The 125967-nt window shown below is 39.7% G+C and overlaps 5 protein-coding genes across 18 annotated transcripts; 2 read left to right on the top strand and 3 right to left on the bottom strand.

Moving 5' to 3' along the window:
- Positions 1–771: 771 nt before the first annotated feature.
- LOC113531045 (uncharacterized) lies at positions 772–2705 on the bottom strand. 6 transcript variants are annotated; one of them, XR_003403214.3, is made up of 6 exons: positions 2511–2704; positions 2032–2394; positions 1537–1618; positions 1355–1387; positions 1103–1165; positions 772–975 (listed from the first exon to the last, which is right to left on the bottom strand). XR_003403214.3 is itself a non-coding variant. In XM_026921509.3 (6 exons), exons 1-6 carry the CDS (start codon positions 2617–2619, stop codon positions 914–916), a joined length of 735 nt encoding a protein of 244 aa, XP_026777310.3. In that variant the 5' UTR covers positions 2620–2705; the 3' UTR covers positions 772–913. The 6 variants fall into 6 exon arrangements, 4 of the variants coding, with proteins under 4 accessions (XP_026777310.3, XP_026777309.3, XP_034156330.2 ...); XR_003403213.3 differs by having other exon boundaries at positions 772–978; positions 2511–2703; XM_026921509.3 differs by having other exon boundaries at positions 1537–1641; positions 2511–2705.
- Positions 2706–6953: 4248 nt separating this feature from the next.
- Positions 6954–83264, bottom strand: ncor1 (nuclear receptor corepressor 1). Of its 8 annotated transcripts, none has more exons than XM_053230460.1 (48): positions 82962–83264; positions 71719–71946; positions 67321–67418; positions 66970–67171; positions 65667–65849; positions 64459–64572; positions 60526–60582; positions 60330–60382; positions 58499–58565; positions 57039–57211; positions 55643–55733; positions 54464–54642; positions 53463–53517; positions 52287–52388; positions 41757–41884; positions 40374–40582; positions 39888–39992; positions 36724–36786; positions 32875–33011; positions 32346–32442; positions 30820–31228; positions 30284–30518; positions 29603–29792; positions 27704–27865; positions 25028–25191; positions 24646–24766; positions 24104–24199; positions 23514–23605; positions 23159–23318; positions 22681–22800; positions 22495–22578; positions 22096–22319; positions 21481–21766; positions 20717–20911; positions 19594–19794; positions 18750–18899; positions 15678–15878; positions 15379–15514; positions 14748–15166; positions 14154–14285; positions 13707–13825; positions 13373–13605; positions 12077–12223; positions 11504–11622; positions 10849–10902; positions 10266–10469; positions 9350–9520; positions 6954–9245 (listed from the first exon to the last, which is right to left on the bottom strand). In XM_053230460.1, exons 2-48 carry the CDS (start codon positions 71824–71826, stop codon positions 9046–9048), a joined length of 7245 nt encoding a protein of 2414 aa, XP_053086435.1. In that variant the 5' UTR covers positions 71827–71946; positions 82962–83264; the 3' UTR covers positions 6954–9045. The 8 variants fall into 8 exon arrangements, with proteins under 8 accessions (XP_053086435.1, XP_053086436.1, XP_053086434.1 ...); XM_053230461.1 differs by having other exon boundaries at positions 10275–10469; positions 41757–41887; XM_053230459.1 differs by having other exon boundaries at positions 41757–41887.
- Positions 83265–83299: 35 nt separating this feature from the next.
- pigl (phosphatidylinositol glycan anchor biosynthesis, class L) lies at positions 83300–110471 on the top strand. Of its 2 annotated transcripts, XM_026922401.3 has the most exons (8): positions 83300–83364; positions 83627–84027; positions 85594–85693; positions 100670–100760; positions 103865–103932; positions 107549–107580; positions 108173–108306; positions 109884–110471. In XM_026922401.3, exons 2-8 carry the CDS (start codon positions 83700–83702, stop codon positions 110010–110012), a joined length of 882 nt encoding a protein of 293 aa, XP_026778202.3. In that variant the 5' UTR covers positions 83300–83364; positions 83627–83699; the 3' UTR covers positions 110013–110471. The 2 variants fall into 2 exon arrangements, with proteins under 2 accessions (XP_026778202.3, XP_053086441.1); XM_053230466.1 differs by lacking the exon at positions 83300–83364 and having other exon boundaries at positions 83491–84027.
- On the bottom strand, positions 110124–117843 carry cenpv (centromere protein V). Its single transcript, XM_026922403.3, has 5 exons — positions 117692–117843; positions 115722–115817; positions 115482–115551; positions 111924–112038; positions 110124–111095 (listed from the first exon to the last, which is right to left on the bottom strand). The coding sequence occupies exons 1-5, from the start codon at positions 117703–117705 to the stop codon at positions 110956–110958; spliced, it is 435 nt and encodes a 144-aa protein (XP_026778204.2). The 5' UTR covers positions 117706–117843; the 3' UTR covers positions 110124–110955.
- A 4366-nt stretch (positions 117844–122209) lies between these two features.
- Positions 122210–125241, top strand: ubb (ubiquitin B). The gene is made up of 2 exons (XM_026922479.3): positions 122210–122367; positions 123020–125241. Exon 2 carries the CDS (start codon positions 123028–123030, stop codon positions 125083–125085), a length of 2058 nt encoding a protein of 685 aa, XP_026778280.3. The 5' UTR covers positions 122210–122367; positions 123020–123027; the 3' UTR covers positions 125086–125241.
- The last annotated feature ends 726 nt before the right edge of the window (positions 125242–125967 follow it).

The following is a 125967-nucleotide window of genomic DNA, read 5'->3' on the forward strand; positions in this document are numbered from 1 at the left end:
TGTTCTTAGTATGTGTAATATTAGTATTAAAAATTTTCAAAAGAAAGATAAATCAATAAATGATAACAAGGCTACTTACCACAGATATATCACACAAAGTACAAGATTAAATACTGCTAATTGTTGCTAAATAGCTGCTTCTCTCTGTATCACTGGTTATCGATGGTCTGAAGAGATTTGTGACATAGGACTTTGTTTGCATGCATCATTGGATGCTTCACCGTATACTGAATTCAAAACAGCTTAAAATATCAATATAGAAAAACTGCCTTTTTGTCTATCTGTAGACAAAACAGGCCAAGTTGCAATTCATCTTGAAAAAAAAAAACTTTCAGTAACTATATGTTCAGTGCATAAACTGTACACTGTTTTGACTGTTTGTCACCCTGCATGTTAGTTGGCTGCATAGCACATTTATTCATTAATTTATGTTTATGCATGTATTATTATTATTATTAGTAGTAGTAGTAGTAGTAGTAGTAATATTATTACTTCACCAGGATAGAAATCAGCATTAACAGAGAAGCAGTTAACATCTGTCCACGGCTCACATTTGGCCCTGGGGCGTGACTTTGAACACTCCCGGTTTATAGTTTCAATCACAGGTATCTTCAGTAATTATATGACATTTTACTTTACTTTTACATAATATCTTTGTACTCAGAACTGAACCTTATTTTCAGTTGCTGTGCACTTTCTTAGTCAAACTTTTTATTTACATCATGTTTTATAGTGTTTAAAACTGACTAAACATAACATAATCTCACACAATTAATTTTTCAATTCTGAATTTATTCCACGACCACATATTATTGTTAGACAAGTTAACAGTGTCGTAATGACCAAAAGGTGTATTAGTTCTCAGATATAAATTCTTCTCCAGCATTTGTGCGTCTGATGAAGGTATGAGCTTTCATCGCATGCTGCCTCCTCTGCTCCAAGCAGTGTCATAGATCGGGTTTTCACTCTCAGGAGCTGCTAAAGTTAGGGGAAACAACGTTTATTTAGGATTAATCAAGTGGAACAGATGTTAAAAATGAAATATAGAAATCTGATATTTGCTTATTAATAAACAGAACATGTCTCAAGTGTAGGTATTTACCGTCCTCGCCATGGCTGAGCTGTACTGTGTAGCTGACATAGATTGGGTTATCATATGGACAACCTAGAGACAGACAATACATACAACTATTTTATATATTAGAACCACTAATCTTGTTTGTTGTTCAGCGTTACTGATTAATTCAGTTTAAGCTACAGCAGTACAGCAGTTCTCAGTACTTCACAGTGTCAACAAGTGTCAGATGTGTCAACTTCCTACACGTAACACTTCACACCTTTGATGAACACTTACCGCGATCGCTCTCTGGGTGCAGCAGGTGCTTTCCTGAAACATCCAGTTTTGCTTTTTAGCTAAATGCATTGTAGATGTGTAATTCTAATCAGCATTGGTGATTTTGAACAAACTTGTTCAGAAGTAAAAAAATAAGTCTTGTCAAATATTAACTAATATAGTTTTTATTACAAAAGACTCACGTTTTTTGCATATGTAGAAGACACATACTATGACTAAACACAGAAATACTGCTCCTGCTGATGCGCCTGTGATGATTATCGCCTGAAGGAAAACAGTAGCAAGACCTATGGAAGATTATACAGTAAGCAAAACAACAGACTAAAAGTGTAATTATAGTTTTATCTGAGTCTGATAAGTAATGATGTTCCCTGTAACATCCTGTTATAGGGAAACTATCAACTACCAGGTGGTGTGATGCCACCCTAAACAGAAGAAAAGTGTTTTATTCCACTTCTGCCAATTACAAATGTTTATAAATTAAAGAATGACATATCATACTTTTTATCATCCCTGCCATACAAGTCCCGCATGCTGCTAGAGAAAATTTATCAATACTTCTGACCAATCAGAATGGAGCATTGTGTTATAAATAAATGGTAATGACTAGTAAGGACCAGAATCTTTCCAAAGCCAATGAACAATATGAATATGTGTCTAAAATTGCAATAACTAACCAAGCTGTAGCTCCTGATAAGCAATGCTGCAGTTGGTCCCATTAAACAGCTCACAGTGGTAGAGACTCAGATCATACGGCTGCACTTTCTGAAGGAGAATGGAGAAGTTTCCTGATTCAGAGAGCTTAGGAAACGCCTTGATACGTCCACCTTTATAGTTCCAGAACTTCGCTACTCCCTGTAGAGTGATCTCCACTAGATTGTGTATTGTTGTGTTCCTCTGACGCCACACTACTGCTATATCTGCAGTCTTATCTGATCCGAGGAGAGCAGGATTAAAGTTACACGGCAGCAGGACGTCAGACTGGAGCTCAGCAGAAATGTTGCTCTTATCAATGCATTGGTTTTGACATAATTCACCCCCTGCATACAAGTGACAAAAACCACTATTAAGTGACAGCTAATTCATTGGAAAAATATGCACATTCTTGCAGATTTACATGGATTGCTTGCTTTTTCTCATTCAGAGTGTAACTTACCTTTGACAAACTTCAAACAACGCCAAAGCATCCACACACTGAAACATATCGAGCTAAAATGCAGCACCATCATACGATCATTAAGCTGCAGCTTCTGGAAATGTGACATTCAGAGCTGTGATTATGAGAAAACATCACAGAGAACATCACTTCCTGAAGTATGTACAAACTAACAAACCACAAAGTTCCAGTTATAACAAACCTGTAAATAAATATATCTGAAAAAACATTAGCAAAGACATTACATTACCAAAGATATTTACCACAGCTCAGCATGTACAGTAGAGGTAATATAATAGATATTATTATTGCAAGTTTAATGAACAGTGAGATTTTACATGTTAAACAAGATCATACTGATCTAATAATAAAATACAAGGTATAAAATAATAAAATAAAACATACCATTGTAGACACACTCACACTGGTTCATAAAGCCAAACTATTTCTAAAATATTTCAGTTTCAAGCAGGAGGTAATGAGATTTGATGCAACATATTTTATACGAATCATTCTTTAAGCAACATGTAATTATATAATTAATTATAAAATCATATAATGGCATCCCTGCAGAACTAGTGGTTAGGCTACAGCACTCTCACTGCCGTGGCCCAGGTTCGATTCCCGGGTGGGGAACTAACCCCAACCTGAGCCACTGGGGTTGCGAGCAACAGTGCGCTCTCAGTGCTGGTCCTAAACCTGGATAAAAATTAAGGAGGGTTGCATCAGGAAGGGCATCCGGCGTAAAAACTGTTCCAAATCAAATCCATGGACCAATGATCCCCTAACAGGAGCAGCCAAAACAGGAACGACAATGTATTGTTTTTATAAAATGAATTATGAATTATAAAATCATATAATAAAGATTCCCAGGTGCATATTTAAAAATGCATTATACATTTATTCTATTACAGTGACAAGTTGTTTGTTCTGAAATGCTTTTCTGCTCACCACAGCTTTGTATGTGTGTGTGTGTGTGTGTGTTTTTAATTACCCAACCCTTCCTGTCAGCTTAAAATACCGAGACTGCTCACCTGGATGTTTTTGTTTTTTTATCATTCTGTGTAAAATCTAGAGACTCTTTTACATGTTAATCTCAGGAAGTCAGCAGTTTCTGAAATACTCAAATCAACCCCTCTGGCACCAACATCCATGATCATGGTCAAAATCATTGAGATCACATTTTCCCCCCACTCTGATGTTTGTTGTGAACATTTACTGAAGCTCTTGACCTGTATTGGCATGATTTTATACATGGATTAAGCTAGTTCAATTCAAGAACACACAAAAGTCATAAACAAAGCAAGCTGTCAGCACAAACTGTGGGCAATGTAGATGTTATCATAAGCTCAGAGAGTGCAAGGGGGTAAAAACCTTCTAAATGTCAAATGCTGCAGATAACTCAATAACTCAACACAATCAGTTTCCGCAGAAACAAACATGCAATGAGTGGGTCATCCTGTAAGCGGTCAGTCACGGTCATGCCACCTACATACCTACATACAGGGGCCCAGGTCAATTTAATCCCACATAGAAATGAACAAACTCAAAAAAAGAAATGCTGAATATATTCGGGCACAAATATATATGACTGGCTATAGACAGGAAATGTAGCAGGAAAAGGAAGTTGCATAGCTTTTCATATATATATGAAATATATATATATATAGGCACAGGGCACAGCATTTTTTGCTTGAACAGTCTCCTACAGCTAGCTGTGTTCCAGTTAAATCCCACTCTCAACTGTTCCCAAAGAATTCTGATCAATCCTGCTAACTCCTGCACTTATGACTTTTGTTTGTACCTGCTCACGATATTTTCTCACAGTGGGTCACTTTCCACATCATGCATGAAAGAATAAATATATCAACTCCTTTGAAGCAAATGTTAACATGGAGAGCACTATGAATTTTAGAAAGTTTTCGGTTGTTTGGGCTTGATCAAGTCATATAAAGAGGTGATTATTTTTCTAGGGTTTGCCAGCTGGTTTAGCACCATGAGACATTCAGAGCAGCCATGATGAGAGGTCTGGACATCACTTTCTGAAAAAGTGTAAAACTAAGAAACCACTTACATTTACATTTATGGCATTTGGCAGACGCCCTTATCCAGAGCGACTTACAGAAGTGCTTTGAAGTCTTTATCAATAAATACATTCTCATACTGGCTCACTAGGTCATGGACAATCAGTCCTCCTCTGTTGGGGAGGTAATATAGTAAGAAAAACACACAGACAACAAAAGAATTAAAAATTTTTAAAAATAAAGTGCTAATTTATGTACTTCGTGAAGAGGTAGGTCTTTAGTTGTCCTTTGAAGACAGCCAGTGACTCAGCTGTTCGGACGTCTAGGTTCATTCCACCACCTAGGTGCCAGAATAGAGAAGAGCCTTGATGCATGCCTTCCTTGTACCCTGGGAAAGGGTGGGATCAGTCGAGCAGTGCTAGAGGATCGGAGGGAGCCTGGTGCAGCGCGGGGTGCGGTAAGTGCTTTAAGTTGGGTCGGTGCTGCTCTGTTTTTGGTTTTGTTATCAAACATCAGTGTTTTAAATCTGATGCGGGCAGCTACTGGAAGCCAGTAGAGGGAGCACAATACCAGTTCCAACAAATTCCCACAAACGATGAATACAGTGCTGTATTCACTATTTAATCTCTAGCTTTTCAAGCACACTGACTTGCCTGTTGATTTGCTACACCTCCAACCACTTTTCCTTTTAAATTGCATGCGTATGCAGTCACTCACTTCTGATGATGCTCCCATGCAGAAAAACACAGAAAGAACACCGTCAGAAAATGCATACTAGAAAGTCACAGTTAATGGGAGTAACTGGATGATGATTGCAGTGTAGTTTAAACCAGCCACCAGTACCCTTAACTCATATCAGCATTGCATTTTTCTTATTTTTTGAACACACCTCATAATATAGTCCCGCTGCCAGCCAGTTCAGGCCCAACCACAAATTACACTAGCTACATTAGCTGTGAGCTTAGCAAGCCATGGTGTTCAACACCTCTGACAAATCTGTTAAGGGGCAGAGCAGCTGCAATCTGTGCAGCTCTTGGGGAATTTCTGCTCCAATGGCAGAAGGAGTCATATATCAAGTGACTGCAGTGTATGCTATCAGTCAGGCAGAAAAACAATTCTTTTCATCATTTAGCAAGACAAAACAAGTGACTGTATTGACTCTGGCCTGGGAGTTGCAACTAAAAGTCACAGTGCTAGTTTCTTGTGAATGGCTGTTATCCTGTGTTGAGCTCAAGTAGAGTTGTAGACATGTAGAGTTAATGCCAAAGGAGTCATAACATACCACTTGATTGGTGAACTGAAAGAACAACCCTTTCTTTTCTTTTTACATTTCTCAATGCAAGAGCAGTGTGTTTGTACAAGAAATAAGATCTACTTTCAGAAGTAACAGGCTTTTAAGCACGGTCCTAAAATGAGGTGAGCAGATAAAGTGTGAATGTAAATGTGTAAAGTGCATGGACGCCTGACTTTTCCCCTCCCCACCAGTAGAAATTGTTCTTGCCAGACTTCTAGCATGAGCTCTGACATGTGCACCCATTTCTGGGTCACTTTTTGGTTTATAACTACGTAAGCAGTTCATGTACATTCAGTCGTTGCGAAGCCTTGCCGATATCTCGTTGCGTAAGTTCTGAGACGTTTTCTCTAGATTGCCTTGATATGTATGAACTGTGTTTCCTGGTTTTGTGATTTGGACTATCCTTTGGCCTTGAATGCTTGTAGTATGGACATTTGATTACTGGATTGCGAATCTAACTGTGTTTGCCTGAAGTTTCACATGTTCTCTCAGTGACCATGTGGATTTCCTCGGGGTTCCCCTGTTTTCTCCAACCTCCGAAAACATAGCTGTAGGTGGATTGGCTTCGGTAACATGCCCCTGTGTGAATTTTGCTCTGCAATGGACTAGTGTCCCGTTCAGTGTGTATTCCTGCCTCACACCGTGTGTTCCCATGATAGGCTCCGGAAACCAGGATAAAGCGCCTACTGAAGATGAATTCATCAAAATATTTTCACTTAAAATCTGGCCAATGGATTCTCTACTAGTTTGATGTCACTTGTACTTGATCACACACACACACACACCCACCTACACACGCATTCATCAATCTCATGAGTGAGATGCTGGGTGTTTTTCAGGCATTATTTTATGCATAAAATAAAACCATGGCAGTGATTGCTGGTTAACAGCACAGAAAATTAGAGTGTAAAACAATAAAGAGTATAATATCTATAAGGTAATAATTATTACTGAGGTGTATTAATAACTAGTCACACACACACACACACACACAAAAAAGTCATTTTGAATGTTTTTAAACAGTCACATTTTGGCATGATTTTAGATTAACAGACATTAGCAACACACATCACATTTTAAACCCCATGACACCCCCCCAAAATAAAGGTCACAGGAGACAGAAAGTAAATTTTCAGAAAGGTGGAGCGCTAATCCACTTTATTGATTGGTCTGAAAATTTTGTAATTGGCTACTTAAGAGACATTGTGCGATACAAACATTGCTTTCCAACAACATGGGATACATGGGTTATTTCAAGTCTCAATTCCAAAAGGACAAAAGAAAAAAAAAAGTTACCACTGCATGGTGTTGGACTGAAAAAATAGACTAACTGATGCAATGACAGACTTTCTTTTTCTTAAGATTCAAGTTTCACCACCTTTTTTTTTTTTTTTGTCAATGCCATTGTAAACACTTTGCATCCCATTAAAAAGGATGAATAACAATGATGTTGAGAATGATGGAAAAAAAATAATAATCTCAACATGAGCTCTAGGGCTTTTTTTTTTCATATTTCAGAAGTGAAGTTAATTAAATATAACAAAATAAAAAAACCAGACAGGTTTTAGTTACTTAAGCAAAGCGACAGAAAAGAAAACAAAAATTGCACTACAGATTGAAACTTTTTAGGGTCTTGCCATAGAAAATACAGCTATACTTGTGCAGATAACTGAAATTGAGCTTATTGTCTATTACATCAAGATGATTTATTAGTGAAAGCCACCACTACAAAGCAGCAACTTTAACAGCCTTACTGTACCATAGACTAGAGCAAAGATCAAGTGACGTGAAACAAGCCAGAAAACGGTGGCAAGATTTAAAAAATAAAAATTCTGTGATAAGAGGATTATTGCAAAAATGTGAATGAAGCTGAAGAGTCCAGACCTCTGCAGAAGCTCCAATAACTTAGATTACAGGTAGTACGCTTGTCAAAAGTTAGTAAGCGAAATCAAAAAGTGCAACAGTGATGCAGAGGTGTGACAAACAGAAGCTTGTTTTTTTTTTTTTTTTCCTTTCACATCGGGTAGACAGATCAGCATGTACTTCAGCATTTTAAAGAAAAAAAAAAAAAAGTGAAGAAGAAAAAGAGGAAGATCACAGTTTGATTTCTCCTCCATGTGAAGGGAACCAAGAACCTCTCTAAAGTGAAACAGCTTCCTCTGGTGTTCCTCTGGCAGAGAGATAAAGGAGAAAAACAGCAGAACATTGAGCACTTGTTAGCAACCACACAGAGCCACACTCTGAAGCAGACACCAGAACCATGGCGAGTTTCCTCTCACAACTAGAGGTCCACCACAGAGTGACAAAAAAATAATCTAAAATAAAAATACATATACTTAGGGAGGAAAAAGAAACATTCAGCTTATATTTCTTCTTTCACTGAAGAATCATTCGGCTCCGACACCAGTGTTCTCAACTTGTTCATGTGAACCAAAATGGAGATCTTTCTGCAGGGCTGAAAAATGCTCACGCTTTCTTTTAATTATTTTGTTTTTTCATCATGCACTCGTGTAACAGGTTGAATGCTCGTTTACAAAATCTGTGGTGACCCTGGTGCCTCCAGTGCTACGAAGGCAGGCTGTGTGACTGAAATGCTCTCTTCCTGGGTGCTTCAGCTCTATCAGTTCAAGTTCACGCTGCATCCTGCCATCAGGGGGCTCGGGAGAAAATCCACACTTTTCACATTGAGAGCAAGAACTTTCTGTATAATCTTAAACCAGCAGGGATCTGATTTAAAAAGTAATAATAAAACGCAAAAAGTCTGAAAAAAAATTCACACTGCAAAAGGTTACTCTATTTACATACATTTTTTCTTTTCTTTTTTTTTTTTTTTTTTTTGAAGACAAAGTATTTCTTTACAGAAATTAAACAAATCTGAAGCAAGTAAGTCTTTATATTTCAAGTTCTTCATCCTCTTTTCTGTTTTTTTTTCCAACATTTTGTGTTTGCTCATTCACAAACAGGCGAAATAAAGCTTCTGGACACGGTTTATTCTGAACGATCAAGCCGTGGCTCCCTCGCAACGCTTTCTACAAGCACAAGAGGAAATTAAAGCACCAGAAGCGAGTATGCCTCCCCAGGCAATCCCTACTCAAAGTTAGCAGTGAGTGGGATGTATTATCTGGGCCGCCCTGACAGGGACACGGTTCTCGCTGGCCGTAGGGACCGGGGAAGGGGGTTGGAGGGAGGTCAAAAGGGTCAAGGTTCATGGCCTGGCTCAGTCGTCGCTGTCCGACAGAGTTTCATACTGCTCCGAGAGCAGCGGTGGCTCCCTCTCCCAGGCGCGAGCCGGAGCATTGGCTCCTCCTCCTGGCTGCTGCTGGGACTGCATGGAGGGAGAAGCGCAGGCCATGGAGGTGGGAGGCGTGCTGCTCAGCATGCGCATAGTTAGAGGGTTGTAAGGGAACTGCATTGGACCTGGAGAACAGAGAGACACGGGGAGTTAACAGTAAGTTCGTTCAAACTATTATCAAGAATCATCAGCAAACTGATCTCAAGAAAGCAGGACTCTGAGAAATTACCTGCGGATGAGGGCCGGTCTTCCCAAGCCCAGCTGGGAGCCTGCCTGTGATATTCTCCTTCAGAATGTACAGAGGACACGGAGGAGGGTCGCTCTCCGCCCGCGTACGCCTGGCCTGGGTTGGGCGACTTGGACTTCCTACTGCTGGCTTTGCTCTGGAGCTTCTGCTTCGCTGATATGGGAAAAGAGACACATGACTATCTCCAAACATATGCAGGTGCATAGTACTGCACAATAAATTAAAACAAATCTGCACTAAAGCAAGAGCTTTGTTTAAATCTCAAAGCAGCCAGGATTTAAGGAGCAAAACAAGAACGATCAATCGGGAAATAAATTTACACCGCAAAATGCTAAAGAAGAAAACTGACTATTTATTATGCACTGATTTTTTTTTTTTTTACATGTGGTTTTGTGGCTTACTCAAGTCTGTACAGATCACACTCCAGATCTGACCTGGATTACAGCCAGATTACAACCCAAAATTCTGTTCCATTGCTGTGCATGGGGCATGAGTTATAATTCATGTTAAATTGCATCATGTCACCTGAAAATATATTTAATGCCACTCATAAGTTGCAACATGCTGTGTGAAATAAAAAATGAAGTTCCATGTGAATCCAGACAAACCAAAATGTTAATTACTTTAGTAACAATGTCAAACAAAAATAATGGAGAACTTTAGATTCAATATGATTTTTGCTTTTCATACTTTCATTTAAAAAAGCACTCTTACCTGCAGTGTGAACTCTAATGAGTACTCCACATTTCTATATGAAGTTATGGACTCAGGTGAGCGGGGTTAACATGGAGAGGGGTTATTTATAAGAACAGGGAGTGGGTACGTACATGAAATGATGAAATGGTGTGTGTGTGTGTGTGTGTGTGTGTGTGTGTGTGTGTGTGTGTGTGTTCCTTACAATATCTACCTGTGCTGGGGGACGGATTGGCCTCCTGTCGCCCCTCAGAATTATTTCCCGACGCTGAAGCTACAGATTGAGCTTGCTGTGTCTGCTCCTCTGGTCTCTCCTCTACAGTCCCCATCAGAGCCTTACGGATTATGTCCTCTAGACCAAGGTTGCTGGCTGGGTCGCTGAACGAGTGGTTCCGAAGGTTCACAGTACCTGGAAAGGGTGAGGATAAAGGCATTTAATTATCATATAAGGTTCTCAAATCTTGAATACAAATAATGAAATTTCAGCAGGTACACAGTAACACATTCATGTAATAATTTACAAACATTTTAAATCAGCACCACAGCTTTCTTAGAGGAGGTGATTAAGAGTTAAGCGGGTGAGTATACTATAGAAGGGAAACTTATGGAACCAAGAAATGTACTGGAAAGGCATCCATCAATAGCTCACATGCCAGGAGAAAAAGAGAAGTAAAAGTACGCCAATAGTATTAACAGCCATGTCCTTAGCAACTAATACATGGACAATACAAATTATTTGAGTTGATGTTGCAGTATAGACAAACTATCCAGGGTTTTAGGTTACTTACTTGAGGTTGTTACTGCTGGTAAATTAAAGATCTCTGTGCCTGGCTGTGCATTACCTGGCAAGAAAATAGACAAAAAGATTAGATTTTGAAAAGATTCTTTTAAGGAATTTTGATAATTTATATAGCAAATCTTTGCCATTCACTCCGGAGTAAACAAATGCACACAAATCTTTGCTTCCAAATTTAATCAATCAGCCAGGACATGTTGAGTGTCCAACGTTAAAACTAACTAGGATTTTAGTTAGTTAAAACTAACTAAGATTTTAGTTTTGCACTACAGCTAAAGTAACACCTAATGTAAGTGCATCACCCTCAAAATCTTTAGGCATGTATTTATGATAAATAGTACAGTATATTAAAATGTATAGTCCATATTTATTTCTAATAGATTTAAAATCAAGTTCAAGTGGAAACTCAACTACCCAGCACAACTTCTATCTTTCTGGTACAATTCTAACTTCAACCCTTGGGAATCTGAGCTGTAGAGGCCATTTGTGTTTGTGCAGTCTAAAAAAAGCAAACGTTAAACACCACACATGTCTTGGCTGACTGACAAAATTTGAGGCATGGGGGAAATACAGCTGTAGCTGTTATTAGGCTCAATCCAAGCTCAGGTAAGCTAAATACTTTAGAAAGGAAAAAGAGAGGCCCTTACCGACATCAGACTTGCGGAAGATCTCCTGTTTCTTGGACATCACCATGGGGGAGGTGCTCTCCAGCTTGGTGAAGAAAGCAGGCAGATAGCTGCCACTGCCCGGGGAGCGTGAGTCCGTTCTGACACCGGAGAAAGGGCACAGAGGGTTACAGGTTAAAACAGGTTATAGGATCAACAAGAGTGTGGGGAATGTTTGGGAATAAGCCAAGTTTCCACTAAGGATGCCAGGCAAGGCTGATGGGGATGAGGTTACACTGCTCTGATGTATAAAGGGTGTCCATCAATCAGTGTCTGGCTTACTATGCTTTAAACTACATCCAGGTACACACAACATATCCTTCTCCAATCACATCCTTTACAGCAGGGGTCTCAAGCTCAACTTCGATATCTGTATGTGACCTCAAAGTGCAAGAAACGGTACGACAAAAAAAATCAAAAGCTAAGTCTCAGCATAATGTAATGATTAGCTCTCAGTCATGAAGAGTATCATCAGCACAGACTTTGCAAAGGCCAATGAAATTAGATAGCTGGCAGTATTTGACTTGTGTGTTTTATAGTGACATGCGGGCTTACCTCTGCTCTGCAAGATCCTGTTCACGCCTCTGGCTCTGAAGCAGGCTGTTCTCTTGTTTCTCCAGTCCTGAGTAGGTTTGCGGAGGGGAGATGGGCTCATAGCTCTCTACAGCCCGGCCACCGGCACGCTCAGGGGATTTACCTGGCCTGCGACACACACAAAGTGAGAAAAACAGATTTCAAACAGGCTGAGGCTTTGACATCAGTGTAAGTTTAGAAGTAGGATGTCAGTGTGGCTGTATTTCTATTACATTACAGTCTTCAAGATGTTTTGCACTTTATCAGGTTTCTAATCATTTTCAAAATAACAAGCAGGACTGACTTCATGCACACACTGGAGTTGACAGTACACAAAAACATTAAAAATAAAAACATTTTGACTAAAATCAGTATATAATCTCTATAACATATTATATATATATATATATATATATATATATATATATATATATATATATATATATACACACACACACACACACACACACACACGCACACACACACACACACACACACAATATGGGCAACTTTTTGAAAATCTCATTCCAAATGTAGTCCCCTATTTGCTGTTATTATAACCTCCACACTTCGGGGAAGGCTTTCCACTAGATTTTGGAGCGTGGCTGTGGGGATGTGTGTTCATTCAGCCACAAAAGCATTAGTGAGGTCAGGAACTGATGTTGGGTGAGGAGGTCTGGTGCACTGTCGGTGTTTCAGTTCATCCCAAAAGTGTTCAGTGGGGTTGAGGTCAGGGCTCTGTGCAGGACACTCAAGTTCTTCCACTCCAACTTTGGCAAACCATGTCTTCATGGAGCTCGCTTTCAAGGGAAATTGCAAAGCTACAGCATACAAAAACATTCTACACAACTGTGTGCTTCCAACTTTGTGGCAACAGTTGTGGGGAACAACCACATATGGGTGTAATGGTCAGGTGTCCACTTACCTTACATATAGTGTGTGTGTGTACATTATTTATATATATATATATATCTATATCACATACACATATACACACATACACACACGCACACACATACAAGTATTAATCTCTATTCACATGGCAGACTACTTTGCCTGCCTCTCTCCTTTTCCAGTATGGATTGTCAGATGAAACGCTTACATCTGTGTGACCATAATGTCTCCACAGCTATATGTTGTTTGAGGATTTTCAGGAAAATTATGATTTCATTGGTTAATAATGAACGGGGCATGAATGATTACCACCTCCCCTGTTAAAAGCGCTGGACTCTTTCAATTATTCTATGCAGTGGAATTTACTATGGCACTATGCAGTACCTGGATCTGGATTTCTCTGAAGCGTTCTCAGGGGACACTCGGCTGGGTGGTTTCTGATGGTGGGCGGGGTTGACAGGGTTCTCTGGACTGTAGCGGTTAGGCACTTTGGACCGAGCACTGCTGCCTACTGCTCCGGAGTTTTGGAATGTAGAGGATATGGAGGAAGAGGAGGAAGAAGAGCTGGAGGAAGGAGGAGGGTCCTGATTCTTGGCAAAGTCCTGGGTTATGATATGCTGCATGACAGAAATAAAGAGTGATTGACTTCTTGTTATTAAAAATTTACAGTGTGCATGAATGTCTGATTGTTGCTCCAGGTTTGAGTTTGTTGTGTTACCGAGATGTGGTCAGCCAGGGTCATAACACGGTGAGTTTGTGTAGGTGGAGGTGGGGCTGCTGTGGGTCCCGATTCCACCGGCTGCCTGTAGCGATTAATATCAAATCCTCTAACCGTACCTGTGGTAGGTAGAGAGAAACAGTGCAGTAAGTTTTCCATCCACCTGTTTTTTTTTTCTTTGCACAAACAAATACGTCTAAACACTAAGGCACCAGTCATACATTATCCTGCTCAAGAAAAAGATGATGCATGGTAGCTACTTGATAATATTTGCCTAAGAGCAGTAAATAACTTTAGACAATTCATGTCTTCTTTGTCTGACTGTTCACAAATTCACCTAAAATTAGGATGAACATGTCCAAGACACAGGAAAAGAACACACGAGGAATAAACAAAGTGCCATGCTGTATATGTATAAGTCCAGAACTACTATGATTATATTTTCACCTGTAGCTGGCTGAGTGCTCTTGTCTGAGGAGAAAGACCGTTCATTCTTGTCCTCTCTCTGAGCTGGGGAACTTGCCGGGCTGATCACCTCGATGGCTCCACTGCTCTGTCCATCATAACGGTTCGATGACACTACACACAAAAAAAAAGTTAAATCCTTACACTCTGGCACACGTGAGTCAACCAAAGGTTAAATCTGTTTATTTATTTCCATCTTTTCCTGTAAAGAATCCTGGGGTCTGACAAATGCACTATACAGTTAAATTCCTACTCTTCTCATTATTAATATTAACCATTAAAGTAACAAGATGTAAAAGAATTTCAACAAATATAAAGTACAGTTACGTTATAAGTATGTTACAGAATTTTATCTCATTTAGAAAATAACCCATTACATGAAAACAAGCGGAGTGTCTGCACATTTATTTCTAGGAGTTCCAATTCACTCCAATCCAAACCAAAAAATGCAACTGATTAAAGAAAAAGAGAAAGTTTTTACAGCTAAGTAGTTCAGATTGCCAGGACAGTTTAGAGATTAGAAAGATTAGGAAAAGGTCAAGGATAAACATGTTGAACAGGTCATCTCCCACTTACAACTTCCTGAGGAGTCTGAGCTCTGTGAGCCCCGCTCGCGCGAGTCTTTTTCTGATGCAATCTGACGAGTGATGATGACGTCGATGAAGCTGGCCGCGGTGATGGTGGTCTTGCCGAGTGTGCGCAGCTCTTCCTCTATGCGAGACTTGGTGGGAGGTGGTTTATCTTTGCCACTTGTTGCCCCTCCTCCTCCGTCTGAATATACAGGAAGTGGTGCTTTCCCAGCAGGAAGAGACATGGCTCGTGAGGGGCTCACCTCGTCGTCACGGGCACTGATGCCCTCATGTTTACCCTCTTTGACCTTTGCTACATCCATCTGAGGGGCAGAGGCAGCGGCATCCACCAGTGCAGCCAATGCATCCGCGGCTGTGTTGTAGCGAGAGGAAGTCTGTGCTGCGGCTGCTGCAGAGGGCATCTGCCTGCTCAGGGGTCAAAGGTCATCATAGAGTTTAAATTTGATACTGTCCAAAAGCTTCAATAAATCAAATATGTTTTTGTTCGAGCACAGACTACAAAATGGCGAAAACTAATTAGCATGTTTTTTTTGTTTTTTTTTTTGTTCTCTTCTTGGTGGTGTCCTTGTGTGTGTGCGCACATGTGTGTGTGCATGTGTAAGTAATGTGGAGCGTACATCAGAGGCGTGATGACACTCTTTGTGCCCTGGAAGATGCTGGGCCTCTGCTGGACTACACCCTCCTGGGACCTCATTGAAGGGGACGGGGAACGCAGGAAATCACGGCTACCAGGCCTGCCAGGCTGCTCTGGAGCTGACACACACACACACGAAAATATTTAAACACCTCTTAAAAAGGAACACTGTACTTTTGTAGTCTTTCAGGCATGACACTACCAATGAACTTAAAGCAGTTCGTTCATTCAATAAAGCAGAGGCAGGAGAAATAAACTGTGTGCTGTTTTGTTTTGTCTCACCTCCACGGATGTATTCGTTAGCGGCTGCCATGCGCTCACGCTCCCTCTCCCTTTCTCGTTCCCGTTCTCTCTCCCTCTCTCGCTCCTTCTCCCTCTCTTTCTCCCGTTCTCTGTGTTCACGATCCCTCTCCCTCTCTCTTTCACGTTCTCTTTCCCTCTCTCTCTCCCTCTCCACGCTGGCTGCGAGATGTGCAGGGTGTCCTGTGAGAAAGAAGAACGCAGACACACACACACAAAAAGGAACATAGGACAGAGAGACATAAGCACTGGTGTCCTTTAGCATTTTATTAGGATGAAAAACGAGTGTTTCCTTGCTGTTAAGCCAAGCTGGGGAAAGTTGATAATGTCATAGCACTGATTAAGGCACAAAGTAGATCACAAGACATTGCTGAGATGCAAGATGAAAGCAGGAGCCCTTGTGAGAGAGGCATTTAGCAGCAAGTTTTACTTTGGACTTTACACATGGATACTTTAGATTTTCTACATACAAAATACCCTTTGACAAAAAAAAAAAACTATGTAAAGTAGTTTTACTTTACAGAAATGGCCTATAATCATATTTTCTTTATGCTCAGGATCTATGAATATACATATCTAGATAAGGTCAAGTGGGAATCCAGCATCTGACTCTCAGTTTATACCCAGTGACTAAACTTATCAATATAAATCCTATCAATCATGAATGTGTTCATCACTCACAATAGCTACACTTACTGCACAGGTTCTGTGAATAAATGATTGCAGGTCCCACATCATCTTCTAACACTGGGCATTAAAAGTCCAAAGCTATGGAGCTCAAACTCCTCATATCACCTGTATATGGAAATACTGAAAAAGTCTCTGTTTTAAAGTGAGAAATGTGACATTTGCACTGTACAATCAGAATGAACCATCAGAGGCCATTAAAAAAATAATCACGATTTTGAGTGCAGGGGTAGTTTATGAATAAATATTGGGAAGTGCTGGGTTCTACATCTAAAGGCTCCACTAAACACTAAATGCTGGCGTGACTACATTTTACGTAGGAAGCAGAATGCTAGTCAGTCACTACAATTCATTGCAAGCAGCATTAGCATTTTGACTGAAATATTTCAGCAAACCTCAGTTTAAAAAAAAAAAAAAAAACGAGTTTATGTCACAGTGTTTTGAAGGAACTGAAGAACATTTAAAAGCTCATATTACATTACTAGTGGACAAAACATTCCACATGCTGAGGTTACCTCGACATTAAAAACACTCAGAATCAAAAATAATAATTATTAAAAAAAAAAAAAAAAAAATAGAGAACGGGAAAACACTGTGATGATAAACCTCATTAAGTGAGCATCTTACTATTGTCAGAAACCAGCTGAGAAAGCCACATGAAACCCTCAGACCTCCAATACCACAACAGAAAGTAGTGAAAGCCCACAGAGAGACTGAAACTGCAAGCACCCAGATTAACAACATACATCGCTTCAAATCACTTTAAATTATGATTTTAGACTTGTTTTGTGGTTAGTGGTGAAGATACAGCCAAAATTGTAGTATACACATTTTTATGTAGATTTTTTTTTTATATACACATTTTTTAATATAGAAATCAACTGGGCTCTTCTCAGTTGTGGATATTTTACAATTGATAGATGGTTAATTTTAATGCTTATTTTATACCTTTTGAAGTATAATTTAGTTACAATTATCACAGTTTAATAGGAGTAGCTTGCATGTCCTGGATGAAATAAGAGTCTAGTCTAACTGGGACGAAACTGTATCACCACTGACAGTTTTCTGCAGTTTTTGCACATTTAAAAATATTTGGTAAGTTCACATTCCTTTGCATTTTTTTTTTTTTTTGCCCCTCTCCTATGCCAGGGGGTGTGTGCTCGCTTGCCCTAATCATTAATTTCATACATTCTTCATAACTACCCTTAAAATTTTGGAAGGATGGACTGTGCCATACTACTGCAATGAAATGCACAAGTCACTTTAATATTGGTTTTTAATAATAATAATATTGTATGTTTTTTATGAGCGTAACTGTAGATGGATATAGTTGCATTTCCATGAGAGATATGAAATTTCGCTGTATGTTACATGCAATGAAAATAAAGGTATTTAATTCAACATCCGTTTAGTAACTGGAATTTAATTCTCAGTGGATAATACACATTAGTTTAGGATGAATTCGTTGCTTCTCACTACATGCAAGCATTTGAGTCGATTTAAAATTCGCTCACAGATTTCTGACGTTGTTTCTCCCATTTTTCTTCTGCAGAATTGACGCTTCAGGTGCGTGTGATGTCATGTGGTACAACATCGACGGTTACTGGTCATGCAGCACGAAATGGCTGCATGAGTGCAAAAGCTGCAGAATCGACTTGCTGCATTAAAAAACAAATTGCGATTTTAATCTTTTTTTCATGCAGACCTAATGAGATTTGGGGCATGTTTTTTAATTGTATAAACAAACAAGATAGTGAAGTTTCGGTATTTGTACTTCATTTAATTCTGCTTATTGCTGGTACTTCCAACATGTTGGCTTTGGGGTTTTCATTGACAAGACTGAGCTAAGAAAAAGCTTGTTAGTTAATTTATTTAGCTAAGATTTTCACCAACACTTTGCAGGCTAAGTTAGCTGCTTTGTTATTTTTAGGCTCCAGGGTAATAAGATTACTGATATACACCTAGATATTAATAAATGCCAAGTTTTGTTTTGGGAAAAGCAGCACGTGTAGTTTGTTTTAAATGTTTTTACGGGTTTACAATTTTAACCTGTATACTAGCCACCACTAAGGTAACCACAGACATGGGTACAGAAAAACCCTTCAAGAGATGCTGCAGCCACCCCAAACACAGAATTGAATCACCTTAAACCACTCAGTTATTATGAGGTGAGGAATTGAGCTGACTCTAGACCAGTATTTTCACGTGGAGTGTGAAGCTCACTTCAGGAACAGGTGCAGGTGAGCAGGAGCAGTCAGGGGGAAGAGCAGAGAACAGCAGATGGAGGTGACCTAGGTCAGGCGCTACATACACAGCAGGGGATCTGAGGAAGGGGTGGGGATTGGGAGAGTTGGGGTGGGTCCTCACCTGGAGATATGGAGGCTGGGTTGAAAACCCTAGGAGGAAAAGGGGGCTGAGGTCCAGGGAGGTACGTGATGCGGTCCAAGTTAGGGGAACCTGTCCCCCCAGGGTGAGGCAACAGGATGGTGGGAGGCATCTGGGCTAGATCAATTATACCTTTTGCAGACAGAAGCAAAGGGACCAAAGGGTAAGCAACCACAACCAGGACTCACACTTCACTTTGTATTCGAGAGCCAGAAGCGTTTATGAGCTTCTACAGTACAGCAGCTGTTGCATTAGGATCAGACTTTCAATTTGGAATGAACAATGAACTGTACTATAAACTGATACTAGATGATGTTTTACAGATTAGATATAAGGTTAGGGCTGAAAGCTGATCAGAATACATTACATCATTAATCAAACAAAAGTGCTGGTTAGTTTGTGGTTAGTTATGGTGCAGTGTGGAATAGTGGTTTAGGTAACATATGATCCAAAAGTCAGAGTCTCCACTCGAGCAACTGCACCCATATTCTGTGTAAATTAAAATGTTTAATTTGTCATATAGATGTCAGTATCATACTACGTAATATAGGAAAAGAAGAAAATTAAGGTGACTTTCTTTATTGTGACTCAAAGTTGTAAAATATATAAAAATGAATGCCTTTTTTGCGTTATGACACAGATGGCAAATCTGCCCTGATACAAGGAGCAGCCTCAGCCCTAAATTCATTGATTTTGATTTAATTTTACTCTCTTTTGTCCTGAAGGTCATTTGCTTCTGATCGTCTGGAAAAGGTTACCACTAGTTCACACGAGCACAAGGTCTACAGACTACAAATTTCTCCCTGTAAACATGTAGCCCCCTCACCTCTGGCTCCAGCAGGGTATGGGATGGCGATCTGCTGTTCCCTGGGTGACAGGCCTCTGGCGACCTCAGCCCGTGGGATGACCTGCATTTGCTGCGAGGTAATGTAATCATTCAAGATTGTCTGGCGCGTGTTCTCCATGGTGTACAGTTGGTAGGTGTTGGGGTATCCGGTAGGGGATGGCTGCCGTTGGAACATGTAAGCTGCGGAGAACAAGAACACAGGTTTACAGATATCGAGAAGAAAACAAACAAAAACAAACAAAAAAAAAAACCACAGCCAAGCAGTATATACCATGAAACAACATTGAAAAAAAGGCAGCTGTGACAGACGCTATTGACAGAAACTATACTGCAGACTGACAAGTAGGCAGTGGCGGTTTAGAGGTTAAGACTACTAAGGCTACTGATTAGAGTTGTGAGTTCAAACCCCAACACCACAAATCAGCCACTGTCAGGCTTGTGAACAACTCACTTAAACCACAACTCCATCAGTCATATCATGGCTGATCATACGCTCTGTCCCCGTCTACCTAACAAGCTGGCAGATGTGAAGTAAAGAATTTCGCTGTACTGTACTTGTAAATATGATAATAAAAACTTTCAAAGACCTCACTCAATATGGCTAGTACACTATATTTGACTGTTTAACTGTTAATGTCATCATTAGCATTACTTAAAAAAAGATGTATTATAATTTTTAGCAATTATTTTACAGTGGGAAAAAATGACCAGCCCTGAGAGGGGGCACTATCTCCATGGCCCACCGGGGGGTGCAACGCACAGGCACTAGTGCTGAGAAGCACTAATGTATGAAATATAAATCTGACCTCGTGGTAAATTTGTACAAGATAAATCTAATCATATTTACAAAGAGAACAGGCCCATCTCCTGCTTATGATGACACAGGAGGACTATCTCACATTGATCTGTGATGTTTAGGGGTTTGTACCAACAGCTTATTTTGTAACTGTTTCTGTAAAAAAGACATTTTAAATGTCACTTGTATATAAATTGTTAATGGGGAAAGTGTAGTATAAAGTGTAGTATGTTATGTAGCACCAACTGCAATGTATTCTAATAACAAGGACATTTGTAATCTCATGGGCACATATGTGTGGGTTACCTGAGTGGTGGAAAAGGCTGGGGTCCAAATGAGGGGCCAGGTGGGCTCGGTACACCTGATGGGGGTCAAAGGGGCTGTGAGAGGCCAGCGGCTCTCCTCCGGATACAGGAGACTTGGCTGGGACACTGTCTCTCTGGGTTGGGGTCAGCGTGCTCTTTCTCTCGTGGGACACAGGCTTTCCTGCAGTTATGCCTCCTATTAAAGAGAGGAAAGAGGACATCAGTATAACAGCGCTGTATTTTTATAACATTTCTCCAAAAGAAGACTTCGTTTCAATCCAGAATGCAACAGATGGCTATTTACAATGAAACAAGAATGAAGAAAACTGAAAGAGGTATAATCAAGAAGAGATTTACAGAGAGAGAACAAATAAAAGGGGAAAATTATGTATTAATGTAGCAATTGAATCACACCTAACCTACTGCTACTACTGAAAACACTACTATGACTGATACTACATTAATATTTATTTATAAAGCACTTTGTCATTATAGACTCAAAAAAGTGCTTAAAAAAGATTAAAAGATTAAACATTATCAATATTTATAATATTTATAACATAAATAATACTTATAATTTGATTGCACTAATAAAACATCTACAAACAATATGTGTTATTCTTATTATGAATCTTAAATGATATGCTATTTCAGAAATGCAACTTGTCTGGGCATCAAGTGATGCCTATCTGTCAGGAAAAGAAATAAAAGCTGAGTAATGTGTATCCCATAAGGAGCCGGAGGAAGAAGAAAGAGGTGTTGTACCTTCTTGTGCTCGCAGCAGGGGTGATCCTCTGGAGATGGAGCCGCTGGTGTAGCTGGAGGTCCTGAGGGCATTCGCATCCTCGTACATCCCTGGGCTGAGCTGAGCCTTGCTGGCCTCCTGGTGTGTGGAGCGCAGCACTGATGTGGAGCTGACGACGGATGTGTGTCGCACGCGCTCTTGTACTTTGGAGTCCTCCAGCTTGCCTGGGCTGGTGAGAAGTGACTTAACATTGTGCTTGATGGCCGACTGGCTGGCGCCGCTGCTCTCATACTTCAGAGGGATGCCCTGAAAGAAAATATTCACACAAGGCACCATTATGTCACTTTTTGGCCTACACAACAAGAAAGTGGCTTTAATGTGTCAGACATCTTAGAGGTAAAAGACGCAACCAAAGGGTCACTGGCTTGAATCCCAAAGCTGAATTTGTTTTCCTAATCACTAGTAAATACATCCTGGATACAACCCGCCACTATGTGTTAGCAGAAGGCCCTTAACCCCTTATTGGCTCAGACTGCACATCAACTCCTTAAAATCTAAACAATACAATACAATACAGCCCCTTTAACTCTTAACCTCTACCTCTAACAATCTATTTTGTTAACACGGACGCTTACTTGCGTAATGGATCCTTCCAAGACAGGGGTCTTGCGGCTGTCCGGTACTTCTTTGCGGGGGATCTCGTGAATGGAGCGTCCCATCTCTTTAATGGTGTTCACACCCTCATAGGGCTTGCCTTTAGTGATTCCCCCTTCAAAGGAGCGAATTGGTGGACTTTCCCTCTTGATCTGCTTACCATACTTAACCTCGTCAAAAGCATCAGCGGAGGTTCGGGGTGTCCCTGAAATACATAAAAAAAAAAAATATTTAATGACAATTTAGTTGTGAATGGTCATACAAGCTTATAACGAAAATACAAACATATTTAATGCGTACTCTTTTCTTTATTATATGAAAAAAAAAAACAGTTAAATCTATGTTTATCATATGTTCATACAGCCCATCTCTCCACCAACCTTGCATGATGGATCCCGTGAGTATGGGCCTCTCCTTGGTGTCAGGGTGTGTGCCATCTCTAGGCAGCGCCCTGCTAATCAAACCTGGGGGGAAAAAAAAAAAAAGAAAAGAAATAAAATGAATGGCTAATGTTCACCTGGAATTTTGTTACTGAAACAGTCTGCCCTCTGTGGAGACGTCATTACCTTCAAAAGGTGCAGCCTCCCGTCCAGGATGTCCTCTGGCTCCCTCCATCATCTCGTATGTGCGCTTCAACTCATGTCCTGTCCTGGGACTTCTAGTACCTTCTCTGGGGTTCTTAATGGCTGTGGACATAAAAACACTCCTTTATAGTCAAATCAGCTGTCTTAGGTGATTACTTATGTAATTTAATGCAAGCAGCTCTAATATCTTAATTACAAGGGGGATAGTGAAAAGAATGTGTGTATGTATAATCAGACGAATTGGTCTTGCTGGAGCTCATCTAATTTGTCTCAGAGCATATTTTTAGACTTTTAATTTACATTTTTCTCTCTTTGTTTTATACTTTATTTTACTAGTTAATCTTCCAAATTCCTGCTCCGAGGTTTAGGGCCAGAATGTAAATTCAGAATCTTCGTCAGCAGTTCCTTTCTCTCTGCACCTGAATTCTAAAGGAGACAATCATAAAGTGTCATATCTTACCGTCATACGACAGGATGTGGCCACTCTTGCCCTCATAGATGACGTGGCCTTTAGGCAGTGGCTCGCCTCGGCCCTTCTCTGGGCTGCTCAGGTCCTCAGCAGTCAGCTTGCTCTTCAGCAGATCTGCCGGTATGCCGGACTGAGGAAGAGCTGGGGTGCCCTACTCAGAGAAAATGACACAGAAGACCAGAAAATGCAGAGAGAATGTTAGGTTCCAAATATTTTAACAGCGTAGCACTAAGCTTGACCTCAGCCAAGGAATCTATCAGTTTATTAGTAAAACACTATTGATATATTGTACAATTAAATACAGATCACTAAAACAGCCCTGTATTAAATCAATGAGAGTATGTACATGTGTGATGGATCCTGCTCTTAAAGGAAGTCCCTCAGGGCTTTTTCCAGTAGACCCTCTTGCCAGGTCCTGGATTGTAGGCATTGGCCCTCCTGCAGGAAAGACACAAAAATGAATTTAGGACCTGGCTGATACATCAGTGCAGCACATGGAGTTTCATCATTTCATGATAGAATACTTATGAAGGTTTTTAAATATAGATTGCTCCTGAGTCTGTAGACAAGTTGATGTAGAAAGGACAAGCAGAATGTAAACAGAGGAGATAGGTCAGAGCTTTTTTTAGCAGAGTACTAGAGTTAGGGTTAGCGTAATTTGAATGCTAGCCTCTATAGATTCTTTACAAATAAATAAACTGTTAAAACATGGGCTTTGTGTGGTTTGACTATTATGGTGAACTAGATTAAACACTGATAATTTGCCACATAATAACAATGTGTTATCTAATTCATAGCTGTGAGCACTGTGTCTGGGTTGTCGGGATAACATGGAAGCACATTTATCAACAAAGACTTCCTGTAGAATGATTTAAAAGACACCATCAGTGGAACATGAATTAATATTTCTGGTATAGTACAGGGTGTGTGTCTCACCTCGGACTACTCCTTCATACTGTGCCCTGGAGAGCAGCCCTTCAGCCTGAGCATTTTGCCCACGCGGTGAACATTCCTCCTGCTTTATATAGGACACTGAGGAGAAGAGAAGACACGACCCAGTTGTTTTTAAACCTGATTGTGTACAACACCGAATTTCTCTCTCAATATAATGTAATGGTGTTACTTGGGCTATGTAAATATTTATTGGCCTTTTTTAAATTAACATTTTAATTACAGAAGGGAATATCTAACAAATAACAAATCTAAAATCATTTCCCCCTTTGGAGACATGCATCATCCCACATTTCTAAACAAGCACTTAAAAAGTGTAAAAAGGGAAAGCACAGAATAAATGCAGTCCTCTTTTATGAATAGTAACTAGTATGAACATACTTATTACTGTATTCAGTGGTACTGTATTCTATAATATATCTTTACAAAACTGAAGAATCCTCTGACACAGGGTGTCCAAGGCACAGAGAATTATTCAACCCCTGCTGCGTTTTCTCCACCCCTCCCTCCTTCCCTGACTCTCTCACCAGGTTTGGCAGGGTCCTGCTGTCTTGGCAAGCCGAGAGAGATGGATCCTCCAGCGCTCTTGGCTCCCTCTGGCCCATACATGGCGTGAGTGTGTGAGGGCAGATATGTGCCTGGCGTTCCCTACATGAGCAGAAACACAGGCATCAGATTACCAAGAAAAAAATATTCAGCACCGCCCCTGCAAAATCCTAGATAATGTCATTCTTTCAGCTGTACTGTGGCACATCAAGTGCACTGGGCAAATTAGTGATAATGATGTTTCTTTTATTAAAAAAAAAAAAAAAATTCTCTTTAATTATAAAGTGCATTTATTATTGATGTCAGTGTCTGGGGAAAATGCATTTCCCACTCTTCTTCTTTCTTTTTTTAAATCTAACTTACCTGTAAAATGGATCCTCCCTGGATGAAGGTGGGCTTATCCGAGGGTTTGGACGTAGGGATTAGCGGAGGAGGGGACGGAATGTTGGGGGGCCTGTGGCGAGTGAATGTCACACGCATTCCATCTGGAAGGTTCTGGACCACCTGGTTAGGAGCGGGCTGCAGGACTACGGGAACAACAGGAGGACAAAGAGGAGGGAGTAAACAATGAGCACAGTGGCACAAAGTGGTGTACGTTCTCCAGGGAATGGGAGATCTTAGATGAACTCCAACTTGTCCAACTTGTGAGTAGCATACAGTAGCATCCACAAGTCTAATTCCAACACCAAGAACTGAGGTGTCATCATGCATTAAAGGGTAATACAGAAAAATCACTTAGTTGATACTTAGTATTCTATATGTTACTAAAACAGACATTCAAAAACATACTTACTGGACTGTCATACAAGAAAAAAGCTTTATTTAATATTTAAACAAAGCAACTTTTAAAAAAAAATTATTTCAAGATACAAAAGGAAGGAAAATTTACTATTGGAAAAAACTTGAACTTTAAATAAAATTCACATCCATGTAGTATAACTAAATGTATCCCTTACATGCATTTTTCAGTTACACTTACTGTATAGGTAACATCCCAATGCCTATAAGTATAAAGCCAGGTAAATATTATGTTATATTTGTACTATTTTGAACTCAAAAGTCTTTTCATTTGTGACCTGAATATATTTTCACTGACAGTGATCCAAGCAGCCCACTTCCTCAGACTGACATGGGTGCAAAAATGCAAGAAAATGGGAGATGACAGCCAACAATGAACAAAACTTTCTCCTTCCATTTACACATAGCTACTAAAAGTTGCAGAAACACACAGGCACGAAGAGCGTCTATTGCATTTCTTTTGCCACATCTCAGCCATAACATGGCATTAACTGAGACGTGGTACTTTTCAGTGCAAACACACTGGTCATGTTGTAATTATTTAGAGTGTATGGCCTAAAGGCTTTCACAGCATTATATTTAGATATTCACACCTTATTGCATGGAATGGATCATATGACCAGGTAGTTATCATACATTTATGAAACACACCATCATCTGTAGCCACAATGTCCTCCTCTCCCTAACTGTCTATTTCTTTTAGTTCCTTAGAAAAGATTCCCTTCAGTTTTGTAAATAGTTTGTGAAAGGAAACACTTAGCTAGGATTTGTAGCTTCTACTGTACTTAGGAAAATATTTTTGCGGTAATATTTTTTATGAGTAAAGCCCCTGCTAATTAACAGGACAGTAGGTGGTACACCTCCTCTGAGTTGGCACATCATGTTTACTTCGAGGAATGATGTATTATGACCAAGATGTTCTGTGTACTGCCTTATCTAATTTATGGTTTTATAGTCTAACAGTTTTCTGCCAAAAGAAAAGTCCAGATTCCGAGTGCTGAGTTCTGCCAGAGAAGTTTCTAGGCTCTGTTCGAGAGGCTGATATGGTTCAGGTGTGCACAAAGCTAAGCTTTCCTACACAAACATACTTCTTCAGTGTAACCTGGTAAAAGCAGAATAACATGCAAATGGGAGTTCAGGAGATTGCACATGTGGGTCTGTGTGTGTGTGTGTGTGTGTGCTAGTCACAGACACAGTCATATATAAGAAAATCGCTCATTCCTTGACAGGTGACTCGAGTACCCACAAAAGCTGCAAAGGCCCACTAAATTATTAACTTTCAATTAATTCATATACCTTGTACTGTACATTGAAGTGAAACATTACCTCCGAAGTCTGCCGCTTACCCATAAATTATACATAACAGAGACATGAATATAAAAAGATGAATCACTTAGGTGGAACTGGGAGGACTGAAAAATAGCAGCCAAGTCCATTGTTAGCTTCAGAATTTCCACTGATTTGAGATACGGATAATTACATCATGTGGGTGGTTCCGGATGTAAAAAACTGTAGCTTTGTACATATTTTACCAGCAAATGTCAAATCCTTCCGCTTCTCACAAACAGTGTGTTTAGCTGCCCAAAGGAACCGTGTTATCATTGACAAATTAGCTTGCGTTAGTTCCAACTATAATACAGTAAGTAAAGAATAAAACACACCAAGGCATGCGGTTAAAAGAAAATAATTAACGATGGGGCGTTGTGTGCGATGTGAAATGGAGTTACAGTTACCATCATGAAGATAATTATTCCAATAAGAGCACATTCCTGGAGTATTTTATTCCTTTTATACCACAGCAATTAAATAAATAAAAAAAATTAAAGAACACCTGATAATTTTTTATCCATTTATAGTTGCATTTAATGTTATGGAACATCAACAAAACAAGTTACTTCCTGTTATGACTTGCATTATATTTCTCTAAAAATCAACAGTGCTAGTGCTATGGTATAAAATATAATTTAATAAAACAATGATTCACAGTGGTGATATATAATTTCCCTGATCTCTGTTATCTCTCAGGTCTTCCTTTAATGGCAGTCATGTAAAAAACTTTGTGTTGACAACAGGACACCACCCTCATGTTCCTGACACCACAGGTTTAAGGTTCACAGCCATTCTGCACCAGAACTGAATTTTCAGGCAAAAACTGGCTCTTTCACACTCAGAGCGCAATGGTTTGAGGATCAAGAAGGCTGAGGGACAGTGTGTAGTGAATGTAAGGGTGGGCGTGTTTACCTGGAGGGACGCTGTAGCGGGCAGGGTTGTTGGGCTCGGGTTGGGGCGATGCTTTGCTTGGCTCTCGGGGAGACAGTCTGTAGGGTGAACCTGGTCTTCCTGCAGCGTGAGCCTCCTGCTCCATCAGCTTTATATCGTATGACATGTAGGCAAACGGCTTACCTGTGGCAAGAAAGGACAGCGTATCAATCACACACATCCTGCTAAAACATCTGTGCATGAACATGACACAATTAGATAGACAGAAAAGAGGCTGTTCATTCTAGTACAAATGCTCAGCGTGAAGCAAACCTCATGAGAAGCTTTACAATATCCAGTGATGCGTGATCTAAATAGCATAAATACCAACTACGCCAAAACCGTATGAAATCAGGAAAAAGCCTCAGTGCCGATCTGACTCAAAAACAGGGCGAGAAAAGTCTGGATCACTTTGGTTAATGGGCATTGCTATGAGAGAGCCTGCGCCGATGTTTCCTCTGGTTCACTGCTCCTGTCTGGCTTTTTTAAAACGCCAGCCTTTCACCGTTTCCCTCCCCAACTCTTATTTTGGCTCTTGTTCTGCTCTCACAGCCCTGGAAAGCCCTGACCATCATTCCAGAATCAGAAAGACATGCTTTCCTCCACCCTAAATAAGTCTGGGAAAGCAAAGAGACACCGCACAGCCCTTAGCAGTCCAAGAAAAAGGGGAAAAAAATAAAGAGTAAAGTGCTGTGGACTAATACACAATGTACTGGATTTTCTCTCAGTGTGTGTGTGAGCATTTTTTTTTTTTTTTATATCTTGGTGGGGACAAAATGTCCCCAGTATCTGACAGCTGACCTGGTGGGGGCATTTGGCTGGTCCCCAGGAGGAAAAAAGCTTTCTTTGCAGCTTTTATTTAAAAGATTAATTAGCTATAATGATAATTATGTCAGTGAAAGGTTCTCAGAAGAATATTAAGACAAGGTGTGTGTGTCTCAAGAGCAGTTTCATAACTCTACTGTTTTTTTTTTTGTTTTTTTTTTTAAAAAAGCTAGAATAAAACAACAAACTTTCCTTCTCTCCGGCTCAGCCCAGTTTGGTCAGTTTTTCAAAACAGAACTGACCGAGACTGAGTCAGACAACCAAGAAAACATACAATCGACGGATGAACACAGAAGACCCGAGACGCCCACTTACAACGCTGCAATTCATCGCTTCACATCTTCTACCAGCTCCACTTTGAAGCAGCATCTCCACCCACTTCACTCCCTCCTGTCTTGCCCTTTTTCAGGCCTCTTCCTTATACTGATCTAATAGACACTTTAGGCTGTGGCAGTAAGACAGTGTATATACAGGTATCATGAAGGGATCCTTAAATTGAACACTTTTTATGACTTTATCAGTGCCACTTTATTAGGACTACATCTACTAATGTATATTTCAGGCTATGTGTGTTTAAGTTTGTCACTGTGTCCTGGGCAGCCACTGGTTCTATCCAGGAACAGTATTTGCTGTCTTCTGGCAATTACTTGACCAGTTCCCTCAGATAATAACACATCTGTGTGTATACTAGCTCAACAACATAGATTTAAAGCACACCCCTAGTTGATGCAAATGGACAGTATTATCCTGTATTATGTCGTCAAATGTTTTTAAAACAGTTCCAATCAAGTAAGGAGATAAGACAAGAATGAAACAGAAAGAAACAGAATGAAAGAAACAATAATGTATTACAAGTGCTGCTGATGAAACAACTGCTCAGCAATCAGAACTGAGAATTTAATAGCGCTGTAGAATAAATCATATTAAATTGGACAGTTCTCACATTCCATCTCTATTTAGCTCCAGTTTCTCTGACTAGCTGACTCTCAGACACATATATACATGCACTACCACCAAGTTTACCCTTATTTCACCAACACACACGGACTCTCTTACCATCTCGGTCGAGGACAGTGGGGCTGCGAGTGATGAAGCGCGGCCTACGGTCCACCTCTCCAGCATCTTGTCTCTGGCTGTCCTCCATGTGCGCAGATTCGTGTACAGCTTTGATCTGGTGCTGGAACATGGTTAAGCCGCTCAGAGGAGCTCCTACAGGAACACCGGCCGTCCCAAATGGACCTGCAACCTGAGGATCAGAACCAAAACCTTCATCTCCAATCTATAAGCATTAATAATCGTTACATATTCACAGTTTGCATTCATTTCAGGAGAGTGATTCTGAGAGAGAACATAATTTCTGTGCCAAAGTGTCATTTTGTGGTGTAGCCCATCACTGCTCACTTTGCAGAAATTATCACTGAGACCCCAGGAAGCTTGAAGCCCACTACTCTGCTAATACTGAAGCCTGTGATTCAGAAGCAGCCATGATTGAGTTACAGCAGCAATAATACGGTAATAATTGTTCAATCACCCAGCTCAAACCATCTAAAGCAATAGTGAATCCACAGTGATATGGCAAATCAGCCTGCCATCATTTCATTTGTTTACAGAAAAAAAAGGAGGTAAGCAGGATCATTTCTGATTCAAATCGCTCCAGATCACGGGATTTTGATCAAAACTGATTGGAATTTTCTTTTTGTTTCTTGATCGCTGGGTCAAAGTGTGGTCTGGACTCACGTGGCGGGGTGGCCGGGGTGAGGCTCTGTGTCCGAGCCTCTCCCAGTCCCTGGGCCTGGCCAGGGGGGCAGAGCTGCTAGGGAAGTGAAGGAGGGAACTAGGGGGACTGACCATGGGAGGGATGGTGGCAGCACGCTGCTGGAGCTGCTGCATACTGAGCGGAGCCTGCTTGCCTGAGGAGACCACCACTGACCCAGAGCCTCCGAGAATCGATGGCTTCTCCAGAGAAAACATCCTTAAAGGAGAGAGAAACAAAGATGGAGAGGAATGAAAAACGCAGACTAAAATGTGCTCCTACCATAACAGAAGGTTCTGTTTAAAACCTTGATTATAGTCCAATTCTCCAACAAGCAGTGAGAGTGAATCCCTAATAGCTTTTGATTCACTACACATGCATATAATGTGATTCACTACACATGTATATAATGTAATGATGTTAGGGAATGTGTATATCCATAGAGTTTTGTTTTGTATACGTATATAAATGTAGTGCACTATATTACAGTACACTATAAGGAACTGTTCCAGTGTCTCACCTCTGTCTGTCTGGCTCTGCCTCGACATCTTCATCAGCGCTGCAGGTGGCACTCGAGTCGTTGTCTGAATGTTGCTCGCTCTGCTTCTCTTTCTCCCTCAATTCCGGCTCGGTCTTTACTTGCACCTCTCCCCGGTCTCCTCCCGCTGTTTCTGTGTCCTGAGGTTCGCTCTTAGGGTGCAGGTGGGCCTCGTCCTTAACCATGGATTCGTCCACCGCTGCTCCTTCTGGACTTTTCTCCAGCTTTACCTGCAGCTCGTTGAAGGGCTCCTGAGCTTTGGTATCTGCATTAGGGACTTTGGGGGCAGTAGCTTCCTGATCCAGGGCTTGAGGCTGTGACTCGGAGGGCTTGGACGTGTCAGACTGAGAAGGAGATGGCGCGCTCTCTGTGTCTGAAGTGTTATCTGCACCTGGTTATAGACGAGAAAGAAAAAATGTCAAATTAGAGCAATTTCATGGCATCGTTTAGGCGTAAAGCGTTGTTTGGCATTAAACCTTTAATGTTCAGTGATTCAGCATTTGAGTCAGTGAATCCTTTTAGAGGCACTCCTCTTGTGTTCAGTGATTCAGTGTTTGAGTGAGTGAATCTTTTCAGTGTTCAGCAGGTCAGGTTTTGAGTTATTGAATCCTGTAAGATTCATTCCTTTCCTCTAATAATTTGTTTCTCTTGCATACAGCGATTCAGTGTTTGAATCAGTGAATCCTTTGGGTCATGGCAAAGATTCAGCACATTCAGTGGATCCTGTTTGGGCTCATTTAATCTGAGCTGGAGATATCCAGCATTTCAGTGCATGCAAAATGTCTGTGTTGAGCTTAGAGTGAAAATAATTCTTTTTCTGAACAGAGACATACATGTATATTTTATGAAATAACACAAAACAGCAATGATTAGCAGCTATTTTTACCTTACTTAGACAGTTACACAGTTGGGAAAACTGTGCAACTGAACAAATCTGAATGAATCATTTAACTGAATGGACTCAAATGAAAATTTTCTTAACTATTTAGCAGCACAAATGAGAAACAGAGCAAGCATAGTAGAGAAATAACACAGCTGAATGGTACAGATGGAAAGGTAGATAAAAAGGAGAAGATATGAGACTGGAAACATTTAATTAAGGCAGTGTGGAAAGAAATGTAGCAGAGCAAAATTAAAATAAAATTAAAAAAAAAAAAAAAAAACGGTAGATAGAGGGATAAAGGGAGAGAGAGAGAGGCATCCCACCAGATCAAACAAGCAAAGCAGGAACTCTGCGTTCCCAACAGTGCTCTTTCTAGAGTCTTCAAAGCGAAAGAACACTTATATAAGAGCAAGCCTGGCACTCAGAATTAGTCCAGATCCTTTCTCTCTTCCACTCGTCCATCTCTCTCTGTATCTCCCGCTACTTGTTTGTTCCTCATCTGATCATCTCTCATGCTCATTAAAAGCAAGAACAGTAGCAGCAGCGGTTGTGATTTTGCTTTCTGTGTGCTTCAGTGAGGGGTTTCAGTGCCGGCTTGAGTCAAATTTTCTGTTTCTGTTCTCACCTTCACTGTCGTCTGGGTTCTCCTCATCATCGTCAGCCGAAGCCGTGGCCACACTGTCGCTCTGACATGCATCTCGATCACGCAAGCGTCTGGTTGCCTGTAAGATGTGCAAAAAACATACACACACACATATATATATATATATATATATATATATATATATATATATATATATATATATACATATATATATATATATATATATATATATATATAAAATTCTTATTACAGTGTTTTATTCTGGTCAGTGGATCTGGAGCCTATCCTGGAACACACTTACACCTGGGGCAATTTAGAGTCGCCAATCCACCTACTAGCATATTTTAGGATGTGGGAGGAACCCCAAGAGTCCAGAGGAAACCCACACAATCATGGGGAGAACATGTAAAACTTCACACAGACAAATCCCAAGCTCAGGACTATCTGCTTCACCACCATGCCATCCATGTAGAATATGATCTAATATCTAAGCGTATCCACTGAGTGGAAAGGAATCATTTTCCCAGAAGTGCAAAGTGCTATAATTCACCTGTTTGGGCTGAGGCAGCAGGTCGTCCAGGTTGTGCCGCCTCTTGTAGTTGAAGTAGAAGTTCTTGCACTGTGCCTCACTCTTGGTGCCCACCATTTTAGCAATGGCCGACCAGTTCCTGCCATGCTCTACCAGCCCTGCAGAAGGAGGGAAACTCTGTATGAGTTACATGTGAAGATGTTGCAGTGTTGAGCCAAAACTGGTAATGCTTGACAAAGTGACTTTGAGGGAAATGGACTGGATCCTTGCTTTACTTTCCTCTCAGAGTTTCCTCCGAGAGCACGCACTGGTGTGATTTCCATAATCTTGGCTAAAACGTGCCAGATTACTGCTAACAAGCAAGATTCACTATACAAGAGAAACAGATAAGTACATTTAAGACTGACAAATGCGTTCCACAAAGCTGACACAGAATATATGTAGTATATTCTCAAGTCTCACTCCCCTGGACCCTTCTGTGCTTGAGCTTCATGGTCAGTAGTTACTCTAATACCCTCTCGTGAGCACCCTATGGCGAGGCTAATCCTCCAATCAGCTTGGCTGTAGTGGATGTGTTAACGTGGGCACACCCTAACCTGATTAACCCTACTTTCTCACTAGCGACTGACAAAGTGACAGGAGACCATTCATTTTCTATGTACATGTGTGACACAAACACTATTTCGGTGACAGCTGTAATTTAAAAAACTGCTATGAAACGTTTACTTTATTGTTGTGAAAGTTAGCTTTAAAGAAGGCTTAGCTTCTCCACATTCAGAACAATCATGTCATGTTTGGTATTCTAGCTCAATTCTAGTTTCTACAGATTTTATAAATGGCAATTTACTTTATAAACCTTATCAACCATATATACTGGTGTAGAAACACATTGTATATTTTTCTATATTCGTAATAATAAAAAAAAATCCAGTTTCTAGAAGCATTCATGAAATTTTACATTTTCATTCATAGGTTCTTCACTTTTAATTCTACCATAATCCAAAGACTAGCTTTTAAGAATGCAAATGTATGCATATTTAAGCTCTATTTGCATAAATCTAATATAAAAATCCTCAAACACAAAAAAGGGAGAAACAGCCAATAAATGGCAAATGTCACTTGTGACTTGTGACACTTGTAGTGTCTTGTCTTAATTTACAAATATCTTTGACTAAAGATGAAATCATTCTTTAAAAATGGTATTCACTTTAGCGTTTATTAGACGTCTGTTATACGTGAGTTTTGAGTAAACAGGTTTTCTATTCTTTCCTCATCATGGGGAAATATGTTGAAATTCTCATCCATGATAATCACATATACTACAGATGTGGAGGACAAAAAGTAGGTTGAAAAATGCTCAAGAATTCCGCTAAGCACAGAAGTTATAATGCAAAATAATTGGATAAAGTTTCAGTAACTCAAGCTGAGGTGAAAAGTTCTGCAGACTGTCATTCCCGAGTGGGAAAACATGGCAGTGCTGAATGCTGCTAGCTCACAGTGCATCCGGTTAATGCACTATGCTACATAACTGTCCTTATTCACAGCTGAACGCCTCACCGCTCTGTCCAACCTCAAGCGAGACCTCAGAGTACTGAAATGACACTGAAGCCAACACAATATAGAATCTTTGCTTCAATCTTTGCTGTTAGCTAGTAAGGAAGAAAAGGTTGAAAGGAATCTGTTTAAAAAAGTTTGCCATGACCTTCATATAACATTTGTTCTTTTATTTTGCGCTCATAAACAGTCCAACAGTTTCACCACAGTGTTCATGTTTCTGACAGTGGAAACCCATTGGGAAATCCTTCCTCTTTCTGCAACGCTAATATGTGCACACAACACACACACACCCTAGTGTTTCCCACTTCCTCCTTCCTCCTTCAACTTCTGCTTTTCTAACACAGAAGAGGAAATAAGCAAAAAGATTTTAAAAAAAGATGACTGTAGTCTGCCCACAGAAAAAAAACAAAAAACAATTCTCAACCAGCATACAGGAAGCTGTGTGCGCGTGTAAATTCTTTACAAATAGAAGATGGGACACTCGTTACACTAAAACGACATGGGAAGGTGGCGTTAAAAAACAGCCTGTGTGTCCCGACTCTGTTTAAAGAGCTACACTGTAATCAGTAATAATAAGTAGAGTGCACATCACCTACATGCCACTAAAACATGACTGTAATGAACTCGGGTAGTTTGATTTTAGTAAAAATAATAAGGATAGAAGCTCCAACACACAACCATCATGAACACATGATTCATCCTAATAAGGCTCTTTCCAACTCAGACCTCCAACTCGGGTCCGATTGACCTGAGCCATCACAGCGCATCGTTGACTGATTAAAAACCTATTAAACAGAACATGACCTTATTTTTTCCCATGTTTCTTCATCCATCTAGCCGTCTTCTAGCTGTACCAACTGTTTAATAGATACATTTTTTTGTTTCTTGTCATCTGATGTTAAATTGATAATGTTTCTGCTTCTCTTGGCAGTGACTAAAAATGACTAATGTTCAGGTCTGGCACCAAGTGTGTTCTGAAACGGCCACTTTTCACTATTTAAAGGTGTATTAGTCAAACTTTGTCAAAGTTTCTAACGGTTACATAGGTGGAATAAGATTCAAATTATTATTATTATTTTTTTTTAACCCCTTGAGCCCGCCCATGTACACAAAGCTCAAGCATACTATCTATAGTTAGCATTAGCAAAAACAGTCATGACATCCAGTCAACTCGTACTCATTTATGAGAATGGTCAAGAGTGCCTTCGCTGTCCTGTTTTTCTTTGTAATGAAAAAACTATCTATTTGATTCCTTACATGAAGCCAGCTTTATACAGATTGGGTTTAGATACCTGACCTAATTCTGTGTCCAGCTTCATCACCCTCGCCAGTAAAAATGACTCCATCATGGACAAGTACTGCCAAAGTTTATTCTGATTTAACGACATTTCTTATTGTTGTTTCCAAGCACAGCATGTTCTCTGCTCATAGGAGAATTATCTGGCTTGTGCTGGACACTTACCGATTTCAGACTGAGATAGAGGCTGAGTAAAAGGGCGTTGTGGAGGCCCAAGTAAACACAAACAAGCACTCTGGGCTCTAAAGCAGTTTTCCAAATGGGTTTTCTCTGCCTCATAATACACTTGTGTTGAGGCCATTGTTTAAACCATTATTATCAAATAAATTATTTTAACAAACCATTATTAAGTTCTACATATTTGCCAGGTTATTTATACAAGTAAAAAAATTTTAAAAAAATCGAATATTGCACCTTTAACTAAATCTTAATGTATAAGTAATGCAAAGAAGTATGCAAAACAATAGCAGAAAAACACTGCACAATTTCAGCTTTACGGTGTGTTTAAGGCCATGAAATCACACACACTAAAGACAACATGATTTACCCACATCACTCTGCATGATTTTTATAATGACCACTGAATAAAAGGAAGAAGACTAGAGACAGCAAAGGAAGGATGCCATGACTAAAATATTATTGACTTCTATAAGAACCAGCTTCTGCCATGCTGCCTGATTTGCTCAAGCCTAAATCCACAGAACAGAGTCAAAGACCTTTAACACGTTTCAAAATAGGGCTTATCCCGCGTTTTGTTTTTTAAATTTGTTAAACTTTCCACCACTTAAACTGCAGGGTTGCAGAAATGACCTTTGTGAGTGACTGATTCAAATCTTTATTGGAAGCCCAATTCATAATGCAAATTAACTTCCTCGGTGAATCACCATGTGTGCACGAACGCACAGCTGCAGTCAGAGGTCTGCGGCACACACACTTACACACACTGGGTTTTCCTAAAAACATGAGATTAGGGAAGAAAAGTAAAGGTCAGCGGAAAAATGAAATAAAAACGCTACCTTTTTTGGCGACCTCCATCTCCTCCTCTGTCCAGCGAGACGTCTCTCCAGCCTCTACAGCTCCTGCACACAGAACAACACACACTTAGTACAAGGAGAAAACGAGAGAGAGAGAGCGAGAGAGAGAGAGAGAGAGCGTGCAAGAAAGAGACAGAAGAGAGAGACAGAGCAAAAGACAGAGAAAAGAAAAACAGACAGACAGACAGCGAGAGCAAGAAAGAGAGAGAAGAGAGAAATAGTGAGAGAGAGATGCAGAGAGACAGCAAAAGAGAAAGAGACAGAGAGAAAAAAAGAGAGAGTAAGAAAGAGAGCAGGAAAGAGAGAGACAGAGTGAGACAGAAAGACAGAGAGGGAGACAGACAGAAAAAGACAGAGCAAGAGAGATAGGGAGAGAAAGAGAGAGACAGAGTGAGACCAAAAGAGAGACAGAGAGAGTGAAAGAAACAGAGAGAGTGCGAGTGAAAGAGAGAGGGTTAGAAAGAAAGACAGGGCAGAAAAAAAAGAGAGAGAGAGAGAGAGAGAGACAGCGTGAAAAAAACTGAGAGATAGAGAAAAGAGTGTCAGACAGAGAGAGCTCCAAAAGAGAGAAAGACACAGAGAAAAACAGACTGACCGTAATGCACCTTCTTCTTCTTGATCTTTAATCTAATAATTTGTTTACATCAGCTGTCCTGCCCTCGTCCCTCTTCCCTCCCTCTCCCCTACCCTCCCCTTTTCTCCCCGTATCGTCCACTCTCACTTTCCCTAAAGCGCTCGCTTTGCCTCTCTCTCTCAGTTCCTTTGCTATTTCTCTTCCTTTCCCCTCTCTCTCTCACTCACTCCCTCACTCTCTCATCAGCTGATCTATGGCTACATGCACAAGCACCTCCTTCCTTCCCTTAAACAGCGGCTCTCGTGCACAACCACACAAGAGAAAGAGAGCGAGGCAACAAGCGCAACAGTGGGACAGAGTGTGTGCATGCATGTGTGTGTGTGTGTCCATGCATGTGTGTGTGTGTATTGCTCTGTACTTCCCCCCACCCCTTGGAGACTCCTTGAGATTGAACAAACATTCGGACAAATTTAGCACAGTGTGACCCTCTGACATTTATACAAGTGAGTTGTGTGTGTCTGGGCTGATAAGAAGATTCGTCTTCTGTGTTTAGAGTTCTTGCACAAAATGTCCCGACTGACACTGCTCTAATAAACGCGTGCGTGTGCTACTCTTTATGTACATACGGACATACATATATACTGTGTGTATATACGTATGTGTGTATGTATGTATGTATGTATATATATATATGTATAAAAATCTGTGTGTGTTTATTCTGTCTTTTAATCTATGTACCGCATCTGTAATGGTTAAAGGTGTCGAAAAACACTGGAGTGTTCCATTAACTGACATTTCAAAAAACAGACACACTGCTTGCAATTAAGACTAAAGCAGGACCACTTTTATAGAGACACCTCTAAGTTGCCTACAACAAAACACACACAGTTTACAGCCACAAAGTGTCTGCCCCACACACACACACACACACACACACACACACACACAGCAGGGCATAAATACTTCTTTCTCTCTCTCACTCACTCTCTCTCTCTCTCTCTCTCTCTCTCTCACACACACACACACACACACACACACACAAAAATCCAGGGCTGGAACGTGCCCAAATTGGTGAGGGGGCATGGCACAAATATTTCTTTCTCTCATTCTCCTCTCTCTCTCTCTCTCTCTCTCTCTTACACACACACATACACACACACGTTTATTAGAGTTAAAGCCAGTCCGATTACGTGTGGCGAAGTTAGCTATGAGGTGACTTGAGGACAGCGGGCAAGATAGGAAACAGGAAATGGAGAAACAGGAAGCCGCAGCTCTCCTGCACTGGGATGCAAATCTTCCAAAACACAGACACTGGCACAAAATTTCCAAAACACACAACTCTGCATGCAACTGCGTCATCTGCCAGATCTCAGTTTCCTTTCAGGCTAAACTAGTTTGCTTATAGACATCCATGAGATGTCTTCCTAGCACGTTTTACTCGTTTACTCCAGGACCAAACTTATCAGCTATACTCAAAGCAGATCTCTCACTGGGCTCTGACACAGCAGTAACCCACAGAACCCTGTGATTTCAGTTACGTTTTTTAACTGGCACAAAAATGATGGATAGATACTACCTTCGAAGGATGTTTCGTTAAATATAATAAAGGTCTTTGTGGACGACGTTGGAAGCATGCAGGGAACGAGGCGGGGATGATGTTGGGTATATAAAGATGGCCGGGGGGGTCACGTATGTACCGTGGTGGCTCAGTGTCTGACAATTGATAATCACACTATTACACTAACAATCACTGTCATGTGATCTTCTACATGAGATTTACCAATTCAGTCACCTGATCATCAGCACTACCCAAGTCTAAAGCAGCGCTCTAAGAAGTTTTCTTCCAACCCAGAGATAAAGAGACACAGCTCATAGAGTGCTAAAAGAGAGAGAGAGAGAGAGAGAGAGCGAGAGCGAGAGAGAGAGCAGGAAGTTTACCTCCCTTTACAACCCCATGACAAATGTTATCCACCTGAGACACACGCCATCAACACAGCAACATGCAAAGTCCACAAAGAGAGACAGATGGACAGAGCGAGGGACAAAACCCGGGACAGCCTGAACCGAGCTGTGGGTTGTTCTCAGAGATGGGAAGGGAGGAGTAGAAAAAAAGAAGGGAAAATGGAAAAAAAAGCCTCAAATGTCAGAGGACGCAGGCTTCAGCCAGCAGCCCTGATGGATCCAACAGACGCATTTCTGACGGAGCCGAAGGGGGAAAAAAACGTTCTGTGTAAACAGCTCTTTTTTCATTTCCTTGGCTGTAAACTCACGGCACAGAAGTGGGTCAGCACACGCAGCTAAAAAGCGAGCTCACATTTGTGTTTTCCGTTCTGGTGCTTTTTCACCCTCAGGTTTCGGCAAACGGACCCCCAAATACACACCGCTTCTTTTCCATGAGCAGAAAACATCAAACAAGTTCCCTTGTAATCCATATAGTGTACAATAAATCAACCGTCCAAACCCAAATACTGAAACTGAGGCTCTGACAAACAGACGTCAGAGGACAAGCACAAGGCCAGGAGTGTGTGAAAGTGTGAGGATGGGAGGGGGCTGTGCTTCTGCGTGTTTGTACCTCGTGCTTGGCTGTCCATGTTGGTCACAGGAGCAAGCTTAGTGAGTTCGCGTGCTGGCTTCGGAGCAGAATCTGGTTTGGGAGGAGGGACAGACTCCGGTACAGCTAGTAGAGAGAGAGGGAGAGAGAGAGAGAGGGGCAGAGAGAGAAAACCATTTACCGTCACTTTTACAGATTTTACAGCTGAGAAGAAGTGCAGACGTGTGTGTGTCATCAGTGACTCAGATATAAACTGTGTTACACTGATGAACACGCACAGATGGGTAAGTAAGTGCTGATTCAAGGGTTTTACTGATAACAATACTCCACGAGGGTTGTACTAGATGTAATATAAACTTACAAGCTCTTTAGAAAAACTCAAAGTGTGAGCTATTTGATCAAACACACCATTTCCTACTTTCTTAGTACCTTTTTTTCAAACTCTTATTAAAATCAAGCACATCCAAGCTCAGCTGGGTATGTGTGTTGTGTGAGAGTGTGTTTTACCAGGCTCAGGTGGTGGTGGTGGTGGTGGCGGGGGTGGTGCTGGTGCTTCCTCTGTGGCAGTACTAGCAGCTTCGTTGGCCATGGAGCGTGTGGTGATTCGGCCCTTACGCCGTCCCTGGCTGTTAGCTGTCTTGCGACCTCGTGGCGTGCTCTGCTCCTTCCCCTCCTCGTCCTCTCCCTCACACTTCTCTTTGTCTTTGCTAATGTCCCTGCACCAAACACACGGGCGAGCATTAAACACACTCCCGAATATGTCGTGAATTTTCACTCTTATTTTTGGCAAATCTGAAATATCATTCGTTTCAAAACAAACACAGGAGGAAACAAACATGGTCGTCATGTTATGTGCAATACAGAAACCGGGTTTCACTCCTCACTGCATCTGTGTGTGGTTTAGGTCATATCAAGATACAAGATAATAAGATACAAAACATATGAAACAACCAAGTGCAAGCAGGGTGTGTAAAGTTCAATGAAGTCGGTTTGGCTAAATAAAAGGTCTTTGATGAGAATAAGACAATTTGCAAGGAGACACATGGACTAAATGATTAATTTATATAATGCTTAATTTATATAAAAAGTAGCACATTTTCATAACAAGGTATTTCCGTGAATAGCCTAACACACAGCTCTAGATGAGGAGTCCTAACTATTGATGGAGCTGCTATTGAGAAATATGAATGCACTCCAAATGTGTTAATGCCATTAGACAGAAGGCCTTGTCAACAAGAAACTCTGGCTTCAAATAAGACACAGCAGATTTCTCCCATCTGTGTTTATTAAGGATTTCCAGAACCGTTGTACTGATAAAGGGCCATCCTATTCTCAGAAGCCTGTCTGCCTCAATATAAACAGATGCTAGATCCCCATGCATGTCATCTCCACAAAACTAATTCTCAGAATAAGTGAGATGGACCATTATAGGAGAAGGCATGGAGGAAGGGATGGTGAAAGAGAAAGAGATGGAGAGAGCCAGGAACTACTTATGAATAGTTCTCATTTATGAGTGGAAGCGTGGAAGAGGTTGTCTGTGGCAAGAGGCCAAGTTGTCTTTAATAAGTGGTCTAGGCTCATATTCCTCTCATACCCCTCTCTCTGCTAAAAGGGAAAACAAGAAGTTGGTCCTGTATAAACAGCGAGGGCACAAAAAAACTCCCCCAAACAGGGCCTGCAGGTATGACCGGGAATGCTCTGTGACCTTCTGTGGTATAAGAGGCTTTTTGATGAAAAAAAAAAAATTGCCTGAATTTACATCGGGCTTTTATGGAGGATTAGTGATGTCAGAGCCACGGCCAGAGCCAACGGCCTGACTCAGAGCAGGAGCCAACTTGACCTGTGGGAGAAGAGAGAAAAAAAATGCAAGCAAAGCAAAACCGCACTCACTTTGAGTCCTCTTTTTCATCTTTCTCCTCCTCGTCCTTCTTATCGTCTTCCTCTTTCTTGTCTGATTTCTCCGACTTATCCTCCTCGTTCTTGTCGTCGGACTTGTCTTCTTGTGAGGGCCGTGTTATCTGCTTTGAGAAAGGAGACACAAAGCAGAGCATGTTTAGACTGTGGTTCTGCACAGAATGAAAATTGCTGATTTATATACACGTCATTCACTGTTATAACTGATAAGTCATGTAGCGTTATAAATTCAAAAAAAAAAAAAAAAAGTGTAACGATTTTAATCAGATCAAACTGTGTGATTTTAGGGTCAGCTTTGGATACCTAAAACATGACTGTTAACCATTAAAAAAAAAAAAAAATCCCAAAACACAAAAATGGGCATTTATCTACAGTCACAAGTCAAATAGAAGACAAAACCTCAAATCACAGCTCATTCCTGTTATGGGAAGACTGCATTTGGTCAACTCCCTCCTCTTCACTGCTAGTTAAATCTAACCAAACCCACTTTCTTTTCAAAAACTGAGAAGAAATCTGATGAGCTCCTTTCTGGAGAAAGAGTGGGGGACTTTTGCTGACCGGGATGAGGCCTGGTTCTGTACTTCAAAGCAAATCTGATTGAAGAGTGCACCATGAAAATGGCTCTGTGTTAGACTTAATCTAGTTGTGGGAAAACATGCCTGCATGTCATCTGCCTCATCATCCATAACACAGCCATGCTCAGATGTATATTATCACTGGGGTTCAACAAGCTGTGGCCAGAGAATGGCTATGATAAAGGTTATATGTGTATAAGTAAAAATGGATTGCACTTTAAATGGGTAATTAAAGGAATGGCCAAACACACACACAAACACACACCCTCAAATATGGCGGGCTTATTAGAACAGAAAGCGTTTGGAGAAATGATGAGTGACCTGAGGTTACTCATCAAACTAAATAGAGAGAAAAATGAGAGAAAGAGCACACAAGAAGGATAAAAAGAGATGACAGAGTTTAAGAAGGATGGCCAGTTGGTGCACGCTCCAAAGATAAGACTAGCACTACTGAGGCGCTTTGATGATGTTCACATGGATGGGGTTGTCTGGAAGGACAGGCTTTCGTCCAGGCTCCAAAATCACAATAGGTTCATTGTTGACGGAACTCAGTTCAAAGACGGGAAGAAAGCAAAGGCTTTAACAGAGGGTAGATCAGAGGAACACAAGGCGCTTGGCGGCCCAGTGACTGGGTTAAAGCTACACGCGCTCGGGCGATGCCATATGGGAAAACAAAAACTGTAGCATCCTTAAATGTTGCTCCTCCCTTCCTGGGATGCACAAACTATGGCAAAGACATAAAGGAACATGTCAAAAGAAATGGAGTGTTGGGCAAGGGGACGAGGGCACTTTTACCATCATAGCTTGTGGAGTATGTGTGGGCTTTTGCCTTTTTTCAAACCCAATTTTACCATGGGTGCCAATAATTCTGAAGCTGACAGTACAAAACTATGCTTTTAGAAATGCTAATCAGTTATGACATAACTCCAATTACAATAATCCACAAATCTGGCCATTTTTTCCTCCCTAAAACGTACAAGCACTTTATTGGGTTAAAACTGTTAAGAGAACAAAGCTGCCTCAGCCAAGACAAATAAGCCATGCAGACACCAGATGGGGCCAAGGAATGTCAAAGGCTCGACAGCGGAGAGAGTGAGTGAGAGTACGTGGAGAAAGTGGGAAAGAGAATGAGACTGAAATTAAAGAGACAGAGACACAGAATAGAACTAAACCTACTGCAAAATCACATTAAAATGCCTTGTGAGCCTTCATTCAGAATGGAAAAATGTCCAATTAAATGGCTTTGTAATAATTAAAAGTACGCAGCGTACGCAGTCTCGAGTGCCATTCTCAGAGTGCTCAGAGCAGAGAGGGAGCTCACGTCATCTACGCGCACGCCAATCGAGTTCCCAAGCTCTCTACTGCCACTTAGGCTCTATTAATAAACCAAAGTGCTCACAATAATAAAGAGCCTTTTTTCCATTGTACTGAGGGAATCAAACACTTCAGGTCAGTCAACAACTGGCTCGTATCTGGGCTTTTTTTTAGGGAAAAATTATGTTCTTCAACTTCGATTCTTCACAAAAATAAAGTATTTATGGAAGAAAGAGCTCATTTCAGGACTTCATCCAAAGACAAGAGCATACAAACCAGTTCACTGTTACATAGTTAAAATAATTTACTATAAAAATTATTTACTATAATATATACAATAACGCAATGTATTTAGGCTATTGGATATATTTTCCTCAAAGTCTGACCAATAACTTTTTCCTTTAGACACATGTCCGATTTCGATGATGTCTGTGGGTGGATGTCCAGGAAAAAAGCCTAATCTCTGAGTGAATGATGGCTTTCCTTTCTGGCATATTATTCAGAGTGATGCTAGCCAGTCACGTGAGAATAGAGAATGTGGAAGTTAGTGCTCTCCTCCAAGCATGTGCAACTGCTTTGCTAAAATTTATTTTTTTTTAATCCCCTGTAGCCTCTCCTAAATCGAGATAAAATGTTATCTACTTTTTCCAGAGGTGGGAGTGTGGTCTTGATTAACGTTAAGTTTATTACATCTCATGTGATACAAACAGTATTTTATGACTACTCGTCTATTTTATTACGTAGTTGATGCGCATATTTATACCACAGCATGCTTGAATACTCAAATCTGATTTGGTTAGAAGGTGTGCATTATATTCGTTTAACAGCATGGCTCTGAAAGTCGTTCCGGCTGTAACACGAAAGATTTATGTTAATGCGCTCATTCTACTAAATTATTGTTTCTACAGTAGCAGCTCATACACAGAGGCTTGCACGGCAGACACTCCACATAACCCAAGACTAATAATAATCAGATTTTTAAAAACGCTGTTGCTTAACAAAGCAAAACACAGTTGTTGATGTGGTGACTTTTTCTTGTTAGATGACATTTATTCAACATTTACTAAAGGAGTCTGGGTTATAAGCAAAGGAAAGTCTTCAGGGCAGAGGAGTTTACACTTTGTGGTTTCTCGGTAAAATAACAAGCTGGATACTGCAACAAGAAGATCTGGTGTATTAGCAGAGAGATTTGCAAAGTTAATGAATCATTGTTGCAAAAGCTGTACTTAGCAGGTTTGAGAAGAACGCCTGCACATTTTCACAGAAAAAGGTAAATAGATTGCTATTTCTTTTGTTATGAGGTCTACTGTTCTATCGTGGCGTGCTATCTACAGTCCTTTGTAAGCATAACAGCCGTTGAGAATGTGGGATAGAGATTCAGTAACCTGTTCTGTGGAGTGGTGCAAGCAATAGGGGAGGCTGAGTAGTACAACTCCAGATTGAGAGATTATGCTTGGAGGGGAGGACTTGTAATCTAGATTTTAGAATGTTCTCATTGAGTGCAGCGCTCTTAAAGAATGAATGAGACGCTGTAATTTCAGTCCAGTCCAGTGCTGTTGTTGGTGTTTGTATAAATCCAACATTTGTATTCGTATAAATGGTGTTTGCTCTAACATTGGTGTGTGGGTCAGTTATAAGGCTTTCTGAAACTCTCACTGTCCCGGAGCCATCCCGTGCCCAGTCTAGGAACACCCCGCGTTGGACACACAGATCATTCAGATCCAGGCCAGTCTGATCAGACCCCAAAGCCAACAGAATGGGTGTCAAATTTCCTCTTGAAGCCAAGGACGTGAAGCTCTAACTCCCCTGCTCATGGCACCTTGAGTATCTTTACCTCCAGAACTGGAGAGGAGCAAGCCAGTTCTCCAACATCTATTCCATCATTGTTCAGCACGTTCAGAAGGTGGGACATCCATGTGCTGGTGTGAGTCTATATTATATTCAGTACCCCGAGTCTACCTTCCCACTGGGGGCGAAAAATAATATCCCTGGTGCAGTGGGTGTTCAATCCAAACCATTTACACACTAATCTCAATGTTTTATTATTCATTTCCTTTAGTGCATTCTGTTGAATATGGACTTTGGAAAATAGATGTTGTCCTTTAGACAGTGCAATCTGTCTAACAGCTTCTAGCCTCATGATAAGGGGTAGAGAGCGGCTGTCAATCAAATCCAGTCTGGGTGCAAACACAGAGAAGATGCTGTTCACTTGCTCCTTCCATTCACCACCAATGTACATTTAACAACCAAGGTATGTGTATGTTTCATGAAGAGAGTACACACCTATTGGTTGTGATGCTACTATAAAGGGTGTGTCAGACAGACAGACACACACGCACATCTCTCAGTAGACCAGTTCTGACTGTTCTAACATCTAAGATCAGGTTTTAAATGGATTGAGGATGGAAGATTCGTTTAAATGAGTTTATTCCTGGTGTGGTGATCAGCAGGGGTTGTGGAAGTGTGAGAGGGGCTGTAAAATTCTCCTTTCCTTTAGCACACAACCAGAGGCTTTGGATCGTTCCCCTTTTTTTGCTGATTCACCAGGCACTTATTTGAGTTAGGAAATGACAGACTCGCAAGCCAGCAGCCTCCAACGACTGGAACGCTCGGAAGACATCTGACTTCAGGTTGGAATGCGGATCAACAGTAGAACCGAGTCGGAGAAAGAAGTTTCTGTCCAAAAATAATGAGTGTGTTCCTAGACTGCAGAACACTTTAGAGAGACCAACATGCTATACTCATCTATGAATGAGTGAATGAACAAAAAAGCTTACTGATATCTAAACTCAAGCTTACTGACATTTAATTTATTTATATTACGTGAGAAGCATTGAATTCTGGTATTTTGTGATACACAAGTAAACAAAAATAGCCAAACGTAAAAATCAGCAGTGTGAGCAGCTCTGGGATCTCTGATCCAGCAAACACCAGCTACACACACGCAGAAATACCACTCACAGGAACACGCACTTTGTGATACACACACACCAAAAAGCACAATATGCAACAGCTGTCATGCGCACACAGGAGCATTTACACACACACACACACACACACACACACACACACACACACACACACACACGAGTACCCACACCTGCTCACGCGGACACCAAGACACACACATGCTCAGACGCTCACCCACACACACAAAGACATACACAGACACACAGAGTCAGAAAGAGACACACAAACAGACACACACACACACACACACACACACACACACACAACCTTGAAGTTCATCAGTCAGTATGTGCGTGTAAAGCATTTGGATCCACAGCAGCAGTGAATCGTACACACACACCATGATGACAGCAGCCGCTCAGACTCTACTCCAGACTGTAGCCCTTTCACACTCCACGCTGCCACAGCATACCTTCCACTCACTCCCGAATCACAACACATCTCTCTCTCCCTCTCCCTCACACACAGATACACACTTGGGTGATGGGGTTGGGCCAGGTGGTGAGAGTCTGGAGCGTTTGATTGGCACTCACAGCCGCACCGCAAACTTTTCTAGTTCCTGTCCTGGTCATGGGAAAGCGGGTCATACCACTGTGACATGCAGGAAAGGGGGGGGTGACCAGTCCTACCGTCTCTCACAAAACACACAAACCTCTCTGTGTGAAGCTGACAATGTCAAAGAGTGCACTGCACACAAGCTACCAGCGGGGCTGCTTCTATCCTGCTCCCTTTTTTTTTGCTTGTTTGTTTCTTCCTTCCATCAGTGACTATTGTATTCTCCCCCACCCCACTCCTCCTTTCTGCATGTTGAAGGGGAGAGGGAAGAAGTTCCAGACAGAAATCTGCTCGGAACAGAGCGATGTCAGCTGGAGCCCTGAGAGCAGAGTTAAAGAGAATTGACACTGGTGTTTTTTCTACAGCCCTCTACTCACTTAGATTAAAAAAATAATAATAATAATTCTGCGCTGCCTTGTCACAAACAACAAAAATGGAGCCTCCTGCCATGTGCTGCTCCGTCTCTCTCCCCAAAATAGCAAAAGAATCACTCTCTGCGTCCTCCACGGTGCTGGAAGGTCAGTGTGTGAGCCGATTGAGTCTCAGCAAAATATCTTTTTAATTATTGATATTGGACTCCTGACAGAGCACCATATCTATCCAGTGTTCCAGCAGCCTCAGTGATCAGTGGTGCAGCAAGACACCCTATTACCCACACACACACACACACACACACACACACACACACACACACACACACACACACACAAGTGCATCAAGAGTCGATACTTTCAGAGCATGCAGGTCAAAGGCAGGGCTTGTTTTAATTTACAGAAACAACAGCAGATGTAATCTATCCTCATGGAATAAATTAAGCCCATACTCAAAGCTGCAAAAAATGCAAAAAACCCAGTACACTAATGATACTTTTATTTAATAATTGAGGGTAAAATTTTGCCATTTTGTTTTACAATTTAAAAAATTTGTGCAAAATATTGCCATCAACCATATACCAACTTTCAGTATTAGCACAAGAAAGGTGCTAGATTAGACTCCGAATGATTCAACAGAAAAGCGTTTGCCCTCTCGCCCAGAGATCATGAGTTCGAATCCCGATGATGCCACAGCCATCCGTCAATCGGTCACAGTGTACTATCTCTCCCCTGTCAATCACAGCGACACTACCCAATCGTGGGCGTCTGTGAGCTCACATTTCCTTTCAGTGTGTTACACCGCCCTGTGACACAGCATGAGCAGCAGTTTGAAATGCGGTGTGGTGGCTGGTTTCATGTGTCTCAGAGCAAGCACATGTTAGCCTTCACCCTCCTGGATTGGTAGTTTACATATAATAGGGTAGCACTGGATGATGAGTGGGAACTGGCCAAATTAGGGAGGAAAAAGTGGAAGGGAAAGGCAAAAAAAGAAACTGTAAAATTGTAAAAAAGGAATTAAAGGAGAGACACTGTACAGAACTGAGATCAGGGAGAACGGAGGAGTGTGATGCAGTAGCTTGGGGAAATAGAAGAGAGGAGGACAGGCAGCTAACACAGAGTATGGCCTGGTTATACTTGTGTGTCAGTGTATTTGTGAACACGTGGAGGTGTCACATGGGTGTCTGCCTTCATATTTGACAGTAACAGTCAATGTGAGTCAATGTGTCCACTAGGGGGCAGAATACGAAAAGCTAAATGAATTTAGGATGAATAGAGAGGAAGGAGTTGGTTCTATATTACACATACCGTACAACAAAGTATTAACTTTGGGTTTTTATTTATTTATTTATTTTAGATTCTATCCAAAGATGAGAATGGATAGATTATACCAGGGGTGTCCAATCTTATCCACAGAGGGCCAGTGTGGGTGCAGGTTTTCATTTCAATCACACCTGATTCCACCTGTTTAATCGGTTGACCTTGGCTTTCAATAGACTCAGGTCTGGCTTCTGCTTGGTAGGAATGAAAACCTGCACCCTCACTGGCCCTTTCCCTTTCCCTTTTTCGGAGTGTTGGAGCTTTGTAACAGTAAATAGGTTTTCCGCCACAGGACAGTCTTCCAGTTTTTTGGTAATATGATAAGGATTGTCATTTTTTTTTTTTTTTTTTTTTTTTACATAAAATTTTTTTGTCTTATTTACTTCAAGAAAGAGAGGCTAGTGAAAGAAAACTGTTTGTAAAACAGGTGATAAGAACTAACTTCTCTTACATAACATAAAATGTAACTATAAAGGGTTAAAAAGTGCAGTGTGTTATTCATTAATAAATGAAATATTGTAATCATTGGCAAATTGCTGTGGTAGTAAGAGGAATAAAAGACTTCAGGGTGTGCTGTTGTAGGAATATAATCCACTTCAGAGTGGTATCACTCCACCCTTTATAACTGCACACCATGTTGTGTTTTATTCCTTACATACAATACAATTAGCCTCAACTGAAATGCAGTTTAATTTTTACTAATAAAAAAAAAAAAAAAGTCTTGCAGATCAGCAGTCAGATTAAACAATTATACAACCAACATTACTCTGAATCCCTTCGTAAAACCTACGAAAGAAAGCTCCCATCTTGTCACAACCTTTCCACAACCAGACACACCCCCCTGGCCTCATCCAATCAGCATTATCCTGACGTATGGTACACTGTTAGGGTTTTGGCAGACTGTGCATCAGTCTCTGCGTGCCATGCTTACCCATAAACCCCCTCTCTGTGTCTCAAAACAAATACGCTTCAACACATGTCTGTACAACACACGTCTGAGCTCACACTCCAGCAATATAAACAGTAATACACACACTAGTACAAATAAACACTGCTGCAGCAATAAAGCTGTTCTCATTCTTACACCAATTCTTTCACTACATCTCTTACTGACTCACTGATGGAAATCGTTTTACTGAACTTTATACTGCACATTTCATATAAACTGAATTTATACGCTTGCATGTAGAAATAACTGAAACAATATGACTACATGCTTATTCACATTAATTGAGTGAGTCTTTGAATGCTAAACATAATCAGACTCAAAATAAGTACGTAAATAAACATGCAACCAAACTCAAAGATTAAAAACAAACAAGTAGTTTTTGAAAAAAATCCAGATGTTGCGTTAGCAAAATGGCTAACTTTAGCCAAGCTGGTTAAGATCACAAGTATGTGAAATTAATTAAGGACACTAAAAATTGTGTCCCATTTTTGCCATTTCAACCCAAACGTTTGATACTTCCAAAAGAAATAAGCCAAAAACGAAACGCAAAACACACTTCAACATCTGTATCCTGAACTCTATGGCGTCAGATCTCCTACCTGCTCCACTGTCTGTGTGTGTGTGTGAGAGCAGAGCAGCTCCATCCAGAGTAAATAAGCACACTTAAACTATCAAACATGGCTACCATCGCAGAAACAGAAACAGATTTTAGCTGTATTGAGGAGGGATCAAAATATGTTTCTCTCTCTCTTTCTGTCTCTTCGCTTTTTTTTCCTCCTGTAGTCCCTGGAAATCAGCATGAAGCCTCTGTAGCAGGCAGATGAAAGATTCCTCGTAAGCTGTGCAGCAATACATAAATCACAAAGAGGGAGAGGGAGGGAGTGAGTGAGAAGAGAGAGAGATCACGAGCGAGCAAGTGAGAGAGAGTGCACGAGCAAGCGAGAGAGATAGAGAGTGCGCACGAGCAAGCGAGAGACAGAGAGAAAGAGAGAGTGAGAGAGGGAGAAGGAAAGAGATGAAGAGGGTGTGGTCTTTGGGAGCACAGTGCCTGCTTCTCATTTAACCAAAACACTCGCACAAATAACAGGGACATGGACATGCACATGCTTTTCATACAGATATCATTCTCCTATGGCATTTCTTTCCTCATTCTACTCTGTCACTAACTACTAACTACTCTTTCACTAAGAAATGTGACACTGACAGGGGTGACACACAGCTGTCATACAGGCATTAGTGTGCAAAAAAGACACACTAGCAATAGTATGTGCTAAAGACACACTAGCAATAGTATGTGCTGAACACTAGAGGGCTATTAAATACCTCAGAAGCCACAAAACACATTATAACTGTGACAGGAGCCCAAACAGCATATTGCACTTACACTGCTAGACAATACATTTGTGATATGCCTTAAGATATATAACTCATGATTAATTTAACAAAAGCCACATTTACAGTACTTTTCTACAGCCTCTTAGAATTCAGCTTGCTCAGTGAGCCCCACAATAATGTGGTTTGTTAGAGAGATCATTTCCATGCTTCAGGCTTGGAGATCCTTGCTGCAGAACCAAAAGGCCAGGGGGGGACCTTTTGACTCGACTCTGCTCTTCTAGCTCCTCCTACATTGGCTCAACCCCTCCTGGGTAGGAGGAGCTCCTGAAATAGCTTACACAGCTTGACCTTTCTATCAAGTTCACCAAAGTACTACTTTACAAACTCATACATTTGAAAGATGAGCACAAATACAGTATAAAGTGATAAGCATTTCTTATTCATTTTGGTTATGTTTGGTTACTAAATGTTATACCACAATTCTCAAATCTGATTGGTCAGAAGGTGTTGATTAAGTTTCTATAACAGCAGCTCTGACAGTAGTTCACGCTGCAAGGTTTATATTAATGCACTTGCTCCGAGAAGTTATCATTTCTACAGTAACAGCTTACAAAGAGACTTGTATCCTGGAAGCTACACATAAACGGATTATAAAACGTGTGCAATTGAGATGAAATTTTCTATTAGGGGATGTTTGTTTAGCATGTTTGGAAGGAGTCTCCAGCGTCAACGTTTCGTAACTATAAAACAGAGGTAATACTGGAACGTTTCCAGGTTTCTCGGTAACATGGCAAGCTGCATTTTTTTTCTCTCATTAACTTCAAGACAGAGAAATAAAAGTGAAGCTGGTGAGGGAATGATTATTTATAGCTGCTATAATGTAAGTGATAACAGGAACTTGTTCCACGGTTGTTCCACAACATTAAATGTATCTATAAATGGAATAAAAAGTACAACTATGGTGTAAGAAGAATAATAAACTTCAGAATGTTTCAAGCCCTTGACTACTCGAAATGGCCATCACCAATATTAAGGAGGAGAGAGAGAGAGAGAGAGGGAGAGAAACACCACCTGCACCCACAATTCACGCCAGTGTAACACACTCCTTCTGGCTTACCTGGTTCCTCCGTCGTCGGCTGCCATAGTTTCGTCGGACCAGTGTCTTATAGTTCTGGCTCTTCTTGGTCAAGTAGTAATACAGTACACAATCTGAGACACACTATAAAGGAAGGAGAAAGTGTAAGCATGCAGCTGAGTGACAGAGAGAGCACACACACACACACACACACACACACACCCAATGAAAGAGCTGCTCAATTACTGATACTCCACTGATATAAATGATCACAAAGAAGACACTTATTAGCCACCGTTAAAGTGTGTTGGTTTAATTCAAGTGCACTCAGATTCACATATTCACTCCTAAAGATGAAATCAAACTGCATCTGTCCCACAAAATGGATTTCTGTCAGAGCAAATCTTGGATAATTGTGGGTAAATTGGGGATAAACAGTGTTGCAGCAATCTACCAAGCCCATCGCTGATTATGTTCCTATTACATCACGCATCATCATGAAAGTGCTTTAAAGAAATTGTCCAGTCTTCTCAGGCTAATCTCTGTCTATACCATCTGCAGCACATGTGTGATTATCACAGACAAAAACTGACACATTTCCTGTGCTTAGAAAATAACAGAAAACCTTTTTTTTTTTTTTTTTTACTCCACATTCATTCATAATGTGAAGCACATTTACGCGAATCTATCCATGTAATGTGGGACTACTTTCCAGAGAGACAAAACTGTAGTCAGGTTACTATTATAATTCTGTGGTGTGAGCACATGGATAGCACGAAACCTTCAGGAAAGCAGACATAACCCGAACATTAGACACATTAAAAACGCAATAAGAATGGCCTGTCATACATTAAGTCACTGTTATAAATGTATTGATTGTAGTTTTTAAGTCTCTTTTCTCTTCTGGAGGCTAAATTCTTATCTATGGTAACTTCAGATATGCTTCAAGATAAAGGTTAGGTTGGAAATAAACTGCAGTATTTCTATGATCTAGAAAATCAATGGCACTTAAGATCTGAACATTAACCTTACCCACTACAGGAGAAGCCTTTATCTGAGGACAGAGTGAAGTGGCAGCATTGTGGTCTTAGAGCTGCCCGTGGGTTGTGACTGCATTAGCTGTGTGTGTGTGTGTGTGCGTGTGTGTGTGTGTGTGTGTGTGTGTGTGAGAGAGCGAGAGAGACAGGAAAACTGCCCGCACAGACAGGAAGTGCTCACCTTTCGCTCAAGATAAGTGGCAATGAGGCCAAAGTTCTTTGGGTGCTGCACAAACCTGCAAAGCAAACATAAGCCAAAGTGAATTTTTTTTTAAACTTCTGAACAGGACAAGCTGATTCATTACAAAGCACACACCAAAAGTAGGAAAACAATTAGCGGGTGTGTGTGTGTGTGTGTGTGTGTGTGTGTGTGTGTGTGTGGTCTATCCCTCCATCATTATTCCGCCCAGGGTTTTGTCTGGCCCATAAAAATGCTCCCCAGCCCACAGAACTCTTCATAATGCTAATCGGATCTAAGATGAAGCCGTATCCAGTCTTCCCTGGCTTGGGAGTGTGAGTGCTTCCACCAGAAACTGTGATTTGTGGAGAGAGCTATTAGCTTGAAATTCCATGCGGTGCGGTCAGGACACATTACTGCAATATAATATATGGAAGGGAAGGAGATCCATGAGAATGTGGGATTTAAATGCTGGTTATTCTCTCTTCGTGTGTGTGACTGCAGCAGTATGTATGGGAGAATGAGACAGCAGCTATATGAACTACAGTTAACTGCTAAGTTAAACATACACTCGAGTCAAGATTAGCCTACTAATGTGAGATTGGGGGAAGGGGGCGGGGCTTCCAGGGGATGTCAGTTAATATCTGAGAGTTCAAAACATCTGCACAACTGTCAACCATTCTAGATTAGTATATTGACTGGCTCATCGCCAGTTTCTTTTTTTTTGAGGGGGTGGAGCGACAACTGGAAATACGACAACTGGCATTTTTGCTCCAGAGTACTCTGACCTACACAAAATGAGAGAAGACTGGCTAATCTGCACAACATACATGGGAAATTCATATCAGAGCATTAAGAATAAAACCCAGAATTATGCACAGGACAACAAATTCTGACTCCATACAAGTACACTTCTGTAGCAATATTCCCTATCAGCTGATGTGTAAAAGAACTAAAGACGTGAGTATGACGACCCCAAATCCCACTGCCCTGTTCATACTCACTTCTCCTTAAAAATCTCCTTCTCATGCTCAGTCCAGACGTTCATGAACTGGCGAGACTTAAAGACCTTCATGGGGTCATCCATAAGTCCGTTCATGTTGATGAACTTCACGCGCCTCTGCTCCGAGTCATACATCATGGGAGGGATGACTGATAGCTGCCTCATCTGCTTCTCGTTGTTCTGATGGGTGGAGAGAACGATCAGTCTTTCCATGTATTTGTCAGCATACTTTTATTTAAAGGCAACCAAAATGTAAAAACAAGTTCCAGGATTAGACTGTTTCTGTGACATGATGTATACACAGAGTGATAGTAACTCGCTCAACCGCTGGAAATGTTACACCAGCTGTCACATACAGATGGAGTCATTGCTACATAAAACTTGATTTGAGCATGGCAAATAAGTGTACTGTTAAACATTAAGTACTTTATTGCTTTGGTTACAGTGCTTCAGTATTTTTTGCTGACTGCAAAGCTTTCTTGGTAGATTCTGCTCCTACAGCCTGCAATTGACTCCCATGAGTCTCCAAGGCCACATCTAAGAAAACCTAGAAGAATTAATAAAGTATTCAAACGGCCCTAGAGTTTTCCAACCTAATCTCTGTCTACCAACACGGACAAGAAAACCTCTTTACGCCAAATGCTCTTATAATGGAAATCTAAGGGCAATTACGCGTATTTATGCAATACACATCTTTAGTCAAAGGCATTTGTAAATCAGTAAATCAGTATAATGGGATGGGAACATATTTTTCAGAGGGAAGAATTTATGGCCGAGCGTTATCGGTGTAGACACAAACGCAGAACTGTTCTCGTTACTTTATTGCTCCATTGTTTCCAAGACGCACTCTCATGTCTGTCTGATTAAGACCTTTATTGTTACAGAGTATTGTGTGTGTGAAAGTTGTAGCTGTGAAAAGTGCCCTTAGACTTTCATTATAAGCCAGTTCCAAAGAAACAGGTTTAATGGTCTTTTGGTTAGTGCACGAAACTGGGAAATTCTTGATTGTGGCAATTATACATCTGCTACCGATGCTGAGAATAGAGACCTAAGTAAAAAAAATATCAGACTATTCCTTTAAGGAAGTAACAGAGATTCCCCTAAGAGCAAATGTCAAGGGGAAGTCGACGATTTAAAAACAGATATGATTGAGAGGATTCTGGGTGTGTCCCTGACCTACCTCTTGTTCCGAGAGGCCGTCTATGATTTCTGAGATCTCATGCTCGCTCCTTGCTATGGTGGCAGACAGCCCCGTCCCTCTCTGTCCCACCCTGAAAGACAAGCAGACAGAGGATGAGAAAGAGAGCAAATAATCCCACAAACACACCATTAACAGTGAAAAAGATATTGCTCTATTGTACTCTTTCCTGCAGGGCACCAAGAAGTACGTCTCCCAGGAGAGGTATTTAAACGAGACCTCTTGAGTACAAACATCTTCCAGGGAACAATGGTTGAGTCCCTATAGTCATTCATTCATTCCCCTGCCAGACTTTACCATCGCCTCCAAAACAAAACCTAACCGCGGCTCCAACAAAAGTCTTTGAAGCACTTAGGCTCAGTGGGCCACTACTTCTGACTTTTTCCAGAACTGTTCTAATGGTGTGAGGCTTCTCAGAAGTCTTTGTTGGACAGCACTGAGAAAATGTCTCTTCTCTAAACAATGGATGCACAGGTAACTGAGAGTACCTGCAGGATAGAGGTCAGAGTCTGAATGGGAGGAAATAAAGCCCGCGGAGAAAATAAACAGTGCAGAGCCAGGAAGAACTACTAAACTAATGCCAGAGGTCAAGTGCAAACAAGTCGAAATGTCTTTGTTCAATGAATGGGCAGGTGAACAAAATAAACCGTAAGGTCTTGAAGCAAAGCGGCAAAGAGTTGCTTTATAAGGGCTGACACGAAACACTTCAGTGGGTGTATTTCCATTGAAATATTCAGAAAAGGGAAACTGAAACAATACTGAACGTTTTACATTTGGAATGAGGTGTTGTGTAGAGTTGAGGTTATTTATGCGCAAAAATAAAACTAGCATAACAAGCTAGTGGATGGAAACATTACTAATTCCGACAGTGTGCTTCAAAAGAAGAATGTGAATCCAAACAAAAACCATGACTCCTGCAAAAAAAAAAAAAGAAAATGTGCAGACAATAAAATAAATAAATAAACATGGCTGAACTGTCAATGTATTTCTAGTTATTGGAAAATGTAGTGAAATCTGGTGTAGGGCAAAGTTCTCCACTGTGCTCAGTTCAGAGAAGTCTGACAATCGCTGTACCAGGAACCACATCATGCATGACCTCTGACCTTGCCTCCAAAAGGCTCCTTACAGCTGACTGGACAGCTCCTGGCCAGCCTTTTTTATTTATTCGTTTTCAGAATTCAGTGCTGCACCCTTTCTGTTTACACACCAAGTTACATCACAGCGGCTGCAACGGGGTGTGTTTGTGTATGTGTAACCTCCTATGAGACTGCATATCCGCAAAACAAGTTTCCAGGCCAGCCTATTTTCAAATTTCCTGGAAGGGAAGTGTTCAGGGAATGCTGGGAATTCAGGACGAGGGTAATGGCGCTAGCCTGACCTTTGGAAGCGCTCCTGCTGCTCGCGCTGCTTGCGGATCTCGGGGAATTGGCGCTCGTAGTACTCGCGCGTGCGACTCTCCTTGGCCTTACGCCGTGGGTTGTTCTCCATCCGCTCCACCTTCTTCTCCCACGCCTCCATCAGCTGGTCGTAGCGCTGGCAGATTTTCTGTTCCTGGCACGCAAACAGACAAAATTTCAACCCCCTTCCTAAATATGTATCGTGGTATTTTCACCCACCAGCAAAGAATGCATCAGTAATTTAACTTTAGGGGGAAAAAAATCACTTTCAAGCACCAGTGTGTATATGAAATCCATTAATGTGCTAATTATGAACTATGGCTACATTCATATTTCAGTGTTAAAGCGTCCCACATCGGTCTTTTTCTTAAAATGTCACTGGTCTGATTATTCCAAACGTTTCCAATCATACATGGACCACACTGATATTCCATCCTGTCAGATACTATCTTACACCTGGCTATGTGAGTGTAATGAGAAGGGTCAAGCAGGAATTCACTGTGCACGTACACATCACTACAGCCTCCTCTCCTGCACTCACACGTCTCTCTGTAGAGCTGTGCCAGGAATAGCTATAAAACAGCTAAATTTATGCATTTGGCCTTTTCTCACCTCCTCCACGTAATCATGTTCAGCTGACAAGCTGTCAGCTGAGCTCCAGAGCAAATAATCTTCACAACAAAGACTTCATTTTATCACTACTGCAATGATGGATTGTCTTCTGAATATGATGATCTTTATCTTGATTTCAAAAATATTCACACGTGGGTTATTTTAGAGCAGATCTCTGCTCACACACATGACCGACACTAATTCAAAAACATCAGTGTGAATCATCAAGGTAGGAAGAAAAAAAAACAGAGCCAAACGACGTACGTGCTTGTAACGAAAATGTGGCTTTAAATAGACCACAAGCAATATGCTTGGTGAAGTGCCAGCTCGACAAGGGACTCGGACTATTTTGTTCAGAATCCAAGTATGTCTCACTACTATGGAGTAACTTGCACTACACCTTTCTCTCTCTTTCACACACACACACACACACACACACACACACACACAAACACAAAACCCCTCCACAGCCAAATGACTTCCACATGTGGTCTGAGAGGTATATTTAGATTAGAGGAACGCAGCGCCTGTTCATGGAGCTTGACCATTCTGCACTGTGTGTGAGAGGTTTTAACCATACCGGATTACATTATGCTAGAATTAAGATGGACGTCTATGCATGCCATTTAGAAGTGGGACAAAAAACACAGCATACACGCTTCCATGCTTTTTAAAGTGAGCTGATTGCTGTACAAAGGTAGCAGCCACAGACAAGCTGCCATGGCGTCATTAATATCGAGAAGAGCGTATGACCTTCTCAAAGTGCAAACAAGTGGATTGTACGCACACACACACTCACTCACTCACACACACACACTCACTCACTCACCCTCTGTTTGCGTGCGTGGTTCCTCCTCTTAAAAAACAGAATCAGCTTCTTCCTCATCACTTGATTTCTATGGAGAAAAGAAGAACAAGGAAAAAAAAACAAAAAAAAACACACATGCTCACATGGATTCATTCACTCAACCGCTAACACGCTTAATGCTCCCACAGCAGAAGTCTGGCCCCGCATTACCACAGCAAGAGAAATATATCAACAAATAAAACATCATGCTTGTGCTGATTTTAATACACTCCTTAATCAAACTCTGTTAATTAAACCCGCAATTAAAGGAAAGTTGAGTACAGGCTTTGTTCTTATAAAGCACGGCATATTAGACTTCAATGAGGCAGTTCAGTTAGATTGTCTTTCTTTATCATCTGTAGAGTACACAAAGCTGGATAAGATTTTATTAGCTATAAAAAAAAAATAAAAATTCAGAAACTTTAGACCTTAGTCCCAGTAAGGCTTCCTTTCTACATCTGCTAATATTTTATTGGATAACTACTACTAAAATATTTGTTCAACAATGTAATTTCGCAGCAATGGCTAGATGCCATTGAACACACACACACACACACACACACACACACGTATGAGAATGACTCATTTTTAGTAAAGTTTTGTGCAAATACTCTTTATATGTAAACATTTACAGCTCTAATAAATAAATAAATAAATAAATAAATAATCCAAATGCAATTTCTTATCTTTTCCTTATGTTAGAGGATAGGCATTAATTCATTCTTTTGTTTTTCAAATATCCAAACCACCTGGTATCAGATCAGTGGCATCTCTAACGACGACAAAAAAGTGAAAATCTTCCAGTAATGCAGCTCGGCCACTGCAGCTCATCAGCTACCACAGACTCTTCTTCCTTTTACAGGGTGCATTTTTTTGTCCTATCTGAATTATTTATCTTATTTCTCTGAATTTATGGATTTTTTTTTGGTTCGCTTTCTTTTCATGTCATTAATTTTAAAAGTAAATTTGTACAAACTCTCGTAGGATACGAACTTTTTTCCAAACCAACTAGTTTTTCATGAATACTGCATTTCTTGTGTAAATGCTCCTGCAAACCGTTTATGACTAAATTCGTTTCTACACATTTTGACTCCACTGTTAATCAGTAAGAGTTAACAGACTGCAAGGTCAGATGTTTCAGTCGTATCTCTACTTATTCACTGACACTTTGTTGGCAAACCTAAACATTGTGAAAATGCTGCCAAGTGTCCTAATATGATATTTTTGCCAAAATGCCCAGCTCTCAGACTGACCCAACTGACACATTCACTCGCAAAACTGATAAGATTCCAGACAACCCGACCTTCACCTTGGTTCATGCGCACACACACGCGTACATACACATACACATACACACACACACACACCAAACAAGGACACACTGTGCTCCCATTCTATCTTCATAAAACCTCAGTCAGCATTTTTGCAGTCATACAGTAAAACATTTGTAGAGTCGAGTTTCTGTATCTCTCTAACACTAAATATTAGTATCATGCTTTGTTTCAATATATTTTTCACTGTAAACTTGCTATTGAATTATAAGTTTAAATTTTGACAAGAGCAATGACTTTTATGAATAGACAGGACAGCGAAAAGATTTTTTGCTATATAAAAAAAAACAAAAAAACAGCATTAATTTAATCAATCTGGCTTGAACATGTTTGGACCATAAAAACTCTACGCCCTGCACTTTTAACCCCACCCGACGACTTCCGTCATCACGTCTCACTTCTTATCAGCTACCAGTGTTTGATAAATCCAAGCTACTGCCCACTTTTACAAATATTTAGTCAGGAAAGGAACAAATACTCACGTCTTAATGTTGTCGTGGTACACTTTAGTATCTGACGGCTGGTTATACAGGGGCTGGTGACAGAAAGACACACACACGGGAAACAATGGTTAATCATTAGCAATTAAACGGGAATGCTGTGCAGTTTCAGGAGTACTGAACACTGAACACTTAGTACAATTCGAGCAAACTGTCGCATCAGTCATGCCACACTCACCAGCTCTACTTTAGGGCCAAGTCCTTCAAAGATCTTATGGGCCTCCTCTGCTTTTTTCTAAGAAGAGAAAACAAACAGTTATCGTTGTAGCCAAAACACTCAGTTGGATTAAAAATTCGAACAACTGCAGCAGGATGTAAATCCTCAGGTTAGCTACGTTATCTGTAACATATAACTGAGCTCATATCAGCAGAGTACTGTGCTCGATTTACTGATTTATATCTCTAGCTTTATAAATAGTAGCTGGTAGCTAAATAGTAGCTAGCAGACTATTATCACGTCTTCACTGCTATACATTTCTCTCTCTCTATCCATCCATCTGTACATCCATCCCTATATCCAACTATCTATCCGTCCCTATTATCCATCTAGCCATCCATCTATCAATCTCTATATCCATCTCTCCATGTGTATCCATCTATCCATCCCTATATCCATCTAACCATCCATCAATCTCTATATCCATCCACTCAGCTCTTTATCACATTCCCTATATCTATCCATCTATCTATCTATCTCACCATCCAGCTCTACATCTATCTATCCATCCAGCTCCAGATCCATCTCTCTCCATGGATATTTATCTATCGATCAATCTCTATATCCATCTCTACATCTATTCATCTATAAAGCTCTATATCCATTTCTCACCATCTATCAATCTATTCATCTATATCATCCATCTGTATATCCATCTATCTATAAATCATCTTTCTCTCCTTCTCCAATTATCTAACCATCTTTGTATCCATCCATATATCCATCCAACCATCTCTATTTCCATGTCTCTCCAATTATCTATCCGACTCTATATCCATCCAGCCCTATATCATGCCGCTTTGTATCTATCAATCACACTCAACATTTTTTCCTGAATGACTATTATTTATATAAAAAAGGACTCAAGCTCCACTCATAATAAAAATATAAATATACACTACTAGTGCTTAAAGTAGAAAAAAAGAAAGAAAGAAAAAAAAGGTGAATTTCCCATTAAGTGTCACAGCACAATCATCATGTGAAAAAGATAATGATCAGACCACCTTGTGTAACAGTTAAGATGCTTTTGTTAAAACTTAAGATGGATCCTGTATACTCGGTCACTGCTTGTGTGTGTGTGCGTGTGTGCGTGTGCGCGTGTGTACGTATGTGTCTGTTTAAGCACCTGCATTCAAAAAACAGTGAGCTCTTTTTTAAAGAAGTAAAATGACAATGGCACACTGTCAAAACACACTATTAAAAATAATTCAAAATCAAACCTGCCCTTTTTTTTTTTCTAACCTTATTAGTTCATGGTTGTGTTGTGCATCAGTTAACAGTATGTATGAATTATTTCCTGCACAAATTCTGCCTGCATGAATTTTGATGTCGTCACTGTGCAATGTTTCAACTCCCACACCTCCGGCTATCAAATATAATCTATTTTACACAGAAAAACATCTGGTTTTAGAAGAACCTACGATTTCTGGTTCGTGATGTTTTTAGGCCGCACGTTTTAATTGTATGAACATTACAGAAAACGTGAACAACATAGTGTTTGTGTTTTCTGGCTTCATTTCCCAAAGAACTGAGAGCGCTACAAAATTCATTCCTGCTGTGTGCCTTTTTTAACTAGTCACTAGACCGGAGCCCAGCTTTCTTCAACAACAGCCCATGACACGGAATCCCAGCACACATACACACACCCACACACACCTCTCAGAACTCTTTTGCAGCTGAGTGAATGTGAAAGAAGGAAATTTAAAGTAAAAACCACAAGTCTGTTTGCATACACTGCTAAAAGGGATGCCCTGTGTGCCAGAGAAGTAATGAACAGTAGTGTGTGTGTGTGTTTGTGTGTGTGTGTGTGTGTGTGAGAGAGTGTGAGAGAGAGAGAGAGAGAGAGAAAGAGAGAGAGAATATTATTGCAGGAACAGTGTAGCATGACCTGCAGTGTGACTGATGATCACCCAGTGAGAGGAACAGCTGTTTAAATATGAAGAGACAGAGAAATGAAGAAAGCAAGGCACTAGGAAATAAAAAAAAAAGTCTTTCAGCAACCTGGCAGGACGTACCAGCTACTGCAGTCTATAGAGCGAGGTTTTATGCATCTCTGACAACGCCATCACTTTAGTTCATCCAGTAAAATACAGCCAGGGAGCAAGGCTTATTTAAAGTGTGGATTTCCTGCTCTGAAAACCAAAACCAGATGAACTATAGTAACCCTGCAGCACAAGGACACACACCTGGTTAATGCTGCCTACCGAACAGGCTTCCGGAGCCTGCAGAAGGCCGGGAATACGCTTCGGAAAGGGTGTGGAATGAGGCACAGGAACAGAAAACGTCATATGAAGAGGGAAGTGGTGATTGGCTCACTGTAATGAGGCCGTAAGACGACTGTGCTCTCAACATGTTTATGTGAAGATTTCATGTGAACGATTCCATCTTGTGACATTTCACAAAGGTTTACAGTTTCACAACAGTTCAGCGTTGTGACACAATCCTGATGTTTCTCAACATGGTGGAAGCTATGGATGGTCTGTTACTGCCTTCACATCATCGTGTAACATGTGCTAGCTGGCTTACGTATATATTTCCCGGTTGCTAAGCAACAGTGTTCCCACATCTTCCCATGTCCCAGCTCTGTTGATCTATAATGTGATTGGTCAAAAGGTGTCCATTAATTTTCTATAATAGTCGCTCTGGCTCTTATTCAAATCACAGGTTTGTATTAATGTGCCCACACTAATATGTTATGTTTCTATAGTAACAACTAACAGATTAAAAAATGTGTGTAATCACTGACATGGTGACGTTTATTTGTGAAGAGATGTTTATTTAGCAATTATGGACGGAGTTTCCTGTGGCGGTGCTTTCCAACAGTCAGAGGTAAAGCGATTTTCTAATTTTTTTCAACATGGGAGGACTTTGTGCTTTGCAGTTTCTCTGTAATGTGACAAGCTGATACTTTTTTTTTTTTCCACAGATGTACCACAACATTAAACAGAACTATGGATGGATATAAAGTAAGACATTAACTAATAAAAATTATTATTATTATTATTATTATTATCATCATCATCAGTGTTTAAGGCCAATTGGCCAACTTTTTGCTAATTACACGGTTGAAAATCTAAAATGCTAACGTTAAATTAATATGCTGGCTCGGCAGGTTGTTTTGATTACTGTTCATAATTATCAGAAGATTTGACGTCAATCATAAACGCAGCTTCAAAAGTTAAGCAACTTTTGCCATGTAGCTTATTGTGTAGCTGCAACTCTTCTCTAAAAAACTGCTTTCACGTAGCAGAGATACATCATTTGTGCAATTTAGTTAAAGTGGCACATATCATGCTGCAAAGCATAAACCAGGCTACAGCCCCGACACCACACACCTTCCTTCATCTCCTTCGTACCTCCTGCAACATGAGCTCTGGTGTTTTTTCCCCTTTATGCTCTTATTGGGAATAAACTCCAGCAGTGTGGCTCCCTAGGAAAGGAATTTACTGTCTGTGTGGAGTTCAGCCAACTCTGCTCTGCCTTCAGCTTTTATCACTCCTTGTCTGCTTATACAGGTCCCCCATAATGCTTTGCAAAAGATTAAAGGACCGCACATGCCCCCATACAGAACTGCGTGTCCTTCATTGTCAGTCATACTGCACAGATATAACACCACACACACACCGACAACGACACCGACACACACACACACACACACACACACACACAAAGCTCCATGAGAAACAAGTCTGGACTGCAGTTTCTGTCCATTCGATTTAAGGTTCGCCTCACTTGCCAAGCGCTCTATAGAATAAGGAAAAGGTTTTCACATGCCTGTGGTGGAACTGCCCTTTAGCGATGCACGAAAAGGCAAAAGTGAAAGTAGGACAAAGGTCAGAAAGCCTATCATGAAAGCTGTGAATGACGTGAGCATGTCCATGTTATGTCTCATACCCGGTTCTCGTCGTAGATGATCTGCACGATGCTGCGGTGTTTGTGCTCCACGGGGGGAGGAGACACTGGCTTTTCCGGCTCCACTGGCTTTGCTGCTTCCTCCTCCAGTTGTTGCTGGAAGACACAAAACATTTTTCATCTCACACATTGAGGCAGAGACAGTTTACTAATTACATTCCTTCATTATTGCAAGAATCAGCAACTCGCGTGACTTTTCTAATCTCAGTTTTAGCTATGGTTTGAATTACACATTAGACTGAAAGAAACTTTGTGGAGTCACAGATCAGATCAATGTGTGAACATTTTCATTTTCATACATTTTCATATAAGACACTGGTGCAGAGTTTCAAATCTTCTATTCATCGTGATGGAGCACAACTACCAAGACAACTGATATATTTGCCTTAAAACCATGAGATTACAGAGCGCAGCTTTAAAGCAGTATTTCTCAATCCTGGTCCTGGATTTCCCCCGTCCTGCACAGTCTGCTGTTTTTCCCTCCTCTAACTCCCTAAGTTCAGAGTAGGTCAGGCGTGTCAATTAGCTGATGAGTTAAATCCGGTGAGTTGGGAGCAGGGAAAATACCACAATATGCAGAACTAAGATTTAGAATCTCTGCTTTGAGGGATGTTTATTGTTTCGGCATAAGGAAGGACAAAAAAGCCATGATCAAAAAGTTGCTACGGAAATTTCTGCATGATGTTCGACAACAGAAGTGCCTAGCATTAATAACATCACACGCTGTGGGCCTCTCATTTCCACTCAACAAACAAAGCAAAGATGAAGAGCTAAGAGAATAGGAAATAATTGGTTGACAGTGATTTATACAAACCTTCTAATAGAAAATCAGCTATTCTGGCATGGCCACTCGACCGGGATGCAGTGCGGCCAACACAAGAAGGTGAGTGGTATTAGCTAATGAGTCACCAGTTTCACTGCTACACCTCGTCTTGTGTTTCTAGCACTAAGATGAGTTGATGAACAGTAAAGGGAGATTCACTGCTGTGTATTACGTGGAGAAACAATAAACTGTGAATAAAGTACGTAAAGTAATAAAGTGCATGTGTGTGTCATCAGTTGTGGATGTGACAGTGTTATTCTCTGTAATAATTGCTACTCCAGGAGCCGTACATTTCCCATAAGCTTTGACAACCAAACGAAATCCCTCAGAAAGCTTGGAAACAAACCGAGGTCTTGGATCTGCTCACCTGCTTCTTCTTGAGTTTAAAAATCTGTTGCTCAACCTTGGCAATCTCGCGGTCCACACGGTCCATGCTCTGGATTAGCTCTTCTTTGGAGAGCTTGGAAGGAGACGCGTCCTGCTCCTCCCCCATGGCCTGAATCCCTCCTCCTGGGGACGAGGCCTCCAGCTTCACATTGAACTGAGTCTCCTGAGGAAGACACAAAGATTTCAAATGAGGACAGTCTCTCAGACATGGATTAAGCCTAATGTAAACATGTTGTAGAATAGCAAAAATAAATAAATACATAAAAACCTTTAGCACACAAACAGTCACGTTCCTACACCACTCATACTGAACGTCTACTTTCATTTCATTTTGACAGTTTTCGCTCTTCGCAACAGATGATGGGATAAACATTGTTATACTTCCCAGTAAAGGGTTTTGGTATGGAAAGTGCAAATTTATAAACTCTGTGTCCAGCATTTTATTTTCTGTGCAGATAACATTATACCAAAGCAAAATGTGCCCAGATAAACGGTCCACATACTAAACAGAAGATGCAGTGAGAATGTAAACACTGTTCGTAGTGATGCATCACTGGCCAAAAGCAAAACTCAGGACACATAGAGCTAAAAAGCAACAACAACAACAACAAAAAAATACTGGGGCTGATTTTCAGCTTTTGTGTATCATGATACAGATCATATTGATCTAATTAAAAATCAAGGAAACAAAGAAGCATCACTGATGTTTAGTTATTAATTTATTTACCTAATTATTATTAAATGTTGATTAAATACATTTCTAATAAATAGCACTTATTTTAATGGCTATTATCACAAAATGCAAGAAACTTAGTGAATGCAAAAGTTCACTGTGAAATCACAAACAAGCCTAAGAAAGGTGACATAAAAACAGCCCAGTTACAGGATTTCCTCCTGATATGGCAACACTGAACAAGTCGCTGTTTCGTTTTAACCATAATTTACATTATTGTGATTTGTATTTAAACTCAGCAAAAATAGAAACTAACTACATTAACAAAACTTTAAACAGTTTTACTCGTTCATTCATTTCTGGCCAAAGATTTGTTGCCTCAGTCTCTACCGTTTGTTTGGGTGCAGTACAAAACCTGGAGCTCATAGAAGCATGCATATACTGTGTGTGTGTGTGTGTGTGTGTGTGTGTGTGTGCGCTCATCTTTCTGTACGGTTTGAATTAGAGTACTGTAGTCACCATAATAAACATGCCACATGTGAAGCAGCTGTTCATGATCATCTGGATTATGTTCTGATCCAAATATAAAAAGTATCACAGTGTGCCGCACCTTCTTGATCTCTCCTGGGGTTCTCAGGCCGTCCTGTACGGGGTGTGGTAGCGGCAGGACGATGCTGGAGGGCGGTGCACGGGCCAGGTGGGCTTCGGTGGTGCCCTCAATGCGAGGACGCTTGGCATCCATGGCGTCGTGCTCCGACTGGGCCGTGACTGTGTGGAACTGCTGCTCATAGCCGTGTCGGCGCTCCGGAGGCCTGCGCAGCACATATACAAACTTACTTCTCAAAGTTAAAGCCTAGGTTTGGTAGTATGAAAGGGATCATTATACCTATGTGGGATCATGCAATGTAGAGTGCTTGTGTGCTTGTGTGTGTGTGTGTGTGTGTGTGTGTGTGTGTGAGACCTCTCGGTTCCAGGGTGGAATTCTGACAGTAATGAGGGTCGGCGACGCTGCTGCTGGTCCTGCAGGTGAGCATTACGGTACTCTGGAACTGTGAACTCCTGTACATACACACACACAAGAAAAACAATCAGAAAGAAAGCAGACATACCAAAAACAAAAACATAAGCGCCCGCCTGAATGAGGGCCTTACAAAGAAATGAGGGTGAGATGAAAAAGATAGCCAAGAACCCAAACTACACACACAATCTTACTCCAGGTGGCTATAAATGTTGATGCGGTGAAATAGGTAATAAAAGTCAATAAAACACAAACACTCCTGCTGACATGTCTATTATCTTCACATGATCTGCCAATTACAACTGGTTTAGCAACCGATGCCCCAGGAGATAGCAACATGAAAATCAATGAAGCAAAACCAGACAACATTAGGGGCCCAGCCACCGAGACCAAAATTATCAGACCCACACAGGTCATTGTACGTCCTTGACTAGCTGTTTAACGTACAGAGAAATTCTCCTCACTCTGCAATGCAGCACAAATCATAAACATGAGGCAGGGAAAACGCCTTCCTGTAAAAGTCTCATTCTCAGAACTCTAATCAAATTTAGCAAATAAACTGCAAATGACCTTCAGGGCAAGCGGCCAAGTGTCTAAGCCAGCTTACAGGTCTGCTGTGTCTCCTGTGCCCTGCTTTGGTGGCTGCCAAGATTCAAGCAAAATCCACTGCAGTACCACAAACACAACCTTGTCATTTATTTAGTCTAGTTTTTTCACATAAATGCAGGTGAACACCTAATAAAGACTCATTTTCAACATAGCCCAGAAAAAAAAAAAAAAAAAAAAGAGTCTGTTATTAAAGCAATCCAAACATATAGGCCTCAAAAGAGAAACATTTCCCTTTCGCAATCTCAAAGATTTGGGGTCAAGCGTTCATCGAGTTCTCGATCGATTTCTCAATCTCAGTGAAGACTCTTGACCTAGAGATGGCAATTTCACAATGTCCAAACTAGCAGAAGTAGAAAATTTGCCCCAAAAAAGAGAAAAAACCAAGCTCATCAGTCCAAGAGTCCTCACTTTGGACTTACAGCTCAGTATTACATCACAAACTGTGACAAAGTTTACGGCAGTGAAAGGGCAATGCTCACACTCCAAACTGTGTACAAACATCTAAACCTCTTTGAAATCTGAAATCTTCAACATCGAGAGAGAGAGAGAGAGAGAGAGAGAGAGACAGAGAGAGAGAGACAGAGAGAGAGAGGGAGGGAGGGAGGGAGGGAGGGAGGGAGGGAGAGACAGAGCCAGAGCACAGCTGGGGTCTGTTCAAGGCCATTTCTGTAACACTGAGGAATGTACAGCGATAACCAGCGTGATTTATAATGTTAAAGCCTCGACACTTCTGGATTTCTTATATTGAAGACAAAAGGGGAGATAAAGAAGCCAAAGAAGTCAGGAAAACTGACTGTCCAGGATAATGGAAATTACATGACCAGTTATGTGTGAATAATACAGTAGGCTAAAACTGGCAGTTTTCTCAGTTTTGCATTACATGTGCACTGCATGTGTGCAGCTGAATACAAACTGGTTTAAACACTTCACACGTTGTGGCAAAGAGAGGAAAAAAAAAAAAAAAAAAAGATGAAGGTCAATGCACTTCTATTGTCACCTGTCACATAAGTGGACAAAGCATTAGCCCAGGTCCTCAGGACAGGCAAATTTTTAAGTACGGGCCTATCAGGGATTTTTTATTAGTTAGTCTACCAATCAGCAAACACGACTCCTTACTGATTTTCACAAAAACATTTTCGCTTAAATGTAATGCACTCAAATGCCCTAACTATAGCACAAGCTATATAACTTTTATTATATAACTCTCGTGCTACAAGCCGTCACCTCACAGCAACTATCTTTAACACGATCGTGAGAGCGACAAGCCTTCAAAGAATCATTAACATGCTTATGCTCATGTGCACTATAAAATTCCAACAGTTCACTGGAAAACCTGTCAAATCCGACCCAATAGTGATCCAGCGTTAAATCCAATACAGATACTCAGTATGGGATCGTGCACGTCTTGCTCTGGGGGGGGAAAAAAACCCTCTTAACAAGCTCACTCGATGATTTAAAATATAAAAATGTACATTTTATATGACAGATGTTCTACTCGTGCTTTGATTTTCCAGCCCCAAGTCATCATTCATTGTGTAAATTGTGGCACAGCTTTTGGGGATAATAGAAATAACATAAATTCATAACCTTGTGCAATACAATAGCTATTTATCTAATAAATGATTTATATGCAGTATTAGCAGTTGATGAAGACATCAGCTTGTCTTAAAACCAATGTCATCCCAGGGACTATTAAAACAAACAAAAAAAAAAAAGCTGGGCACAAAGCTAGTTTTTTTGCTTAAGACGGCTGCGTGACGTTAAAAAAAAGGAATCAGGAACAATGACTTGGCAGCTGCTGTCTAACATCTGTCTCACCAGATACCACATTCTCAAAACTTGCTGTACAAACGAAGGGCTTTGCACACAGGCGCTATAATTCTAAGACAAAATATTTGTATGGTGAAATTCTAAATGAACATATGCCTCACTATGACAAGTACAAAAAAAAAAAAAAAAAAAAAAAACTTATGACAAAAACAGTGGGAGTTTGAACAGTTAGATATGCCCTGGGACAAATTTAGAAATCAATTTCAAGCCTTCATAACCTAAATCCCTCTATTTACAGAACAGCTTCCATATGTTTAAACTGCAACTCAAAGTAAGCCACATCATATAAAAAAATAAAAATGATCAACCTCCAGGAATAGATAGCTATAAAATGAATTAATGTGTTTAATATACAAAAGCACTTGTAAAGGCAAAAGTAAAATAATGATGGCATAAAATAAATATTGAACAGTCAATACCCAAGAGGAGAAACTACTTATTTTTTCTATAACAAAAATTACTCATAAGAACTTAAGACTCTTCTCTCAAAAAACATATGTGGCAAAATGCAAACAAATTGTCAGCCATGTTTTTTTTTTATTGCTCTTAGGGGTTTAAAGAAAAACGACTCAAATCAGAAAATCGAAATACAGCAGCATAAATGTGGTTTGAATGTGAAAGGGAATGCACTCGTTAATCGTTTGTTTCGGAGTTCGTCGAAGATCTAGCTGGTCGAAGGGAAATAACCAAAACAACCAGTGACTTAATCTGTACACAGTTTCACAAACCCAGATATACAACACAGAGCCAGCAGAATTTTAGTGAAACGTGCAACGCTTTACGAAAAACCTCAAAGATTTGAGGAGAGAATTGAGGTACAAATATACTTCACTTTCACCACGCGTAAGTGCGCACACAGCTGCTACGCGAGCGGCATTGTTCACATACTCGCTTGCGTATCTAGTGAAACTGGAGGATTAAAAGCGGTGTCCACTAGATGGAATCTCAGAGCCGAAACATCCCTGTCCGTCTGCTTTTCAAGTCAAACTGTAACGTTTAGCGATTTCACGCATAGTAACGTTAAACAGACTGACGAGCTCCATTTCTCTTTAAAACTTTCTGCCGTCAGCGTGATTGTTGTCATGATCCGTGTCTCAAATCAAAAAACCTGACCATATATTACAAAATATTTACTAATCTAGAAAATCCATAAGACTGGTACTCAAAACAGACCTTTCCGTAGGTTTAAGAGGTTTTTAAAATGTAAAATTAACCGTCATAGGCAGACGATTACCGGTAATGCTCGATAACGAGAAGAGAATAGTATAAAAGAATATGATTTGAGACACATTAGTTTGTTTTTTTTATTCGGTGACACAATGTCACATTGTGCTATACTGCCTCCACTATTCACGTTGGTATTGCATCACGCAGACGTGTCACAATAACTTGTAAGAATGTGATGCGCCAAATGACACACGTGGGGGCCATCTTGTGTATGCGTAGTTAACAACAAGTATAAATCAGCCTTTAATGTAGTACAGAGTTCGCCCACAAAATAAAAACAATAAAGGAATGTTTGAAATTGTTGTTCCTTACCGAGTCAAACCCAGGACACATTAAAGCATGCTAAATTTAACTGAACTGAATCTTACTGGATCGGACCTGAAATGAATCATTTATCAACCCCTAAGTATTAATTGTGGGATTGTCAATTATTTACTGTTATTTACAATAATAAACTAGTGTTTTTGCACAAAAACATCTTATGTTTGAAATAAGATTGCATTTGTTAGTCTCTTCCCCCCACTTATTTTCATAAAGGGCACCAAAACTTTTGGAGTACACACAATTATAATAATTAACACAAATTTAATCTCATGCTAATTCTTTTTTTTGATGGAGGGAAACCTGCAGAAGCCAGAGCTTCAGCACTATGAGCAGATGAGTGGCAGGACTTACCGGCGGATGGCGTGCAGGACTGAAGGTGTACTGTACCGAGTGGGGCGGATAGCGGCTCTGCTCGCTGCTGAAGCTCCCCTGACTGGGGGGAAAGCCCGAGCTTGACATGCTGCTGTTGATGATGATTATGAAGATGAAGGCTCAGATGGAGGCCAGGAGGCCTGGAGCCTTGAGGCACGGAGGCTCGCTCACGGGCTCGACTCCAACATGACCGCAGTGCCGGCGCACCTGATAACAGAGCAGGAGAGAAACAGATATCAGCACATCCAAGGGTTTAGTGATTTCAAGAGCAGGACACACTGCTCCTGCGTTATACGTTTTATGATTCGCATAACTGCTGCTTGGACAGACCAGTAGGGACACAGAGTTTGTTTAGGAGACATTTTAATATTTGGAACTGTTCGGAATTGGTGTTGGGTGATCCGGATATCCGTTCACACCTTCTATTTTCAACTAACAAGCTGTGATCTCATTTCCAAATATAAACCAAACCAAAAACACTAGCCAGCAACACTATATTATATTCAGCCATCAGATGTTATTCGCCATCGTCCAAAGATTGCGAGTTTGAATCCCAAAGCTGCCACAGCCATCTGTGCCCGGGAGTCCAAGTGAGCAAAACTGGACTTGCTCTCTATGTGGGATGGATGACTCTCTCTCCCCTGTCAATCACAGCGACACTAGCCTATCACGAGCATCTGTAAGCTCATGTATGCGGACGAGGGTGGATAGCGCTTTCCTCCGAGTGCATTACGCCACCCCATGACACAGCATGAGCAGCAGTTCAAAAAGACACAGTTGGCTGGCTTCACGTGTCTTCAAGGAAGTATGTGATAGAAAAAACGCTCATGGCAGCTAATAAAAGCTTTAGTCATACTGTCGTCTTACATTTTGTGCAGGATTTGCTCATCTAATCATGTTTCACGTGCTTTCAACATTCACATAAAATCCAATCCAATCCAATCTAGCACTACTGAGTCTTAGTATTTGCACAAATGCTGATGTTTAGTTATGGTGTGCGTGCGTGTGTGGGCACACGTGTTTAGTTTCAGCTCTCCGTTTACCCTAGATCTTGCACTCAAAGGAGACAGTCTTGCTTCTCGGATTCTGTCTCACTTTCCCGTCCCTTTGCATAAATGAATAAATGGAGTCCATCCATCCATCCGTCCGTACCCGCCCTCCTCTCCATCAGTGCTATTATCTTTTTAGCTTCAACTTCTTAGTAAGTATCTATTTATTCCTTTTACATTACATCGAAACCATTCACAGAATCATTCACATCCTGTCTCACGTAGCACAGACTGAAACACGAATGACACAACTTGTGACAAAGACAGAGAAAATGTGCAAGTGGCAGATTGCTGTGAAGAGAAACAAGAAAGGAAGCGAGAACGCAGAGTTTGGTTGCGAGTGGGGAGATACGAAAGATTCGAGAATGACACTCCTTCATCCTGTGAAAGCATGGAGGCTCTGTTAAGAAAATAACAAACATAAAAACATCTGCTGCACTGATGTCATTGAGACAGACGGGAATTTGATAAAGCCGTGTTTCCATCATTTCATCTGCAACATTGGGACATAATTTCTCAACACCTGACATGTCAAAACAGCGCGTTTAGGGATCTCAGTTTCAGAAGTGATCCCTACTCAGGAATATGCTTCCAGGTGATGGTTTAAAATTCTTTTTTGCTGATCTACAAACAGCTTTGGCATTTCAAATCCCCTTACATTCAGTGTGCTTTAACAGCCTGACTCTTTTACTTTACAGCACTCCCAAGATAACCACAAAGTGCAAAGCAAGCATATATCAAATAGCATGCAGTAAATGCAAGGCGTGAAAAATAAAGCAAAAAAAAGGAAAATTTATCACTGTGTAAGCCTGAGGCGGTTATCTCTCGCTGTCTATTTTTGCTTTTCATTATCTAGCAGCTGGGGAAAATGTAGAACTAATTTTTTTGTGAATTCATTTAGCCTTGCGTTTTGAATATTTTCAGTGATAGAGGAAGTGCAGTTTGTCTCAAGCCCATGACTCTGACGGTGACCACACACTCTTATCCCTCTCAGCAGCGGTCAGGAGATTACTCGAGTTAATGCTGCAGTCTGGGATCAGCACAAGGGCATGGAGTGTCTAATGTACGGATATGTGAAACAGAAGGCTTTGTATCTTTTAGGGCGCCCTTACACACGCAGTGTTCAATCAATTTGAATCGATCCTGGCATGTTTTTCCCCTTAGTGTGGTTCATTTGAGCAGGTGAGAACACACAAGTCACACTCGAGGGCGGACTAAAACATCCGGTCTGAAGCTGCGTTCACAATAATAGCTTCTTTGCATAATCTACTTTCAAACAGTTGGTTTTGGTAGATTTTAATGCTGCATCTAACAACTATATAATTCATATATATAACTGATTAATCAGGGGGGGGAAAAAAGATTCATCTGTCAATAAACAACTTGAAATGTGTAACGTTATACACAATGCTTTATTCAAAATATTCAACATTTTATTTAATATCCCTACACTAAATTAGACCAAGCAGAAAAGCAGAGTATAGCCCTATTTGGACTGGATTAATTTATCAGTTGGACGTCTGTAATACTTTTTTTAATAATTTTTTTTTTTTTGCACGTCTCCTAAGTGATAAAACTCTCGCATCCGGACAGTAATAAAATCTCGCGATATCAGACGACTGCCGAGTTTGGCGAAAAACAGTATGTAATTCAGCCTCCTTTCTCAGAGAATGATGAAGAAAAAAACTGAAACGGCCAATCCGGATGGTAATAAAATCACAGAGCACCTGTAAAATAGGAAATTAGCCAAGGACGCAGCATAAATTTAATCCTGTCCGAATATGCCTAATGACATGCTGTTCTTACTTTAGACTACGGTTTCAGTATCATAAAAAGACTTCAGAATGCTGAGCTCTTGTCTTCTGCCATAAAAGCAACTGCCTTCATGTAAACTGCGCATGCATGACAGTCGAGCTGCCGTGCCTGGTGAGCTCACGTGTACATCGTGCATGAAACTGGTCTTTTCAGATGACTCTAAAGTAAAGTCTTCCTGCAATTTGACTTGTTGGCTCATACTACAGGACCCTGCGCTGCAGCATACATCCTCTGGATTTCCCCATTTTTAAATAAGAGATGGAGACGGGAAGCATAAGTGTTGTGAAGCCAACTAATCCATAACTATTTTATCTTATCGACATCATCAATACCAATAATCATCAAAATTAGGCTAGTTGCTGCAGCTTCCCCATTCCTCCACTGGACGTAGTCACTCATTCCTGTCACATGCCACATCTCAGCTACATATATCTAGGACAGCATACAAAAGTGGCTCAGTTTTGATTTGAAAAGATCAGATTTTTCTGTCCACTCAGCCTGAAATTAAAAAAAAAAAAAAAAAAAACAGATCTGCGCCACATTAAGGTAGAAAATCACTTCCGGTAATGTGAACGTAGCCTGAGACGTGGTCTCAGCCGGTTTCCAAGTGACCTCTAGAGCAGTTTGAACAGAGCTGCGGAAATGCCATGTGTTCTGGATACTTGGAGTGACAAACAACAAGAGGGGGGGAAAACGCTGAATACGATCGACATCTAGTAATTTATTGACAGTCAGCTCAGTGTTCTGCGCTCGTGATGTCTGCATGCTTTTGGCAAAGGTTTATCTTTTTCCCCCATCGCCATATTTCTGACCAATCAATAAAAGGGCTTTATGAGTAATGTTTTCAGCTCTATACGCCTCTCAGCCAACGGTTTTTACTTTCTGGTTTGTGAGGTGCAAAACCAAACTAGTTAGCAAAGAAACTGAAAGTATCAAAATCACTCTGATTTGGACTAGGCATGAAACTACGAACTACAGACAGTCTCAAAAGAGCAAACCGTAGGCCTGCTTGTGGTAGTAGGCATGTGTGTATAGTTCTACAATCAGTCAAACAACACTTTGTGATCTCCAAGCCTGGCCACATTTTATCATTTATTACTCGTTACCGCAATAAGCGCACGTTCACACTAACAAAGCACTAGGACTCTCTGACCTCTCAGAGGAACTTCCAGCTACGTGTATTGTACGCGTTTTGTAAAAGGTTACGGTGACAGTCACATAAAACTTAATTATTGGCCCATGCCACTTTCCCAGACCCAGATATAAAAATATCTTCAGACAAAATCTCAGTTAGTAGCGACTGTCTTGAGTGCGTTTTTTTATGTTGTTATACATTTATATGCCTTGCATGCTTTTTTGTTACCATTTTATCCCACAGTTATTACATGATGTTTGGCTAAATAAACCAACAATTTTGCTTTTTTCCCCCCCACACTGTTCAACTAAAATCCTCCATTTTTAAAAGGTTCCTTCACACCTGTGAAGTTGGAATCAGAGGGAAAGTGATTCTTCTGTTTTGAAATGAACAACAACAACAAAAAAAAAAAACAGGCAGGGCTGAAAACATACTTAAAAAAAGGAAAAGTGAAGGAGCTGAAAGGAAAAAGGTAAACAAAGGTTTGAAAAGGAAACGTAGAAATCACGGGAAATCAAACAAACATGGAGAACGTGAAACAAGTGCTAAACTAGTTATTACATAACAACACAGCAATAAAGCAAACACAAGTAAGAGGTTTTTTTAAATTATGTACACTAACTGGGGTGTAATGATATACTCCATTCACGATTCTCAGAATATTTTAAACATAATTTTAATAAAGAAAAATTATGACTAAAAAAAATATATATATGACTCCTTTATTTCAGAATCATAACCAATGCAGAACAATGTGTATTTTTGTCACCGTAAAACTAAATAAATCAAAAATCACTACGAACTAATGTTCAATATTGCAAACAAAATGTACTACAGATTCACCCAGTCTTAAAAATAAATAAATAAATGCATACATTCTTTCAAAAACTTTGAATAAACAAAGTGTCTGGGGACTTGAACAACAAACATAACGAGTTTTGCAGCAGAAATAGAGCTCCAAACTCAGCTAAAACGGCCTCTGGTATTGTTTGAAAGCCACTGAAGAGCTCTTTTTAACCATTAAAACGTAGGCATTTAACTGTATAACGTGGGTCAAATCCGGCATGATTGGACTTCACAAGTGCAGATCCTGCAGGCTGTCCATGTAAGAACATGATCACATGACCAGCATGCTCTCTATATATCTGAGCTCTACGGGTTGCGCAGATTGGGAGCTCTGGTGTTTAAACAGTGCAACTGCATTACATGCAAATTAATAGAATGCTGATTTCTACAACCTGAATCTCATATTTTTGCATCTAAATGCATCACGGCATGACGTATCGTTACAACCCTATCAATCCAGTGGTTATTTCCTTTTTTGTTTCGCTCCAAATATCCAGAACGCCTGACATTTCTACAGCTTCGTCCTTTGGTTCAGTTTGCGCCTCATGGGTCAATTTAGAAGCTCGCAGCTGCCCGCAACACTTTCTGCAGATTTGAGTCTGACTTGCTCTCTTGCTCATGGTAGAGTTGGCTTGTTAGTCCGGGTGGTCCTGTATCGGCTGTTTTGTTGCGAATGCTGTGGATCTTTACCTGCCTAAACAAGCTGCACCAAGGGGACAAAAACAAGGGATCAAACATGTCAAACAGACTAAACGGCAAGTTGGTGAAATCTCTCGACGTGTGATAACACCCGCTGACATTTCGCAATAACAGAAAATAACACCACAATGACGATATTGTTCTTTTCTGATATCAGGATGCTCTACACTGCATAACACCAGAATAAACCTTATCAGCATCTCAAGGAGAATTCGAGTGTGGCATTTGCAGCTTAGACAAACTAAAGCAGTAACGATGATACCTCAGACAGTTCACAATAACCCCATGCATGTGGAATACCATAAAAATCTCATCTCAACAATTGCAGTCTCGCAAACGCTCCTGTGTAAATGGTTTCAACAAAGTGTTTCCTATACAAAGATGGAAAGAATACAACTCTCGAGTTGACTGTTGACATAAATCTTGAAAAAAAACGGAGGCAACGTGGCAGGGCCACAGACACAGGCACAATAATTATATGTCTTGTGCTGGGCTACAACTGTCCCACCGCCAGCAGATCAAGCAACTCATAAAAAACCAAGGGCAGCGTGCAATGAAAAAAATAAGCATCACACCCCTTAAACACACACTCTCTCCAGATGAAAGGACTGATAAAACTGTAAGCGGGACACCATTTGTGTTCATAAACATGAAGGGCAAAAAGCAACACCACTGACCAGATGTAAATGATGAGCTTCTTGCTTCAGATATTAATTAACACTGATAACTATAACTAGCAGGTAACAAAACTAGCTAACACACTACCCTTGTCATTTTCACACTAAACTATACAAGTGTTCAAATTTTTATTAAGATTTACAAAAATTTTGCTATTTAAATAAAAAAAAAAAAAAAAGGTGGTGGTGGTGCAGCAGGTAGCACTGCTGCCTCACAGCTCCAGGGTTCTAGGTTCGATCCTGAGCTCGGGTGATATCTTCTCTATGTGGGTTTCCTCCGAGTTCTCCGGTTTCCTCTCACCTCCCAAAAACATTCCAGTGAATAGACTTGCTAAAGCCCTATCCGGACGGGATTAAATTTACACGGGGTCTTGGTGTCATTTCCTGCTTCTCCGTGACTTTACTTCTGCCTGGACCATCCAGTTTTCTCCGTCCTCTTCCGAGAAGACTGCATACTGTTTTCCACCAAACTCTGCAGTCGTCTGATAATTTTAAGACATTCAGATATACATGTCTGTGATTTTCTATGCGGATGCCACCTCATGTTGGGGAAAAAACATTTATGACTGCAGCTACTTGCTGTTATTCATCTTGTAGTGCGCGTATCAGCCATCCTCCCCAGATATTAAACACATCTCGAGTCGCAAAAAGAAAAACGCATGCTTCTCGTATACTTTGTGACTGTTTTATTATATTTTCAAATTGTTGCTGGAACTTGGTCTGGCCCAAAATTAACTAAGAGCCAGCGTGTCTTCTTTAGTGCTTCTTCAAATTGTAAATCTTCATTTATTTTGTAATGACAACAAATCAAACCACTGCAAAATAAATATGCTGTATTATAAGAAAAGTAGATCCGGATTTACAATATAAGGTGTAATTTTCCCCTATTTTTAATCTTATTTAATTTTTCTCAGTGTCAAATGTGTTTCATGACAACATTATTAATATGGAAAGAGTGTTTGACAGTAAATTGTGCCTTAAATGATTAAATAACAACTCTGTGTTTGACATCCGTAGCACAAGTGTGTCATTCTTCCCAATTTAACTGTACAGATGAGAAAAACAATTGTGATTTGATACTGCAGTTATTCGATTTGTTGTACATTATTACAAAATAAATGTATTAAAATGTCATATTTTATTTGTCAATAGTGTCTCATGAAACGTGTCTTGGGATAAATCTCATATCGTGGCTTTAGTTTATTGTCTCATGCCTAATAACTGCGAGGTGACGTAATGTGTGTGTTGTGCTAGCAGGAGTTATATGAGAGCTGTAACAGCAGATTGTGCCTCGACTGATGTGTGTGGTGCAGCAGGCGGCAGGATTCAGAACGAGTAGCTTGCGATATAGTTATCGATGTACATCACACAGCAGTAAAGTTTAAACATGCACCAAAAAATGCTAGTATGCACCAAATCATTCCCCTCAAATTAGTTCTCCCACAGCAGTTCCCAACAGCTGATGATTACAGTTTCATATTTATTCAAAAGTACGACGCGTCATTCTATGAGTTTATAGTTGCATGTAATGTCAGTTAAATAACTTGCGTTAGAACACTTATGTAACTTCAGAGCGATGAAGAGTTGCCGTGTCTGCCCTATAAGTCACTCATGATGAGTTGTTCCTATAGAAACAATAATGTTAGAATGAACGCACCGATACAAACCTCTGATCTGAATTCAAACTAGTCCCAAAGCAGCTGTTCTAGAAAACTAATCAGCACCTTCTGATTGGAGAATTCACAGGGCTATGCTATAAAATAATAATGTCTAACCATTTATCAGTGTGTGTATATATAATGTAAGACGGCTCAGTCCCTCTCAGTGGTGAACTGTGGTGAGAAGGATTTTATGTACCTGTAAAAGCTGGACTGCGTCTCAAACCGCACACTTCTGTGCTTAAGAGTATGTCAAAACGTGTATGCTGCCACTAGCCATCTATGGCAGCGTACTATTTTGGACATACTACTGAGTACAGAAGTGTGCGATTTGGAAGCAAGCCCTGGTTTAAGGTGTTACCATACATCCTTTAGCGCTTAACAAAATGCAAGCAGTAACTCTGGTCTCAACCAACACTAGAATAACAACAAGAGAAAAATAATAGGTAGGATAAAAGGTGTCATACGGGTAGATTTGTGCAAATCTTCTCTGTCCTCATCTTTCCAGTAATCTTACTTATCCATATTCACATACAGTGATGTGTCTGAAGATGAATATCAGCAAATTAGAAAGTGAAGGAGAAAAAAAAAACCCTCACCAAGTCATCCGTACCAACTTATTTACCGAAGGCTAATGTGTGTGGGCGCTCTTCCATTTCCCGAAGCTGAATGCGCATCTACTGAGGAATATTTTAGGTTTAAAGGCTGGAAGGTGAGGCATGTACAGGTAAACATGGAGTTATTTTTTAATACAGTAGTATGTACAATGTTGTAAACCATGACCAAAGATTAGGCAACTAACACATCAACTAAATGCAAAAACGCACTCCATCAGCTCCTGCCTCGTTAGCTTACTGACATCTGAAATTCCTCCTGAACATAACAAGACAGTGTCATGAGATAACAGTGCAATCAAGCGACTATAGCACAGTTTCACAAAAGTCCTACTGAACTGTATGTAACCTGATTTTTATGCATCCTGTTTTTTTTTTGTTTTTTTTTTTTGATAACACATTGGTGTTCAGAAGACAATTTTGTTTTTCTTCTAAAGGATGGTTTATTCCAATTAAAATGATCTCTGTCTCCCCGAGAAACTTTTCAGTAGTTTTGTATAAAGCTGACTCGGGATGTGTACTGCACGAGTTCAGTATTTGGTGTCATGAAGTAGGCTCCGTGGCTATCCTCTGGTCACATCTGATATTCAAATTACTAGGAAGGGACACTTTTACCCCATGTTCACAATAGCAAGCAACAAGTCACTCGTTTAGCTTGTGGGCATGAACTGTCCAGCATTTTTTTTTTAAGTTCAGATGACAAACAGTAATAGGCAAAATATAAATGCTTCTAAAACTCGTAAGGCTTCTAACTAGTGAAACACAAATTCAGTAACACATTAATCAGTGTGAAAACTGGTTGTTTGTTTTCCATGTTACATGCCAGGCTTCGTACTAGTTTTGTTGGCAGATTAACACAGCATTCTAACTTTACTAGCTACTTACACTTACTAGAGGCAGCAACGTTTTCTTCATCGTCATGTCTCTGTACACGCTGTACGTGACAGAATAAAATCAAACCACAGTTGTGAGTCTTTCTTCCATTTTTCCATGTCAAACAGTAAACAAGATCTAACTGCAGGTAGGAACTAAAGTTGGTGGGGAACTGAAGACCACACATGCCATAGGATTGGTCCGAGAGATCAGCTGTTGCATTAGAGCATCATGCCTAATTTCCACAGAACCGAGAAAACCTTACTTGTCGTTGAAATCACAGCTCTGTGTTGTGTACATACACAGAAAATAAATGGCGTGAAAGCAGGAACAAGTCATAGAACCTGCAAGCTCGCTATGGTAACTCATGGCAGTGATACACAACACAACGGTTATGATATAGTCTAACAGGTTTGTTAAATAAACTACAAATTGAGACTTCTTGCAACAAGCCCAAGCTTACTATCAGTTATCTGGCTATTCCAGATGCCAAGAGGAGGACAGGGGGCGTGTCCTATTTGCATACTCATGAATATTAATACGCATGCTTAATGTCGGTGTTCTAACGATTTGTCCTATCTCCTCAAACTGCCCTAGCGTAGGGTTTATTTACAGGTCTTCATAAAAGCTATTTGTTACCTTACCAGAACACTACATTCTACGAAGCTCACTTATAATCAGAAAATGGCTGCAGCATTAAATATATGAATATATGAAGAAGCAAGAACACTTAAGGGCGCGAAAAAGTGAAGTGCGCATGCGCAGGAACTGTCATAACACTGGGAACGCGGTTGAAGGTGTAGATAGATGTAATGCTGCTTAGATCATTATTAATCGTTTCTTAAGCGTTAAACAACCGACTAATATTAATAAAGCTTTAAGGATTTAAAAGGACTATTTAAATGTATGTACTTTAAAGAATCAGGCGCTTATTTCCTCAGTAAATACACCGTATATCGCTAAAAAAAAATAATAATAACATTTCACTTAGCAAGAGCTAACAAATACACAAACCAGCTGTTCGGTTTTCTGAGTTAAACACGGTGTTTTTTTGTTTTTGCAAAAATAAGACCCCAAACCGCAAGCCCCACACACACACAGCAAACCTGACACTTTGGTACAACTCAGAACAGTTCCGTTTATTCACATTAATAAGCACGAAAGCTAACTTTACCATGAAAGAAAGCCGACTGGTTTGTTTTCACTTCCACGACAAGATATAAGGCATACGAAATGAACAAGAATGTAGTCTTATTTAAGACTTATTTATTATTTCCTTTTGCGCTACAACAAGCGTCTTCTCTGAGCTACGAAACCAACAAATCTTTAAAATTAAGATTTTAGAAAATAGTAAGGCATATATATACCACAGACTCGTGTTCTCTCTCCATCACCCCAACTCACCTTAGCTTTATTTCTCGCTATAGTTAGGACCATTATTTGGCAATCCAGCTTTATCTAAATAACGTTAGCCACATTTGCTAATATTAATGCTAGCCATTGTTAGCTTGCTGCGAACAAGGAAAGCCATGTTTCAAATCCATCCTCGTGCAAAATATCTAAACATTGTGTTATACGCTAAAGTGTAAGTACGTGGAAGCACTTTGGGGAAAATGTGAACACCGTGCTAACAGGACATTCAGATAAATAAAGCAGGCGTCGCGTGACGGTCAGCTTTCAACCTGAACATTTCACCTTTCTAAACCAGGCCGCCATGTTGTCACGGCTAACAGGCTAAGCTAACTCCAGCCACTGGAACAGAACTACGCTTACAGTAATACATACAAGCCTCCGTTTTTATAAACAAGCAAGCGCTACAGCAGAAAAAAATCTACATAGACGCCAAAAACACTCACCTCATTTCCATGTAAACGCGCCGAACAGATACAAAAAGACAAACTTATGCGACTAAAATGAGATTTTTATTCCGCCTCCGAAGGACTGCGCGAGCGCTGCAGACAGTACTGCTGCACACATAAACCTCAATGCTACTATTTGTCCTGGCAGCACTAAAAATATTTGAAAACTTGTTTTTGTATCTTTGCTTAAAAATAACACCCACAACAAATATATTCTTCTGACACACTATACGTCAACCACGTTTGTTTTAAAGAATATTGGCTTGATATGTTCGAGCCGACGTTAAACAGCGGACTAAATTATTTTTATGAACCAGCCAGGATAATGTGGTGTGACGTTAAAAGGTTCCCCACAGGCGGCTTGACGTTCCTGCAATCCTTCCCCACCCAAACCTTCAAAGTATGGCTTAAGATAAGTCTAAGCCTAAGCCTATAACTATGTAATTCGTAATTTGTCTTATTTGAAACATTTAGCAAATTTTAAAATTTGCAATTAATCAACTGTTTTGAATCAATTAAAAAGCATCCACGTTTCAAATAACCCCAAATTACCTGTGCATACAACTCTAATGCATATTTAATCATTTTCTGTTTATTTGTATCGAACACTAAGAGTATTATGATCATATGCATTTATTTTTTTCGCATCCTTCTTTTCGCAGAACGAAGAAAATTCAGAGGAACCTTCAGTAAGCGTGCGTTGTTCTACCCGGATTATTTTGTGAGACGAGAGACATGTTTGTTTTGCTTTCTGTCGCTCTGTGTTTCCTTGGTTACCTTATGTGTATAAAACTGATATATAATAGGTTTAATAAGCTATGGCCGTCGTCACGGAATAACATTTTACGTTCTTCGAGTCGCGCTAAAGATGTAAACTCTCTGCTGTCACGTGATCCGCCTGGTTTGCCGTGTAGGACTTGTGAAACTGACGCGCGCGCGCTCGATGGTGTGCGGGTTCTGCTCGTCACCGCGCATCCTGATGACGAATGCATGTTTTTTGCGCCAGCGGTTTTAAAACTGTCCGAATCAAATGCAGCTGTTTACTTGCTGTGCTTGTCATCAGGTACGTCTCCCTTTAAGAATTCCACAAGCATATTATAGAAAGTGTTTAAAATCCTCTTTGTTTAAAGCAAGGACTTGGATTTTTGTCCTGCTACCATAACAACAGGTCAAAGTGTTCATCATAATATATTCCCCATCAAAATGTAAGCACATATATATTCAATATAAGTAGGTTCTGTAAACTCAGTTGCCTGTTTGTTAAGTATACATGCACATATACACTCATTCTTTCATTTCATAGCTGCTTTATCCTGGTCTGAGTGGTGGTGGTGGATTCAGAGCATATCCCAGGAATGAAAGTGCACACACATTCACATTTATGGGCAATGTCCATCCATCTATCCATCTTCTGTACCGCTTATCCTACACAGGGTTGTGGGGGAGCCTGGAGCCTATCCCAGGGAGCTCAGGGCACAAGGCGGGGGACACTTGCATACACACACATACACCAGTTCACTCACTACGGACAATTGGAAATGGAAATGCCATTCAGCCTACAACGCATGTCTTTGTACTGGGGGAGGAAACATGAGTACCCGGAGGAAACCCCCAAAGCACGGGGAGAAAATGCAGACTCCTCACACACAGGGCGGAGGTAGGAATCAAACCGCCAACCCTGGAGGTGTGAGGCAAACGTGCTAACCACCAAGCCACCATAAGGACGACATAGCATAGTATCAACATATCTAAACACACTTTGCTTTTTATATATAGGACAATTTGTATTCATGTCCCGTAAAAGACAGGGACCACCCCAGGTCCACTACTGATCAAATATTATTTTGCTGATGGATCATTCTCAGCACAGCAGAAACACTGATGTGGTAGTCATTAGTGCTGCGGTCTTAAACCAACACTGATGAAGCGTAGAGGAGGATTAACACACACACACACACACACACACACACACACACACAGCTGTTTGTGAAGCATTGCCAAGGGTTTCTTTTTAAATTATTTTGTTACAGTGGTGGAAATCACAACCTACTACCTAATTACCAAAGTTATATTTATTACTGAGTTATATTTATTGAAATATTTGATAAATAATGTCAACTTGGATATATTTTTTTTCTGTGGCAAATTCAGGAATTAAAATTTCCCCATTACTGCAATAATTAGCCAGAATCATGCCACATTCTTGTGAACATTTGAAGAATGAGCCTAATATATGGATAGTCCATAAAATAGATCTGTACTGAGGGGGTCCAGGGAATTTTTTTAAACAGCTAAAGATGTCCCTCAAAAGTTTGAGAACCACCGAGTGAAGTGTTTAACCATACACCTGCAAGATGGGCCGTCAAGGGAGCCATGTCTGGTCCCTAACATGTTCCCTTTCCACTGAGACTAAAATAAACCGTGGAAACTTGATAATATAATCAGTTCAGCATTTACTGTACAGCACTCAAGCTAAAGACAGCAATTTTACAATTCTAAAGTGACATAATAGTAGGTGTACTTGATTCACTAAGGTGGCAGCTGAGTGTTACAGTACAATATGAATTTACTGTACTAAGGATTATTGAACTCAGGAATGACATCATATCAATATGTCTGTCATATTTAGGGAATTACTACAATCAAGGGGCCCAGCGTAAAGAGGAACTGCTTGGCAGCTGTGCTGTTTTGGGAATTCCAGCTCACAGAGTCACTGTTATTGACAACAAGTAAGAGCAACAACACTCTATGGAGCTTGTGAACAGCATGGTTTAGGTGTAGCATTCGCATTTTTTTCATGTGACCCCAGGAGACATGCTAAAAAACTATGCTAAAACAGTGGTCAGATCCTGAATAAACTTGAACAGAAAGCAAATTCGCTGAAGGGGAAAGGAATTAGGATGTGAAAGAAATGCGTTTGCTTCTTATAGACTTTCTCTTCATGCCAATGTTGTTTAGGTGAAATTTGACTTGCAAATTTTTTGCAAACCTAGAAAAAAGAAGGAGGGGCTGTGGTCTCTGTTCAATAGAAACTCAAGATGTTTATCGTTTATGCTGTTGACACAGAGCTGTTTCATCCGCTGGAATATTTTTGTGGGTTTTTGTGGTAAAAGTCGGCTTTTTGTGGGTTTTTGTGGTAAAATTCCGCTTTTTCTCTCTGCCAGTTTCTTGTCAGCATTGTTGGCACCTCTTTAAGCACTTTTTTTGTTGTTGTTGATTAAAGAAAATATAAGGAAAATACCATCAGCAGAACCGAAATGTATTAGATAGTTTTCCAGCAATACAATGGTAAGATCTGAAATAAAATCAACAATTCATTAGTTATTAGATTTTTTTTTTATTTATCACATAATGGTTATTTAACTGAATGGTATAGTGCATTGTAAATTTCCATTCATTCCATTAAAGGTGAAATAGTTCTTGTTTTTTATTTCTTACTTGTACATATAAGTATGTAGAACATGATTAAAAACAATGGGTTAAGCCGTGGCCTTAGCAAATGTTTATTAAGTCAGTGAGAAAACCAGTTTGGAAAACTTATTTCTGGTCTGGAAAGATAGTTTGTGTTTTATAGACACTATATGGGCCACCTAAGATCTTGGGGGCGGAGTTTCATGAACATTCAAATGTCGAACCCACCTGACCATTAGAGATTTAGTCTAAAAAAAAATAATAATAATCTTACTTAATGCACCTTTGAATACTATACTTATTAATACTAAGTCTATGCAACAAAAAGATGTTCAGATCTGTCTTAGAATTTCGATTTCAGGGGAGATGATGGCCTGAAACACAATTGGATCAGATTTGACGTATTTTCCAATCGAAACTGAAATCAAAATTGAAAAGTTGTGTAGAGAAAGAGCGCTGATTGGTTGAGATCCTAATGAAGGTAATAAAATGGGTGAACTGAGGAATCAGATTTTATTTTAACACGTCATGTTAACTGACAGAGCTCTTGTCTTCAAGCCTACGTTACATCTCTGAGCTCTGACATCAGAAATAGAGATAAGAGATGTGCTTTCCCATCAGTGGAAACTTGATGCTCAAAGTAGTTCAGCATTTACAATACAATTTACAATACATGAGCTTCAAAACTGCCCCATTAGGCTAATCAAGTGTCTCCTCATCCATCAGCCTTCAGCGCTGACAATAAAGCCGAATCTGCTCATGGCGCTCACGGCGTTCCTTCTGCGCTCTGTGAATAAACAGTGAAGCTCAAATGGGGAGCCCCACCCCCCAAGCTCTCAGTCCCAGCAAGCGGAGTCATTAAGGGCCTACCATGCTGGGCACGGACCCTCCCCTTCTCCCCTGGCTACCAAAAGAGCAAACAGTGGTCAGGCTACAAATCAAGGCCGTCCATTCGGACCACAACAGAGCTTTAGAGCAGCCGGGCTGATGTATTAGCCCCCTCTGTCACCGGAACCATTAAGCACAAAGTGTCTCAGAGGAGAAGTTGTAGAAGTTGTGACTATCAGATCTCAGAGAAGAGGAGATCCCCAGGGCATCGTTCAAGCTCCAAACAGTGGGATATGAATCTTTTTGTTCACGTTAACTTAAAGGAGCAAACTCCTACATGTCCTGACACTGTATTTTTTTTTTTTCCAAATCATAATTTATCCTGTAATTTCAGTGAACCAGAAATTATACCCTAGTCTTCCCAAGCATTAAAATACAAACTACTCTGAGCTTCGGTTTCATGCCCTCCTCATTCCTTGTTCCTTAGACGAACAGGAATGAGCGGATAAATCCTCATTCGCAAATCCTGCTCAAACAGGGATGATGTCATGCTTTGGCCGTGGCTCAGATTTTGAAACCAGAGGCTGAAACGGAGGCCCAGATCACTGGCTGCTGCTTTAAAGAGACCCAGCAGTTTTATTAACTGAGGTTAGGGTTTCTATGCGTCAAGCTGTGTAGAGAAAGAGGGCTGATCGCTTGCGATGATAAATCTGCTGGAGATGGAATAGTGAAATATTCCTGGTTGAACCAGACGAATTGTTAGAATACAGTAGGAAAATCACATGTCCGGCTTCTCAACTACTCAGAAACTTCATTTGCCCTAGAGCAGAACTGCACTGTAATGCAAAATGGCTTTTGTGTCATTTATGGATATTTCAGTTATCAGATGAGCATGAACCACAAAATGAACATCAGATATTCTGGCCCGAATTTAGACGTTCGACTTTTAAGGAATCGCATTTGTTTGTGTTTCCCAACGGCCTTTCGAATACCTTTAATTTACAGTCTGTCACTTGCTGTGGTCGGATTTCTTCAGATCAGAGTCAGATGTTCTAAGAATATCACCTGACATCTTGCCAAGAAATGTGCTATGGAAGCAATTATATAAAGCAGCTGTGTGTGTGTGTGTATGCGCAAGTTCGCAGGTCTCGCAGCTGTGATTGAAATCTCCTGTGCTGTCTGTTCTGGAAGGCCTAACACTTCATTAAGCATGTATCGGAAATACACGGAGAACAGCTAACACGGATTACAGAGTATTTACAGAACAACTGCTTTAAATATTACCAAAAATCTATCAGGCAAAAAAAAGAGGTTTTTGGTCCTAAGCATGTAGGGAGTTTTGGTGTGTGGCTCTAGTATTTTGGCAGAGCCCCTTCCACAAAATACAGTGCCTCGTCCGCCAAACCGCTGTGTACCAAATGGCCATTTCGTCCTTCACCTCAAGTGTTGCTGAGGAACAATCCAGAACGTAACACAAATTCTGTCATGTTCTACATTTCCTTTTTATATTATTTATTCTTTGGCAAGACACGTTTATCCAGAAGCTTACAAACGAGGCAGCGCGCAACTCAAGCATGTATCCGAGCTCTTGAGGGTCAGGCGCGTTGCTCAAGAACCCAAAAGTGGTGTTCTGGCAGAGCTGGGATTTGGAATTCACAACACAAAACCTCAACCACTGGAGCTGTTTTTCCACCAGCCAAAGTCCACCCTAACCCCAGGCACTAACAGTCCAAGTTAACTCAGGAAATTCAAGGCTCTGGTGTAATGCCTTAAATGGAGCACACTTTCTTACAGGCACAACTCTCAAACACAGCAACATCAGGGCATTTCTAGTTCACATCTCAAAGATTCAATCCCAAAAGCAAAGTTAAACCAGCACTACCATCAAACTGCTTGAGGAAAGTACACCATGGTTGACACACACACTTTTTTCCACCAGCAGAACGGCAATGCTGTGCTGATTCAAGGACATTTTTAGAACCGGTCTGCATTTCCACCATTTTGAGATCCAAATCATCGTACCGTCAGATGTAGGAGTTTCCGAATGCACGGTACATAAAAAAGTGTACCTATGGCTTTGAGTCAAATCCAGTATGGTGTTTTTTTATCGCTTTCACATGTTTATAACAATCATGTAGCTACTCATCATTAGCAAGGTAGCTCCTCTTTATTTTGCTCATTCACAGTTGCAAATTTTTCACCTTCATAAACATTCAACCCTCAGGTCTTATTTTAATAATTAAATAGTTGTCATGGCAACGAAAATGGCACTGAATCCAAGTCTTTGATGGCACCGGTACTTGGTTCCAGTTTAGCTGCATTTTTGTTGCTGAAATCGAACATATTTCTGCTTTCTTCCTTTGCTCTCATTCTGGATTCTGCTTTCACGTAGTAGTGCCCCTGACTAGACAAGATACAAGATACACATCAAACTGTGCCTTGTTTAAACGATACGCATGTAACATGCGGCGGCTCTTAGTTGATTAATAAGGAATAAAATACAACGGGGCATGCTGTTATAGTAAAATAATCAACGGCAGGGTGGTGTGATGTAGCCTGACACGAAGGGTTATTGTTAGTAACCCGAAGTGATTATTTTCCTATAGCACCACATCCTGAAGTGTTTTATTTCTCTTATACTGCAATAATTTGCCAAGAATTACAATTATTGAATTGTAAAAAAAAAAAATTTTGTGTTGTGGAACGCCTGCGAAACTAGTAAGTTCCTGTTACCGCTTATTTTATAGCATCCATAAACAGTAATTCCCTCACCAGCCTCTTTTTTTCCTCTTTCTTAAACTTTAAAAAGACAAAAAAAAATGAAGCTGGGCTGCTGAGTGAGATTGCAGGTCCAAATGCCACAACCAAGGGAGCAAAATTAGGGGTGGGAGGGGTGGTGTACTCTCTCACCTGTCAATCAGAGCGACTCTAGCCAATCATGGGTGTCTGTGAGCTCATGTATGCAGAAGAGGGTAGATAGCGCTTTCCTCTGAGTATGTCACACTGCCCTGTGATGCAGCATGAGCAGCAGTTCAAAAAGATGTGGTTTACTGGCTTCACGTGTCTGATGGAAGCACGTGTTAGCCTTCACTCTCACCCATTGGTATCTCTTGTATGATAGTGGAGAGCTGGGTGGTGGGTGGGAATTGGCAGGCGAACAAGTTGGGAGAAAATGGGGGGAAAATGCAGTTCGTCATGTTATAGAGAAACCGGAAAAGTGCAAACACCTCTTTCCTGAAGATTACCCGTGTCGGAAAGCTTTACACCGCTACTATTAGTCAGAGCCATGCTGACATAAAAATGAATTAACACCTTCTGACCAATCAGATTTGAGACTTTGCCAGCATTGTGGTATAAATTTATATAACATAAGCTGGGAATTTGGTGGGAGATCTGTCTGGGGTCTAGTTTGGATAAACCTACTGGTCATACACAGAAGCAGGGAGTTTTCCAAGAAGTGTGAGCATGTGTGTGAGCGAATGTGTGTGTGAGAGATTAAGCAGTGGGGCTCAACTGGGCCACTCGTGTCATGTGAACTCAAACACTCATCTAATCACTTGGCACTATGCCTAGACTGTCATCCTCTCTCTCTCTCTCTCTCCCTCTCATATATATGTGTGTGTGTGTGTGTATATATATATATATATATATATATATAAGTATACTGTATCTGTATATTACTATATATGTGTTCGATATGTAAGAGATATTTTCTCCCATATCAGATATTTGTGTACAGATATACAGTTATCATCTCTCCTATAAAATCCTCTTCTAGACATTTCTATGCTTCTCTAGGTCATAACTGAATATGAAATATGAAAATCTCATTGTTATTTTACGTTGTTAACTTTCTAGTGCCTCAAGATACATGAATGTTGCTTTGGTCTGTCAGGATTCTGTAGCGCTGACTCCACAGCCTGTGTTTCCTCTTCATTTTTGTGCTCCCTGGGCAAATTAAACCTGAAATCCAATAAAATACAATATCATTCATTTTTTGCTTCGCGGTATGTTGTATTCATAAGCGTTGTACTTTTTTCTAAGCTTGTTATAGTTTAATTTATAGGGAGCTTGGTAGCTGACAAAACTACTTGAATATGAATTTTGTATATTCGACTTATACATAAGTGACATTAAATTTTTTTTTTTCTGTAGTGTATTTAATAAATCGACATTTTTGTCCAGATTTTCCTTTGTTTTAAACTTGCTAGGGGTAGGATTTGCCTTTAAAAACATATCATTCAAAATTACAGGTTACAATTTTGAGTTAAAAAAAAAAATAAATCAAAACCCTACATACAAATTTCAGAAATATAGATTTTATGTAATTTAGGCCAAAGGTAAAGCATCAGCTTTATGTTAAACATCGGCATGATGTTAAATGCTCAATGCTTAGTATATGCCTAGTGTAACTATTAAGGTAATGTTCTAGCTAGTTAGGCTAAACCAACATTAGTTTCCTGGCAATTGTTAGCTGCTTCATAGTTATTTATAAACTTTAGATGCATTTATGGTTCATATATAACGTTTTGCCTCCACGTAACTCTACCACGTCTCTTCACTTCACGCTCATGGATGTGAGCGTGGCAGATGACTGTGATTGGCTAAATGCCGAGCTTCACCACTATGAAAGCACCTTGATGCTTCACTGTTGGCTAAATTTACTTAAAATATGTATTTCTGAAATTTGTATTTAGGGTTTAGATTTTTTAAAATCATATAAAATCTCAGGAAAATCTTAGCAAATCATTGTTAAAAATGTAAACACGCCACTGATAAAAAGGATTTTTATTTAATGTGATGTGTACAAAATTCATATTCAGATATTTTTGTCTGCTTCCAAGCTCCAAAACAATTAAAGTTGTGGAATGTTTACAAAACGGGTTAGTTCCTGTTATCACTTACATTGGTATTTATCATGTAGCATAATTAGTGATATAGCCTAAAAATTATTCAGCTTATTGTCATGGTTACATTTAAACATGCTTTTGGTATTCATCCTTCCAGTACAGTTGCAGAGATTTGTAGAATCGTCCCATTGAAGATGTTCTGTTCATTAAACTATTCAAGTTTCACACCAGTCTCAACCTCAGTGATCTACTGTGTGTGTGTGTGTGTGTGTGTGTGTGTGTGTGTGTGTGTGTTAATCCAGCCAGGTCATTTGGGCTCAGGAGAGGTCACAGAGAGGACTAGTGAGTGTGTAGTATTAACCAGCCCTCAAGCTTAATCGTTGCCTCTCTAATACACACGCACACACACACACACACACACACACACACACACACACACACACAGATAGATTGTAAGTGATGCTACAATTTCAGGTCACATGGATTACCTGCTTCCCTCTCTCCCTCTCCACCTCCGCTATGCTGACAGCCTGTGCACTGCAGTGCCTTCTGGGTAATCCTTTACTCCCGCTCCACCCACATGTGCCAAGATGACCTCTCTATATTCTCTCTCTTGCCTCTCTGTATTATTCATGGAGGTGGAGTGCAGATGCTGTCTGTGTGTTCAGCCCACCTGTCTGCTGGGAAAACATGAGCACAGAGTTCTTGTCCTCTTTTCCCCCTCCTCCCTCTCATCTCCATTCCTTCTTCCAGTTTTTTTTTTTTTTTCAGACAGGAGACAGGACAGGAGGTGAGGTTCTTCGAAGAAGTTTGTTATTTCATGCGTTCTTGTTACACCACGCTTCCTGCTGCTCTTAGCTGACATGGCTTGATGCCTATTTTGAGAGCTTGGAGCTTCTTCTGTTTTATTACAGCCCAATAGAATTCTCAAATCTGATTGGTCAGAAGATATTGATTACTTTTCTATAACAGCAGCTCTGACAGTAGTTCCTGATGCAAGACAAAGCACACGTCTATATGAACACACATGGTCGAATATGTTATCGTTTCCATAGTAACGATGCTCCATGTAATCTAAACCTAATAATAAACAGATTAAAAATGTTGTTGTTGTTTAACAAAGAAAAACGTACAATCGTTGATATGGTCGATGTGGAAGCTTTATTTAACGCTTATGGAAGGAGTCTCCAGTGTCAGAGCATTCTAATGCACCATGGGAAAGTGTTTGTAGATGATATAACATCAGTAATAACAGGAACTAACTTGTTTCATGGACATTCCACAACATTAAATGTAACTATAAACTTTAATAAATAAAAAATGTTAATTGTTGGCAAATTGCTATGGTGTAACATGAACAAAACACTTCAGTACATGCTGTGATAGTGATTAATCAACATCCGCGTGATAACAAGAACTCCATTTCCTGTGAATCCGTATCATACCACCCCGTTGTTGATTATTATCCTATACCAGCACACCTCCACGTGTTTGATTCATCACACCTTATTCATCTGTGCTTTATATGATAAGGTCATGTCAGTTTTCCCGTCCAGCAGCGGAACATTTAACTCAAAGCAGCATTCAATTTGTTTATTCTAAATTCTCTAAATGAAATCGTCGATTATTTGTCACAGAAGAGTGTTATAAGCGCCACGACAGCCGGGTTTTCGTGTACTGTAGAGGGAACATTTGATCCAAACCAGAAGTCCAAATTTCAGTGACACATTTGCAAAAAAAGGAGGCGAGTGTAAACTGTAAGCTTACTGAGTTCAGATCCTCTGTGTTTAATTATACATTGGGTGGAAAATAAATCCTGTCTGATTTATTGGCTGGAAGTCAGGGGTGGAACTCAGGGTCGGGGGCTGAGAGCTGATGCCAGGGTCCGGAGAAGAGCTGCTTAATGCAATCGCCAGACGGCACGGGAAACACGCTAGCTGCCAAAAGCTCGTCACAAGACAACAAGATGGATCTTTTTTCTTTTGTGCTCCATTTTTCCATCTAAAACATTTGGAATGGATTTTATTTCAAGAGATAAACATTAATCATACAATAATCACACAATAATCATGCCTCTACTGCAGTATCAAGAATTTTTGTTTGTTGTTTTTCGATTTTACAGCATAGTGCCTTGTTAGCAGAGCAGATGAGCAAATGAGAGTTTTAATTCATTTGTAAGTTCTGATTTAATATCAGATGTAAAACAAATACATATTGAGTATAATTTTTACTAAATGTGATGCGTAAGGCAAGACATGCTACATGATTATTGATATTCTTACCTTCTTACATTCTTCTTTTTTTTTTTATTCATTTATGCAAATGAGACTTCATCATCTAATTAAATATGTACGCATTTACATACTTAATAAAACCAACAATCTAGCATGCTGATGTTGTTAGAAATAAAAATCTTTTCTTCTTCATTTGTGAAGGTGCTCTCAAGAGAAAGATTTTTATGGAAATGTTTGTCCTTCATTTCTTTATTGTTTAATCAAGAAAATGTCGTAAATTACAGCACGATAATAAAGCAGCTCTGCTGCTCGGCCAAACATCTCCTTCTAATGCCCAATAATAATAAACCTATCACTGTTGTAAATGCTGTTAGAACAGCATTTAAATCCAAGAATAATTAACATTTTAAATAATTTCCTCTGTAATATCTTTTTAATGATGGACAAGAATGAACTTTTTCATGAAAATTTCATGATCTGTAAACAGAGATTTTTGGTTCTGAATATAGGAAATGATTTTGAGGTGAATTTAAAAAAAAAAGTGGTTTCATGTGTTTCCAGTCTAGTTATGAAGTTTGTAAAGGAAATAACATGTATTTTATGATGACACATAACCTGAACTTATATGACATGGAATATATGACATGATGTGATTGTACCTAGTGGGCGGAGCTTAGTTTCCGAAAATGCTATTGCTGCGAGTGAACAAAAACGTGAATTTTTTTTTATTACTGCAGTTTAAGAGAAGACATGTTTATAGGTGTCATTTATTCAGAAATCTGAAAAAAAATGTTTGATGTGATCGAAGTTGTTATGTCTTGCCTTGAAAATGTTTGGATGTTTAAAAAAAAAAAACAGATCAAAATATAAATTAGAAAATGAGGGAAATTTAGCAGCCTGCATGCAAAAAGAGTTCAAAATCAGTTCAACCGGTTAGATATCCCAGCATGCATTGGGGGAAAAGGCTCCCATGTTACCAGACAAAACAAGTGCTGGTGCATGCCCCCTTCTCCGCCTACACGCACACACACATCTCCAGTAGGCCAAAGTTCAACCACTACATTCACATGCCTGCAAGCAATTACACATCCACATGCAAGAGTTGCAGAGAGAGAGAGAGAGAGAGGGAGGGACGGAGAGAGGGAGAGAGGGAGGGAGAGGGAAAGGTTACTCTGGGCCATTTAGCACTGTTGCCATAGCGAAGCTAACACTCAATCCAACTTGAGAAAGGTCAGGTAGATCATGTGTCTTTTGTTTTCTTTTTGTCTTTCTCTCTCTCTCTCTCTCTCTCTCTCTCTCTCTCTCTGTCTTGGCTGCCAGCTCTGCCGCTCGGCCAAACATCTCCTTCAAAAGCCTGATAATAAACCTATCACATCTGATTTGGAATGAGATCGTTCAAAGCAAGAAAACATTAAAATTTCATACTGCAGATGCTGGAATGAAATTTGGCTTTCATTTTATTTCTTTTTTCTTTTCTTTTTTTTTTTTTTTTTTTTTTATCTTGCCCTGACGGCCGTGCTGCAGAACGTGTCGATGTGCACAAACGCAGAAGAGTTTATTAGTATATCTAGTGTAAGTAGAAGATAAAAGTGGGAGGGGAAGGAAATAAACCCTGCGTTTCTGTCATGTGTCACGGCATTCAAAGTGTAGGCAAACCAGTTTGTAAAAAAAAAAAAAATAAATGTGTGACTCTATTGAACTTTCCTGTCTTTAAATCCATCCCCCTTTTCCCTATAGCAGTGCATCATGCTTGTATGTTGGCCCTTCCTCTTTTAAACACCTTCCAACACTCTGAATGGCCACCATCCCTCTTTCCTCTATCTCTGTCTTTCCACCACACCCCTTTGAAAAAAAAAAAAAAGAAATGATCCCTTCTCCCATCACCTTCAGCTACCAAACACCTTCTCATCACCCGCTCTGAGGTGGTATCACCCGCAGCTAACCTCAGTGACCCTGGCTAGTGTTTGATTTGTGGCCATATCCATCATGGACCAGAACAGCCACCACTGTCCAAATCTCTTTGTGAGCTGAGAGAAGGGGACAGAATGAGGGTGGAGGGTGGCAATTCACCCTCCTCTCTCTCTCTCTCTTTCTCTCTCTCTCTCTCTTTCTCTCTCTCTCACTTGATCTTCATCATTCTCACATACCTCTATCATTCTTTTTTCATTCTTTTTCCTATGTTTCACTGTATCTCACTCGACAGCTTCCTCATTCCTTCACCTTCTTTTACTCCTCTCCCTCCCTCATCTCTAACGTATTTTCTTTTACCTTTTTACCTTCATACCTTTCAATCTTTCTTTCTCTCTCTCTCTCTCTCTCTCTCTCTCTCTCGGCTGCCAGCTCTGCCACTTGGCCTAACTTATTGTCTTTTACCTTTTTACCCTCATATCTCTCTCGCTCTCGCTCTCGCTCTGTGTGTGTCTCTTGCTCTGTTTCTGACCTTGATCTCAGATGTTGCTGCAGGCTGTTTTTGACATGTTCAGTGGCAAACGTTTAGACACGCCTACCCGAATCCAAGCTTGAGTCGTCCTATCCGATCTCCTACGGCTGTAACTGTGCCAAAAAATCTATACAGTGAGAGACAGAGAAAGAAAAGGTTGGCCAGTCGAGTAGAAGTTCAGTTGTGCATTAGATAAAGCCTGTAAAATCTATTCCGTGGTAAGAATAGTCATGGATTTTTGAAATTGTACTTCGAAGGCTAAACATTTTACCTGCTTTTATACCACAGCATAGTTCTGATTGGTCAGAAGGTCAGAAATCACAGGTTTATATTACTATGGTCTAATACATGATCGTTTCTATAGTAACCACTTTCAAATGGACTTGTATGGCGAAAACAGATTTGTTATTTAGCAAAGACAAACATCTAAATGTTGAAGCTTTCTCTAAGGAGCGTTAAATGAAGAAGTCCCTAGTAACAGTCAGTAAAGTCTTCTTAGGACAAAGGGCTTTGCAGTTTCTTGGTAATGTGACGAGTGGATGGTGAGGGAATGGCTGTTTATAGCTGCTATAACGTAAGTGATAACAGGAACTTGTTTCACAAAAGCTGACTATAAATGCATAAAAAGTATTATGTGTTGTTCTGTAATAAATTTGCAAAAATGTTAGCATAGGAACGTTATAAAAAACGCTTTGGGACATGCAGTTACTGCAAAATAATCCACTTCACGTTATCACCCCATCCCATGGATTATTTTCCTATAACACTGTGTCCTGAAGTGTTTTATTCTTTACTCTTATTCCTTTAAAGATGCAATAGTCAATTTTTTTTTATTTGTTTCTTGTATAAAAAAACCTGGAAGTTAGGTAAAACAGGATGAAATATAAAGTGTAAATATAAAGTGTAAATATAAAGCCTCAGCACAAGTGTATTAAGTGGCTGAGAAAACCCATTTGGAAAACTGATGTCCAGTCTGGAATGCTTGTTTGTGTTTGGATGTGCCTCCTGTCATAGATCCTGGAGCGGAGCTTCGTGAACATGGGTGGGTATAGGGGGATAATGTTTTAATATTCAACATTAAAATGTTGAATGTAAGACCTAATCTCACCTAATGTACCTTTAATATAGGCTACTAATCTAGTAGACGTAGATCAATATGTAGAACATTTTATTTGATTTATTTAGGGTTCATGTATATGTATAAGACATTTGTTAAATTTAAACACAAACCATTTTGTACAGAGTTCTCATTATGTCAAAGCATGCTGAAAAATAGCGTCAGATATCACGTAAGTATGGAACTGGAGGCATGTTCATATTCACACTGGTATTGTGACATGTGTGATGCAGCCTTTTTGCATACACATACAGTATTCTTAGTTAAAATGAAGTTCCTGAGCTGGAATGGGATGGAAACGGTTAAGCTCTTTGCCCCGCTCGCTCTCTGTGTAATGATGCCCCTCAGCACTTTGATTTCAGCTGAACTGCAGTGACCCCAGCGTGTCTGAAACACTCTCTGCACGCCTGGTTGCCTCTCTCACTCTGTCTCTTGCTCATGTTTGATGTCGGCACAGAGAGGCTGTGCAAGAAAGGGGGAAAAAAACTAGATGGAAAAACAAGGCATAGAGAGACAGAGAGACAGAGAGAGGAGGGGTGCTGTGAAAGATTGCCCAGCGAGATAGAGGTTCATTGACCTCCAATACATTGCTGGCTGAGCAGGGTGTCCGGATGAAAGGGAAAGCTATTTGTGTGTGTCTGTGTCTGTGCATGTGCGGGACAGCAATGCATGATGGCCCTAGTTTTCTCTGGGCTCTATTTTCAAATGAATGGGAGGCAAAGCCCCAGGCAACCTCCGACCCCAGGGTTCAGAAGGGGCCTGTAGGCAGCGTTCCAGCTGCGCCGTGTGGGACAGCAGCACTAAATCATTTTACACACACACACTGGGCCTACCAGCACACATTCACTCTACCGCCCTCATGGCCCAAAATCTCTGGAGGAACAACTGGTACAGTTTTGGTTGGAGCTCACTGTAATGTGTGTGTGTGTGAGAGAGTGTGTTATGACACAACATGTAATAATACATTGTAATAAATAATGTAATATTACTGGAAAATAATATATTAGTGGAATATCTGTGGAAGGAACTAGCGAAAGCTAATAAATGTAAAAATGAAAGCGTCATGAAATAAATTTTGTGAATATGTTTATTTGTGAGAACTCATACTCATGATAGAGTAGTTGCTTGCCAATTTTTAAAAAAAGAATTGTCTCCATAAATGGGTTACCTACAAGAGCAAGCAAAAGACAGATTAGCTAGCTAGCTAAGTTACTAACATAGTGTTGTAGAAATTAGACAATTAGCAAGATACCAACATAGCATTCTAGAAATTTAATTTAAATTCATTCTAGAAATTATCTAACTAGATAGATATAGCCAGCTAAGTTACTAATATAATGTTTTAGAAATGAGTTAATTAGCTAGCTAGATAAGTTTGTTAGCTTACTAAGTTACCAACATAGCATTCTAGAAATTTGACAATTAACTAGCTAGATAGCTAAGTTACTGACAGAGTGTTCTAGAAAGTACATAATTAGCTAGGTAGCTACCTAGCTAAGTCACTAACAGTGTTCTGGAAATTTGATAATTAACTCAATAGACAGGTTATTTAAGTTAGCTAAGTTACCAGCATAGTGTTCTAGAAATTAGTTAATTAACTAGCTAGATAGGTTCACTTAAATAATCACTTGCTAAGTTACCAACATAGTGTGCTACAAATAAGCCAGCTACTGTAGATGGCTAACTGCACACATGGAGGAACAAAACTGGTGCACAAAAGGAATTGTTAGCTAATGAAATGAAAATCAAAATGTAATCTATATTAACTATGCCAAATGCAGACAAACCATCAAGCTAGATCAAGTTTGAGGTTAAGAGTTTTTGAATGGCTCTTTTGTGAAATTTTATGAACATAAAATATTAAATCATGTGTAATGGGTATAAAAGTACTTTTTACAGAAAGTATTGTTTTTTTTTTGTGCCTGGCTCTTGCTCACCCACCAAATGTGGTTATAATTAGGCACTGAATGGTAACTATGTTAATTTACCAGCTGCCTTGGTGGATAACCTTACAGTGCTGCTCATAAAAAAGTCTGTATATTATGTTAGTCCCTGTATGTATCACATAAAGAGTGTCACCTGGAACATCCACACTCTCTTTACCCAGCATGATTACTTTCCATCCAGTTTATCTCTATCTCTATACGCTACTCTTGTAACTTGTCATTTGTGTACTGTTTTTCTATTCACAGCTTGCAAAAGCTTAGTTGCAGTACATATTGAAATACAAACAGATAGCATGCAATAATCGAAACCAGGTAGAAGAATAACCATCTTTAGATTATCTGCAAATTGTTATATGTTTGATGAAATGTTTTGGCTAGCTCCTGAGTTGTGCAACTGGTAAGCATTCACCTGACCATCAGGAGATCACGAGTTCAAATCCTGATGATGTCACAGCCATCCGTGGCCAAGAGTCTAGGGAGCAAAATTGGCCATGCTGTCTGGGTGGGACGGATGGCATGCTCTCTCTCCCCTGTAAATCAGAGTGACACTAGCCAATCATGGGCATCTGTGGGCTCATGTATTCAGAAGAGGGCAGATAGCGCTTTCACCTGAGCGAGTTACGCTGCCCTGTGACACAGCATGAGAAGCAGTTCGGAAAGATTGTGCTGTGTGTTAGGGGAGAGTTAGCTAGTGAGTGGGATTTGGTAAGACCAAACTGGGGAGAAAAATGGGAGATGTTTTGGCTGGTGAATTTTGAAAATTGGAAGTCGTTAGTCAGAGTAGCCAGTAAGTAATAAAATTGCACATCTACCACATAAGTAATTATTATTGGTGTCAGTGTTATATATTGCCATTTCTTTCTCTCTTTCCCTTTACAGAGAGTTGCAGGATGACCCAAAGACTGAGTGGAGCATCGCGCTGACCGCATCACTGATCCTTAAACACATCACAACTTATTCCATTAACCTGGTGAGAACTTTACTTTGGGAAATATAGACACCATGCATTTACTAGCTAATGACTCAGACGAAAAATGTAGCTTTTATACAGACAGTGTAATAACACTATGATAATGGAAAGGTACTAAATTTTCAGGAATATCAACATTTTCCTCAGATAGTCTTGGTAAATTACCTAAACAAGAAATTGAACAATTGACACTGAGTAAGGAATAAAACACAACGGGTTTGCTGTTATAGGAAAATAATCAACAAAGGGGTGGTGTGACGTGGCTTGATGTGAAGCTAGCTGATTTACCACCCCAAAGTTAATTATTTTCCAATACCAGCATGCCCCAAAGTTTTCTATTCGTCTTATACCACAGTAATTTGCCAATGCTAACATTTATTTATTTATTAAAGAACAACATGACACACCTTGTTTATAGTTAATGTTGTGGGAACAAGTTGGCTTCTGTTATTACTTACGTTATAGCAGTTAAACATCTTCTTAAAGAATGCTTCACTAAATCAACAATTATATGTTATTCTTTGTTACATAATCAGTACCGTGTATTGATTTGCAGTGGTTCTTTCCTCTAAGGGAACAACTGTACCCAAATCGTGTCACCAGAGTGTTCTGTCACGGTTTTTTCCTTTAAATTATCACCCATCTGTATATGACAAACCAACTGCCTTGAACATCTGGCAGAAGATCTTGAAGATCAGGTCTTCATCCAGTCATTTACATTTAAAGAATAAAAGTAAAGCAACAACTTTCAACACCGCAGTTTTGACTGCTTCATGGATGGCTGTGTTTTATGCAGGAAGATGGGGTGCTTTAATTAATCGACCAGTCTAGTTAATCCATAGAGTCTAGCATGACATCCGCCATCTGTATTTATCCCTAATTACACACACTAATATCCCACAATGCTCCTGGCCTCTCCTGGGCCGCCAGCAAGCTAACCCAGAGATTTTTATCGGGCTTGCCTAAGCGTTCCAGGAAATTTCCCAAGTGGAATTTCAAATCAACATCTGAACAAAGTTTTTTTTTGTTGTTTTTTTATCCCATACAACTCCTGCCTTTTTTTCTTTTCTCTCTTTCTCTCTCTGTCTCTCTCTCTCCTTGGCAAGCCATTAAGGCTCTGATTAAAAGCCCAAGCACGGAAGACTTGCATAAACAAACAACAACAAACAAATGGGCTGAAAGAGCAAGCACTGTTACGAAACGACTCCAGTTTGATATTTCCCTGAGCATATGTAAACACGCAAACTCACCATCACCAAGCCAGTGTCCCTCCCATCCTGCCGGGCCAAGTCACACTCCTAACAAGCTTATTATGATTTTTATTTAAAGCATAACATGCAAATCCTCAATTTGACAAAAGCCATTATTTTGCTTTGATTTCACATATGAAATGAAGTTTAGTGGCAAAAGGCTGTTATTGTAGCATATTGTGGTCATTGCAAAAAAATTTTGCATCTGGCCCTTCATTGTCTGTGTTTCAGTATTTATGGTTCAAGACAAACTTTACACAATGGAACAATTAAAGGGCAATAGGATCAATACACTGACCACAGCATGTTTACTTTTGGATGGAGGTGATGACCATTTCATATACCCTCCTCATACAAATGCTCTGCTCCACTTTATGTAATGTGTGGATTTCTGTCATATAATCTCCCACCTCGTGTCTGTAGAAGCCGCTTCCCTCAGCCTGTTTGCTTTGGCAACTTTCTACATTTCCACCAAATTCTCTTATTATGTCCGTTTCCCTCCCAGTCTAAAAATTCATCATGTACCCATCCCCAGCAGAAAGGCCCAACTCAAGTCTGCTGTATCAGGAACAGACGGGGTTTCCCAACTTTCTGGTGTGAAAAAACACATGCCGTGCATTTCTGCCTCCCTGCCAAACCAACATTTGGCAAAAATGCTGCATCTTCAGCGGATTATCTCAGATTTTTATCATATCTTTTTAACCCCACCAACCCGCAATGAAACAGCACAAATAGGAAAAGCACTTAAATGTCAGTTCTTGGCACTTGTATGCCAAGTGTTATGTTCATATTGCAATTCATTTTACATACAATATTTACATCTAGCTTGGGGTACTGAAATTCACCTGGAGCATATTTGAATTGCATTTGTAATTCATACGCTCTGGGGCATGTGAAGAAGTGTATGAAATGTAGTATGTTTCGTTTAGCAAGGAATAAAAAGTTAACAAAAAAGTAAAGCCTGAAGCCTGAAGTCTCAGCGCTATAACAGTTTGATTATTAGTGCTCACAATTCTGACTGGTAATTTCTATAACAGCATGGCTTTAGTGGAAGTTCCAGCTGCAAAGTTTATACTGACGCGCTTATTCTAATACGTTATTGTTTCTGTAGTAACAGCTTAAATAGGGACTTGTAATTTGAACACTGCACATAAATGGATTTTTAAAAAAATGATGTGTAATTCTTGATATGATGAAGTTTTCTGTAAGAAATTTAGCTTGGAAGGAGTCTCCATTGCCAACACTTTGTAACAGTCGGAGGTAAAGCCAAGTTTTCCGTCATGATTTACAGTTTCCCTAACATGACAAGCTGCTATTTTTGTCTTGAGAGATGGGAAAAAAGGCGGTTTATAGCTATTGTAATGGAAGTGATAACAGGAACATGGACGTTCCAGAACATTAAACATAACTATAATGGACAAAAAGTACAATGTGTCATTCTTTAATTAATAAAAAAAATGGAAATTGTTGGCAAATTGCTGGGGTACAAGAGGAATAGAACCCTTCAGGAACACACCTTGCATAGCTTTTCCTTTTTTTTATCTAAAATAATGAAGTGTTTTTGTTCCATTCAGTTTTAGTGGCCTCTACAGATGGTAGACAGGCTGTCAAGAAGCTGTGATAGGTTTTATGAAGTGAGTCCTAAATTTGAACAGTCTGTAACACTTTTGTGGCAAAAAGAACCTTGGCCCATTTTCTTGGGTTGTCATATAAAATGTTTCTTACACAAGGCATACATAAGCTAATCCTGCCATGCGTGTACTCGTTATGAAATGTGTCAAATGTTTCAGTGATTGCCGAACATGTTTTACCTGTCCCCATTTTTCCGATCTAATATTATGACTGTCTCTACAGGTGCTGACATTTGATGAGGGAGGAGTGAGCGGGCACGCCAATCACATCGCCATCTACAAAGCACTCAGGTAGCTTTATTTTCATCCTACTCAAGCAGAGTTTTCAGTTCATTTGTGTTTAGGGAGAACATTTGCTTCAACCCAAATAATGAAGACTCATTTATTTCACTTTGATTCGTTCGTGACATAAATCTTTACATATAGAATCTAATATATGTGGAAAATGATAGCAGGAAGCTAATAACAGGAGTGAGGGAATTCAGTAATAAGACACTGCACCATCAAAATTAGGTGTATAAGATAAAGACAGCTTTATCTGTTACTCCAGCAATTCATCATGAGTAGGAAAAGTTTTTAAAGTGTGCAGCCTTTGATTGCTGATCGCTTCATACACATACAGATTCACTGTCCGATGAACTCGCCATATCCTCACACCCAATGATGCCCTCTGTACAAGGTTAATGAAGTTCAAATCCCCAGTGAAGATAAGGCAGTGGTGACCCAAAGCACAGGTCACTTCTCTGGAATCACAGAGATAAAAACCCGACCAGCGTTCCTGCGATACGCCCCAACGGAATTGCACACTAAAGAAATCCGTGTTTGGTTATTGAGCAATGGTTGGTCGGAAGGGAGCAAGCCAAGCATTTTGTCTCGTCCAAATCTTGTCCTCATTACAGCAGCATGGAGAAGTGGTAATACACAGCCATCTGCGTGTTCTCAACTTTATTACACACTTCATTTCTTTCTTCCTTTTGGATTGGGAAGATGGCAAACAGCAACCAGGGTTAGTGGTCTGGGAAGTGAAGAGGTTTTTATGGCTGTATTGGAACATGGACACATTCTGACATATGACAATATTTGAATCTGTTGATTCAACTTTACTCATCCCATTTCATTCAGTTCAAGTTGGACTACATAACCTGTGAAGTGGGGTTACAGCTGAAGTCTCAAACCTTATTCCTGGAAGGCCACAGCTCTGCTGAGGCTGAGTTCGAAATGCCACTTGTATACAGTATACTTCATATTATTCTTTGCAAATAGTATGCAAGAATTATCATTTGGTATACTACAGCCTTTTGACCACCTGTCAGTCAAAGTAACTTACAGTGCCTTGCGTAAGTATTCACCTTCCTGGATTTTTCCACAGTCTGTAGTGTTACACCTAGTACTTAATTGGGATTATATGTCATGAATCTACATAAAATTGTATGTAATGTTAAAGTGGGGTGATATAAATATAGTTGGCAAAATTGCTTAAAAAAAAAAAACATTAAATTTGTGATTGCATGTGACATGTGAAACCCCTAAATTAATTCTGGCTCAACCAGTTCAACTAATCATATCATTAGTTGAATGGAATCCAGCTCTGTACATTTAAAGTATCACATGATCTCACTTGTTACTGGAAGGCCCCAGAGTTTGTTAAAGAACATAACTAAACAAGTAGAATCATGAAGACAACATAGCTATCAAAACAAATCCAGGACAAATTTCTGGGAAATTATCAATCAGGATTTAGTTATAAAACATAAGGCAAAAACTTTGAACATGCCACAGAGCACTATTAAGTCCATTATTTACAAAGAATTTGAAAGAATATGACAAGACTAGATAAGGCCATCCACCAAAAGTCAGTGACCAGTAGAGCAACCAAGAGGCCAAGGGTACCTCTGAAGGAGCTGGGGTGATCCATAGCTCAGATGGCACAATGCTGGGCTTTATAGATGGTGAGAAAAAAGCCATTATTGGGGGGTGACCTATATGATGGCAACCAAAGGTGGTTCCACCAAGTATTGACCCAGGGGGGTCAATACTTATGCAACCAGCAAATATCTGCTTTTTCTGTGCAAAAAAAAAAAAAAAAAGCACTTTAAAATGTTAGACATATTGTGTAAATCAAATAGTGAAAATCCTGATTAGGTCCATTTCAATCCAGGTTATGAAATTATATAATTTGGTGAAGTTCAAGGGGGGTGAATAGTTATGCAAGGCAATGAATGGAGGCAGTTCCGTCTGAATTACCTCAGACCGCTTAATTTTTGTACAGAATGGCTTTACAGTTATAAAGACCCAAACTTTAAGCCAGCAAAGAATAATTTTAAAGTAGTAAAAACCATTTTAGACTTTAGTATTAATTTTAAAAGAATAACTGCAGCCAAAGTAACAAATGAAAACTCAGCCTGACAAGATAGCCATTGCTAGCCAGATAGCAACTATTTCTTAGCATAGCAAATTTGTTGCCTCAGGTAAATCTTTCAGTTAACTGTAATGTACAGATGTTATGTTCAATATGACTTACCTGTTTTCCACAAACTTAACAAGTGTGTACTGTATATTGCATACTTTTTCTCATATTACTATGAAATATAGTATGCAGTGCTTAGCTAGCATAACTGGCTAAATGTCTGTACTGTGCTGAGTAAACCATGACAGCCCATTAAGAAGTAAGGAGCTTTTAAGGAAAATTTTTGATGATTAAATGTATAAATCTAGTAATAACTGACAAAGCCACAGCAGTCAAGCAAACAAGCTGTTTAGCCATTGCTAATAATGATCTGTTAGCATTAGCTTGTTCACACTGGCATTAAATTAGCTAAGGTACATTTTTTGCAGCTTTCATTTCACTACAACATGAAGTAGACGAAAGCATAGCAAGGTATAAGTGTCGTCTTTACATGTATCGGTGCTGTCACTGTTAGCTTTTCTTTTGAAACTGACATTTTCAGCTTTTGATTCAGCTCTGGTTGTTTACTTGGGAATTTAGCTTGTGAACTCAGCTGTTGGTGCACTGAAAATATTCATACATACTGTTGTGTACTAGATACTGCTTTTGAGCAGGTTTTTAGTATGAGTAATAAGCAGAGTATGCCTTTTTTGACAGAGATTTATTTTTCTTTATTCTAAGACACAAAATTTAAAACATGAAGGCGTTGGTAGTTGAATCTGGTGTAATAAATAAGGTAAAATGAGAAACTCTGCAGTCTGTAGTCCTCGAGTTTAACATCCATGTGTTGCAGTGCCCAGTATGCTCCCACTGTTCTGACCTCTCTCCCAGTTGGATCCTAGCCAGGATTAGTGTTTTTCTTGAATGAGCTCAGAGAGTCAGATGAAAGTGTTATTACTGTGGTGAGCTGTTTTTCTTTGCTTGAGCACTACCACGTCTTTAGTATTTATGAAGTGTGTTTAGAGTTATTATTTATTTAGTTGTTGGGCTATTCAAAAGAAAAGAAAAAAAAAAAGTAAATCCAAAAGTACATAAAATACAATATGCGTTTTGTAGACGTCATTTGATGGATCAAATTTGATCTCGGATTTGGTCAGCTGGGTGAAAGAGACGGAGAGGGAGGTGGCACTGTGGTGGGCCAAACCAGGACACCATGGAGATTTCCAGGAACTTGGTTATGGATTTAGAGCTCCCTCTAATCACATGTATGTGTGTGCGTATGCGTGCCTGCTTGTCACAGAGCGAGAGAGTTCATAAGGGTTCAGAAAGGTGTCTGTTCACTTAATATGCATTTAAATGAACCCCTGTACGCCTTCCTTTTCCCTCCAATGTTTTTCACAGTATTAACTTTCAACTTTTTAGTATTAGTTTAGTATTTCTGATTTTATCTTCATCTTTGTTGTTTGAATTTTTGTACACATTTAATACTGGCTTCTATTTTTTTTTTCTTCTTCTATTCAGTCATCTAGCATTTGTTGGAAGAATACCAGAAGGTAAGTCATATATGTGAGTTTGTATTACATACTGTATTTCTGTTAAAGTTTGTTTCAGCTGTGTGTAAAAGTGCAGAGAGCGACCCTGGGTTGAAATTTCTGGTTGAATTGCGCCACCTGTTGTTTGCTGTTATTCAGTGCATTTATGCTGCGTGCATGTGCTATCAGAATTATGGTCTAATTTGAGTTGCGGACATATAAGATGCACATGAACATAATTTCAAGTTGTAATAACAAGTGGAAACTTCAGAAACTACTTTAATGCCCAGGTTTACAACTTGACATGATGCAGGAAAGGATGGTTTCAGTGATTGTAGGTGATTGTTTATTTTTATAAACACCACTTACTTTAAGTAGACATTGATCATCTGTATCCACTGTTTCCATTATGTACATTTGTACAGAAGCTAGAAAGAGAGAGGTCAGTGTTTCATAATTATAACTTCTCACGCTGGAAATAGCTTGAGAAGCATGTGAAGGTAGCATTAGTGAAAAAGTTCCACCAGGGGACACTGTTGAATCGCTCTGCTTTGGCCTGGACAAACCTTTTCTCAAAATCTAATTTGCACTGTTTTTTTTTTTCCCCTCACAGATTGCCAGGTTCTCTCCCTCCATACGATTAGCATCCTCAGGAAGTATCTGTCTATCTTTGAGCTGCCAATCAGCTGGCTCTTACCCTCGTCTTTCTGCTGCATCATAGGACCAAACGAATACAAAAAAGCTAAGGTGAGGAAACAAAGTGAGCTTCTAAACAGGTTCACATCATGCCTTACTAAGATGTATAACTATTCTGATTTCTTTATTACGATATGTCATTATATATTATACACTGTATGCTGTGTAAGAATAAAACACAACAGGGCGTGTTATATGAAAATAATCAATGAGGGTGTGTCATGATGTCATTCCGTCTGTAGTGTTTTATTCCTCTTATAACACAGCAATTGTTAACAATTTTTGTTTATTAGAGAACAACACACTGTACTTCTTATCCATCTATAGTTACGATTAATGTTGTGAAATGTCAACAAAAAAGTTTCATTTACATTACAGCAGCAATAAACAGTCGTTCAATCACCAGCCTCTCTTTTTTCTGTCCTAGAAATTAATAAAACCAAAAAAAATGCATTTTGTCACGTTACCTAGAAACCGTGAAGTCCTTTATTCTGAAGACTTTACAAAGTGCTATATATAAATAAAATACATAAATTAAATACGAAAATCTTTACAGAAATCTTTACCATATCAATGATTATAATTTTTTTTCCTAGTTAAATAACAATACATTTGGAAATTTGCTTATTATTAGACTCAAATTATGGATTATGTACCATAGACAGTGATATAGGGTTACAGGTGACTCAAAATGAATGAGTTTATGTACATAGAGTTGAGAAAAGGTTTGAATCCACCATGGTTCCTTGGTGCAAATTAGAAAATCCAGGAAGAAATGCACAGAAAAAGAAATTAACAGAAAAATAGTTTGAAAAGAACCAGAAGAAAGAAGCCAAAGGTTTGCAGAGCCCCTCAGATCTCCCAACCTGTTGTGAAGAAGGCAGTGTGTGACATCTGGAAAGTTTAGACTTATACACTATTAGTCAAAAGTTGTCATCATAAAAGGGTTTTCTTCATTTTTACTGTTTTCCACATTTTTATAATAATAATAATAAATAAGACATTATGAATAGTGCATATGGAATTATGCAATGACCAAAAAAATGAAATGAAAACTATTTTTAACAGGATTCCTGATGAAGCTTTACACACTCTCACCATCTTCTCAACCAGACTCAGGAAGGAGCTTCACCAAGGAAGCTTTGTATTAAAGTTCCCAAATAAGTTGTGCCTTTCATTTCTTGTCCTAAGTTAAAGATTGAAGTTGAAATCTGAATTGAATTCAAAAGCTGTTTGAAGGAAATATGATCCGGAACACTGTAAGTGGCCTAGAAGCCGTTATCAGAGTTCTTTACATTCTGTACAAAATGTTGGAAAGGAAAGTGAACTAATGGAACTTACTGGAACTGAAAACCCTTACAATCATAAGGTGTGTAATTATTAACCAGTCCTTAACAGCCAGCTTGGAATGACACATTTACCTCGCTGAAGGTCTAATCAGGTTGTGCTCAGGTACCCAGTATTATGTAGATGGTTATATTTTAAGTCCTGGCAGTTGTGTCTCTGTGTGTGTGTGTGTGTGTGTGTGTGCGGAGACTGCCAGTATTCTCAACACGACTGGACTGCGTGTGCATGCTGAAACCTGTAGGTTTGCTCTTTATTAATTGCCATCTCTCTTTCACAAACAGGAGGCCATGTTGCGTCACCGCTCCCAGCTCCTCTGGTTCAGACGTCTCTACATTCTGTTCTCACGCTACATGTTCGTCAACACCTTCCGAGCCGTGCCCGTGGAGAAAAAGGATCTGAAGTTCTACTAGAAGGAATGATCTCTAATGAAAGTACACTGTGACTGTCCAAACTAAAGCACTGATTTTTTTTCACAATTTTTTACAATTTCATCCTTCATCAATGCCCTGCACACACAAAAATCAATTTACTGAAATTCTGCTTTATTTAAAAAAATGTTTAAAAATGTTTACAGCTGTTACATGTTCTGTGTTTTCTTACACTACTACTTTAATACCACTTTCACACTCCACAGTTCAGTTATTCTTGGACTTTAAATACCTTCAAAACTACATAACCTGTTCAAGTGGAACATTATTTAAACATTTCATTCCATCTTACGTGGAATGTTTGCTAAAACCATATATACAGCCAAACATGCAGTGTGAAAGCAGCTTAAGACTTTGTTCTGTTTTTAATCTGCTGTGCACAAGAGTAAGACTGTGTACTGTACCAAATAACTTTGTATACCTGAATACACTTTGTAAATAGTTTGTGTCACTGTTATTTCATTAAAATCCTAAGATTTAACCAGATGAACATGGGGATCAACAGATCAACCAACAGATAACAGCCAACAGATTGTTATAATCTGACTGACTGTTTAGTCAGATATTTTTTTTCACATATAAGTGATGCTGATAAATCTTGATGATTATTTCTCTGGAAATACCTGTGTTAGTTTCCAAGTGTGTTAGCATGCACACCATCTCACCATGCTACACAGTGTGTGAAACACTACAGAATATGAGTAATTCAACAATAATATGCGATTTAAAACAGAGGTTCTCTATTCCAGCTGTGCCTTATGCACCTGTATTAACTCAGAGATGGCCTCATAATTATCCCAAGTGATACCTCTACTTTCAGAACCATTGCTTTAGAGGTAGCTAGTGTAGCTTATCCTTTAAATCTGACCAAAACTAAATTAATGATTAATCATTTTTTTAAAGGTCATATTTGTGTATTGATAGATTATTTGGCTTCTTTTGTAGGCTTGGACATGCTCCTGATAGTTTTGTGTTTCTGCATGCTTTCCTCCCAGTTCTCCCCACAGAAATGTTCAACCATCACACTCTTTACAGTTCCAGGGTCCAGGCAATGCGGAGCCACACCTAGAATTAAAACATGACACGTAATACATATACACAAGTCATAAATATGGTATTTCCAAATAGAAACCTTATGACCTTACAAACGTCACATATAATCTCACTAACAGCTATTGATTATCTATAAGCAAATTTGTTGACAACCAAAAATATGTTGGTGTTAAGGTCATATCTCAATAACGGCCTAATCTTTTAACACGGTTCACAGTATTACAATTTACACCGTAGCAGACATGCTATAGAATCTAAGAATAACTGGGTTAAAATAATTGGATTAAAATTATGCTGTTATTTAACAATTTATATAACATTTACAGAAGCATTCTCCAGTGTCAGCACTTTCTAAAAGTCAGTACGTTTTCCTCCAGAGGAAAGTCTTCAGGACAGAGGAGTTTGTGCTTTCTGATTTCTCAGTAATAAGCTGTATGTAATTCTGGGGGTGAACTGGGTTTTTTCTGTGGACCTTCCACAACATAAACTGATTAAATGTATGACGTGTCTTCTGTAATTATAATCATTGTCAAACTGCTGTGGTATACAAGGAATACAACACATTGGGACATGCTGCTATTGGAAAATAGTAATTGATTATTTTCTATAACCACATGCCCATTGTGTTATATTCCTAACATAGTGTTGCTTTCACAGCAACTGTGTTTCATGGCACTCAAAATAATAATATGAAATTGATCTATTGATTTCAATCATGAATTTTGATATGTTGTAATCATGTGCCTGATTATTGGACCATCTCTACTGCCAGCCACGTTATTTTCCTAATTCGAACCCAAGTGCATGTCTGTGTGTCTGAGTATGTGTTGTGTGACCTACCAAAGCCGTCAGGATTCGATCGGGGTGTGTAGAAACTTTGCACGCCACATATCTTGCAAAAGGTGTGCTTGGCTGCGTGTGTATTGAATGTGTACGTGGTTATGTTCGCTGAGCCCTGAAACACATGAGTCAGTCAGTCAATAAAGTTTTGCATTAATGAATGAAAAATATCTGTTTAGCAATAATTTGGTGACACAAGTGAACTCACAAACATTACAAATAATTAACAGTTCCAGTATGTTCTAGAAACCTCCAGCTACTGTTGAGTATTTATGGATCTAAATCATTATTGGTCTCTTTTGTATGAATGTACAGTCAGGTCCATAAATATTGGGACAGTGACACAATTTTGGTAATTTTGCCTCTGTACACCACCACAGCGGATTTGAAATGAAGCAGTCAAGATGTGACTGAAGCGTAGACTTTCAGCTTTAATTCAAGGGGTTTAACAAAAATATCGCATTAACCGTTTAGGAATTACAGCCATTTTTTACAGAGTTCCTCCATTTTCACAGGCTCAAAAGTAATGGGACAATTGACTGATAAGCAGTTTCATGGCCAGCTGTGGCCTGTTTCCTCCTTATATCATGATAAATTAAGGAGATAAAAGGTCTGGAGCTGATTCCAAGTGTTGAATTTGCATTTGGTAGCTGTGAAGGAGGCCATCATTAGGCTGAAAAACCAAAACAGACCTATCAGAGAGATAGCAGAAACTTTAGGAGGGCCAAATCAACAATTTGGTACATTCTTAAAAAGAAGGAATGCACTGGCGGGCTCAGCAACACTAAAAGGCCTGGGAGACCACAGAAAACAACTAAAGTGGATGATTGCAGAATTCTTTTCTTATTGAAGAACAACCCCTTCACAACATCTAGCCAAGTCAGGAACACTCTGGAGGAGGTAGGCCTATCATTGTCAAAGTCTGCAATCAAGAGCCACCTTCATGAATGTAAATACAGACGGTTTACCTCAAGATGCAAACCGCTGGTAACACTCAAGAACACAAAGGCCAGATTAGACTTTGCTAAAAAACCTCTAAAAAAAGCCTGACCAGTTCTGATGCAAGATTAACTTGTACCAGAATGATGGGAAGAGAAAAGTATGGAGAAGGAAAGGAAGGGCTCATGATCCAAAGCATACCACATCATCCGTCAAACATGTGGAGGCAGTGTTATGGCATGGGCATGTTTGGCTGCCAATGGAACTGGGTCACTGGGGTTTATTGATAATGTGACTGTTGATAGAAGTAGCAGGATGAATTCTGAAGTGTACAGAGCTATACTTTCTGCTCAGATTCAGTCAAATGCTGCAAAACTGATAGGACAGTGCTTCACAGTACAGATGGATAACAACCCAAAACATACTGTGAAAGCAGCCCAAGAGCTTGGAAATTAAATGTTCTTAAATGGCCGAGTCAGTCACCTGACCTCAACCCAACTGAGCTGCTTTTCACTTACTGAAGACAAATCTGAAGGCAGAATGACCCACAAACAAGCAGCAACTGAAGATGGCTGCAGTAAAGACCTGGCAAATCATCTCAAGGGAGGAAACTCAGCATTTGGTGATGTCCATGGGGTCCAGACTTCAGGTAGTCAAGGTATAATATTTATGATTATATTAGTTTGTCCCATTACTTTTGAGCCTGTGAAAATGGAGGAACTCTGTAAAAAAATGGCTGTAATTCCTAAACGGTTAATGCAATATTTTTGTTAAACCCCTTGAATTAAAGCTGAAAGTCTACGCTTCAGTCACATCTTGACTGCTTCATTTCAAATCCACTGTGGTGGTGTACAGAGGCAAAATTACCAAAACTGTGTCACTGTCCCAATATTTATGGACCTGACTGTATATTTTGAGGATCAGTATAAATTTAAAATTGTGTCACTTAGAAAGGTTTTACATGAAGGTTTTAACAAAAAAATTATGGAATGGCTTTTGATACGGTATCTCTGTCATGCGTTAAATGCTACCATGCCAGATTTATTTGTAGATTAGTGAATCAAGCACTGCCAAGGACTTTTCAAGGAGAGAGTTTCCTTTATTTTGTCAGTTAACAGGGCAATAATCTTTTTTTTCTTATTTAGACTAGTTTCATAGAGTTTGGTACCCTATCTATTTATAACAGGTCAGACTCTGAACACTGAATAGGGAATGTAACCCCATTTCAGACTATTTTGGTATATTCCATGACAATTTCAGAAGCAGCTAAATATGAAAGAGACTGAAAAGGAAAACTATATATGCTCATGGACCCTCTGTGCAGAAAATAAATGCCCCTTTTTAGCAGGCGAGTGAGGTGTCTCTATTTTCCTTGGAAGAAAACAACACAAAAGTAATTCCATTACACACAGACGCACACGAGTGCTCTTCCAACCACAGCTGACTAACAGCTATAAAACAACATCCATTTTATTACTCCACCTGCTTTTCCACTGCTTCCCTTGGATAGTGCTATGGCTCCACCCACAAGCACTCCTGTTCTCACACACTCTAGAAGTTTGTCAATTCTAACTGCTTAGCAAACAATAACATAACATTTCTAGAAACTTCTAGAAAACATATCAGACTAGAGCGAATGATTACGTAACATTTCTAGTAACTTCACAAAAAGTATCAGACCAGAGCAATTGATTATGTAACAATACTAGCAACTTCAAGAAAAAGTATCAGACTAGAGCAAATGATTACGTAACATTTCTAGTAACTTCACAAAAAGTATCAGACTAGATCAAATGATTATGTAACATTTCTAGTAACTTCAACAAAAATTACAGGAATATAATTATAGGAACGTTTTACTTTTAATTTTGACGTCTGGATTGTGATTTTAAGGGATCATGGACACTTAATCACACTGTCAGACTAGAGCAAATTATTGCGTTTCTAGTAACTTCAACAAAAAGTATCAGACTCAAGCAAATGATTGTAATATATACTTACTATACGCACATATTAACAGCAATCTATATTTCTTTTACTTCATTTCAAACATGAATTACATTTAGACAAACACAAAACAAGAAATTTGAATTTATGACATATGACAATTTATCTCACCAGTCCAGCTGTTAAACTTATGTAATAATAATAATATAATAACAATATTATAATTAAAATATTAGTAATAAAATATATACCAACATACATTATTATATATTATAATTATACCACAATACATCCTATTTATACTGTAATGTGAAAATACTGTAGTTACTATACTTTCCATTCTGTCCAACCTACAAAAAATCTATACATTTAATACCTGCACTATTTATTTATTGACCTTTCCTTTTCCCTTTCTCATTTTTATTTGTCACAGTGTGTGTGTCAGTGTGAGTAACTGCAAACTCAAATTGCTTGTAAAATGAATAATATTTGGTCAAAAACATATATGAATTTCAGAATTGCATAAATATGTACATATTCGTAATAGTAATTATTTGGATAATTCCTATAGTTGTTTTTATAATGATTGTAAACAAGGCAATTCAGCAATAAAAATGTTTCCATGACTAATTCCTGACTTTTGCATGTCTGTGAATTGAGTTGGACTCCTACCTGAAGCAATGTAAAGTGGGCCTTGGGAACAATAAAATGGCGGTTCTGCTTCTTGGTACAAACGCTACAACTGAACACACAGAGGCATCATTATTCAACAGCTGTTTATCTGCAATGCACGAAAAAGGGAACTTTTCGTGCAGAAAGCAGAACTGAAGACAAAGTGAAAGCATGCTTCTTCCAGGTTTAATGGGAAAGTGTGAATTGTTTGCGCCTCTTGACCTTAACAAAAGCCCATACTTGCAATCAAATACGTGCAAATCCGCAGAATTCCACACCTCGAAACGGATAGCACCACAGTGGCAGCCGCCTGTGTGCTTCACCAGACCTGCTTTCCTGGGAAAGATGATTCAGAGGTCACGTTGGATGCAAGACAGTCAGCTCCAGCAATCCATTGCAACACAACCATTTCACAGTCTACATGACTCAGAATGACCAGCAGGCTCTAAGTTTAGACAGATATTTACCCGATAACGTGCAACCGGAGAGCAAAGTTAGCTACAAATAGCTACTCAGTGTAATTGTAGATGTAGAGGTTGTCTGGACTTATTAACCATGATAGACTTCGTGGACAGAACACAGACACTCATGTCTACACAGTCTGTTGTACATAATGTTATTCTGTGTAGACACTCTCAGAAATAAAGGTACCAAGCTGTACTTTTCCATGCCACTGCAGTGGTATCTGGTTTTTTTTATCTACTATGTATTTTTATTTTAGAATAAAGCGTTAAAGGTCCTTAAGATCCAATTATGAGTCATTTTTAAAGCTATACTATATTCACATTTTCAGCTAAAAGATACAATCTAAAGGTACAAAAGATGTAACCTCAGTAGTAACACTCCAGCGACAAGAAAAAGTATAGTTTGCGACCTTTATTTTCTGAGAGTGTGTATATATAGCCTGTATGCAGATATACTGGCATATATGTGGAGATATTTATATATATATTTAATGTAATTTAAAGTATCCCAATTTTTTTTTATTATAACATATACTTATGTATAATTACATACAATGACAAAAGGAATATAATTGTAATCCATGGCCCTGTGAGAGTATGCATTTTATGGTCAAAAGTGTTCAATCACTTGCATTATGTGATTCTTCAGGCTTTGTTATATTGTGGTGAGGAATGGAAGGTAGATGAGGTTTTTAAAGTGAGGTCTGTGCACAGCCAGGGAACTGTGATTTTCAATTTCACTTAACCCACCATTATCAAGGTTGTTATACACTCCTGGGCAAAATAAATAAATAAATAAATAAATAAATTTAAAAAAAAATATATATATTAAAAAAAATTACTGACTAATGACTAATTACTGATTAATGAGTAATCTAAGACTTCTTGTATGCAAAGGTAAAATCGTGATAATGATTAAAAGGTTTGATGTGTAAAATTCAAACTAGCATGTCTGGACGTACAAAATTTTCCAATAATATCTTCTGGGATTTTTTTTTTTTTTTTTTTTTGCTTAAAAGGCTAGTCATAAGAAGACTATATAAGTGAATTTCCGTTTCTAGCTTTTCCCCAAACAGTTCACAGCAGCAAAAGTAAACGTGCAAATGGTGGCGGGTGTGTTTCATTCTTGCTAACCTCCTGACCAACGATGTGTTATTAAGACCATTAAAAGTTTAAGATTTTTGCCATTTTGGGCTAGGCCTATTTTTTTTTTTTTTTTTTTGCCCAGGAGTGTATTTATTATTGAGTTCTTATAGTTATTAGTCTATGTGACTGGTCACTTGAATTGACTGGGTTTAATCGTAATGCCATAAACAATGGCCATAAATAATGACAACTTGAACTTTGTTCTCGTGTAAAGTTCAGAGATGGAAAGTTATTTGCACTGAATAAACAGACAAAATATTACTCTACACATTTATATAATGTTCATGAAATAAGTCTGTACTGAGGGGAACATGGAATTTATGTTACATTTAAAGGGGTCCCTGGCTGTAAACAAATGTATAACCCTTGGATTACAGGAAAATGAACTTTTATTTCTGTGGTCTGGACTGTGATTTTAGGGATCATGGGCACTTAATCACACTATCTGGGCGTTTTAACAACATGCTGATTTTTGGATGCACTTTCGCATTTAACACCACATATTTAATCAAATTACTTATAGTGCTTTTACACTTCTACTACAAATGTCCAAAGTGGTAATTAAAGACCTGTGAATTACTGTCTGTTCACACACCCTACCTGTTCTCCTCCATATCCCACTGAAGTTTCTTTTGTAATGAGCAACTGTTGTAAGGATGAAAGGTGTTAACCCGGGACTCGGTTTCCTAACAAAAGGCTTGTGTAATGTTTCAGAAGACCTTAACAGAGTGCTGTACAGGGTTGCCAGATTGTAATGACTTTTAAACATCATCAAGGCCAGGGGACTCGGGGCACAAGGCAGGAGACACCCTGGACAAGGTGCCAACTGATCACAATCACACACACGCTCATTCACACACTACGGACAATTTGAAAATAAGCCTACAATGCATGTCTTTGGACTGGGGGACGAAACCAGAACACACAGAGGAAACCCCTAAAGCATGCAATCTCCGCACACACAGGGCAGAGGCGGGATTTGAACCCCCAACCCTGGAGATGCAAGGCAACATTGCTAGCCCCTAAGCCATTGTGCCCCTCTGCATAGTTCACTATATATCATAATTTGACTGTTTATTTTTGCATGTTCTTATTATATAATTTGATATATTCTATTTTTTGTAAACTGAATGAAATAATTACTGTAATAAATTCATTTCTGTCAGATTCTTTAGTCATGATTTGTTACTTCTTCAAATGTATTTGAAATATGCATATTTGGCATGGTTTAGGTGCAGCAGGCAGCATTGCCAACTCACAGATACAGCATTCCTGGTTGGATTGTAAACTGTGTGGAGTTGCACTTCGTCCCTGTGTCCTAAATTGCCAGTGAATGTATTCCTGCCTTGCACCCAGTGTTTCTGAGAAAAGATTCGGTTTCACCAAGACCCTTACAAAGTGGTTGCTAAAGATGATGAACTTTTAATTTCTTAACTTTTCACTCACATGACATTTTGTTTAATTAAAATTGTCATTACATTCATAATTATATTATGTATAGGCCTACATATTGTAGTTGACTTATTGATGTCAACATATTATTTAAATGACATGTCAAATAACTGTAAGAACTCAATAATAAATATAGTAACTTTGAAAATGATGGGTTGTCATTTCCACCTCTGTAACAAACTGTAAAAAAAAAAAAAAAAAAAAAAAAAAATCGTACACCCCTGGCTGTGCTTCCCGGACCTCTGGGGGTTCCTGGTCCTCACTTTGAGAACTTCTATGGTATATAATTTGGACTCAAACCTATTGCACTTTAGATTTACATGAAGGCACCAGATATTTTCTACTATGTTTTTATAATGTACATAACTACAAAATGGCAAAACTCCCAAAATATAACTATGTCATAAATAGAGTGTTGTTTTCTATATATGTCTAGACTGTAAAAAGTATGGATCCCTGATATAAAAAAAAATTCATACATGAAAATGTGTCAAAATGCAAAAGCAAAAAAAAATATATGTCAAGTGTATGTCAAAAAAATACATTCTCAAGTTTCTAACTTGTGTGATTAAAGTGAACGTAAATCTTGCAATCTGGCAACACGAAAGAATGACGAAAAATGACGTAGGTCACATGACCTGGTCTGCTGACAGAGCATTGGATGTCAATGGTGTTGCCATAATAAATGAAACAAGTCCCTACATGTTGCATATCCTGTGTTATATAAGATGGAACAGAAGAATATTTTGTTGTTATTATACTTTTTATTTTAAAATGTTTTGAGTCAGGATTAATTCGTAATGTTTGGGTCATTTTATGGAAGAAAATAAATGAATACAGTTAATGCCATATGAGAGTAGGTCACTGAATATCAGCAGAGACATTAATGCTAGAATGACTTTGATACCTCTCAGAGGTGACCTGAAAAGACAAAGTGAGAACTGACAAAAGTCAGTTATTCATTTAATTCATATTTTTAACTAGCCATAAGGCCTGTGTACACTGCAAACATGATGTTTGCTGTTGTCATGGATCGAGAATTTAATTATAGAAAATGCTGATAAGCAGGTTGTGAAGTGGTTCCAGGAACACAAACATATACACAGAGTAAACACCCAGTTCAAGGTACAGGATGTACAGGAGAACTGACACAGTTCAGGTTAAAGTGGCAGATCTTGCAATACAAGTTACACAACAGATGCCACAGTGACTAAGCTTAACCAACAAACCCATTTTTTCATGTTTTTCTTTTCTACATCATCACATTACATCATTTGCTTAAATAGGGTTGTCATGATACTATAATTGACGCTGCTACCAGTAACAAGTATAATACACAATATCCAATATCCAATACCACAACAATACTAGGGTAAATAAACTAAAAACATTTATTCATGTCTGACATTCATCATATCATGTTTAAAACATAAAACGTGAGTTATAACAACACCATCATTTGTTTTGAGGAGCATAAGCTCACATAATTTACTGAAGAAAATTGACTATAATTAGCCAATGACTAAAATTAGATAAAAAATTAAAAAAAATTTATATATATAAAAAAAAAATAACCCACTTGGTTACTCAACATCAACTAACACAGAATTTCTCTTTTAAACACACATATGTTTTGAAATTTTATCAAAAATAGGCTACATAAAAATTAGCATGTAGCACCATTGACTACGTTTCTGTGAATCTGACACTAGGTTTATCATTCTTTTTTTTCTAGAGAAGGCTGACATTTTTACACAAACAGATTTTAGTATTATAATTATTATAGTTTTATAGTTATGAGTACTAGGTCCTCTAAGGTCATTATGAAGAGTCCAGTTCATGTTCTGACCATTTCAGACGTCTTTGAGGTAGTCCTTGTTTTTAGTTATTTGTGCTGTGTAGTCTGTGTGGCCAAAGAACTCTATGTAATCCCATGATGCATGGTGGATCCAGGAGCCTAACGCCTTAACACTGGGCAAAGAACCACTACACCATGGATGGGACACCAGTCTATAGCAGGGTATGATACACATATATGTTCACACTTAGGAGAAATATAGAGTAGCCAACCTATTGGCGTGTTTCTAGGAGGTGGGAGTGACCTGTTAATGCCATATTTCTTTGTGTCCCATATGTACTGGCCCATATTAGATGCTCACTTATAGGTTTCCCCAATGACCATTATCTGACCATGGTATCAAACCATGGTATTTATTCAGATACTGCTTTTTAACACTTTCCCCACCATTCTGGTATATTCTCAGCAACAAAATGGCTGATCAGGATCAGGACAAAATGGTGATCAGGATACTCTATCAGCTGTGTGTGATGTCCGAGTAAAAGAATAACATCCTGACCCCATAATAACTGTAATCCACTCCGTGTGAACCAGTACACTGTTGTTTCCTCAAACCAGTTTAAACAGTCATTCATGTTTGTATCATACCATTCAGTGCTTTTCAAGACTGTGTGCTCTAAAGAGTGATTCATCAGTAGCAACAATGGAAAAGTACCAGGAAAAATAACAAAACCTCAGAACAGGTTTGTTTAGTATGTGCTGAATCAGTATCATGTTGGGTCTGGAAGGACGTGTGAATTTTTGGAGAGGACACAATAACCTTGGTTTAATAATTATCGAAATCTTAAAAAAGCAAAATGATTATGTTGAACCCGATTTGTAAATAATTGCCATTTTAACCACAGATTTAGATAACTTTGTTTTGAGTAAATGGACCAACCTTTGTACTGCCTTGTTTGAGCCTGGCCTATTTAGTCACAGCAAACATAGGGCATGTTTAGAGAGAAGTGCTGACGTGATTTTTATAACTACATAAAAATGTTTTAAAAGAATATAAACAAGAGAAGTGTGGTAAGGCCTATTTTCATTATAACACACTTCAGTTTACCGGTAAAGCTAGATGAAACACAACGCATGAATAAAGAGCAATGGGGCTTTTGCCATCAGCTCATTTAACATTAAAATCAGATAAAATTAGCCTCAGATATGTCTATTTTATAAACTATTTCCAGACGGTTCTGGTTATTTTCTTCGTCATATCTGCCCACCGGCACTGACAGTAAGCTGTTGCCAGCTCACTGCTGTTTCTGCCCTAGCAACATTCCATTCATATGATTCTCCAATGACATTTCAGAAAACAACCCAACCAACCAATCATCGTTCGAAATGTGCCCCGCATTGGGAGGGCTTATCGGGTACATTCTAGACCTTTCTGTTGTTACAGCGATTGTGTAACTATGCATTATCAGAAATTCGAGTTTAACCATTAGTTATCACAAATGTAAATTAAAAAAAAATATACATATTCAATAAAGAAATATATAAAGTAAATATTGTAAATATGGATGCGTATTTTGGATGTGGATGTGTATTATCTGTGTATTTTAAGTGTGGGTGTATTTTTAGCTTAGTTTAAACTAGTGTTTTAGCTTGGTTGCATTTTATTTTTATTTATTTATTTATTTTTAACAGTATTTTTAAGCTATTTGCACTATATGCACTGGCTAAGGGTAGTCATCCAATTTCGTTTTACTGTACATGCGCATTACAATGACAATAAAGGTCTATCTATCTATCTAAAATGTAATAAAATGACACCGTTTGTTTTTCTTTGCCGAAAAAACAGGGACTAGTTTCAAGTGCGGAAGTAACTAGGCACATGACACGTCGAGCCACGTCACTGTGCGGAGATTCTATATATACAGTAGCCGTCGCCGTTTGCCGCAGTAGTATTCAGCGAACGAGAAGTGAAGCTGCAGTATCTGTCTATATCTCAAGAAGTCGTCAAAAAGTATTTCGTCGGAAGGTAAGCAATCTATTTTTTTCTGAAAGAAATTATTTAATACAAACGTAATTAAATAGAGATGTGCTGTGTGGGAAGTAATGTCGTTTTTGTGTGTGAATTGATGAACTGTGTGACTAGGTTCAGGTTTACTTGTTTACTAACGTATAATGACTTATTTTTAATCGATCCGCTTTATTTGAGTAATGTGAAACTGTAATTGTTTTTAAACAGAGTTTAAATTAAGGTTATTTTCTAGTCAGAATGGTACCTCGTTTTTCTTTATTCGACGCTGGGCGTTTTTGCTGAATCATTTTCGCTTCTTAAACAAAGAACCCGGATGTTCTGAAATGGCGGCTGAGAGAATTAAATGGTGGCCATTTTGAAGAAAAGAAAACCTCATTTGTCTTCCGTTGTTTTGAAGGCTACACAATCGAATAGATTTTTTTTTTGGTTGTTGAATTCTAATTTTATTTGGGTTGATGATTTGAGTCTTACTTTAAATGGTGATTTCTGGAAAACATTTAAACATAAATAGGCTTTTCCCGTTTGTATTCTCATTCCAAGTTAATTTTTTTTCTAAGCTCTAGTAAATAAGTACATTTAAATATTGCTTTATGTAGTGGTCTGAAACTACAATGTTATTAATTTTTAAAGTTATTATTTTTCCACATAGATTAAAAAATGCAGATTTTTGTGAAGACTCTGACTGGCAAGACCATCACCCTCGAGGTTGAGCCGAGTGACACCATTGAGAACGTCAAGGCCAAAATCCAGGACAAAGAAGGCATTCCCCCAGACCAGCAGAGGCTGATCTTTGCTGGCAAGCAGCTGGAAGATGGCCGCACCCTGTCCGACTACAACATCCAAAAGGAGTCCACTCTCCACCTGGTGCTGCGTCTGAGGGGTGGCATGCAAATCTTTGTGAAGACCCTGACTGGCAAGACCATCACCCTCGAGGTTGAGCCAAGTGACACCATTGAGAACGTCAAGGCCAAAATCCAGGACAAAGAAGGCATTCCCCCAGACCAGCAGAGGCTGATCTTTGCTGGCAAGCAGCTGGAAGATGGCCGCACCCTGTCCGACTACAACATCCAGAAGGAGTCCACCCTCCACCTGGTGCTGCGTCTGAGGGGTGGCATGCAAATCTTTGTGAAGACCCTGACTGGGAAGACCATCACCCTCGAGGTTGAGCCAAGTGACACCATTGAGAACGTCAAGGCCAAAATCCAGGACAAAGAAGGCATTCCCCCAGACCAGCAGAGGCTGATCTTTGCTGGCAAGCAGCTGGAAGATGGCCGCACCCTGTCCGACTACAACATCCAGAAGGAGTCCACTCTCCACCTTGTGCTCCGCCTCAGGGGTGGCATGCAAATCTTTGTGAAGACCCTGACTGGCAAGACCATCACCCTCGAGGTTGAGCCAAGTGACACCATTGAGAACGTCAAGGCCAAAATCCAGGACAAAGAAGGCATTCCCCCAGACCAGCAGAGGCTGATCTTTGCTGGCAAGCAGCTGGAAGATGGCCGCACCCTGTCCGACTACAACATCCAGAAGGAGTCCACTCTCCACCTGGTGCTGCGTCTGAGGGGTGGCATGCAAATCTTTGTGAAGACCCTGACTGGCAAGACCATCACCCTCGAGGTTGAGCCAAGTGACACCATTGAGAACGTCAAGGCCAAAATCCAGGACAAAGAAGGCATTCCCCCAGACCAGCAGAGGCTGATCTTTGCTGGCAAGCAGCTGGAAGATGGCCGCACCCTGTCCGACTACAACATCCAGAAGGAGTCCACTCTCCACCTTGTGCTCCGCCTCAGGGGTGGCATGCAAATCTTTGTGAAGACTTTGACTGGCAAGACCATCACCCTCGAGGTTGAGCCAAGTGACACCATTGAGAACGTCAAGGCCAAAATCCAGGATAAAGAAGGCATTCCCCCAGACCAGCAGAGGCTGATCTTTGCTGGCAAGCAGCTGGAAGATGGCCGCACCCTGTCCGACTACAACATCCAGAAGGAGTCCACTCTCCACCTGGTGCTGCGTCTGAGGGGTGGCATGCAAATCTTTGTGAAGACCCTGACTGGCAAGACCATCACCCTCGAGGTTGAGCCAAGTGACACCATTGAGAACGTCAAGGCCAAAATCCAGGACAAAGAAGGCATTCCCCCAGACCAGCAGAGGCTGATCTTTGCTGGCAAGCAGCTGGAAGATGGCCGCACCCTGTCCGACTACAACATCCAGAAGGAGTCCACTCTCCACCTTGTGCTCCGCCTCAGGGGTGGCATGCAAATCTTTGTGAAGACCCTGACTGGCAAGACCATCACCCTCGAGGTTGAGCCAAGTGACACCATTGAGAACGTCAAGGCCAAAATCCAGGACAAAGAAGGCATTCCCCCAGACCAGCAGAGGCTGATCTTTGCTGGCAAGCAGCTGGAAGATGGCCGCACCCTGTCCGACTACAACATCCAGAAGGAGTCCACTCTCCACCTTGTGCTCCGCCTCAGGGGTGGCATGCAAATCTTTGTGAAGACCCTGACTGGCAAGACCATCACCCTCGAGGTTGAGCCAAGTGACACCATTGAGAACGTCAAGGCCAAAATCCAGGACAAAGAAGGCATTCCCCCAGACCAGCAGAGGCTGATCTTTGCTGGCAAGCAGCTGGAAGATGGCCGCACCCTGTCCGACTACAACATCCAGAAGGAGTCCACTCTCCACCTTGTGCTCCGCCTCAGGGGTGGACAGTAAATATCTTAAATGTCTTGTCTTAAATGCTTCAAGTTATCCCTCTTACAAAGTGTTTACTTCACCTGCACTTTTTTTTTATTTTATTTTTGAAAGTTATCAATCATATTCCCACTTGTGTTGAAATGTAACAGAATAATAAAGCATTGAATAAGTTAAGCATTGAAAAGTCTGGTGTTTGGTTTTCACAACTAAATATAAAGTCTAACAGTGTTAGGTTATTTGCAGTGTTGAAGCCTTTTTCTAATGTTTAGGCATAAGGGTGAAAAATGAAAACCAAAGTGAAGGTTAAAAATTAGCTCCTAATGGTTCACCTTTTTAATCTATAAGTTGACTTGTTTTCAAAGTACGAACTAGTGATGTGATGCTTTAAAATTAAATTCATGATTAACACCCAAACTGTGTAATGTTGGTAATAAACATTTTAATGTTAAATCTTAAATATTCTGATCTGAAGATGATGCCTGCTGCAACGTTAAGAGATTTAATTGGTAAGACCACAGCACACACAAATATAACTGTAACAAATGTCTAGCCTGTTTGTCCCATCTATTTTGGGTTACAGCAGCTGCACAAGGTGCATTAAGACCACACTGACAGCAGTCAGAAGGAATTACAATGGTTCTTGCAGCATCAGGTAAGCCTGTTGCTAAAGATAGCCTTCAGATTGACATCTTGGCTATAAAAGGGGTGGGTGACAACTGCAAGTTTTGAATTTAGTTTTGTTTGTTATAGTTGGTTATATCTTCACTGCCTTCTGAATGTTTTGAAGCTTGTTCATGAATGTTAGTATAACAATCTATCCATAAGACAGTATGATTATAATTAGGTTAAAGTAATTATAAATGACATTTTACTTTGATACAGACTCAACAATTGTTAATG

The sequence above is a fragment of the Pangasianodon hypophthalmus genome, chromosome 27 (assembly GCF_027358585.1).
Source record: "Pangasianodon hypophthalmus isolate fPanHyp1 chromosome 27, fPanHyp1.pri, whole genome shotgun sequence".
Taxonomy (NCBI): Eukaryota; Metazoa; Chordata; class Actinopteri; order Siluriformes; family Pangasiidae; genus Pangasianodon; species Pangasianodon hypophthalmus.

Coding starts and splice junctions, on each gene's coding strand:
- cenpv (XM_026922403.3), bottom strand. Junction 115,552..115,721: donor TTGCACGTATTTGATTGCAA/GTATGGGCTTTT, acceptor CTGTGTGTTCAG/TTGTAGCGTTTGTACCAAGA. Junction 111,096..111,923: donor ATCGAATCCTGACGGCTTTG/GTAGGTCACACA, acceptor TTTTAATTCTAG/GTGTGGCTCCGCATTGCCTG.
- ubb (XM_026922479.3), top strand. CDS start 123,028: ATGCAGATTTTTGTGAAGACTCTGACTGGCAAGACCATCACCCTCGAG.
- ncor1 (XM_053230459.1), bottom strand. CDS start 71,826: ATGTCAAGCTCGGGCTTTCCCCCCAGTCAGGGGAGCTTCAGCAGCGAG. Junction 33,012..36,723: donor GATGGAGGTCGCCAAAAAAG/GTAGCGTTTTTA, acceptor CTCCTTCTGCAG/GGCTGGTAGAGCATGGCAGG. Junction 30,519..30,819: donor GCAGAGCCAGACAGACAGAG/GTGAGACACTGG, acceptor CTCTCCTTTAAG/GATGTTTTCTCTGGAGAAGC.
- LOC113531045 (XM_026921508.3), bottom strand. CDS start 2,619: ATGTCACATTTCCAGAAGCTGCAGCTTAATGATCGTATGATGGTGCTG. Junction 1,642..2,031: donor TTATCAGGAGCTACAGCTTG/GTTAGTTATTGC, acceptor AATCTTCCATAG/GTCTTGCTACTGTTTTCCTT. Junction 979..1,102: donor GCTCAGCCATGGCGAGGACG/GTAAATACCTAC, acceptor CCCTAACTTTAG/CAGCTCCTGAGAGTGAAAAC.
- pigl (XM_026922401.3), top strand. CDS start 83,700: ATGTTTGTTTTGCTTTCTGTCGCTCTGTGTTTCCTTGGTTACCTTATG. Junction 85,694..100,669: donor GTCACTGTTATTGACAACAA/GTAAGAGCAACA, acceptor TTCCCTTTACAG/AGAGTTGCAGGATGACCCAA. Junction 107,581..108,172: donor TGTTGGAAGAATACCAGAAG/GTAAGTCATATA, acceptor TTCCCCTCACAG/ATTGCCAGGTTCTCTCCCTC.